General features: G+C 38.8%; 2 protein-coding genes across 3 annotated transcripts; both read left to right on the forward strand.

Annotated features, from left to right (window-relative positions):
* The first annotated feature begins 45,690 nt into the window (after positions 1–45,690).
* IL1RL1 (interleukin 1 receptor like 1) lies at positions 45,691–79,556 on the forward strand. Of its 2 annotated transcripts, none has more exons than XM_037528930.2 (11): positions 45,691–45,767; positions 65,072–65,276; positions 65,773–65,983; positions 67,077–67,251; positions 67,357–67,525; positions 68,691–68,762; positions 70,343–70,484; positions 70,574–70,719; positions 74,919–75,065; positions 76,339–76,506; positions 78,805–79,556. In XM_037528930.2, exons 2-11 carry the CDS (start codon positions 65,216–65,218, stop codon positions 79,176–79,178), a joined length of 1,665 nt encoding a protein of 554 aa, XP_037384827.1. In that variant the 5' UTR covers positions 45,691–45,767; positions 65,072–65,215; the 3' UTR covers positions 79,179–79,556. The 2 variants fall into 2 exon arrangements, with proteins under 2 accessions (XP_037384827.1, XP_037384828.1); XM_037528931.2 differs by lacking the exon at positions 45,691–45,767 and adding an exon at positions 47,204–47,292.
* Positions 79,557–82,556: 3,000 nt separating this feature from the next.
* IL18R1 (interleukin 18 receptor 1) lies at positions 82,557–109,409 on the forward strand. Its single transcript, XM_037528932.2, has 12 exons — positions 82,557–82,664; positions 88,113–88,204; positions 89,533–89,609; positions 90,608–90,845; positions 94,626–94,791; positions 97,935–98,085; positions 99,694–99,756; positions 102,780–102,885; positions 103,044–103,183; positions 105,849–106,007; positions 107,936–108,094; positions 108,693–109,409. The coding sequence occupies exons 3-12, from the start codon at positions 89,552–89,554 to the stop codon at positions 109,046–109,048; spliced, it is 1,596 nt and encodes a 531-aa protein (XP_037384829.1). The 5' UTR covers positions 82,557–82,664; positions 88,113–88,204; positions 89,533–89,551; the 3' UTR covers positions 109,049–109,409.
* The last annotated feature ends 294 nt before the right edge of the window (positions 109,410–109,703 follow it).

Here is a 109,703-nt window from a genome sequence, read left to right on the forward strand (position 1 = left end):
TTTTTCTGCAACTAGCTAACCATTTGTCACTATTGAAATACTTAGAGGTTTGTAGCATCACCCTGGTAATGGGGTCAACTGAAAAATCGGGTAAAACCAAACTGCAATTGTAGTTACAGAAAAATGTGAGGATGATGTGGTATAATGTTTTCTTTTCCTTTACTCAACTCCGTGGATGCAATTTTTCTCAATCTGAGTCACTGGCATCAAGTGCTTTATTTGATTTATACATATTGTCCCTTAACTGAAGCCCGGGGAAATCTGGAGTCCAAGGTCTTATGTCCCCACACCTCTCTGATTCTCATTTTTTCCTCTGTATTTTCTTCCCCTTCTCTTTGTTGTCATCAATAAGATTGAGTTATACTCCCCACTCCAGTTAGCTTCTTTCTGGAAAATAAAATCATTTATAAGCAATGAATCTTGGGCCACGCACTATGAATTAAAAATGAATCTGTTCTACGTTATTTGTTTTATTCTATTTTGTTTTAGCTTCTTCCAGTTTTTCAAAATATTGGTCACATCCCAGGCAAGTGCTTAATGACCAACTTTCATGTTTCCAAAACAGTCTGAGAAACACAGCTCCAGCTTCCCAGCCTACTGGTCACCCCAGTCAGTCACGATATTTTGCTTTTTTTCAGTCAAGGCTTTATCAAGAACTTACTTCACTCTTCTGATTATCTAACTTCTGGGTCAATTCTGTTTCAAGTGCCCACAGGGAAGCAGAAGTCTCCTACCAGCAAGATTTTAAGTGAACATAAACAAAACTTCCTGTTTGTGCAAAAGAATGACATCAAGAGAAGAAAGCAACCCTGTGGTGAAGATCCATGAGAAATAGTGAAGTATTTTCTCTCCTGAGACTGAAATCAAACCTTGGCAAGATACTAGAGGGCCCTGGGCCTCCTCAAGTCCCCGCGGCGCCATTGCGCCCTCTGCTGGTCTCTGGGGCCGGCCTCTCCATCACGGTCCCCGCGGGGCTGCAGGCTGGAACTTACCGGGGCAGACCAACAGACAGAAGGCTAGCGCGTGCCTGCAGGGCACACAGGTCAGCCTCTGAGGGTCACCAAACTAAGGACTAGATTATTTTTCTTCTTCCCCTGTGGAAAGCTTGAGGTAAAACCATCTTTCAGTTTGCCATTGTGTTTCTAATCCTGGCTTCAGAGACTGCAGTCCAATGAATGGGGATGTGGGGATCCTACTTAAAGTTACCGGTATTACTATGGATATGGTAAGCCCAGATTACCTTATATAACCGAGTTACTTCACAGAGTAGTTCCATCTTAAGAAAAACCCGATTCTCTGTGGCCTCCCTGGTGGCGCAAGGGGTTAATACCCAGCACTATGAGGCAATCCACAGCCACCGCGGCACAAGTTCGATCCCCAGCCAGGGAGGTGACCCGCATGGCACAGCAGACCTCTCCTGAATGGCCCGCTGCTCCCCTCAGCAGTGTATTTCATCCACTCTGCCTGTTCTGTTCCCCTCTCTGTCTCTGGTGGGTCCTCTCACCCCCAGGACCTCTGGCCTGTACCCCAGTTCTTGTATGCATAAATAATTTTCTTTTAAAAAAGAAAAACCCAATTCTATAAAAAATATAAACTCATTAGGGAGTGATTTTTTTCTCTTTTAATTGATAGATTATTGCTCTGTGATACCTATAATATATATAATGTATATATTCCATCTATATATTGTAGATTATAATTCATGATATTACTGTAAGGGTTTTTTTGTTGTTTGTTTTTGATATAATAGTGGTAGCATTGTTGTGAAATGTTTATGGATAAAATACTAGGATGTTAGAGACTTGCCTTGAAATAATTCAGTGCAGGGAAAAGGGGAAGGCATGGGAGAATTGATGGAAGAGTAAAGTTCACAGGGCTTCATTATATTATTCTTTCAATTTTGCATATGTTTGAAAATCTCCACAAAATAAGGCTGAAGATAAAGTAGCCTTTTCTTTTCCTTTGATTTGCTCATTGGAAAAATCCATAAAACAGGCAATTATATAGTATGGTAATATACATCAAATATAGTACTATTTAGTAACTATTCAGTGTATATATAGATATTTATATGAATTTGATTTTGCACTACATACCTAAAATTGTTCCCCAATAAAATACTGACTTACCAATGTCAAAAATACAAACCAAGAAATATATAAGTTCATATTGAAATTTTTATTGGCTGCATAACATACTATTAGATATATTCAAACTGATGTAACTAATTCTTTGGGTTGTTTTCAATTGTTACTTTTGCAAATATAGTACCTTCATGTGATGACTTGTGAGGAAAAATGACTGGAAATAGAACTCCCAGGTTCAGATATCTGATACATCGTCCAAATTCCCCTCAGAGGTGGTACCTTTTGTGACTCACACCATGTCGGTTGTAAGATGCCAGAAAGTGAAGTGTTCTAGGGAGTCCCAGGGACAAACCTTAGCTTCAAGTTTCAATTCCTATTTTAGTGATGGCAATGGGCAATGTCTTGTTTTATGTTTTTGCACATTTCAAAAGAAATGATTAGCAAGATGGGGTGGAATGTTTTTATTGTCAAAGGACCCAGTAACATACTTCTTCATCCCTGGGCTCCAAATGCAAGGGGAGAAACGTTTCGCCTCCTGCATTGCTCTCGTGGAATAAGTTGCTGAAACAAGGCAACAGCAAAACCTGACTGTGTTTTCTCCCCAACCCCAACCAAAGTCAAAGAGCTGATGTTGTGTTGTGGGTTTTTCTATATTGAGGGCCCCATGGGAAGAGGATGGAGTAAGGGATTGAGTCAGGCAGGCTGCAATGGAGAGGAGTTTGAGAGCCCCCAAAGTAGTAGAGGTTTGGGGTTTGAGAATGTTCCTGGTTCTGCTTGGATGTCACCCTCTTTGACTTCATTTCGCTACCCACAGTTGACAGGGTGTAGATACTCTTGAAAACAGATGCTTGGGGACTTTATTGGGGGCAGGAGGTGGCCAATAGCAAGGGATTGAACGTCCATCCCCTTCTCAGTTTTTCTTTTAAAGATTTATTTATTTATGCACACAAGAGCTGGTGTGCAGGCTAGAGGTGCAGGGGGTGGTGGGAAGAGGATTTACCAGAGACAGAGTGGGGAACAGAACAGGCAGAATGACTGAAATACACTGCTGAGGGGAGCAGCGGGTGAGTCAGGAGAGATCTGTTGCACCATGTGGGTAGCTCCCTGGCCGGCAGGGGATCGACCTTGTGATTCAGTGGCTGGCGATAACTTGGTAGCACTGTGTTGAACCCCTACACCCCAAGGAGGCCCCCCTCCTCAGTTTTTCAACTCTTCTCTCTCAAGCAACACCGGTTAGTTTTGGAAATGCTCACAAATGACTCACTGATGACAGACGGGGTCTCTGTTTTTCTGGGTAAAAATAGTGTCCCAGCATTTAACTAGTCCAACAGCCAGTCTATGCATCAGGTTATAGCCATTGCCTTATGTAGAGGACCCATGGGCAGATAACTGGCTCCTAGTGGGTGTCCCAAAGAGGTCTGTGGCATGGATGAATGTTGGCACCGAGGGTGGTGGGGAGCAGGAGCATCAACGACCTCTCTACTGGCCTCTCTTCTCTCCAAGTTTGTTGTGTGAACCTGCACAAGATAAGGATATTCTGGTCTGACTTTATTTGTATCCATCATCTGAGATTGGGGTTTACGGGCAAATATGAAACAGGTGGCAGATTTCTGTTCCCTCACACCCATCTTTCTTCAGGACCTTGCCTAGTGCAGCTCCCAGGAATCCGAGAGGGCAGTCCAGCACTGGGTGTGTGACCTTCCCAAGTGTCTCTCAAGGGTAGGAACTGAATCCAAAAGACATTCTTTGCCTGGGTTTCTGGAAGCTTCCACCTCCCCTCCTACAAATACCTGCTCCAAACTTCACCTTTCAAGGCAAAGGTGAGTGCCCTGTACTGTGCAGATGCACCTTGGAGCTACAACTGCATGAGGAGGACTGAGATCAATCAAATGTCATAATACAGTTGATCCCATGAATATTTTAATTTCCTCAGGCATAAAAGAGTAATGACAACACTCCGCTGCAGTCTATTACATGTGCAATTGCATTACGTCTAAGAAAAAGTGTCCGTACCCAAATGAAATGTGACAGACTCTCAGGGAGCACACGCTGCTGGGAAAATGAAGCTGATAGGCTTGTTCAACCCTCAGTTGCCACAGACCTTCAATTTGTAAAAAAAATAAATATCTTCAAAGCACAATAAAGTGAAACGCACCCACGCATGATATGCCCGTAGATAATTCAGAAAACACTTGGAGAGCATCGTGGTATCATTTAACAGTGCTGTGACAAATGCCCCAGACTGCCTTTTGTAGTTTACGTCCCCTTCAATTCATTCAGGAAATGGGCCTCCCATGTGCTACAAAGATGAGCAAAACAGCATGGTCTCTGCTCTGATGTCCTAATGGAGGGTTGAGGTAGCAGAAAGAAAGAGCAGGGAAGGTGGACAGAGGAGGCAAGAACTACAGAGCAGAGTGATAAAAGGAACTCACAGAAGAGAAAATAAATTTATTAGCAATCACTAATCTACCTACGTATCTGTATGTGTCTGTATCTCAACCTCTATTTCTATCTCTGTCATCAGTGTATCTATATTTATAGCATCATCTGTATATGCCTATATGTATAGCTATCTAGTTTCAACTAGATAGATCAATAGTCACAAGGGAATGTGGTCACCTGCACGTGACCTCCCTAAATGAAAAGGTTGCACTGACCCAAACAGAACACCCACCCCCTCCCATGGCCTGGCTCCCCACCGCTGTCAGGCCTGAGTGTGGGAAAGAGCTAGAGGTCATCTGGGATCTTGGGACAGACTTGTGATCTCTGCCAAGCTGGCTAGCTTAAATTAAACCCAAGGCTAAACCCTTCACCAGACATGCCCATTTGAGAGGTCATTTTGGAGTATTGTAAAATGAATCATTCAGAGTGGTTTTTCTACAGGACAACCTAAAATGAGCACAGAGAGTAGGCCTGGGGGCCTCTGGGTCGTCTTTTAGGGGTGGGGGCTGGTAGGAGTGCAGGAGAGGGGAAGTTTCTGCTTTGCTAATAAGAGAGCAATCTGAAGAATGGCTTGTCCTCAGCTGTTTTACTTAGCTCCAGAGCCCTCACCCCCCAACACACACCCCCCCACCCAAATCAACAGTAGCCGTTAATTATGTTTCCACAAGGTTTCCCTGCCATGCTGTGAACGCTGCAGGTTTTCCCGGGAGGTTTCTGCTAATCTAACCTGAACCACAAGATCAGCACATTAAAACAAAGGCACGAAATCAGTGAGGTCAGAGGCTGTCCAAGCGACTCCCGCAATTGCTCTAAGTGTCCTGTAGGGGGCGCTCTGGTAATTTGCCTCTTTTTCAAAGGATTTCTAGAAAGAATTGTAAGGTTGACTTGACCCAACGCAATAGAATCTATGCTGCTGAGTACATCGCTGAGAACAGACCGATGCAGGGACACTACATTCTTCCAGGCCCCAGAAACACACCAAAAATGATCCTTTAAGACACAACACTCAACCCCAAGGTTTTTACATGATTGGTTGGTAAGCATTTTGCTGCGGGCTTTTCTAAAGATGGCCCTCAGGTAGGGAAAGCGTAAAATGAAATCTTATTACTCCGTGAACTGTTGCAGCAGGCAGAAGAGGTGTTGCCCAGGTAATTGAGCTCAATGAGAGTGGTTAAAAAAAACATCTTCCCCAAAGGTGAAACCCCTTTCCTATTAGGCAGACGCTCCCTGAAAGATAGTCTCGCCAGATTTCATAGCTTTGTAGTCACTTTTGGCTCTTTGAAGAGTCCTTTGGAGGTTATAGGATACAGCTGTAGTTCATAGTCAGCCTTGTCTTCCCTCTGAGAGCCCGCGGTAGTTAGAATAAAGGTGGGTGTGGGGTGCTGACTGCGCCTCTCGCTCCTTTGGCTCCATCTCTCCTACCCTAGTTGGAGCTGAGAAAGATGGAAAAAAAAGGTATCTATACCCTTGACCACACATAGTGGCCCCTCTCCCACTGCAGCATCGTCACCACATCTTGCTCATTATCCCCTGACCTCAGGTGGGTGTCTGGGGACACTTTCATGTCTTACCCACAGGAGCTCACACCTAGCAAAAGTGCTGGCAATGGTGGGCCTGGGGGTGATGTGGCTATCCTTTTGGTTGGTTGTGGGGGGGTCACACAAGGGCGTCCTTATATCACATTCGTACTGTCTGCACTTTTTTGCACCTGGAGCTCCTGGCCCAGCTTCCTGCCATGGTCTGCTCTCAGGTCCGTAGGTGGCCATGGATCTGTCTTTCTTTGCTTAGAATCCTGAACACTTGCAGCTGTGCGGACGTGGGAGGGGGAGCACGCCCTGGTCCTCCTCACAGACCCCGCCAAGCCACCTCTCCTCAAGTCTACTTTTCTGTAGTTCAGAGCCACAGGGGCAGTTTGGTAAAGCTACTAGCTCAGCAGATGCACGACAGGGATTGAAATCCCCCTTTCCTGCTGACACTCCAAGTTTTAGAAATAATTCTCTCAACATACCCCCTGCCCCCGTGCCCCGGGGAGGGTTGAGAGGAAGGTCTCTTTTCTACAAACGGTGAACTGTGCCTCTCTCCAGAGGTGCCGTGGTTGTTCACTGGGGTGGTGTGGGCAGTGCCAGTGCCCCACTGTAGCCTCTGTGGGCCTTTGGGTGGAGCTGTCTGTACTTGGGTTGTGGGGAAATAACTCCTTTCTTCGCCTCAGACTCAGTGAAAATCAGGAACAAGAGAAAAAATCTGGTTTGGATTCCTTTTCACAGATCTTCAGATGAGGAAGCACAGGAGGTTTCAGGTAGCATGGTGGGTGCTCCAGGGCACAGGAGTAGGCCTGATCCACTGCTTTTCCTGGACACTCCCACCAGGGGCTATGCCAGAGATGCATGAGATGGGTGACTGTTCCTCCCAGTCACCCACTGTTCACCCAAATGTTCACCTTAAAATGGACATGCCTGTTGGAGGGTTTAATTTAGTCCAGCCAGCTTGGCAGAGAGTACAGCTCTGTCCCGAGACACCAGCTGCCTCTGGCTCTTTCCCACACTCAGGCATGAGTTTAAACTCTCAAGAACCAGAGTTGGGTAAGAAAAGAGATGGGAAGGAGGGGGGTAAGGGTCATGGATTGGAAGCCAGTTTCGTGGGGAGTCCTGACAGATTGGAGCAGGCTTGACTGGGAAAGCACCTCACCAGAGACAAAGGGGAAAGGTGGTGAATGAAAAGACACTGATCTCTCAAGTTGCAGAAACAAAGAGACGCAGGTATGCCTTATGGATGGTCACTTAGTGATCCCTTGCACAAATGATTTATCAGCACTGGGCATAACTTTCCTCATCTGCGACAGGGGGACAAATTACGTTATTGTGCTGCTATGAGGCTTCAATTTAATATACATGAATTCTCTGGCAGAGGACACACCATAAAAGGTGGTTTTTTTTTTTTAAGATTTATTTGTGCATACAAGAACCGGGGTACAGCCAGAGGTGCAGGGGTTGAGAGGATTCACCAGAGACAGAGTGGGGAACAGAACAGTCAGAATGACTGAAATACACTGCTGAGGAGAGCAGCAGGCAAGTCAGGAGAGGTCTGCTGCACCATGTGGGTAGCTCCCTGGCTGGCTGGGGATCGAACTTGTGCTGCACAGGCTGCAGATAGCTTCATAGGTTGCATCCTAACCCTTTGGGCCACAAGGGAGGCCCAAAAAGGTGTTAATAATAATCGTAAGTCATCGAAAGGAAAAGTGGGTTTTCATAAAGGATTCCCCTGAGTCATTTATAAATATGGATATGAACCTAAACCGATCAAAAGGAAGATTTCTAAATGAGGTATATTGAAAATTTAACTTTCCTAAGAAGAAACATTTCTTTACTCCCAAAAGTGATATAAAAACAGAAAATCTAGGTCACACACACTTGCACATAATAGCAGAGGATAAATAGCTGGAATATGAAAAGAATTTCTAAATATCACAGAAAAAAAGCAAGTGGAAAAGCGGGCAAATGATATAAACAGGAAAACCAAACCAGGACAGGAAACCAAATGATTGAGCCACATGGGAAAGCTTAGTGTCACCTGTGAACCGGGAACTGCCACAGAGCACAGTGTACTTTTTTTTTTTTAATTATTTTTAACGAGGTAGCATTGGGGTATCCCCCTCGGGTATTACCACCACAGTTCAGTCACCACCAACCGCCCATGCCCCACCACCACAGACTGTTTTGCCTCCTTCTTCCCACCCTGTCCTTCCACCCTTGGTGTCTCAGCTCTGTAGTTAGCTCTCGGGGTAGTTTTCAGCTTGTCTTTATCCGACTAATTAATTTAGATCCTTTATACTCCACATATTAGTGACACCATCCAGTATTTTTCTTTTCCACACACGAGCAGAGTTTAGATCTAACACTACTGGCGAAGCCTTGGGGCAATAGCACACTCCTCCACCGCCGATGGGTCACCTGGAGAGCACTTGGCAATAGCTGGTGAGATGAAGGATGCTGACCTAGGGGTAGCCGAATGAAATTCTGTCACTTGTGAGCAGGGACATAGGTGTAAGAGCACTCACTGATGCGTTGTTTTGGAAACACACTCAATATAGCCACCAATAGGTGACCGCGTAAGCTATGCTTGAACCTCCACATTGACAGTTTTTTTATAGTTTAAGAAGAGTGAATATGAGAAAATCTATTCACTTGTGTAAAGTTCAAGGCAATGTTGACAAAAAGCCTCAGGATACACACAATATTTATATTAGCTATATATCTAGTAAAATATAACAGCATGCAATCGTATATATGATCGTATATATGATTTATGAATGTTTATAAAGGTTAAAAAATAATGAACATTGTGACTACCGTGGGGAGGAAGACAGTGAAATGGATCTGGTATATGTAGCTGTATCAATTGTGTTATCACTTTTTGAAAAGGGATAAAGGGAGGAGGAGGAAATCTGAAGCAAGTATACAAGTGATAATGTGGGGAAGTGAGTGGTGGGTGCATGTGTGTTCAATATATTAGTTTCTTTATTTTTTATTACATGTGTGAAACATTTTATTATTAAGCCACATTTGAATGGGTACAGGTTCAGTTGGAGATGAACAAATGCTGGGGATGGATGGTGGAGGTGGCTGCACAACCTTGTGAATGTAGTTAGTGCTACAGAACCATATATTTAAAAGCTACCTCTTTTATGTTTGTATATTTTACCATAAAAAAAGCTTGAAATTAGTCTGACTCTGCCTGCCCCTTAATGCTCATACTATGTTGGTAAAACAAAGCAAGGTGACTTAGTTGTGACTTTATCAGCATCTGGTTCACCTTGAGCGCTAATGTAGGATCTTTTGATTGTTGCCAGGCACTCTGGGTTCAATGTTCTGGGAAAGGCCTATCCCTGCACACCAAAGACCTCGATGTTATGTTCCAAATAAAAGCTTCTTATTAACTTGAATGGTAGTTACTACCTATTCATTGACTATTCAGTTTGAGCTGCTGTGGAGAAAGAATATCAATGGGGATGTCATGGGGGCAGTGTATGTTCTTTAAAACCAGGAGAAAGCAGGGCAAGGTTGAACAAATGTGGGTGTTTTGTGTGAACACATAAATGTGTCACAGTGAACTCTACCTGGTATTGTCAAATGGTACTTCAGATGAATACAGGGATATTTTGTTGAACATTTACTATGTGCCAGGAACTTGCCATACAAATGCTCATACCACTCTTCTGATGTACATTTTGCAACTGGGTGAGTTGAATTTCAGAGAGTTTAAATATCTTTCTAAAATATAATATCTTATTAGAAACCATGTCTAAGTTGACCACAAAATTCTGCATGTTGTGATGCTCCAAGTGGTGATTTTTCTTCTTACCTCCTAGTGCAGATTATTTTTAGGCTACATTCAGGTTTGTGGTTGACTGTACTTTGAGTCTGAGCAATACATTTTCCTACCCTCCTTTTGATTCCATTAGGAAACTCCATCTTCCATCTTGCTGTCTATGACCCTGGCTTGGTCAACCCTAACATAGTGTGGTCTGCACACATCTCCAAGACAGCCTTGTAACCCAGCATGTGTGATTCCCGAACGCTCTAAGATTCTTTTCCTTAGAATAATGGGGAAAATAGCCTGCTCCTTCCCTACCCCACCTTCACCTCTCTCTCAAAAGTAGTTTTGCCATTTGCCAGTCCACAAGCCGACTTCGTCAGCATCCTGAAAGGACGCTGCCCAAAATGAAGAGCTACAGAGATAAGCAGAATCATAGAAAGAGAGAAAAGTGGAAAGAGCAAGTGAGACTTGTAACATGGTTGGACCCTGCATCCTATCATGCCTCAGTTCTCTCGGAATTCTTAAGCTCAGGAGTTAAATCTTCCATGTTTTTGCTTAAACTGCCCTTTAGTTTCTTGCATTTGAAAGAATTCTGGCAAATAGAAGCCTCTTCTTTCAGATACTTTTTTTGATAACAACCATAAGCAATGCATATTTTTCATTTGATCAACGTTTTAAGTTTCTCACCTTGGAAAGATAAAAAGAGCCACATTAGCTTTGGGACTTCTATGATGTCTGTGTTTTGGTTTTAATTATAAAATGACTCAGTGACTCAGAGCAACACTTTATATATCTAGTCAGTGTAACCTAGCCAAATAAATGCTTTCTATAGTTAGTAAATTGAAATTAAAGTTGAACCAATGATGGTATACTTCCCTGCTCCTCCCTCATTACCCGTAGCCCTCTCCCCCAAATCTCTGGAATAAATGAATGAAGGAGGGCTTATCACTATTCATTCTGCAGCTTGCCACAGTAATAGAAAGAGCATGGATGACCAGGTTCAGATCCAAATCTGGTGCTGCAGCATCTGGGTGACCTTAAGAACATTGCTTAGCCTTTGTGTTTTGGTCTTCAAGATAAAATAATGCCTTCTTGTGGATATGCTTTGGGATAAAACAAGAGTCTTTGGGATAAAAACAAGTGTCTGATGTCAGACTATGGGCTCTCAAATGATAATCACTATTGTCGTTGCTGTTACCACTACTGGGAACCTAGTGCTGCAGACAAGGCCTCCACCTGCGATGCTTTCCTCACCTGTGGCACCAGCTGCCTCCAGAGCTGAGCTCTCCTCTGGAACAGCGGTGCTTCCCTGTGTGGGGACTGGGGGTGGGGTGGGGATTTGCCCACTGGAGACATTTTTATTTGTTACAAGTAGGTGGATTTTGGTGATCACTGGCATCTTGTGAGTAAACGTTCAAGATATTACTGAATATCCCACAATGCCCAGGGCAGTGCCCCTAACACGATATTACCAGGGCAAAATGTCGATCATGCTGAGGTTGAGAACCCCTAAGAATCACCTGTGGCATTGCCTCCAGGTGTGGCCACCTCACTATTCTCATTTACAGATTGCATGGTCTTAAGTTTTTAACTTCTCTGGATCAATTTTTAACAAGGAATAAAAATAATAATACCTAGGGAGTATTCGGGGAATTAAATGAAATAATACATGTAAGGTACTTAAAGCATGCTTGTTAAATGATAAGTAAATAATAATTATTATCTATTTTTTTTAAAGATTTATTTTATTTCTATGTATACAAGAGCTGGGGTACAGGTCAGAGGTCGGGGCGGGGTGGGGGGGGTGAGAGGATTCACCAGAGACAGAGTGGAGAACAGAACAGGATGATCAACTGAAGTACACTGCTGAGGGGAGCAGCGGGCGAGTCAGGAGAGGTCTGCTGTGCCATGTGGGCTGCTCCCTGTCTGGGGCTCAAACTTGTGCTGCAGTGGCTGCGGTCAGCTTCATAGCTTGCGTCTCAACCCCTTGCGCCACCAGGGAGGCCCAATATTATCTGTTAGTTTAAAAAGAAGAAATAGGGCAGACAGGCAGAAGAGTTATCAGTACTGTCACAAAGGCTGAGGTCGTCTGCTGAATGAGGCTCATTTGTTTTCTCCGAACACTATTAACTGCTCTCTTCTTTGGCCTAATTATATCGATGAGCAGAATGGCTGTCAGGATTGTCAATCATTGATCATGATCATTCGAGGCTAAGGTGAAGGGAAGTGAGGAGCTTGCCTGGAGCATGAGATATGAACCTTGAGGTGCGTGAACCACTTCCCCCCTCCCCCACCTCCTTTCTATATTCTCAGCCCTGTGGGTCTTGAGCCATGTTTGGTGCTGCTTCCAGAAATGATGAGACGTGCTCTTTTCAAAGTTGCTCATTGACTGATGAATAGTAAAGAAATAACGCTTTTCATTTCACTGGTGGGAGTGGCCTGGTTGATTTAATTAGCAGGCAATTTTTAAAACCACATGTCAGGTAGCACCTAAAAGCGTACATAACAAAGCAAGAAACTTTTCTTTCCTTTCTGAGAAAAAAGGTTTCCTTTCTCAGAAAAAAGGTGCTAAAATCACTTTTTCTTGTAAAATGGTAACTGCAAATAATCATTGGTTGCAATTGCAAATTCAGCAGGTCTCTCAAAGGCCTTCAGCTTCTCCAGCATACGCAGCTTTTCTCCTCTCTGTGAACAAGCCTGGAGCAATGACACATCACACAAGGTGACATTTTTTCTTAAACTTGAAGAAATAAATATAATCAAAAATAAACACAAATTCCAATTTTATCTTCCTATTATTATTCACTAAGAATTCTTAAAGTCACAAAGATACTGTATTTAATTGCTACTGGGACTTATTTTAATTCACAAGTATACATTTCCCCTCCCCCCCAAAGAAAAAGTTACTTGTATTATCAGAGCTAATTTTGCTTTAAAATTAATTTTTATTCATTCATTTATTCATGGGCACTGAATGAAAATCATGCTGAAAATCATGCTATTGAAAATAGCATTGAAAATCTATTTGAAATAGATTGAAAATCATGCTGCAGTGAACATAGGGGAGCATATATATTTTTTGAATTAGTGTTTATATATACTCAATACTTCTCAGTTAGGAAAAGGTGAGGGCCTCCTTGGTGGCGCAGGCAGTTGAGCATCGCACTGTGAAGTTGTCCGCAGCCCCTGCAGTGCAGGTTTGATCCTGGCCAGCCAGTGAGAATCCCACATGGCAAAGCAGACCTCTCCTGTCTCACCTGCTGCTCCCCTCAGCAGTGTATTTCGTCAGTCTGCTTATTCTGTTCCCCACTCTGTCTCTGGTGAATCCTCTCACACTCCCATGCATCCGGCCTGTACCCCGGTTCTTGTATAAATAAATAAATCTTTATAAAAAAATGAAAAGCTGAAATTTGCCACTTGTGACTACATGGGTGGACCTAAAGGGTATTTTATTAAGTGAAATAACCAGATAGAGAAAGACAAATACCATATACTTTCACTCATCTGTTCAAGGAAAAGATAAAGAAACAAAACAAATGGAACAATAAAACAAAACAAAATTAAAGCAAACTCTTAGGTGATGAAAACAGAATGTTAGCTACCAGAGGGGAGGAGGCTGAGGGGCCTAGGTAGAGAGGTCACTTGCAGGTGGTGGATGGAAACTAGACTTTTAGTGGGAATCATGAAGTAGAATACTTAGATGTCAAAACCATTATTTTAAAATCATCCTTTAATCTGGCACTTTCCAGATATATATGCTTACCCCCCAACTCTTCTCTTGGTTCTATTCCAAATGTGTACCTGGTAATTGTCACTACATAGGAAGTTCTAACCTGGGAGGGAAGCAAAGAGCCAAAAGAAGCCCAGAGCAGGTAAATACTTTCTCCAAAGTCACAGCTCAATTGGAACAGGGACATATATTCAGAGCAAAGACTCTTAAGTGGTGAATTTAGACATTATCCCATGGACTTTGTAAACCATCACCAGCTTTTAAGGAGGAAACTAAATTGAGTACGTTAAGACCAGAGGAAGCTTGGAGGATAATTAGGAATCTACTGCAATAGTTCTAGTGAGAGATGGTAAAAGCCTGAATCAAAACAATTAAGTGAGAGATAAAAGATGTGGTTGAGTACCATGCAATTATGTAGGAGCAGGAAAGAATTTGCAAGTAGGGTGAAGTGGGACTGGATGAGAAGAAGGACTTTGATATGGGTATCGAAGCCATTGGTATTTGCTAATAGCTGAAGTTGTGAGAATTCCTGAGAGCCCTTGTATGGAGAAGTCCTTGGACAGACCTTCCAAGAATGCCTGCATTTAATCTGTGGGGGTGGAGAGAAGGCTCACTGAAGGAATCCAAAAATAGCAATCAGGCTGATGGGAGAGAGACCAAGAAGGGAGTGGATGTCATGGGAGCCACAGATGTCAAGTTTCAAAGAGGTGGTCCAGTGTCAAATATCATAGTGGAGAATAGATGAGACCTGAGATGCATTCGCACACTGATTGGAAGGTCTTCTATTACCTTTTAATGAGAAATGCAAGCATCACTGCAGAAAATAGCTTTGAAGTGTCCAAAGCCTGGGCTTGTAATGGGGGTGGCGAAGGTGGTGGTAGAAGAGACAGGGAAGGCGAGACCGGACAGGGAAGGCAAGGGCAGCAGTTTCATAAGAAAGTGGTAGGTCGGCTGTGATGGGGGGAAGCAAGACCATCTTTAGGCAGTGCGAGGAGGCATGTGAGGGACTGATGCATGAGTGAGACGAAACAGAATCCTTCACGAGGTAACACGTGGTGGAAACTGGAAGGATTGAGAGGTCTAATCCAGCACACACAAGAGGCGCTTACTGTGGAGAAAGCCTTAAAAAATGTACCTCTCAGGGAGGAGGAATGAGGAGAAGGAGAATATGGTAGAAGATCCTGGGAGAATTTGAGTTGGGAAAAAGAAGTGGCAGTCAGATGATGGCCATTTGCAATGGCCAGGAAATGAGGCCCTGGGCTCCTAAGAGCCTTTTGAGAATGGATTTTCAAACCAAATAGAGGTCTGGAAAGATGCCATGGGAATGGGTGGGAAATAAGCTTGGGGCGAATGGACCAGTCAGTGAGCATTATGGCGGGTGTCTGATTGCAGTTTGATAACATGGATTTGTTAGTTTTGTCAGGAGAGAAACTTTATTTCATTGATAAAGGCTTCCTTGATATAACACAGTGCCTGGCCAGAACAAATAATTTTGTTTTAATTAATAAATTAAAAATTATTTTAATTTTGTTTAATTTGTTTTAATTAATTTGTTTAATTAATAAATTCATAACTGTGCTGATCAGTAGGTGCATCTACTAGTGTTTATTTAGTAACCAGTTGAGAAAACAGGATCAGAGAACCGGAAGATGCCTGGCCCAGTGGGAGCTCCACCCTGGGCCCACTGCCAAATGAAGGTCCCTGTGATGTTGATGCTGGTTAACTTCCCCTTTGACACCCTCACAAGATTAAACAGGGAGATAGCGTGCCCTGCGTTCACAGAAATTTGCCACTTTCCCCTTTTTGTCAGTTTCTTCTTAGAACTGCCCATCTACAAAAGTGCAATCCTTCCTGTGTACCATAATTCACGCAGAGGGTATCTGAGGAGACAGGTGACCTCGGGCTGGGATAGTCACTGGCATAGAAGGGCTCAGGCTTAGCAGATGTGTGAAGCCACTGATCACCCAGCCCTGTGATTGCTCTTCATAGAGGCTGCAGCAACAGCTCTATGACTTTCCTCTTTGCAATAACATTTTGCCTTTTAGGTTTTTGTTCTCCTCTTATGCTCCAATTTCATTCCAATCTATTCTCTTCAGCCTCATGACTACTCCCCTTAAAGTCCCTTATTTTCCTTCTCTTCAGTAAACATGAACAACTTCTTTCCTGGAATCTATGTATCTTTATCTGCTTTGTCTTCTGGTTGAAACTTCAGTCCTGGGAACCTATGGCATCAACAGCGTGACTGATGCTCCTTTGAACTTTCCTTACATGAAAATTAATTAATCTTATTTCCAGTCATGGGCATTCTCATTCAGTTTCCTGGTTTTCGGGTTACGTACTTTGGGGGGTACTAGCTTCCTGATTGAGTTTCGTGGGAAGCTTGCATTGAGACTCTTCAGCTTCTGGTAGGTTCTCTCAGTCCCATGCCTGAGGCTCAGCTTGACCTTCTCGTCCACATTCTGAAGCCACATGTCCAACTCAGCTGTCTCCACTCTGCTGGACTCCTCTCAAGGACACTAGATTTCCTACCCATCTGGAGGCTGCTTTTTAGAATTTATGTCTTAGAATGGGAAAAAAAATAAGAATTTTTGTATTTGGTTTGCTGCAAAGCAAAAATGACACAAAATTATGGCACTAGAAAGTGACAGTTTCAGACACTAAAGTATAGAACTACTCTGAATTTGAGGCCAAAGAGTCTCGTAATTTTAATAAGGAGCCTGGCGATTTTCCAGGTGGTGGAGCTTATTTCTCAGGCTATGGAACTTTCTTGAGGGCCTTTTCCCTCTCCTAGGGCCAGAAGCAGCAGGCTGGAGAGGACTGGTGGGGCCGGGGCATGGCTGGTGCTACTGGCCCTGAGGGTAGGTGCAGTTTGGTGACCATGAAGTGAATGGGGCCAATGAATCCATCTCTGGGAGGCTGCAGTGCTGTCTTAGGGGAAACTCAAAACTTTGAAAGGTCATCCACTGCCAGGTCTTGGGCAGGCTCAGAAACCACATCCTTTTCTTTCTTTACATAAACGTAGAATCAAGTAACCACTTGCCTCCATGCCCGCAAATCACCCTTCTGCTGCTGGTTGGGAGGGGCCAGAGAACAACCTCAGCTCTTCACGTTTAGTAACACGGTCAGCCTCAAGTATATAGTGCCACAGACTGGTGGGCTTAAACAGTAGAAAGTTATTCTCTCACCATTCTGAAGGCTGCAAAATCAAGATCAAGGTGTGGCAGTTTGGATTGACCTGAGGGCTCTCTCCTCAACATGTAGACATCTGTCTTCTCACGGTGTCCTCACAAGGTCTCTCCTCAGTGGGTGCCCCCTCTGGTATCTCTCTTCCAGTAAGGATACCGGTCATGCTGGGTTGGGGCCCAGCCATATGACGTCATTTAACTTCCATTAGCCCTTTCAAGATCCAGTCTCCAAATATAGCCACATTCTGATATGTACTGGGGGTTTGGCTGAAGAACCGGTGGAGGGACACGATTCAGCCATAGCATCATCTATAGTGAAATCAGGAGTGTGGGCTTACGTGGAAAGAGGCACAGTGGAAAAATGCTGGGCCCTAACCCAGAGGTTGTGGGATGGAAATCACCCTCTGTCGTGGTGCTGCCTTACCTTGGGGATACGACATTGAGAGAAATAAGTCAGTGACAAAAGGACAAAAATTTGTATGATTCCATTACATGAGGTGCCTAGGATTCTCAAACTCAGAGACAAAAAAAGTAGATTGGCAGTTGCCAGGGGCTGGGGGAGGAAAGAACAAGGAATCATTATTTAATGGGTACAGAGTTTCAGTGGTAATGATTGTACAACAATATGAAGGTACTTAATGCTCCTGAGCCTAGAATTTATGAATATGTTATCACACCCATTAAAAAAAATCATGTGGGCTGAAGAGGGAGATCTGGGCTTCACATCATGTCCCCCTTACACCACAATATTATTTCATTTTATTAAACTTCAGGGTTTTGCCCTGTTTTAAATAATATGATTAGAGGAGATAATGACGCTAAAGTTCTATCAGGTTTTTGTCAGTTGACGATAATGATGGTAACAATAGTAGAACATAAAAGGTGATGTTCAGTAGATGGTGCCTTTACTTTAGAGTGATTTATTACTTGCTGGGGTCATGGTAAAAAAGCACCTCACTTGGAATTAGAAAACTAGTGGGCTCCTATCATTTCCGGAGCTTTTGGGCCTGGGAAGTTTCCCTAAAAATTTAGGGGAGTCATTTTCTCACCACTCTCAAAAGAGGGTCACTTTATCGTGTATAAAGCAGATGCAGGAAGAATATGCCAGAGTCACAGGGATTACTGTCAATGACCGTCTTTTTTCTCAGCTTCTGCTTGTTGCTCAGCTGGTTCGCTGCAAGTCCTTATCCTGGTTCAGAGCCACACTGCCTGTCAGGCAGGTCCCAAGGCTGCCAGTACATGAGGATCATGACCTCATGCCTGGATAGAACATTCTGCCAGTTCATGTGGGCTTCCCCAGGCCCCCTCCCACCCCAATACCTGGGCCCAGTGAAGTTGCAGTGCCATGATCACCTGCCCCCTCCCCCATGGTGATCCACTGCCTGAGCCCTGAGCTGCTTCTCAGTCCCAGGCCTTGGCTGATGCCTGTTAGCTACCACACTGCCCTCAGTTCCCTAAAAACTTGCCCTGAGTCTAGACACAATTCACTGAATGGAGTAGTTATTGGTCCCCTCCCCCACCCTGCTTTAAAATTTCTTCTGTGACTCAGTTAATAAAATGGGAATTCTTAAAGAGTTATGATTAATAGGAAGTGCAGTCATATTACTATCATTGATGATAATATAGTGTTTATTTTTGGACTAAAAATAGTTGTGGAGATATAAAGAAGTTGAATTGTTCTTGCTAAGAATACAACCCAGAGCTGCTACTTCATACTAGATGTGTAGTTCCCAAATGTGGGTATAGATGAGAATTAAGTGCCTGTGGGTCTTTTTCATCCTTCTCATGTCCAGATGGTGATGTCCAGGAGTTTGGGGGAATCCTGGACTGCACCAAAGCTTGAGGATTCTTAGCTCTGAGAAAATCCTTCCTGGGATGAGAAGGCTATTAGAGCTGGATGGTAGAGTTGGGCTGTTCTGCTCTCTTGAGGACCATGTTGCTGTGGGTGTCTACCTGATTGAAATGTCACTACGAGAAGTCCAGGGGAGCTTGGGCCCCTGACCCAGGCACAGCCCCTTTGGGCCATGCTCAACTTTGCAGAGGCCATAGCTCTGGTCACTGTCTACTCTCTTCCCGCATCCCACCCCCAGAGCTTTCCCCCATCCAATTTCCAGTATCCACTCAGGAACAGCTGTGCCCAGCCCTCTAGTTGCAGATCGGTTGGCCCAGGGGATACTCCAGTTTTCTCTTTCCTACCTGCTCATTCACCCCCACCATCTCTCACCAGAAAACTTTCTTAGATGCTTTTACATCTTTAACTTACATTTTCTTTATTATCCTTTGAATCGGTTGACCTGACTGGGGTTGTTAATGACATGATTGCTTTGGGACAAGAGATGAAGCTGCATTTGGGGCTGATCCTAGATGGCCATACCTGTGAGCAGTCCCTTCATAGCCTGGGAGGTGGCCCCTGAGGCCTTCCAGCAACCTGATCTCCCTGGGTCAGGAGTGATCCCAGAATCTTTCTGGGCCTAATGACCTCCATTGTCAAGGGCAACAAGGGGGCCTGTGTGGTGGAGAAAGGTGTTCTCTCCTCTTACTTCCATGCTGCCTATGAGGCCCAATATCCCTTGTCAACTACCCCTACTTTTAAGACCTCACCACCATTGTCTGCCTTGGGACATCAGGCCTGAGCATATCACCCATTTAGCCTAACCTGAATCAGTCACTGGAATGTCATGTACCTCAGATTGCCCTTGTCTCCCACACAAAATGTTACATCATCATTGTTTTATATTTTATTTTAAATGTGAAACTATTTCATGATCTTTTACAATATTGGGTTAATGCATTATCATTTAAAAATATAGTTTGTTCAAGAAATCTGAGAAAATGCTGACAGAGCTCTGAGGCCCTCTGTCATTTTCAGAAACATTGACTTTTTGCTTTCAAAAGTGTTTCTTGAATAGTCTATTCTGTGGGTTTATGATATATATACTTCTCTAAGCATATGTGTTTATGTTAAGATACCTTGACTCTACAAATGCTGTCACTATGACTGTTTTGGAATGGAAAGTTCTAGAGAACAGGAATCTGATGTGTGACCATTCTCATCACATGCCTACATATATAATCTATTCAAGGCTACCGAAGGTTAGTTATAAATATAAGGCAAGCAAAGTAAACAACAGAATTTTGTTACTGGTAAGATTACTGCTTAAACTTAACCTCTTCTTCCTTCCTCTGTAGCCACAGATACTCACCTAAAACACTGACAGAAATGGACAGGAAGTACAAGGATATGGTAATAGCACTGAGACTTAACCCCTAGGCCACCAGGGAGGCCCCAACACAAATACATGGTAGGCAGAAATACCTTAAGGTGTTGGAAGTCACGTAATTGAACTTGTATCTTGACTCTCCCTCTTACTGTGTGACTACTACTTCTCTGTGCCTCAGTTTCCTCTATTAGAGGGTGCTAATAATACCTTAATTTCAGAGTTGCTTTTGGCATGCAAATGGGCTAATATATGTGAAGAACTGAGCTTAGGGTTGACACATAGAAAAGTCTCAATAAATGGTGGCTACTATGATTTGAACACAGTACACCACCCCCAAGTTTAACACCTTCTTTCCCCACCAATTATTATTATTATTATTATTATTTGTGTGTGTGTATGTGTGTGTGTGTAGAAGCTGTGGCACTATCTTTGCATTAAACTAGAGCATGTTTAATATGTGAGCTTACTTACCTTAGCAGCTGCTCTGAACATAGAAGTGTTAGTTCCTGCCTAGGGCTCTGTCGAATATTCAGGGAACGCTTAAGTCACACCACCTTTGTTGCCCCTAATTGTGGTGGATCTTCTCAATTTTCCCTGGAAGGCACTCATCTTGATTGTCTATGTGTTGCTGTCATTGTATACTAGCCAAACAGCCTTATATGACAAGCTTTCTGATCCTAAAGAATGCAGCAGCAAGTCACTCATCCAGCTCCTTAGAACTCCCCAGCTCCTTAGAAGACCATTCCCTAAGAGGCAAGGATTGAAAATTCAACATGAAAGAAACCTCACCCTTCCCTTTCTTTATAAGTTCTCAACTGAGTTTGAATTAGTTGAAAAATTAACTTATTAATAAATCTCTGGAGCTAATACTTCCTGTTGAACATGAGGTAGCATGTTCAAAAAATAAGAAGTGGGGAGGACAGTCTTGCTGTATATCCTCTAACAGTTTTCTGGTTGGGGTTTCAGTAGTGGTTTGTCTGATATTTCCAGGATGATGGATCTCCCTAAGCTAGTGAGGAATAAAAACCTGGCTCCAGTCAGATACCTGCCTATGCTCTTTGAAAATGAAAGGCTGTTGTCAACAATTCTTGCTCTAGCAATTAGATAATAGGCACCAGACTATGCTGCATAAAGATTCGAGAGCCCAAGGAACCATTCTGCAATGACCCTCTTCACCATGGACTTTTCATTGAATGGCCCTGGAAAATCAATATGGATTTCTGGTTTTGGTCAGAATTAGGCTATTAAATAATGGCACATTTTTTGCCTTTAAAAATGGTATCCAATTATTATAGACACTGCCTGTTTCCTCAGTTCAAGGGGATCTGGAGTCTGATGCTGATGTGGCTATGCTATTCCACATCTGGTTATTTTTTTTAATTTTTTTTTAAAAAGATTTATTTATTTATTTATACAAGCACTGGGTACAGTCAGAAGCGCGGGAGGGTGAGAGAATTCACCAAAGCCAGAGAGGGGAACAGAACAGGCAGATCAACCAAAGTACACTGCTGAGGTGAGCAGCAGACAGCAGGAGAGGTCTGCACGCCATGTGGGACCCTCGCCAGCGGCCGAGGATCGGCAGGGATAGAACCAGCGCTGCAAAGGTTGCGGGCAGCTTTGCAGCCCAGCGCTGAACTGCTGCGCCACCAGGGGAGGCCCCCACATCTGGTTATTGCTAGAGATAGCCACTGCCGTCAGGATGAACAGTGGCATTGGAGGTGCCCTTGGTTTATACCAGGTATTCATTGTTTTCCAACAGACAAGCACTATGCTGAGGACTGGTCACCAGTGTACACTCCCACCTTGAGGGTGTTGCGTGGGTCCACCACCAAGCCTCTCTACCCGGGGAACAGTCACTTTTCCCAGGAGCCCTTTCAGTGCAGAGATGCCAAGTTTGTTTAAAAAGTAACTTTATTGCATTCTCCTCTGAAGACAGTGATTGCTAGCTCACCTACATGCACGCCTGTGAGAGCACACAAGTGAGCAGACTTGAGAAAAAAGTCTGGTCCATGATAATCATTTGTCTTTTAAGGGGTAGAGTCGGAAACTTCTAAACTTCTGAAAAAAAAAAGACCATACCCTATTTCATATAAAGGAATAACTACTATCTGTGTTACTTTCATTATGGGCTAAGAACCTTACACACATTTTCTCATGTATCATTGCAGTAATCTGGGGGAGATGCACTGGTTACCTCCACTTTATAGATGAGGAAATTGAGGTTTAAAATGCTAAATAACTCACCCAAGATCACATTGCCGGTAAGAAACGGAGGTGGGTTATGCACAGATGGTTTGGTCAAAGCCTGAAACCATTTGAACCTGTTTCTCCTCTTGGTCCTTATATGGCAAATTAGGGAAAAATATGAAAAGGAAAAAAAAAATGAGAAGAAAAAAAGAACTCTAAAGCAAGCTTTGCTATTTACGTATAAAACAGCTCTCCAGGAATTTTTTGGTCCCTAAAACAATAACAATTTTTTTTTTTAAGTCCACGAAGCCGGCACTTCAGCCAGCATCTTGACATTTTGAGGTTAAGAACAGCTTCAGGCTTGTGAGAGGACACACCAGTGGTAATGGAGCTTAATGTTCATTATTGTGTTCTGTGACAAAGTTTAAATCCCTATTATAAGTGACTTGACTCCTCAAAGCATCCTTCCTTTCTCCCCTACTTGAAACACCTCCCATACATAATATGTACATAATATGTTATGTATATAACATATTATTTCTGCTTTTACTAGACTTTAGTGTTATTTTGTTTTATTTGGTATGGTTTGTAGGTTATTTTTTGGGTCTGGGAACACTCAAAAGTTTTTCCACCTAAATAAATAGCAATTACTTCTGTGTTTTATGACATTTTAGCTTCAGAAAGTTTCATAACTTTCAAATGGGGGTGAGGGGTAGTGTGGGGACATGTCTGTCTGCCTGCCTGCCTGCTAGTCTGTCTGTCTGTGTAATCAGAGAGTTCCCATGGGGGTTGAAGTTTTTGTTTATTATGGGAATGCATACATCAAACTATTATTCTACTTGATGAATCTGAGAATATAGCCTAGAGGAGTTCTATTCCCCCCACCTTTTATGCAAATATACATTGTGCTAAAACCTAGTGGCCCTCCTATAGTTACTTTGCAGATGGATACTTTGTGGGACAGTGAAGCTGCCCGTGGGGCCTGCGGGGGTTTCTTGCCTGGTTGCCCTGCTTGCCCCTTTCACTATCCCTGATTGTCTTTTGAAGACTTTGCCTCACAGTCTTCTCAGAGTGTGTTTTGGGACACAAGCCATGACTGTTTCTTATATTCTTTGGTACCAAGAGCCCCATCTAACAGCATTTAAAAGATTCTACCCTGATCTTCCAGTTCTGCCTAAATATGCACAAACCACTTCATTTATCTTTAGCTGAGGATTTCCAATACTCTAATGCCCTAATGGTGAATTTAGGAAAACACCTCCTGGAAGTTCTTAACTCTGGGCTCCCTCTTGGGTGCCATCCTTGTCCATTCTGTAATCTTCAATTTCCCCTTTCTGAGTTGTCTCAAAAGCCCTCCCTAATATTTAGGAAGAATGGAATCCAGTGCTTCTCTCTTTCCCTTCTCTTCAGGTCTATGTTGTCCTTTAAGATCCCTGCCTTCTTCCTAACAAAATACCTCTCTTCTTGAATGCACAATATTCATGTGAACATCCAGTCATTTGTGTTAGAGCTCTTTTCTTCTTTTAAAAACCATAAAGTATGTAACACTGCATCTGTTCTGACAACAGGGTCAAGACTTGCTTTTTAGTTTTCTTTCCTTCTTTTTTCTTTTTCTTGAGTGTCCAAGTCAACAGTGTTCTTAGAAATAGTACAAATCTTTTGGAATTTCCTTTAGATTCCTGTTGAGGTTTTTGTTTGTTTTAATGTCAACCTCAAAGGTGGCTAATTTACTATGTTATAAGTTCTCCTAGACTCTATAAAAATCTGATAAAAATCTCTAATGGTTGAGCCCACAGTTTGGGTCCCTGAAACCCACAAGTTTTTCAGAAATTATGCAACTACTGATCTAGAATCAATGTAAATGTTCAAGGCAGAAAGTGTTCCCCTGTGCTTGAGGGCTGGTGTGCAGCTCACCCAAGTGCAGAAGGTAGTCCCATTAACAGTAAAGTCTAACAGAGAGACTGGCAATGAAACTAGAACTCAGAATTTTTGCAATGTATACTCCTAGATGAGAAACAGAATGAAGGCAAGAAAAATTAAGGACTTCTGCCTAAAACCTAGTATACTAGTGATCCCCTAATCTTGTCTTTCCAGCTCCTTGGGGCTACTACAGTCTCTAAGTAGCTTAAAGATCCACTCATCATATTGTTTTGGAAGCCTGCAGACTCAGGCTATGTTCAGCACTCTGAGAATATACAGTCCATCTTTTTACTCACAGACTTGGTTTTTGGGAGTTTGCCTATTTGCAAAAATATATTTGAGATCCCCAAATCATTACTCATGGAGATTTTGCAGTCATTCACAGACATGGATGGAGCAGCATACAATTTGTTACTTTATGTTCACATTCACAGTTCACGGGATGAAGTGATCTAAATGTAAATCAACTGAACTCACCAAACAAAAGGCATAGAGTGGCTGGTTTCATCAGAAAATAAAACCTGACTTTTGCTGCTTCCAGAAGATATGTCTAAGTTTCAAAGATAAACATTGGCTCAAAGTAAATACTTGAAAAACAATCCTACAAGCAAACGGAAACTTAAAAAGGCAGGGAGAGCCATATTTACATCAGATAAAATAGTCTTCAAGCTAAAAAAAGGTAATGACATGAGAAGGAAATGAACATTAAATAATGATTAACTACATCGGGGCACACTACACTACATCACTACATCAGGAAGACACAACACTCATCAATATATATGCACCCAATGAAGGAGCATCAAAATATAGGAGCCAGCTTTATCAAACCTGAAAACAGACATTGGCACCAACACAAGTTAGTAGGGGACTTCAGCACCCCATTTTCATCTATGGACAGATCAACCAGACAGATAATCAAAAACAATAACCTTAAATGAGGAATTAGACCACATAAGCTTAATAAACATTTATAAGGCACTGCCCCCACCACCAAAAAAAAAAAAAAAAAAAGGCTGAATACACATTTTTCTCAAGTGCATATGGAACATTCTCCATATAGACCACATACTGGGTCATAAAACAAGTGTCAAAAATTCATGAAGATTGAAATTATCTGTCTTCTCTGATTAAAATAGCATCAAACAAAAATCAGCCAAAAAATAAATAAAGCAGGAAAATATGTACTATGTGGAGAGCAAACAACATAATAGTGAATGACTACTAGGTTAATGGAAAAATCAAAGAAAAAAATTCGAAAATATCTGGAGATAGGTGAAAATGAAGAGACAATCTCCTTGAGCCAATGGTACGCACCAAAGTCAATAGTAGGAGGGAAGCATAACAAAACAGGCCCACATCAAAAATGAGAATGAACTGAACTAAATACTCTTACCTCTCACCTTAAGGATCTAGCGAGGAAGAAACAAACAAGCAAACAAACAAATGAAACCTAGAAGCCCAAAGAAGAAAGGGGATAATAAAATTAGAGCAGAAATAAATGAAATAGAAATTAAACAGTCCAAAAGATCAATGAAACCAGAAGCTTCTGGTTTTGGAAAAAAAAAAAATAGACAAACCTCTAGCTAGGCTCACAGAGGAAATAAAGTGGGAGAGGAATCTTTAATAAATAGAATTGGAAATGAAAGAGGGAAAAGTTGCAATAGACATCCTAGAAAAACAGAGGGTCATAAAAGATTAATATAAACATCTGTATTCCAGTAAGTTGAATAATCTGGAAGAAATGAACAAGTTATTAGATATATACAACATTCTGAGACTGCATCAGCCACATACAAATCACCTGAACAAACCAATTATAAACAAGGAAATTGAAATGGTAACTAAAAATCTCCTAAAATAACCAAAAGCCCGTGACCAGATGGTTTCACTAGTGAGTTCTACCAAAACATCAAGATGAGCTAACACCATCCCTCTCAAATGCTTCCCAAAAATTGAGAAAGAAGGGATTCTTCAAGCACATTTTTTGAGGCCAACATCACTCTAATACCAAAAGCAGACAACAACATCACACAAAAAAGAGAACTACAGACCAATATTCTTAATGAACACAGATGCAAAAATCCTCAACAAAATCTTAGCAAACCAAATCCAACTCTCTCTACCTTTCACCCCCATGGCCTGTTCAAATTTCAGAAGCTATCAGTCATAGTAATCAGCCATAGTAAAGAGGTCATTTTAAATTGATAAGTTTGGGGGTAATTTGTTATGCAGCAATAGTAACACTGATATGTACCATTTATCTCCACACATTTCTGATTTGCTCTTGGGTAACCTCCATACTTAAAACTCTCCAACTGTGTTCAAGATCAAAATTCTGTATGTGACCCTGAAGAGTCTACAAGGCATCTCCACCCTCATCTTGTACCAGTTCTGCTGTATTTTCCAGTTCTGCTGCCCTTCTTTCAGTTCTGTTTTTGCCATGCTCCTTCCTGCCATCACACATTGTACTGCTTCCATTGTGTGCAATGCACTTTCCTCCTGTCTTCACCCTGTTAATGGCAACTCTTCCTGCAACTAACGGATTAATTATGCTTCCTTAGGGAGATCTTCCTTGACCACGTGACTCTAGGCCAGGTCTTCTTTGTGTAAGCTTTCGTATTTGTCCACAGGACAGCTGTCACTATTGGAGGAGTTTTGGACTTTATTTGAAGTTAATAGGAAGTCACTGAATCATTTTAGTAGAAATAATTAATTTGGCAACAGAATGTAAAATAAATTAAGGAACATGGAGATAATTTTCATGTTTGGGTCTGTTTTTGCTCTTTTTGTAAATATTTGGTCAGTGTCTGTTTCCGGCTTTAGATTTTGTGCTCTGCTAAAGCTGAGAAAATACCTGATTATGTTCCCATTGGTATTCTTGCTGCTTTTCATTGCTTTTTGGTCTTTAATTCACACCACTCTTACTCAGTGCAAACTTGCAGGATGAATGTACAAACATTATTTACAAGGCTGGTATTTTTAAATGTTGTAGTCTATTGCATAGCTTTAGGTTATGGGAAAGATAAAGAGATGAAATAGTTATAAATATGCTCTTAGGAGAAATTACAGTGTAGCTAGGAAATAGAATGGATACATTAATATCGAGTGGTTGAGCTTCTACTAAAAAACAGACATTATAAAATAATAAAATACTATATAAAATACTAAAAAATACTATATATAGTATTTTATTTTTTTCTTTAAAATTCATGTGAGGTAGGTAATGATGATTATTCTGTTTTACAGATCAGAGACCCAAAGTTCAGGCAATATTTGATCCAAAGACTGTGATTCTAACAATTGGACTGAAAAACATGAAATACTTTTTGTGGAGAATATTTTGGTAAGAAAAGAAGTAGAAGATAAAGTATGTGGGACCCAATTTTCAGGCTAAGGAGCTTTAATTTTATTCTGTTAGCAGCAGTGATCTATTAAATAATTTTGAGGGGAAATTGTTATACTAAAAATAGATTTTCAATAGGAAGAGAGTAGTAGGTGTTGATCTAGTTCTTTGATCATAAAAAATCAGAAAAGTGGATAGTACTATGAACAACTTCTAGACTTTGGACAACAGGCAATGCATACCTTTCAAAAGAAGGAAAACTCTATAGGACACATTGCCTGAGCTCTTCACTTGGAGGCACTTTCTAAACTGTGGTGCAGGTCAGAGCAGATGCACATCACTGTGGCCATGCTTAGCTGAGAGGACAATGACTTGAGGTTGGAGATGGCTTGAATTTTGGGAGTGAGAATGCTAGAAAAAAAGGAAATGATGCACACTACATAACACAAATCTGCTTAGGAGACATTTTGGGATTTGGCAGAATATCAAGCTGTATATGCATAGAATGAGGTCCAGAATGCTGGCACAATCCTACTTTGAAGCAAAAACATGCATGGAGAAGTTCTTTGGGCTAAAACTAGAGTCCAAAATTCTCAGAGTAGGCATTTTCAAATTCTGATCAGTCAGAATGTAGAGACCTTGTTTAAATTTTGCATATAAAGAGCTAATCTACCATTAGTAAAGTCTACTCTAAACCCACACTAGTAAAGATTTGTAACAAACTTTCAAAGGATCAAGCTGATGCTTAAGCAAATTACTTCTTACTGGAAATTCAAGTAAATAATAGATTTCTGATAAACTACAGGATAGCCTCAAAATATTCACCATACAATAAAAATCTATGAAGCATTCAAAAAACAAAAAAAAATTATGATCCCTCCGAACCAACAGAAAAAAATAAGTCAATAGAAGAAACAGTTGTGAGAAAGATGATGGGATTATCTACCTAAAGATCTTTTAAATACCTATTATAATTACTTTCAAAGTTTAAAACAAAAATATACCCCATAGTAAGCTATCAGATGGGACAACTATTGTAAATAGGAAAATGGCAGCTAAAAGGAAAGAAACAAGAACAAATGAAAATCTTATAACTAAGAAAAATAACATCTGTAATGAAAAGGTCATCAATGTGTATAACAGCAAATTAAATCATGCAGAAAAAGAAATTGGTGAATTTGAAAACATCGTAATAGAAACTGAGAAACTGTAGCATAGAAGTGGGGGAAAGGCAAAAAAGAAAAGAAAAGAAAAGAAAAGAAATAAAAGGGATTCAGGGAATTTTAGGACAATATTAAGCAGTTTAGGATATGTGAAATCAGAGTCTCAGAATGAAATAAGAGATTTCAGTAAAAATATATTGAAAGAAATAATCATGGGACTTTTAAAAATTTTCATCAAAAACAAATCCACAGTTAAGATACTTAATGACCACAAGTAGATTAAACACAAAATAATGATATAATTTAGTCAAAGTGTTGAAAACCAGTGATATGGAGATGTAGGGGAGGAAAATGCATTACATGTGCCACAATAAAGATAACTGTATTGTTATCAGAAACAATGCAGGTCAGGAAATAATGGAACGAATCTTTAAAATGCTAAATGAAGTGGTCATGGCCACTAGTTTGAGCTTGGTTCTGAGACAGAACCACTCAGCTAAGTCACTGACAGATTCCTGTCCCTCAGAAAGCATGTAAGGTAATAAAACAGAATGCTTGCTAAGTTTGGGGGGTAATTTGTTATTATTTAGGATATAACTAAAGTAAATGGGCATAGGGAAGTTCTGGGTTAATGGAAATGATCTATATCTTGATCAAGGTGTTGGTTATATAGGTTTATGTATTTGTCAAAATACAGTTAAAATCTATGAATTTATGTAAATTATAAGTCGACAACACATTATGTAGTTAGGTTTGGGAAATTTCTTTCAGTGAAAGAGTATATGAATAGTTGAACACTGGCTTCTTAGAGATGAATTTATATTAAGTTTGGCATATTTCAGAAATCTTCCAGAACAATGTGTGCATGGTTTCTCAAAATATAAGTTTGACAGATTTGTACATAAATATCCAATAAGTAGATGGTGGTCCTAAAAGATGTGATTTTAAATGGATGCTGCGGGCAAAACCTTTAGCAGATACCAGGACTCCTGAGTAGTAGCTATTGATTCTTGTGTCCTGGGCCATACTTCGTGGCACCTGAACAGACTCTCCATTTATGTTCTCTGACTGGCAGATTGGGTGGTAAGAACTTCATTTCTGAGAATAGGTGTCCAATGTGAAAGCATAATTCTCAAACTGTTGAAACCATAGTTCTCATTAGAATAGTGTCCATCAAAGTTTAATGTGCAACAACAGAATGTTAAAATTGATCCTGTAAGTTTCTGAAAAACAAGAATCTAATAAGTGGGGACAATGTTGAGATAATATTGCTAAGTTAGATGCAAAATTGTTTATACCATTTCCGCTGTTTTATCTTATGTACCAGACAGGAACAAAAACCCATTCCACTTATCAGTGTTCTACAAAGTAATCTCTAACTTTACAGACTTGCAAAATAGATGGGCTCAAACAAATTTTCAGTCAAAATTGCATTTTTGTTTTTAAGAATATGATGATTCTCAAATGGGTTTATTAGAAAGTGTTCCAGTATTTATTTTGGCCTTATTTTCATTACTTCTTTTTTTTTAAGATTTATTTATTTAGGGCCTCCCCGGTGATGCAGCAGTTTGAGCGCTGCACTGTGAAGCTGTCTGCAGCCTCTGCAGCACGGGTTCGATTCCTGGCTAGCCAGGGAGATTCCCACATGGTGCAGCAGACCTCTCCTGTCTCGCCCCCTGCTCTCCTCAGTAGTGTCTTCAGTCCCTCTGCCTGTTCTGCTCCATGCTCTCTCTGGTGAATTCTCTCACCCTCCCATGTCTCTGACCTGTACCCCAGTTCTTGTATAAATAAATAAATCTTTTTTTTCAAAGATGCATACAAGACCTAAGGTGCATGCCAGAGATGTGGGGGGGTGGTGAGAGGCTTCACCAGAGACAGAGTGGAGAGCAGAACAGGCGTATTGACTGAAATACACTGCTGAGGGGTGCAGTGGGCAAGGCAGGAGAGGTCTACCATGCCATGTGGGTACCTCCCTGACAGGGAATCGAATTAGTGCTGCAGAGGCTATTGATAGCTTCATAGTGCTGCATCTTAACCCCTTGTGCCACCAGGGAGGCCCCTATTTTCATTACTTCTTAAGCACCAGTAAATCTTACATTATTTCAAATTGGGGACCCCCAAATCATTTTCATTTTTGTAGAATGAATCTTTTTTTTTTTTTAAACTTTTATTTATTTATTTTTTTTTAGAGGCATGTTATTTATTTATTTATTTGTTTGTTTGTTTTTTTGTTTATACATGCACTGGGTACAGTCAGAAGCGCGGGAGGGTGAGAGAATTCACCAGAGCCAGAGCGGGGAGCAGAGCAGGCAGAAGGACCGAAGTACACTGCTGAGGGGAGCAGCGGGTGGCAGGAGAGGTCTGCGCGCCATGTGGGACCCTCCTCCGGTGGCCGGGGAGCAGCTGGGGATCGAACCGGCGCCGCAGAGGCTGCGGGCAGCTTCGCAACCCAGCGCTCAACCGCTGCGCCACCGGGGAGGCCCCTGTAGAATGAATCTTTTGAGGAAACTGAGTCAGACCTGTCCTCCACCAGAATGGTCTACCCATCAGGTAATTTTTCCTCCACAAGAGATCATATTCCCAGTGTTTATAAATATCCACCTAAATTTGAGCAGATATCTGCATTCATGTGGAGAAAAACTCTTTTTGTTTCTATTAGGTAAATATATCTTGGTTGGGAGCAGTAATGAGTTTCTTTGTCTAAAAAAGAGAATGAGACTTGAACTTGAAGTAAAGCAAAGCTTTGTGTATAGCAGCTACAAGAGGGAGCACAAAAGATGTGGAGAGAGAAGGAGAGGAAAATATGCATAGAGAAAGAACTCTGAGAAGAGGGAAGAGGCATGGAAGGGAGTTGGAAAGGAAGAGAGGTGGGGAGAGGCAGTGGAACCCACCTGGTAGCAGGTGAAGAATTCCTAAGCTGGATGACTCCCCAACAAAACTACTTCTTAGGGAAGTTGTGGATATGGGGGCGTGCTATGGGATGTGTAAAGTGCTCCACATTTGTAACTGTGATACCACCACCAGAGAGGCCCTTATCAAAAGAGCTTTCAAATCCTTTGCTATCACCCTTGGAGAATACTCCCTAAAGCAGGTCCCTGCAGTTTGAATATAAATAGCATCTAGTCAGAGGTACAGTGTGTGCAAACTCTCCCCCAGGGTTAGCAATGGAATTGGTCAATGGGGATGTAGCAATCGCTTTAAAGGAACAGGGGTCATTGCTAACCCATCAGGGCAGAGTAGCCCCATTGGTAACTATGATGACTCAGGCTTGTCTTGGGTTCTCAGGGAGGAGCATGGGGCAGGTGCTCAAAGCCTATGTGGGTCCTTTGCAGCAAAGTCAGAGGAATTTTTCAAAAGTGACTTTGAGGGCAGTTTTGTGGTCATTATTTTGATTTTAAAACTAATATTCATCTTATCAAATTTAGAGATTCAAAAATATGGTTTGTAATGGGTGGAAGTTATACTTGAAAATCATTTTATACTACTTGTAAGTCTAGCACAGTTTAATAAACTCTAACATTAAGTTATGCCACTTACAAATTTAATACACTAAATATCTTCAATTCTTTTAAAACTGCATTTATTTTCTGTCTTAAGTGCTTGACTAAAATCTTCCTAGTCAAGGAAGGTTCCTAAGTCAATGAATTAGTTAACATATTTAATGAATTAGTTCATTCCTAAGTCAATGAATTAGTTGTTAACATATTTGAGTGCTTTTAGAAGTTCCAGTGCTTAAATAGACTTAATGAGGGTTCCACTTACTATTGTAAGGATAAATTAATTGCTCAGTTACATCTTTTGAAACAGTTATAGGACAGTCATTCTCACAGGTCAATTCAAAGGCGCTACAATTATGTGATTTCAAATATGTACATTCCTAAACACACACACAAAATTGTACTGTGACCTTGAGTCTTATTAGACAGATGTGTGTCTACTTCTTATTTCAGAATTTGCTCAGACTTTCTTAACAAACCCATTTGAATTTTACATAATGTTGTGAGAAGCCCAAGCTGCTATGTAAAGATACTTAGAACATCTAACCATAGGTGTTCACATCTTAGTCATGATGCCCGTGCAAGCAAAATAAAGAAAAAAACTCTTGCTAAGTGAGGTGTGGGGATGTTAAAGCCTAGGAAGAAGTCGGGGTTTTGTGGTGAGGATTAAATGAGATAATTGTAGAGTCATCTCCCTACTAGAAGTTCTGGCATAACAGGTGTGCCACAAGCCAGCTGGAACGAGAATAGAAAGAAAATCAGAGATCTTCTCTTTAATTTATGTGCTTATCTTTACTCCTGCATGCATAACTGTGGGGACTGTAAACATCCCCCAGCAAACTGCACTTAATGTTGTTAGTCATGATCAACATCATTTAGTCACTGTTTATACACGATGACATTTACATTGTTTAGGATGGGAAAAAGAGGGCAAAAATAGAGTGACTCAAACAAAACACATGTTTATTCCTCTCTCATGCAGCAGTGTGTGGGTAGTCAGATACACTGGGCTGGTAGATGGAGCGACTTCATTAAGTCATGTAGGACCCTGGATTCCTCTGGGGTATAATTGTCATCCTTATGATTGCAACTTGCTTGCCACTGATTCTGCCTTACCGCCCATCCACAGAAGAATCTATACTATCTCTGCCAAACCTGTGACTTAGGCACTAGATGTCTGTCATGTTGAGGCTCATCACGTAGCTTAGTATTTCTTTTACTGACAGTATGCTCCTCTCTCCATAGAAATATTTAGTGTAAGAATTTATTCTGCTACTATATATTATGTCAAGATAAAGGATTTGCTGTAGAAGTAGGGATTATTCTATATTTAGGTGAAGACTGCCATCCATGTGCTTTAACTGGAGAGGGTACCAAGAAATGATTTCTTCCTTACAGCCACTCTGTAAGAATTCCACCATTAACACTCCATTCAACTCTCCCAGTGTTCCTTATTGCATCTATGGAGGAAGTATATGTAATCACTAATTTAGCTAGCATATTCTCTTTATGTAATGGCTAGTTTACAGTCATTTGGAAATAACATCTTTAGCATTTTAAAGAAAACTAGCAATAATTAAGGTTGACAGACTGTGCTAGCCTTTTCCATGCTATCTTATTAATCTCTTCCAACAACTCAGTACTATCTTTTTATTTTTTTTGACAGCTGAGGTATCCATGATTTCTATTAGAATTTAGGTGAATTTGTCAAGATCAGGCAATTTTCTTCCAGATCAGATCCTCAGACGGTTCCTGGATAGAGCAGTGGTGAGAGAAAAGGAGGATCAAAAGATCCGAGTCATCTACTTGAGTAAAGAGCTCTGCTTCAGCAGCATTGTTGGGCCCATCCCTGAATGTCACAAATTATCCATGGGGTCTTGTACATTGCTTGATTTCACTATCAAATGAAGGAGTTGGATATAGATATCCCTTAAATTATCTTTTGTTTGAGATTTACACTTAATTTTCTCAAGGTTAATCTCTATGGAGTATTTTGAGCAAATGTTGATGCAATTCATTTTACCAAGGAAGTTATCTGATGGGCAAGTTAGTTTTCAAAAGGGCAACGTTGTCTTTTGGGCATGTTTTCTGAAGCTGTGCTCAAAATCTTCTGTTTCATTTTCACAGTTTATAACTCAGAGCTGAATTGGCTTCTCAGCGTCAAATATAAAAGGAGTGATATTAAGAAATCCCAAAGCTCTCTTAAGTAATGTCACTAAGCTGATGGGAGTCTTGTTGAAAGAAACACAAGTCTTTCTTTCTGGCTAACACTGCTCCTAACTACAGGTCCTGGAATGTTAACTCCTTTACCCAGAAACTGAACATTATAAGCTTTCTGATTTCCCCCAATTTGGTCACGAAATGTACTGATATCAATTAGGATTCTGTACCCCTAATTCCAATGTGTGTGTGTGTGTGTGCGGGGGTGGGGGTTAGGTGGGTGGGACTGAAAATTCCAAGCTTCTTAGTGTGGTTTATTTTTTCTGGCCACCTGCCCCCATCCAGGAGTCAACCAGAGTCATCTCAGTATAACAAAATATGATCCTAGTGTTCTTATGATACAGGAAATTATAAGAGCTTTAGGAACTCTGTGTCATGACAGGGGGTCAAAAATCAGACACTAGAACAAGAAAAATATTTATTGTATTATTTTTATTGACGTAACAATGGTTTTCAAACTCACACATAATTCAGAGGTCTAGGTACACACCTCTTCAGATGTATGTTACAATAATACCACATCTACCATAAAAGCACCCATAATCCTCCATCATTGGGCACCCTCCCACCCCTTGTTTCCTCCCTCCTGTCTCCCCCACTGGTAGTTTCAATTACACAGACCTCTAGGTTAAATTTCTAGTTATATTTGTTTTGGTTTAGCTTTCTGTAGAAAATTTTACATAATGGAATAATCCAGAATGCACTCTTTACTGTCTGGCTTTTTCTTTAGTTAGCACAATTATTTTTGAAATTCATGCTGCTGCATGTATCACTATATCATTCCTTTTAATTACTAATAATAGTCCCTTATTATCTGCAGAAACTTGAATGCTGTCATTCTCATTCCCGATATTAGTAATTTGTCTCTGTTCCTTTTTCACTTCCCAACCAGTGTGGCTAGAGACTTATCAGCTTTATTCATTTCCCCCAAAACCAGCTTTTGGTTTTATTGATTTTTTTCTCTGCTGCTTTTTGGTATGCCATTTCATTATTTTCTGCACTGATTTACATTATTTCCTTTCTTCTGCTTTCTTCGGCTTTGTTTTTTCTCTGCTCGTCTTTTTGTACTTTCTTAAGATTGTAACTAAGAATACTGATTTGCAGTTTTATTCTTTTCTAATATATAGACATTCAGTGTTATAAAGTCTATGTACTACATTACCTCCATGAATTTTGACTTTGTATTCATTCAGTTTAAAAGCTTTCTAATTTACTATTTGATTTCTTAATCGATCCATTGATTACTTAGAACGGTGTTACTTAGTTTCCAAATACTTGAGGGTTTTCTTGGGTCTTTTTGGTTTTGATTTCTGAATGAATTCCATTGTTATCAGAGAACAACATTATATGCCTTGAATCATTTTATATGTATTGACCTATTGTAGGGACTGGAATATAGTCCATCATAGGAAAATATTTCGTTGTAATTGAGAATGAATATTTTACTGCTGTTGGATGGAGAGATCTACAAATGTCAATTAAGTTAACTTAGCTGACAATACTTTTTAAGGGCTTTTATAACCTTACTTTCTATTGTTCCTGTCTGTTACCTAAATAGGGATATCAAAATCTCTAATTCAGGATTTCTCCTTGTAGTTTTATCAGGTTTTTTTTGGTCATGATTTTGAAACTTTATTTTTAGAAGCATAAACATCTAGGTTTGTTAGATTCTTTTGATAAATTGATTTATCATTATGAAATGATCTTTTTTATTCCTGGTAATTTTTTGTCCTAAATTCTACTTAACTTCATATTAATACAGAGACCTTAGTTATGTTTTTATTGGTGTTTAAATATCTTTAAACAACACAGTTTACCTTTAAGTATAATAAAACAGTTGTAATAAATAGTTTTACACAGTATGCTTCATTTCTCCATCAATGGCTTTTATACTATTATTTCTTACTTCTGCATGTATTTTAAATCTCACTGTAGTTATAATTTCCCACTTCTGAATGTATTATAATTCCTACATTTTAATTTAATTTTATTTTATATATATTTTAAAGATCTGATGTCTTTATTTATGTATTTATTTTAAAAGATTTATTTATTTATTTAATTTATACAAGCACTGGGTACAGTCAGAAGGGTGGGAGGGTGAGAGAATTCACCAGACCCAGAGCGGGGAGCAGAACAGGCAGAAGGACTGAAGTGCACTGCTGAGGGGAGCAGTGGGCATGGCAGGAGAGGTCTGCGTGCCATGTGGGACCCTCGCAGGTGGCCGGGGATCGAACCGGCGCTGCAGAGGCTGTGGGCAGCCTCACAGCCTTGCACTCAACCGCCATGCCACTGGGGAGGCCCACATTTTAATTTTAAAATTAATTTTAAGTGATTTAAATAGTAAGAAACAGAAATCTTTATATTTATCCACATAACACTTTGGGTGCTCTGCATTACTACAAATAGATACAGATTTCTATCTGATATCATTTCTTTCTGTTGGAAGAAATTTCCTTTACGACTAAGGTTACTGGAGGGGTTATGTGGTGGGATGGAAACAAAGGGGAGAGGGTGGTGCTGGGTATGGTGAAATAACATACATTTGTAGAGGTGTGATCCTATATCCCAAGACACACACTGTGATGTAAACCAACATAACCTCAATAAATACAACTTCACAAAAAAAATTAAACCATTCACCTTAGAAAGAAAAAAAAAAGTCTTACTATGCTTTTTTGTTGTGGACAATTTTTTTCATCTATTGAATGTCAGAAAAAGTCTGTATAATTTCACATTCCTCTTGAACAAATTTTTGTTAAAGAATTCTAAAATGAATTTTTCTTTCAGTACTTTAAAGTTTTTGTCTACTGGTTTCTTGCTTGCATTTTTTCTCATGAGAAATGGAATACGATCTTTACCTTTGTTACTCTGTACTTTGATTTTCTCCCAGTTGGATTTTAAGAGTTTGTCTTTATCACAGATTTTGAGCAATATGATTATGATGTGCCTTAGAGTAATATTCTTTTGTTTTTAATGCTTGAGTTTCACTGGGCTGTGTGGACCTGAGTTTTATAATTTTCATGAAATATGCAGCATTTTGGATCATTATTTCTTCAAAAAAATTTTTTTTTCTGTCCCCTTTCTACTTACTCTCTTTGGAGACTCACATTGCTCTTCGATGATTTGCTTCACTCAACATTCATTTTGTATAGTCTTTATTTCCATACATTGTATTTTTCTTTGTTGTTACTCTGTTCTTAGTTCTAGTTACCCTGACCGTCCCACACACTCCCATGGACAGGACACCCTCCTGTTCCCGCTCTATGCCATAGCCTAGAAACTATCAAGGTGGAGAGCTGGGTCAATTCTGGGCTCTTCTTATTTGTTTCTCATCTCTCTGAGTTCATTTTCATTTACTGTCTACTGTCAATGTCTTGGGACCTGTTGATTCATATATTCTGCCCAGTTTTTAACTGTTTAGGTAGGAAGGTAAATTATCTTGGTTAGAAATGGAATTATAAAGCCTGTTCTGTAGATACTTAAAATATTTCACAAGCATTTACTCTCTTTAAATATTTTCATATTTAATATTTAAATAAATATATTCTGCATATTTTTTGATGGCTATACAGTATTTGATTATTAGAAGTGCCATAGATTATTTCATCAATTGTTAAATTCGTATATTTAGTTTTTCCCCACTATTATACAGTGTTATTAAGGATAAGCTATGTATTTTTAACCATTCAGGATTTCCTCAAATATATTAACAGAAGAAGTACCAAGTTAAAGAGTATTTTGACTCAGCTTTCCCAACTATCCTTGGGAAAGTTTTGCTAGTTTATATATAGATTCCATCTCTATGCTTTTTGACAGTATTAGCTATTGTAATTTTGCAAAACTTTTCCCAAATTTGATAAAACTGGTACTTAGATTGATTCTAATTTGCATTTCTTGATTAATTTTCATGCATAGTTATAGTTTATTGAAAAGCTCTATACCCTCCTCTTCAAATTGCCTTTTTGTGTCCTTTGACTATTGAAAAAATTATATTGTCATCTTTTCTGTTACCAAGTTTTAAATATATTTTGTATAGAAAGTATAAAAAATGTGCATGTGTATATATGTACTTCAAATATTTAGAAAGTTTCTTGGTATTTATAGTATATTTAGATGTAATGAATTAATTTGACCCTTTGCTACTATGGTTTCAATCTTTAACATTGTGCTTAGAAGGCCATATTATTACCATGTCATAACCAAATAAATATCTTTTTCTATTTTCTTAGGGCTTAATCTTTTTTTTTGCTTTTAGAACTCTAATCCATTTGGAATTTCATTTTTTTCATCAATTGAATTTTATTTTTCTACTGCCTATATTTTATCATTTTATAAAATATTTGTAATATTTAAATACATTTAAGATGGTCTTAAAACCATTTACTTAAATATCTATTCTTTCCTCAAGATTCGATATGTCTTTTTATCATCTTGTGATAAACTCTTATTACTATTTAGATTTATTTCTAGACTTTCTTTTTTTATTTTTTTAATTATTTTCAAAGATTTATTTATTATACACACAAGAACTAGGGTACAGGCCAGAGATGGCAGGGGGGTGAGAGGATTCACCAGAGACAGAGTGGGGAGCAGAACAGGTAGATTGACTGAAATACATGCTGGGGCAACAACAGGAGAGAGAGGAAGGGTCTGCTGTGCCATGTGGATCACCTCCTTGGCCAGGAATTGAATTCCTGCTGCAATGGCTGTGGATTGCCTCATAGTGCTGATGCTTAACCCCTGTGCCACCAGGGAGGCCCGCTATTGCTAGGCTTTCTATTCTGCTCCATCAAATTGTATCCTCCCATGGCTGTTGTATTATCTTAGTAAAAATTTCTTTCACAGCAGTTTATCTGCAGAGAATGTCCAAAAGGGTAATCACCTATTACCCAAACATTTTACTAGTTTTTCACATTTCCCGGAAAGTTGAGAAACAGTACTTGTTAATAGTACAAACATTCCTTTCACTAATGTGAACTCATGTTCTGGTTCCCCCTCAGGCTGCAGGGTGAGCCAGCAAATGCATTCACTGCTCTATGGCCCAGTTTCCTTATCTGGAAAGTAGAAGTGCTAATAATCCCCACCTTATAAGTTTATCACTATGATAATGATGATAATTATTGGGGATGGAATCAGAGCCTGGTGTATATATATATATATATATATATATATATATATATAAGCAGTTTTTAAAAGTTACTTTTTGAGGAGTACGGGGACCGCCCTGGTGGCGCAAGGGGTTAAGATGCAACCTATGAAGCTCTCTGCAGTCACTGCAGCATGAGCTCGATCTCCAGCCAGCAACCCACATGGTGCAGCAGATCTCTCCTGACTCGCTCGCTGCTCCCCTCAGCAGTGTACTTCAGTCAGTCTGCCTGTTCTGTTCCCCACTCTGTCTCTGGTGAATCCTCTCACCCCCCCCACACCTCTAGCCTGCATCCCAGTTCTTGTATGCATAATAAATAAATCTTTAAAAATATATAAATAAAAGTTATTTTTTGTCATCTTTGCTAAATTTTCTATTTAATTTTAGAATTATTTTGTCATTTCCAAAAAATTTCCATTATGATTTTTACTATCTTCTCTAGAAATATAACATGGCTTTCCATTACCTTGTGTTCTTTTATGTCTTTTTATTATGTGTGTGTATATATTTATATAATACTAATACATATTTATATATTATTTTCACAATTATAGTCACACACATACTCTTAGAAGCAGGGCTGACAGGAAATATGTGGTTATGGCAGAGATGATTATCTCTGAATATTAGGGATCATAGTTAGAAATTCTCAAAATTTCTACACTGAACATTGCTTATGTAATCAGAAATACAGGATTTTAAAATGACTCTGTGTCACAATATTCTGATGCCTTCTGATTTAGATCTAAGGACAGTATCTGTTAGATATTATGAACTGTGTATTACACAAGCATATTGGCAAGTAAATTGTTTTGTTTTTTAGTGTAACATCAATCAGGGAAGCTAAATTTCAGGAGAACTGCACAGGATCTTGAAGAAAAACAATTTTAAGTGGATGACTAAAGTAGCTTTCTGAAAATGTATGTGGGTGAACTCTGTGAAATCATATCTTTTCTTCCTTTCACAATCCTTTTTCTTCCTATGTAAATTTTCTTGGAATATTTCAAAATATCTGTACTTGATCTCAGAAGATAATCTAGAATAAATATTTACAGGAGAGGGGAATTTCAGCAAATAAGACTGAGTTTAAATTTTTACTACCTCAAATGGAAGTTTCTAGATTCTTGTTTTTAGAAGAACTAATGCCATGAAGGAAAGAACTGACGTTTATTTAAATAGGATGAAGAATGGAACATGACCTATTGATCAGCTTTTATCATGGTGGAAAGCAAGGGATATGATTGAATACCCAAGAGTAAAAGCACAACACAGGAGAAATATTGAGATCATTGCCTATAGATCAAACTTTCCTCTTACACTTCGACTGTTAGGAGGCAAAGCATTCATTAGATATTTCCAGGAGCAACAGTCACTACAAGAGGAAGGAATCACATCTCTGAAGGAACATTTCTGATCCAGGTGAAGACTATTTGCCTAAGGCCAGGATCCTGCAGCCAACAGCTAAGCCCTAGTTCTCACCCAGTGACCTCAATAACCATAGCCTTTCCTTTTCCTTCTGCCTGCTTGCTGTGCTGCTGACAGCCAGATGTGGCATCCATAGAGACTTGTCTCCATGAGGCCTCTCGGATGTCATTACTGACCAGTACTGACATGGGGCAGATCTTAGGTTTTAAAGTTGACATGCATGATGGCATAGACAAATTTGTTTTTGATACATGGGCAAAGATCTGTTGAATATATAATATAAGCATATAGAAGAGAAGATATTTTATCTGATTAAACTAGGAAAGGAGTGTTTTTCAGAACCATGGAACAATCTGTAAGATAGGAATTTCCTCTGATAACAGAAACCTCAGAGATAAAGTAGAAGCAGCTTCCTGACAACACAGAGAGCAAAAGGCTTATTATGTAAGAGTAGAAGTTGATTTTCTGACCACTTTATCAGGGAAAAACAATGCAAAAACCCATGGTGATCAAGTTATTTCATATCATGAAGGATCTCTGGCTTCTGTCTCCTTGCAATGGATACACAAGGAAAATAGTTACAGACACATTATTTTCAATTCTTAATTATTGTCATTTGTCAAATTACTCAAAAACCTAGTCACTTAAATAACAAGCATTTATTATCTCACACATTTTCCAAGGGTCAAGGATCTGAGAGTGATTTAGCTGGGTGATTCTACTTCAGGGACTTCTGTGAAGTTGCGGTCAACCTGTTGTCCAGAAGAGGACACCTCTGAGGATTTCACCAGAAATGGGATATTTACACCAAAACTCACTTGTGTGGCTCTTGGCATGTTGTGTGCTCCACGGGGTAGCTTATGGCGTGGCTTCCCTCATAATGAGTACACGTGGATGTGAACAATAGGAGGCAGAAGCCATTGGGGCTCTTTCTTTGGGAGGCTGAGTGCCACACCCACTAAAGTTTCTTTTTATTGAGAACTTACAATTGTTAGCTACCCAATTGCTCATGCTTTTGTGTGAACTACTCAAGTCTGGCAGGAGATATATGAACTGTCACAATGAGGAATTCTAAGCATAAGTCATAGAACCCACTGAATTAACATGTTTCATTGTTTTTATTTTTTTTTGAAGAAGGAAGGAGGCAAATGTGTGTGTGTGAGAGAGAGGATTAGTGTTTTAGCCCAGAGAGAGAAAGAGATAGAGAGATAGAGAGATAGAGAAGAGAGAGAGAATATAAAAATCTCTTTGCATATCAAAATTATTTTTTCATCCCGTTGAATTTATGGCTTCCATATTACTCCTATTCCTTGACTCTCAGATCAAGTGTCTCTCTTAATTTCCAACTAGATAAGGATCTTTTCTGAACTTTGGAAGAGGAGTAAGGGGGCTAAGGGGAGAACACTGACTTTCAGGCTTAGTTTTAAATTTTAACTTTTCAAAGCAAGAGAGAAAGAATACTGCACTTTGTCCTATGCAGATTATATTAGGGTAAGTAGCAGATAATTATTAAGGCTAACTGCTTAGTGAAACCACAACAGCCTACTAAATTCCTGAACATATAAAGATTATTACATGTAATCATAAAATAAATGAATGAACTTACTATAGTGTGACCATGATATAAGTTTGAATTTTTTCCTTTCTATTGAATATGTTGAGGAATCAGGGACCAAGGGTGGTGGTGGAGACAAACAAGTATAGTCTTATGAAGAAGTAAAGTTTCTGATTACGTATTAGATTTGATTTGAATTTTCTGGGCTAAAACACTAATCCTACTAATTCTTTTTTTAAAAAAGATTTATTTATATATACATACAAGAACTGGGGTACAGGTAAGGGGTGTGGAGGGTGAGAGGATCCACAGAGACAGAGTGGGGAACAGAATAGGCAGACTGACTGCAATACACTGCTGAGGGGAACAGTGGGAGAGACAGGAGAGGTCTGCTTTGCCATGTGGATATCTCCCTGGCTAGGGATTGAACTCAGGGCATAGAGGTGATCGTGCTGAGACTTAACCCTTAGGCCACCAGGGAGGCCCATAAGTGGATTTCTTGTGTGAACCAGAGAAGGACTTGTGATCAGGGCTGATGTTGAACAGAACAGAGAGGGGACTCCTGGGCACAGAAGCCATGACAGAGGGGACCTGAAGCTAACATGTCCCATGAACAAGAGCTGTGTAATTCGTAGCGGGGCTGAATTAATTATTTCAAGTTTTCTAAAGTGTAAGGAAAATTAGATAAACTTTTCATTTGGGCAATTCAGTGAAATTTTGATATTATTAAAGCTCATTTTGGTTTGGGTGCAGACCCAAGACATACTCTCCATATAAATACACAAACAAGCACTTGCACACATGTATGAACACACATGCACACACATACACACCCAAAGCACATTTCTGCTCTTCCAGAAGCACCAGTCTATTGTTCTCATTGCAGATGAACAAGTTTAATGAGTTTGGTCTTTTCTTTCATGTCATTGAATGGTGAGTTGTCACAGATGTTTTGTTTTCCCCTAAAGAAGAATTTACCTTCAGTTGACTCTAGAACCATTTAGTTTAGAACTCCATAGACCACAGTCACTTTCAGTGGATGTGTCCTGAGGGCAAATTGTACTTGCGTGCATAGTTGAAGATCTTCAGGCTAAAGAGAGAGCCTCAAAAAGTCCAGGCCTGCTCCCTCTTAAGGCAAGCCTCACTTCTCCCTACTAGTTAGAGCCTCCGCGGCAGTCTCAGATTTCCACATTTTACAGACTTCTTGTAGATAGAGAGATTATTAAAAAGAAACTTCCTCAGGCAGCCCAGGGCCACTGAGTTTCCTCGATCTTCCCTTAAATTTTGCCTTCTTTATTGCTAATATTGCTGGACCTTCAAGTGTGTTAGCTTCCCTGTACATAACTAAATGTCTTGAACTATTAACAAGAACACTGAATATGCTATTCACTATCTTTGTAACTATGGAAGAGTTAATGCTGAGAGACTCTTTGAGAGACAATTTTCACACAGAGTTGGCCCAAGTGTCTGCCCTAACACTCATGTGATGATAAAGGATCGATATTAAGAGATCTAAAGTTAGGGCAGGACCATAGCTCAACCATGACAGAAAGACTTTTAGAAATCTGCTTTGAATAAAGGGTACTTTATAGTCTCTTGATAACCTATTAAAAAATTTTTGAGAGTCCTCCCTGGTGGTACAAGGGGTTAAGATTCAGCACTATGAGGCTACCCGCAGCTACTGCTCAATGGTTCAATCCCCAGGCAGGGGGTGACCCACATGGCCCAGCAGGCCTCTCCTGACTTACCTGCTGCTCCTCTCAGCAGTGTGTTTCAGTCAGTTTGCCTGTTCTGTTCCCCACTCTTGTCTCTCTGGATCCTCTTACCCCCCATATCTCTGGCCTGTACCCCAGTTCTTATATACATCAATAAATACATCTGTAAAATTTTTTTTTAATATTGCAAATTTCTGATTTATGTGGTTTGGCTTCTTTGGTGGGACTGCGAACTTGATGTAAAAGTGAAAGAAAATTTTGAACTATTTTTTATTTTAAAAAAAACCACACTTGAAGTGGGCAGGACAGAATGAGTATGTGATGAGGAGAAAATCACCAGTATTCATTAATATGACTGATCATTATATAGATTATTCATTTAATCTTGACAATACCCTTTGTACAAGAGATTCAGAGAGGTAGGGATTTGTTCAAAATCAAACTACTATTAAGTCTAGAAAACTGGAGCCTCTGTAGTGGCACAGGGGTTAAAGACAGAGCTATCAAGTATTGCCAGCCACTGCAAGAGTTTGATCCCCTGAGGGCCAGGGAGAAACCCACATGGTGTAGCAGACCTCTCCTTCCTCACCCCGCTGCTCCCCTCAGCAGTATATTTCAGTCGATCTGCCCATTCTGCTCCCCAATCTCTCTGGTGAGTCCTCTTACCCCCTGCACCTCTGGCTTACACCCCAGTTCTTGCATGCATAAATAAATAAATCTTAAAAAAAAGAGCAGAAAATCGGTGTGTCTAAGGCTTATGGTCTTTCTACTATAAAAGAGAGTTCTTTGGCTAATGGCATATCTTGGTTAATCAAAGTCATCAACATTTTAAAAAATGCATAGATGATTCAAGTTGGTTTATCCAGAATTATAATAATTGTGACATGTGTCCACAATTCTGTATTATAATCATCTGACAGGCCATCTGGTGCTATGTGAAGAATCCAGTTATAAAGACTTTGTATTCTGGCTTTCCCTTATATTGGCTGTTACTTTGGGAAAGGAAATTAACCAGTTTCTCTGAGCACCAGTAAGCCTGTAAGAGTGCACAGGGCAGCATGTGCAAGATCTCCCCTTCCTGTCCAGAGCCTGGCATATGCTTTAGTACCCAATATGTATCAGAGTTTCCAAAACATTTACATTGAGGCAGAGAAAATGAAACTTGATGCAGAAATGAGTATTGATGCTCTTAGGGTTGCAGCTTACAGAAAGTCACAGCTGCCAACACACTCTAAGGGCACTGAATGATCTGCCACCAACATGGAATAGGGGAGTTTTGCTAAAAAAGTTACCCACAAGAGAGGTAAAATAGAGTTAAGATGAAATGTGGCTCTCTATGGAGACAATATTAAAATTGGAAGCATAGCTTTATCAGAGATCTTTCAAGTACAGAAAACTGAAGTTGACTTTTGACAATAGTACGGTTCTTCAGTTTCAACTAATCAGTCATCCAGTTCCTGTGTCTTAACTGATAAAGAAGATGGGAGGTTTTAAAAAAACAAAAGCTATTGCAATTAGCCTAGAACTATAGAAGAGATTGGTATTTAGAGTTAATAAACTCGATTGGTTGGAAGTTGAGGAAGAAAGAACTCAGGTCCGAGATTCGCTGATGGTAAGTGTTTTGCGATATTTTTCAAAAATACTTTTGTCTTAAAGAGGATGAAATTTTAGTCTGAAATTTTAATAATTTTTTTACATTTTAATTTTGACAATTGATGCTGGAAAATGTAAGATTGACTACAATATCTGGTTATTACAGAAATACCATATAATAAGGGTAACTGAACATAAATGATGAATCCTATTACTGATATTACAGATTACAGTTACGCACATTCATGTTTCTGGATGTGGGTAAAGAGACACACAGTACGTCTTTACTCAATAAATAAAAGTAAAGAAAAATAGCATGTAGGAAAGATGAGCTACCACTCCTGAGAAATAATAATTTTTGAATAAAATCAAATAATCAAATTTAATCAAAATCAAAAGTAATCAAAATCAAAAATAAGCAAATAATAATATTTGAATAAAATTAAAGTATTCAAATTTGAATATTTTGGAGGTAAAGGAGAAGTGGACCAAAATTTTATATAGTAATATTTTTCTAATGGAAATAAAATAGGCATTCAGATTTAAAAAATAAATTAGGTTAATAACAATATTGCTATCAATTTTTTGTGTTTGAAAAAAGTTGTATTATTAATCGGGAAACCAAGTTACAGATTAATGAAGTCTTTTGAAGACTTCTTTGTGCAATATGAAAATTTGGTCTAATGCGTTAGAAGCAATCTGTTGGAGGTAGGGAAAGAAGAGGACTTGCAGTGCTCATATTTCAGAATTATTCTTTCTGGAATCTATTAAAATCCAGAGGTAGAATCTACTCAGATGTTGAAGAAAGGAAAAGACCTTGGGAAGTAAGTCACTGCTGGACAGAAAGATCAAGTGAGAGCTATGTAGTGTGGGGAAAATTCATCAGGGAGATGGAAATCTCAAATGGGAAGTTGAAATGGTGGTTATGAGGAGAGCATATGTGAGTGGTGAGGGCAGGCTTTCTGGGGGTAGGGAGTGAAAAACCCATTTGAGTTCACACTTACCATGGGAGCCTGCTTGACCCTCTGGTGGATGGTTTCATTCCTTTTTTTTAGAGGCTGCCCTACGAAGAATAGGTTCGAAAGTGGGAGAGCTGACCTTAAAGCCTTACCCACTGATTGTCAGCTCTCATAACTTCCTCCAAGAGGAAAGAAATGGGATGTAATCTTCTTCTGGCTGTAGCAATTATCTCACTTGCTCTGGAGGTCAAACTATTCGTGTATAGTTTTCCCTCAGATCGCAAAGTGGTTATTGTCATCCCATTTCTGCTATTCCATGTGTTGTATTTAAGACAGAAATCTCTGAACTTCTGCAGACCTGCATGTATCCCCTGCTCTTAGACTTAATAGATATGTGACTCTAGACAACTCATCCTGTAACAGGGTGGTCCTCAGTAAAGGGGGAGTTTCCAGGTTCCCTGCCCCACCCAAGGGAGGGTGGAGCTGAGCAGGGAGAGAAGAAGCTGCAGAGGAGACTGAGGAAGGAAGGAAGCAGAATGGAGAGCCAGAAGGAGACCTGGAGGAGGCACACTGGTTGAAACAGATGTGGGTGAGAGACCTGTGGGGAGTTGACAATAGTGGTTTTTGTCTTGATTTTGATTTTGCTCTTTTCCTTCCAGACTTGTCTGGTGGTTTCTAATCCTTTTCTGTGGGTCCCCACTGGAAGATGCTTTTGACATGTGGCAGACTTTGGGGCCTTGCTCTGGGCCAATCCTACTTGGGTAGACTTTTACTCACGAGGGGACGGGTAACTTTGGGTACTTGATTTAGAAACTATGTTCTTTGCCTTTCCTGTATTGTTTCCTAATTGTTTTAAAGTTCCTTCCCATTAAAGTCTCATATGTTTTGTGTTGGTGGGACGCGGATGGCAGAATCTATGTAGAGAGGCAGGTTTGAAGGGGGGGAGTCTGTGGTGCCCCTCTCCCTGCCCAGTAACAATCCAAATTCCTTAATGATTGTATCCCACACCCGTAAAACAAATATTATTGCTAATACCAGGCTCAAGGGGTGTTTCTAATGATTAATAGGGTGTAAAATGCTTAGTGCAGTACCTAGCTCACAGTAAACACTTAATGTCGCCCTCATCAGTGTCATTATTTTTTTCCCTTTCCTGCTCTGGGAACTTTTATCTGTGTGCCTTGCAGGCACACTGCTTTGGCTGCTGAAGGAATGTGGCAGAATCCCCAGCAGAACATCAGTTTCTCTGTTCTTGAGAAAATTGTTTAGATGAAGGAATTAGCCTCAAAATACTTTGCTAACTAGGTGCCTTTATGTTTGAAGCTGTGGACTAATAGCTCAAGTAGGTGTCGAGAGTGTCTTTGTCTACCTGCCTTTCCAGTAGGAGAATGTCAGACTGGTGTCCAAGGGCAAATGTACTCTTGTGGGTAGAACACAACGCAGAAGTCTCCCAGCATTGGTGATGCTAATATTGTGAGTGTATGTATATGTGTGTATGGTGGGTGCGTGGAATAGGGCACTAGTTAAGATTAGAGGGAAACATGCTTTGGTATGGAACAAAACTCTAGCAACACCAAGTCAGGTTATGAGAGAAAGGAAGGAATATACAAGGCAGATTGGGTTCTCCATAGGGGGCTTTTTTGTTTTTTTAAAGATTTATTTATTTATGCAAACAGGAACTGGGGTACAGGCCAGAGGTGTGGGGGGTGAGAGGATTCACCAGAGAGGGGGGGGGAACAGAACAGGCAAATTGAAGTACACTGCTGAGGGGAGCAGCAGGTGAGTCAGGAGAGGTCTGCTGCGCCATGTGGGTTGCTCCCTGGTGGTGGGGGAATCGACGTGCTGCAGTGGCTGCAGATAGCTTCATAGGTTGTGTCTTAACCCCTTGCACCACCAGGGAGCCCCCTCATAGTGGTCTTTTAAAAATTTTTTTTCATTGTCGTAAACCCTTAACATATCTACTATCTTAAAAAAAATTTAGGTGTATTATCAGTGTTAAGTAGAGGCATGGTATTGTACAGTAGCTCCCTAGGAATTACTCACCTCTTCTAACTGAAAGTTTATGCTTGCTGATTGCCTCCCATTTCAGCCTCCCCTCACCCTAGCCTCAGGCAAACGCCATTCCACTCTTTGACTCTCTGTAGTTGAGTTTCCAAGATATTCTTGTAAGTGGGATCATGCAGTATTTGTTCTTCTGTGACTGGTGTATTTCACCAGTTTGCAAAGTGTCATCCAGGTTCAGGCTGAATAGCTTTCCTTTGTGCACATGAACTAGGTTTTCTTTATGCATTCATCCACAGAAACTCATTAGGCTGTTGCCACATATTGGCAACTGTGAATAGTATTTCAATGAACCTGTGAGTACTAATAGCTCCCAGAGATCCTTATTTCAATTTTTTTGGATAAATACCACAAGTGAGATTGCAGGATCATATGCTATTTCTATTTTAAATTTTGTCAGAAGTCTTCACAATGTTTTCCGTAACATCTGTACCCTTCTGCATTCCCATAGCCAGTGGATAAGTTTTTCACTTTCTCCACATCCCAGCCAAGATGTCAGTTGACACCTGTGAAGTGGTGTTGGTTCGTATATCCCCATTGATTAGTGATGTTGAGAGTCTTTTCATGTGCCTGTGGCCATTGTATATTTTTTTTGAGAAATGTCTAGTCAGTCTTTTGGCCATTTTTAATTTGGTTTGTATTGTTTTGTTATTGATTGCTAAAGCTCCTTTTATCTTTTGGAAATTAATTCCTTATCAGATATATGGTTTGCATATATTTTCTCTGATTCTGTAGGTTGTCTTTCCACTTGATTGTTTCTTTTCCTGCATAGCAGCTTTTTAATTTGATGTAGTCCTACTCTTTTTCTTTTTTTTTTCAAAGATTTATTTATTTATGCATACAAGAGCTGGGTACAGGCCAGAGGTGTGGGGGTGGGAGGATTCACCAGAGACAGAGTGGGGAGCAGAGCAGGCAGATCCACTGAAATACATTGCCGAGGGGAGTAGCAGGCAAGACAGGAGAAGTCTGCTGCGCCATGTGGGTAGCTCCCTGGCCAACTGGGGGATTGAACTCTTGCTGCAGAGGCTGCGGATTGCTTCATAGTGTGGTGCTTAACCCCTTGCGCCACCAGAGAGGCCCCTCTTTTTCTTTTTATGTTGTTGTTTATTTTCCTATCCTTTTGGTGTCACTTCCATAAAATCATTTCCAAGAACAATGTCATGAAGTTTTCCCCTGTGTTGTCCTTTAGTTTTACTAAGGACTAGCCTCAGCCAGGGAAAAATGGGGAAATGGAATGACAGAGCGGATCTGAGCAAAGGGTGGGAGGCTCCAACTTGACTGGGACACAGCTGTCCTTAGCACACTTGTCATAACATAGCAGCAGCAGCAATGATAATTATTTACTGAGAGACTGCTTCGGGCCAAATCCTAGCCAAATGCTTCCCATACACCATTTCTTATTCTCATATGATAATTCTATGAAGCAGACATTCAACTAAGACTGGCTGACTCAAATCTAACACAGTGCCACACAAATCCTGGTGAAACCTTGGGTTCAGTACAGTAGGACTAGGTACGGGCACAAGAATTGTTGGGTGGAATCTATGGGATGGGTTCTGGGGCCATTTGTTACCAAGCCCCTGGGGGAAGGGACAATGTTCTGAGGGAAAATAATAAAAATGATGTGACTGAAATTCAGACAAGAGCTTATAATTTATCCCCAGATGAATGAATAACTTTGAATTCCAAAAATGACAGGCTCTATCCAAGACACTTATGCCTTTTGATAACTTTCTTAAATAGGTGCCCATTTGATTCCACTCTAAACTGGGAATGGAGACCTCCCTGCAACTTCCACTCTTAAACCCTATAGTCAGTGCAATGAAGGAACTGAGGGGCGAGTCTGTGCCCTGGAGCCCCCATTCTCTTGGCCACACTGTACCCCACTGAGGTTCCCAGCATGGGGACTTATCCTTGAGGAAAGAGGGTGGGGTGCAGATGCATCTGAGGGTCCTGCTTTTCTTTTTTTTTCTTGCTTTTCATTCTCCTCATCTACCCCTTGGACCTACCATAGGTCCTAGGACTTACAGGTCTTAGAAGAATAAATCTTCTATTCTTAGTTGATGGAAAAAATGTCAGCCACTCTCTGCTAGAAATTTGGATAAAAAAAGTCCATACTATACACTGGTATCTGAATGCCTTCAATTCATCACCTGAACAGCAACATTAAGCTCTAAAGGAAATCACAGAGTCTCTTGACTCCCAATTTAAGAGGGACAAGCTTCTTTGGGTTTATAGGACCAGTAGCATAGAGGTTAAGACAGAGAGTTCTGTTGTGAAAATACTTTTTTTTTTTTTTTTTTAAATTCTTGAGCAGGGCTCGATATATTCTGGCTGGAATGTTCAAAAATGCTTCTCTTCATTTCAAAAAAGTTTTGAGTTTCGTTTCCTGAAAATTGGAGCATTTCCCTCAACAAGTCTCTGTGAGTTTACTGCTGATACGTGCAACAACTTTTTTTTTTTTTTTGTGGGACCCTCGCCGGTGACCAGGGATTGAACTTGTGCTGCAGAGGCTGCAGGCAGCCTTGCAACCCAGCACTCAACCTCTGCACCACCAGGGGAGGCCCACATATAACAACTTTTAAAAGAAACATCAGAGAAATTACTCATTAGAGGAGTAATTTTCTAGCAAACTATCTCCCATGCAAAGTGATTGATTTTCTCAATAATGTTTTTTCCCTTAAGGTTTCTAAAAGAAGACAGTATTACATAATGATAACAAACAAATGATGTTAGGATGGGTTTGGCTTCTGCTGCCATTAAGGTGTATTTTGAGCAAATTAGAGGTTTAATACAAACATGACTGCTTTTGTCTTTTGCTTTTCCCTTTCTTTCAATACATGTTTCTTGTCACTTTAGTTCTCCTCTTCTTTGAATGTGATGGTTTTTGCTTCTGGGATTTAGGATCAAACCCAGGGTTATTTTACCCACCTGTCTCTATTTTTATTTCTACCCTTATTGTAATGACATCCTCCAATCTAACATTCTTATAAACAAAAAGATTCAGTTAAATAAAATATATCTAGAAAGGAAATTTACCTTCATGCTTATGTCATTTATTCATTCAAATGTTGTTGAGGACTTTCCCCAAGGACAGCTGACAAAACATAATATATATACATGGTAAATAAGTTAAGAACTTAGTACATTAGAAGGTTATAAGTAGAGCAGAGAAAGGGAGGTTGGGAGTGCAGAGTTAGTTGGGGAGGAGTATAAACCTCATTAAAGAGGAGGTGAGAGAGTGAGCTAGACAGATATCTAGAGGAAGAGAATTCCAAGTTGAGGAAATAGCTGGTGCAAATGTTTTGAGATGGAAACAAACTTGTGATGTTTAGGAAAGAGGGAGAAGAAAAATGTGCATGTAGTGGAATGTGGATGAGGAACACAGAAGGATTTGGATCAGAGAGCTGTGAGTGGTGGCAGATCATGGAGGAACTTTTTGTCCACTATGGATAATTGGTTTTCATTAAATAAAAGGGGAGGGTCTGAAGAAAAGAGAGGATTTAAAGAATCATACTTATTTCTGCTTTGAACATAGATTCTAGGGCATGAGAGAAGGACAGAAGACTGAAGAGATTAATTTGGAGGCTACTGCAGTAATCCAGGCAAGAGATGGTGAGGGCCCTGAGTAGGGGTCACATAGTTGAATTCTGAATATATTTGGAAAGTAGATTCAGTGGGACTTGATAATGGGTTACGTGAGATATAAGGATTCATGGAAAAATTTTGATTTGTGCAACGAACTATAAAGATTGAGTTGCCATCAACTAAGATGATAAATGTTGGAAGGAGAGCTTTTGGTGAAGAATAAGAATTCAGTCTTTTTTTTCTATTATTATTTTTTTAATTTTATATTTTTTTACATCATTTTTCATTTTTGCACAATGTATGCATTTTCATCTTGGTTATAGTCCCTGTACAATCCGCCCCCTTGTTTTTCTCCTCCTTCCTCCCCCCCCCCCATAGTATGTCTCTGGTTTATAGTTGCTTGTTGATTTTGATTTTTACTTTATTATAATTAGCATTTTTCCTGGTCCCTTATTTAAGTTTTCTAAATTCCTGCTATGAGTGAGACCATCTGGTATTTTTCTCTTTCTTTCTGGCTAATTTTGCTGAGCATGATTAAAAAAACTAGCAACAAAAAATGTTGGTTAGGATGTGGAGAAAAAGAATTCAGTCTTAGCAAGTTAATTTTGAGATGTCTAGAACACAGACAAGCAGAGGTATTGAGGTGACAGGTGGATATTTGAATCTAAAGCCCAGGAGGAAACTCTGGATGGCAGCTTACCTTTGGGTGTGTAATCAATATAGAAATGATGTTTAAAAACCAGGAAACTAGATGACATCAAATGGAGAGTGAGTGTAGATAGAGAGGAAAGGAGGTCCCACACTGAACCATGAATGATGGGGAGAAAAGGAGATGTGAAGAAGCAGTCAGTCAGGTCCTGAAGAAAGAGGAGAAATCTCTCAATGTGACTCAGGCTGCTTAGAGCTCAAGGTTAAATAAAGGCTGAGGACTGATACCGGTTTTAATCACTACATGGAGATAACTGGAGACATTGACAGCGGCAGAATTCCATCATAGTCTGAACTGATTATTAACAAAGTTGAAGCATGAAGAAACAAGTAATGCAGTGTTCCCAAAGTGGGTTTAAGTTCCACAAGGTTATTTGCAAAATAAACAAGAAATTAAACAAAATAGGAAAAAGAAACAAAGAAAGGATCGTAAGACAACATGATTCAGACAGAGAAAAGGAGTCTGGGAAGGTCAGCAGATTGTTTCCCGTTCTCGGTGCCCTGAGTATCAGCGTAATAAGAGATCTCAGGAATCCTGTGGGATTAGGATTGTTTGCAATTTGTTTGCCCATAGGTTTCTTAAACTTGTTATTACTATTTTTTAAAGATTCATTTATTTATGCATACAAGACCTTGGGTACAGGCCAGATGAGTTGTAGGGGGTGGTGAGAGGATTCACCAGAGACAGAGTGGGGAACAGAACAGGCAGACTGACTGAAATACACGGCTGAGGGGATCAGTGGGCAAAGCAGAGAGGTCTGCTGCGCCATGTGGGTAGCTCCCTGGCCAGCCCACCAGGGATTGAACTCGTGCTGTAGAGGCTGAGGATAGCTTCACAGTGCTGTGCTTAACCTATTGCACCACCACGGAGTCCCCTAAACTTGTTATTTTTAACTCAAAGACCTATGAACATCTCTTGAAGTTCCTGTTTGTTAGAATACATTTTGGAAGCAGAGAAATTATATGATAAAGTCCATTTTCTACCCCTTTGCTGTGGCAGGTACCCTGCTGCCTCAGTAGCTACGCTGCTGTTCCTTTCCATGAACACATACCTTGACAGAGTAATTGTGTCTCTAGGCTGACTTTGTCAATTAGAGCCATTGCTATACATAAGAAAACACCTAAGAGGAAAGGAAGAGGCAAAAAAAAAAAAAAAAGGAAAGCAAAGCAAAGAGAACATGTCAGACATTACCCTTATGTAGAAGTGGAGTAATTGTTTGTGTTTTTCAAATGATTAACAAATATTTATTAAGCATACACTGAGTAGGAGCTAGTATGTGAGATGCTTGTGGTGAGTCACAGCTTTCGGGCAGGCTTTCTATGCTTGGAGCATGTGGCTTTTACGTGTTATCTTTCATTTTTAATTTTTCTGTCTCTTTTTTTAAAAACAAAAACAAAACTTTTTTTCACTCCAACCTGCTTTGCCCCATGAAGAAAAAAAGCCAAAAAAAAAAAAAAAAGTGTCTATAACAATGTCTTTTTTTTTTTTAATAAAGGCATGTTTTATTTTTTTATTTATTTTATTTGTTTGTTTGTTTATTTATACAAGCACTGGGTACAGTCAGAAGCACGGGAGGGTGAGAGAATTCACCAGAGCCAGAGCGGGGAGCAGAGCAGGCAGAAGGACCAAAGTACACTGCTGAGGGGAGCAGCAGGCGGCAGGAGAAGTCTGCGCACCATGTGGGACCCTCCTCCGGTGGCCAGGGAGCAGCCGGGGATCGAACCGGCGCTGCAGAGGCTGCGGGCAGCTTCGCAACCCAGCGCTCAACCGCTGCGCCACCGGGGAGGCCCTATAACAATGTCTTTTATTGCTGGTAGGGTATTTAATTTACTCCAGTATCATCGTTAAGGTGTAGGTTCTGAGGCTGATCTGAATCACAAATTCTGGTTACTTCAGGCTATATTTTCAGCATTCCACAGTGGTAATACAAGATTATCTTTTAGGGCAAAATTAACACCTTTCCCCACCGGCATGTTTCATGGTGAAATAAGAAAATGCTCTTTTGTCTCCTTGTGATATGTCTATTTTTACTCTTAAAGATCTCATCTGGTTTCATGGATTTGCTTTCATCTATACACTGAGGTACTCTAAATTTATATCTTACATGCCCCCAATTTTAATTCAGGATCCCAAATATTCCTCCTGAAATTGAAAAGCAAATATCCCATTGATGATTTGTTATCTTCAAATGTGTGTCTACAGACATGTCAAGCTAAAATGTCCAAACTTTATCGCCTTACTCTAAAGTCTGCTTTATCGCCAGTCTTCCCATTTCAGAAAATAACAATGGCCTTTGTCCATTTGCTCAGCCCCAAAACTTGGTGTCATCTCTGACTGCCCTCTTTTCCTCATACTCTATATTCTATCTATCAAGAAATTCCATCAGCTCTACCATCAGATTATATCCAAAATCCAACCTGGTATCACCACCTACATTTCTACACCTCCTGGTCCAAGCCATCATCTCCCTCTTACCTGACAATCTCATAGTTTCCTAATCTGTTTTTCCTACAGTCCTTGCCTCTCAGCACCCAGAGTGTTGTTGCTAAAGCCAATGTCCAGTCCCACATTTCCTTGGCTTGATACCCTCCAATATTTACTGAGTAAAAGCCAGAGTGGTGAGGATGACTCAGGAGGTCATGTGTGATCTGGTCTCCAAATCTCTCCAACCCGCTCTCCCTTCTCTGACATTTCTCTCTCCACTCAAGCCTCATGTTTCCCTGCTGCTCTTTAAACACACTGGACATGCTTCTGCTTTGGGGTCCTCACACTGCCTTCCCCTTGTTTATCAAATGTCACTGCCCTACCTTCCTATTGCACCTTCCCAGGTCACCTGACCTAAAGTTGCATTCTTCCAATTCTCCTTTATTCTCTCCTCTCATCCCCCATCAACATATATCACTGTGTGCCCTACCCCTTGTGATATATATAGTTGTCTTCTACGAGGATGTAAATTTCACATGGGCAGATATTTTGCTTCTTTCTGCTCTGTTTGGTGCATTGACAGCTAACAGGCCCTAATTGGATATCTGAGTTTAATATTTTGCTCTTACCAGCTTAGTGGATGCAGGGTTGGTATATACAGTCATGTGTTGATTAATGACATTTTTGTCAAAGACAAACCTACGTAGAAGGTGGTTCCAATGGCCTATACCATACAACCTAGGTATGTAGTAGGTCACACTATCTAAATTTGTGTCAGTATACTCTATGATGCTTGTGCAATAACAGAATCACCCAACAATGCATTCTCAGAATATGTTTTCCAGTTAAGCAATGCATGGTTGTGCTACCATAATAGTTTAAACACTTCTATTAACACCTGCCTCAGGCTCACCTACTACCCTCCACTGCCCTTTCTTGGGGTCTCTCACAGTCCATAAAACCGTAAGTTAGGCCAAGCTCTCTGGCAGCAGCTGGTGTCCTTCTGACTGGGTAGTACCTAGGTGGCGTTATATCTGTCAGATACTGAGCCATATTTGCTTTACCCAAGAGGTTACAAATAAGCCTTGATAATTCTCCTTCATGTAAGATGGATGAATTGAAGTAAATTCAGAGGGAAAACATTGAAAATTTTTGAGAGGAAAAGATCACAGATTTGTTTTGGACAATTTGTTCTTGGAATCATTTTCCAAAAAAAATTAGTAATTTCCTCTACATATTAGTTATTATGGGAAGCTTGTTGATAAAGTATTGGCAGCACCTCTAGTAGAGATTTCTCCTGGTGTCCCAGAAATGAATCTGGTCTTGGAATTCCTATTAGATATGTGGAAGAATATGTCTTCATTTTCTTCTATCTTGCTTTCTTGAAAAATAACAGATATTAAGCACTGAATGAAATTTGGTGATTGTATTTATAAATAGAATCGTCATCCCAAGCGATAAGGAAAACATCTTTTTCTCCAGGAAGTTCAATTCCCCAGGAATTTCCTATCAAATTCCTCCAATCTTGAGCATATTGTTTATAATTTCCAGTAAAATAAATCAATTTGCTTGGTGTCTTGGAGATAGTTGTGCTGTGGTAACATACATCTGAAAAAGTGTGATCCTATCCCTCTAAATCATACATAGAGTTGTAGAGCGATGTTAATTTAATTTTTTTTAAAAGGGAAACATTATTTTGTCTGTCATTGGTCTTCATAGAAGTATAATATGCAATGTACATTCTTTTGTGTTTCATTTCTTTGCCTTAGCACAATTTTTGGCAGGGAAGGGCAATATTACTTTTTATTTTGAAAAAATCTTGAATTACAGAACATGATGCCTTTGAGATTCTTCATGGTGTTCTGTCAGCAGCCCCTTTAGTCATTCTCCAGTAGACATGTGTTTTAATCCCCATGGTTAGTACTATAAGTGGAATTGTTGATCCATAGGGTAGAGTTCAACTTTTTGTTTTGCTTGTCAACTTACTAAGATATAATTTATTTAAAATAAAATGAACAGATTCTAAGTATAAGGTTCGATAAACTTTGACAAATGGATACCCTATGAAATCATCATTTCAATAAATGTCATCCTATAAATTTTTCTCATGTTCCTTTACAGCTAATTGGACTCCCTCATCTTCCATCACAAGTAGTCACTCTTTAGCTTTGCAGCTTTAGAAAATTATATAAATGAAATCAGATAGTACACTCCTTTACACTTGGCTTATTCATATAACATGTTTCTGGGATTCATTCATTGAATGAATCAGCAATTCCTTCTTACTGAGTAACATTCCATCATATGAATATGTTTATCCATTTACCTGTTGGTGGATATCAAGCATTTAAGAACATTTACGTATGAAGTCTTTCTGAGGGAGCAAGTTTTTATTTTCTTTGGGCAAATCCTAAGAGAATAGTTCTTGGCTCATACACCAAGTGTTTATCAGGGACTGCCAAACAAATTTAAACCCCCACCAGAAATGTACGGGAGTTTGAGTTGTGCTAAACCCTTGGAAACACATTATTATTAGTCTTTGTAATATTATTATTACACATTATTATTATTATTATTACACATTATTATTATTATTACACATTATTATTAGTCTTTGTAATATTAGCTATGAGGTTGAATTTCATTGTGGTTTTAATTATTTGCACTTCTCTAATGACTAATAACTTTGAACATCTTCTACATATTTGTTGGCTGATTGTTTCCATTGTGAAATCTCAGTTCAAGACTTTTTCTCATTTTTTATATTGGTTTAGTTTTTCTTCCCCATATTGACTTGTAAAACTTATGTATGAAGTGTAGCTAGAAGTCTCTCATCAGATATATAAATTATGAGCATTTTACCTTAATTTGTGAATTGGCATATTTAAACTATAATGATGATTTTGAAGTGCAGATATTCTTTTTTTTTAAGATTTATTTATTTGTTTGTTTGTTTATTTATTTATACAAGCACTGGGTACAGTCAGAAGCGCAGAAGGGTGAGAGAATTCACCAGAGGCAGAGTGGGGAACAGAACAGGCAGACTGACTGAAATACACTGCTGAGGGGAGCAGCGGGTGAGACAGGGGAGGTCTGCTGTGCCATGTGGGTAGCTCCCTGGCGGGGATCAAACTTGTGCTGCAGTGTCTGCGGATAGCTTCATAGGTTGTGTCTTAATCCCTTGTACCACCAGGGAGGCCCTATTGTCTATGTTTGAATCTATTTCTGGACCCTATTTTCTGACCCTTTGATCTACCAATACCACACTTTATACTATGTTTTAAAGCCAGGTTGTATAAGTCCTCCAAATTTGTTCTTATACCTTAACAATATAAGTACTTTGATTTTCCAAGCAAATTTTTAGAATTCTCTTGGGAGGTATAGATGCTAATTCTAATGTTGGGAAAATAAACATTATTTATGTCTCTGACCCAGAGACAAAGGAAGACATCCATTAGTTGGATGACAAATAAAGATTGCAGCAATAGGTTCTGTGGAATTAGTATGGGAGAGATTATACAGTGATTATAAAATATTAGTCTCCAAGGAGCCTTAGTATAATTTGGTCATTTCACATGGACTAATCCTTGGAGTGCTGCCTGGCTTTCATATGGCCAATGCCTGTTTCTCCCTCCTGTCTTTTTTCTTTATCTTTTTAAAAAGATTTTATTTATTTATACAAGAACCAGGGTACAGGCCAGAGGTGCAGGAGGGTGAGAGGATTCACCAGAGACAGAGTGGGGAACAGAACAGGCAGATGGACCGAAGTACACTGCTGAGGAGAGCAGCGCTAGACAGGAGAGGTCTTCCACACCATGTGGGAATCACCCTGGCTGGGAATTGAACCTGTACCGCAGAGGCTGTGGACAGCTTCACAGCGCAGCACTCAACCCGCTGTGCCACCAGGGAGGCCTTATCTTTTTTCAGTCCATAGAGCTCCTCTAGCTTACTCAGTGTTCAATCCCTTCTGAGTCCCAGGTATTGCCATGGGGCCTTCTAAAGGTGACTTGGGCCTCCTCTTACCATGAGATAAAAGAAAAAAGGCAGTTTAAGAAAGATGCAATAATATGGTACAGGGCATATTGCTTGTGTTCAGATCCATTTATAAAATCATTATTTTTCAGACACAACCTCCCTACCTAGTGACTGTACTGTTTGATTCAGAGAAAAACGTGAGCATTCACTTTGTGCCAGGAGCTGTTCCAGGCATTTGAGTTGTATCAGTAGGTAAAACAAAGATATCTTTCCTCATGGATCTTGTATCTTAGTCGAAGAAAACAGAATATAAACAATAAATACAATGCATAAATAAAATGTTACAAGGTGACAAGGGCTCTAGAAAAAGTCCTGAACAGAGTAAGGAGATAGAAAATAAGGAAGAGGACATTGCAATGCAATTTAAAATTAATCAGATTTTAAGCATGTATTGGAAACCAATGTACATAGCAGCATTTTCACCATAGTTAAAGGTAGAAGCAGCCCAAATGTCCATTAAAGTTTGAGTGGATAAACAAAGTGGAATATTATTCAATCATTAAAAAGAATGAATTACTAATATATGCTTCAAAGTGGATAAACCTTGAAAACACTATAACAAATAAAGGAAGCCTAACACAAAAGGCCCTTACTGTATCATTCCATGGATATGAAATATTAGGAGTAGGTACTAGAGAGGCAGAAAGTAGATTGATGTTTTCTAGGGGATATGAGAATGAAGGGATTGCTAATGGTATGGGGTTTTATTTGGGGTGATGGAACTACTTTAGAACTAGAGGGAGGTAGTGGTTGCACAACATTGTGAAGGTACTAAATGCCCCTGAATTGTCACTTTAAAATGATTATGTTATGTAAATTTCACCTCAATTAAAAAAAGTAATCTGAAGCAAAAAAGTAATTGAAAGAAAATAGAGTCGTCAGGCTAAGTCTCCTTGAGAAGATGCCACTGGAATGTTGACTTTGAGAAGGTGAGACAGTTAGCTTTGTGGGTAGCTGGGAGGATCCAAACAGAAGGCGAACAAGTGCAGAGTAGGAATTGCAAGGAGGACACAGGTGGGAGAGGACATGTCAGAGAGGTGATGTGTGACTTCACTTAGTGGGTCCTCATAGCTGCTGAATTGGTGTTGTCTTTTCCTCTAGGTAAGGTGGGAAGACATTGGGAGTTTACAAGATTTGACTTCGGCTTCATAGTTCTGTGAAATATTTTTTAACAGGATCACTGTAACCCCTCTCTAAGGAATAGTCTGAAAAAGTTGCACTGTTGGAAACAGGAAGGACAATTCCAATGTTACTGTTAAAATCCAAGTGAGAGAAGATAGTGACTCAGACACGGAAGGTGTCAGTGAAAGTGGGGGAAATAGTTGCAGGGAGGATGTACTTTGCAGGTGAAACCTATAGCAGCTATGTGAGAAATATAGCAATAAGTCAATATGTGAGGAAGAGAAGTCAATCAGAGATGGAAAGTTTGGCTTGAAAACTGCTATCACTGTGATGAGACTATGAAAAAAGCTGCTTTTCTTAGGGGCAAAGGAGGGCAGGAGGGTTGGAAGAAATCAGGACTTTATTCCTGAAGATAAAAAGTCTTTGCTAATTCCAGTTTGTCATAGAATATATACCTGCTGCTTCTGAGTTTTCAGGGAGAATTGGGCGATACCAAGAGGAGGCTGAAGAGAAGGCGCTAAGTGTTGTTGAGAAACTCTAAAGTTTGGAGTATGGCAAAGAAGATCAAAAGGACACGTGTGTTTTGTCTAGGATGACACAGAAGATGAACTGAGCTCAGGGTCTTCTCCTGAGGCACGGAGACACCATCTAACACCACACATATTCTGCCCCCAGAAAACATTTTTATCAGGAAAAATAGAAGGAAAGTGGCATCTAAGATGCTCTCTGATGAAATGGGGGGAAGTTCCCTTGGCTTATTCTGGTGAGAATTATTGTGTGTGATTAACTTACATTCTTGTGAATGCAGTGTGAAAAATATGCCCTGACTTTTGATGTGGCTTATAGTAAACCAGGACACATATGTCTAGCTTTGGACTGTGTTGATAAGTATTTTGATCTGTGACACCAGAAAAAAATCTGGTGTGGTGACGTCTATGTTATGAAACATTTGGGTGAGTATTCCAAATGCAGCAACTGGCTGTTACCCTGGCAATAAATGTTAGTTTCTTGTATTTTAATGACAATATTGGAGAAGTTGGTTGTAAATAGGGACATGCAAGATTTCAAAACTGTGACCCCCAAAATCAGGAAAAGAGATCACAGTCAAATTAGGTTAATTTTGAAAATGAAGTATAGTTCTATGAAATCTTAAAAAGGGGGACTATGGCAGAAATTCATGTTTGCTTAAAACTGGTAATTTTATTAATTGATTTGTTAAGTAGTAGCCCTTGTCTTTCATATTTTGTCTTTTAAAGTTTCTATAAACTACTGTACTTTTATGTTGGATGATGTCGTTGTACTAGTTAGAAACCAAAATGATTCAGTCCTTTATAAAGAATAGCCTAAAGGGAAACTAGACTAATTTTGCTTAATAAACCAGTCACAGATGTAAGAAGGAAAACTACCATTCTAATCTTCCCTCTGTTTTAGCTGATATTAGAAAAAATGTCTTGCTTTGAGTTTCGACAAGTTTGGTTTCAACCCTAGCTGCAACTCAGTGAACTTGGTTGAATTATTATTTAACGAGTCTCATTCTTGGGTATCTATTTTAATCTGTAAAATTTGAATGATGTTTATGATAAGAACCATGCAGTATTGTACTTTGAATGAAGGATTTACCTGTTGAATGAATAACTGAATTCTTTTCAACAATAGTTTGATTTTATTACATGCTTTTGCAAGATGTTATGACTTTGTTAAAACTCTAACTGAAGTCTTATTTTTTAGATGATGAAACCAATGTTCATGTGACCTAGATTAACAAATAAATGCTTACCGGTAATAAAAAATTTTTAAAAAATGTTTTAGGATACTAAACATAAAACCTTGTCAAGACTATTTTATTTAACAAAATATCTAGAATGTACAGTCCCTCCCCTGCCCCTCCTTGTCCCCAGCACTGGCCCAAGCTCATCTGTCCATGAGTCTATGGTTTTTATGCTGAAACTCATGTGCTCTTGATAACAAGAATTTTAACAACTGAGTCAGGATGAGCAGTGAACAGAATTAATTCCTCCAAAGTATAACAAACTTCTCATGGTGACTCTCCCAGTGGTGAAAGCACTTTGTATCTCTTCTCTCAGAGTATAAGCCTGATGTCCATAATCTAAGCCCCATGCAGATGGGGAGGACTGCTCAGAATATTCCAAGCTACAATGGAGGTGGGTGAAATGGGTGAAGATGCTGTGGCAGACTGGCTTCAAAAATCTACTTACAATTCCTTTTAACCTTTCTCACCTGACTTGTATAAATTAGATTAGGCATGTGGTTTTTGGAGCCAGCCTACTTAGTTCAAATTCTAGCTCTATGTCTTAGGAGTATGTCGCTGAGACGAGTTACCTAATTTCTCTGTGCCTCAGTGTGTTCATCTGCAAAATAGGGACAATAAGAGCAGTGCCTGGATTATTGAGTAGTTGTAAGAATGAAGCTGTTAAGACATGTATCTCAAAAGTCCCATAAAACTGCATGTAGCATAGACTGAGTTCTAGATAAGGTTTTAGCTGTTACAATTATTTTACTGTGCTGGTCTGGAATTAGTTCCCTAAATTCTTTTGGGATGTGGTAACATTTAAAAATGAATTGCATTTGTTCATAATTAAGTCATGCCAACTATACATAGCTGAATCCAAATTTTGCAATTAACATTTGTTCTGCATGGAGCCCAAGGCTTGAGGGCTATTATTTCCTTTGCCACTCCATTTAAGATAGACTTCTTATTTACAGCCTTCCTTTATTTCTCTGAACTTATTAGAAAAACTTTTTTTCATTTAAATTGAGAATGCTAGAGGGACTGGTCTGAAGAGGGATGATCTAGCTTAGGATGACAGCGCATCACACTCGGGACCATAAACAGAATAGGTAAAAGCCCCCATCAAGTCCTGCTTCCCTCTCATTGTTTGTTCCTTACTTTTTGCTTTTGAAACTCTGTGTACTGAAGCTGTGCAGACTGGCCGAGCCATCGACTCAGTGTCTGCCAAGAGACCTGTCAAGGAAGGTCTGGAAGGGCAGTGTCAAGGTCCCAAGATTTTAAGATCTTTTAGAACCAAAATAATGTTAGCTTGAGTAACTGATACTAAAACAGGAGATCATTTAGTTATTTCCCCTAAAGGGATTATTTGATGTTGTCCTTAGGTTTAAACATTTATGTACAAAGATTAAGAATTCTTGGTACATGATGCACCAGCACTTTCCACAAGTCACGGATTTTGGCTAAAAATCAAATTTCAGGGTGGGTGGAGTATTTAATTGCAGGATGTCTTTGAGTGTCTCCCCTTTAATATAAAAAGAGTGTGTACATATACTTGAGGGGAACAGCAAGGAAGGAGCTACAGAGCTGGAAACTATCTTTAGCTCAAACATTGACTTGGAGTGCATTCCCCTTTGTCCTTCAATTTGGGTAAGAACCAATTATTTATCTAAAATTTACAATAAAACTTTTCATGCATGCTATTTTACATATTAAATGTTCATGTTTCAAGGAAATGTTTTTCTGGAAATATATTAGGGATCATTTTGTTTATTCTTATATTCCTACATTTCTTTCTTTTTTTTTTTTGCATAGAAGGACTGGGGTACAGCCCATAGGTACAGAGGATGAGAGGATTCACCAGAGGCAGAGTGGGGAGCAGAATTGACTGATTTACTAAAACACAGAGCTAAGGGGAGCAGTGGGTGAGACGGGAGAGGTCTGCTGTGCCATACATGGGTTAGTTCCCGGGCTGGGGATCGAACACAGGCATAGTGGATAGAGTGCTGAGACTTAACCTCTAGGCCACCAGGGAGGCCCCATATTTGTACATTTCTATATTGGTTCCGTCCCTCCTCTGACTTTTTTTTTTTTTATTCTCCTCTGACTTTTTAAGGAAAAAAATAGCTAAATGATTCCTTTGCTGAAAGAAAAAAAAGTATATCATTTTTTACAGACCTTAGTCTGGTGAATCTGGGGGATAAGGTTAGGCAGGAGCCATTTTGAGGCTTTGTTGTAGTATCTAGGGAAGTGATTTGACTAATGCTTTACCTGTCATTCTCCTAATCGCTTTGCTATAACTATTTCCAGGTGTCCCTTATTGTGAGTAAAGTTTGTGCACATGTGGTTGCCAGTTTGTGTGGATGTCTGTGGTTTATTTTACCACTTATACTATTGTATTTTCTAGGGTCTGTTGAGTTTTCTGTTTTTAATTTTTCCAAAACCAGAAACCCTCTGTCCTCTAAATATTGCTTCTCTCAGTACATTTACATGAGACTGTGAAGTAGCATGACCTTTATGAGGCCCAATCAATGCAATGATCTATATTTAAACCTTCCTGTTACACATATTTTTGCACAATAAATACCTGTTGTTTGCTTAATTTTCCTGGGAGGTATTGAGCAAGTAAAAATCATTACTGTAAACTTATCACTTATAATTTTGTATGATTTCTTTTTCAGTAGAGACACTGACAACTCTTTCCAACCATACATCTCAGGGACCACATCTCAGTCCTAAGGCACATCTTCACCACATGTCAAAGATCCAACTTGGTAAATTCAACAATCAGTTGCCAACTCTTGCTCTACATTGATAAGCAGAAAATGAGACTTTGGGTCTTGGCAGTTACAATAGTTCTTATACATTCCACAGCAGCTCTGTTTAGTAAGTATTGCTTTTCAACTAACATTTAAAAAAAATTAATTAAGTAATTCTAAGAATATTTCCCTTGTTTTAAATTCCTTGCTTCAGGTTGTTCTGACTGAATTATAATATGGAAAATTCAGTTATGTGCTATTCTTCATCACAAATCTATCAGGACAAATTCTTCATAAAAGATATTCTAATTTTAGTTTTATATATTCAAATATATCAAAATTTAGCATGGTACCTGAATGAAGGAGGTATCTTAAGCTTTTTTTGGCTGACAACATACTTTGTATAAATGGACATGGTTGCTTTGCAGGGATTCATTTCCAAATTAATTCATTAATCTGTGATACTTGTTTACTAAAAGATTTTATCATTTACTTATTTACTTTCTCAGTTAAAGTATTCTCCATTTCTAAATGTAATCCCAGAAGGGGAATTAGGAATATGGGAATTGTAATGTTTTTATATGATAATTTCAGGATCATATTTGTTCTATTTTTATTTGCAGTCAGGTCATACTGGGGTCTGGAAAAAGAGGCTTTAATTGTGAGATGTTCTAGACATGGTGGATCTCGATACCCTGTGGACTGGTATTATGCAAAAAACAAGGAAAGTGTCACTACTAAGAAAACAAATCGTGTATTTGCCTCTGGGGAACATCTTAAGTTTCTCCCATCAGAAGTCAATGACACTGGAATTTACACTTGCGTTGTCAGAAGGTATTATCCAGGAAGCCACCAAAATCTTTGGGCCTGCTTCCTATCCCCTAATAGTTGATAGTTTGAGTTATCCTAACTTTATTTCCCCCTTCTAAACTTTTCTGGAACAGCTGGATTTATATAGTGATTTGAACGAAAGAGTACTTCTAGGGAAAACCATCAGTTTGCAGTTTAGGTGACTATGAACTAACTATTTGGATGTATGATTTCAGAGATTAATTTGCAGCCCAATTAGAAAAAAGATTTAGTTTTCCTAGTGACCAAGAAAAACGAGGCAATATCTCATGTTTGGCTGGAACAGGAACAAGAACGAGTACAAGAAGCAGTGAAGTAGATGCTGGACATCCAGGAGGCCAATAGTGGGTACAAAATGATAGTTCCTGGGTCCCTAAAACCGAGAGGCAAACTAAAATCGGTTACATCAGATCTTGTGCCCATAACTTATTGGGTTACATCAGATCTTGTGCCCACAACTTCAAGGATTTGATATGAATGGCTAAATGTTTTGATTTTGTGCTCTATTTGGTACACACAAAATGTCAGATGAACTGCATCAGAAGGCAGGATATACACAGTTAGGTGGCTAGGTTCTGAGGTCAGACAAGATTCTGTTTCAGATTCATGCTCTGTCACTAGTTGCTGTGTAATGCTGACAAGTTATTTTTCTATCTTTAAATTTCCTCACCTGTAAAGTACTTATAAAAATAACTCACTTAAAAGTATTGCTGTGAGAATAAAATGAGGTAATGTTACCATTTAGCATGGTACATTACAAACTCAATAAATAATTATCTTTACTATATTGAACTCTTGGTCTTATAGCAGATACAGTGTATAAAGATATGATGCTGGGGGTCATTTTTGAGGTGACTGTAAGGGTTGTGTTGGATCTTAAATATTTAAAGATCTTAAATATTTAGGTACCTAAAATATTTAAAACTCTAGATTTTAATGATTATTTTTAAATAAGTAAAGAACCACTATATCTCAGTTGTTTTAATAAGAAGAGCAATATTAAGTAAATGTTAGATTTAGATGGAGTTATTTTATGATGTGAAATGACTCTTTAAAATTGTTTGGCTTATTTTAACAGTTCTACCTCCAATCTCACCGGATTTGTGAATATCACCATATATAAAAAACAACCAGATTGCAATATTCCAGATGATCTGATGTATGATGCAACATCTGGATCAGAAAAGAATTCCCGAATATTTTGTCCTACAATTGACAAATACAATTGGACAGCACCTATTGAGTGGTTCAAGGTAAAAGGAAATTTTGGGAGAGTAGATGAAAATGACAAATTGAAACAGAAGCTAGTGAAGAATTACTGAAAATGGAGGGGGAATTTTTTTTTTTTTTTTTTTCAGAATTGTAAATCTCTTCAAGGATCAAGGTACCACACACACAGGTCATACCTGCTGATTGATGATGTAACCAGCAAGGATGCAGGTAACTATACATGTAAATTTACACACAATGAAAATGGAGCCAGTTACAGCGTGACAGCAACCAGACCATTCAGAGTTAAAGATAAAGGTAAGAGTTATTGAATTCAACAAAATACAGTATTTGAGAAAAGATATGGGAGGAACCAAGCCTCTAGTTGATGTTCCTGTATTTCATTCTCCTCCCTCCTATTTCCTCCTGCTTCATCTTATCTTATACAGTCTCCACCATGACGCAAAAAGATTTTCTTAATGTGTTATCAAGATCTAAAAAATTTCAGAGGGTGATTATGCTGCTAATCAAAAACCACATCTGTTCTCTCTTTTATGACTTAATTTTTCAAAGATAACATGACCTTAATGCTAATATAATTTTTTTAATGGCAAATCAACTATTTGGCGAGCAAGATTAACGTTCATTTTCCCAATTTGTTGTCAGAGAGTCTATAAATAGAAAAAAAAGTCAATTTGAATTCTAATATAACTAACATGATTAGAAGCTTAGTGAGAAATTTTGTAAAGGGACACAGAGATATTGTAGATATTGCTTGGCAATCCTGGTTTGCAAAGCTTTCAACATTATCAATGACTTCAAATAGGCCACTTAATTCTGAAAGATATTTTAACCAAATTTACTTTATATTCTTTACCTGATATAGGGGAAACATTTCATAATCAAGTGAAAATCAAATATTTGATTATGAAAATCAAATATTTTCATAATCAAATCTACAAAGAGTAGGGGTTTCCTTAGCTTGGATTGATATGTGGATAGAATGAAGTAACACCTACATATGTAGCAGATTTCTCAGGGCAAAGTAATATTGGAGAAAAGATTTTGTTTGGAGTTTTTCAATGCTTCACCATCAAATAGGTCACAAGGGCAGAAAGCTGTGAGCAGAACTGTGGACTGACACATTTATCATTTTCATGGATCTTTTGAAATTTTTAGACTGTTATGTTTATCTGTGAAATTGAGCTTTTCTGACAATTGCTAGGTCCTACAAGTAGTGTAATGGGTTGAACTAGCATGTTTTTTAAAAAAATAAGAGAAAAGAGAAAATACCAAATGCATCATAGGTGATGTGAGAGTATTACTTGTGTGTGTGTGTGTGTGTGTGTGTGTTGCCACAGGTCATTGTCAGGATAATTTAAAAAAAATGCTATAAGGTAGAAATATGAAAATACAAGTTTTATATTGATGACCATCCAATGCTCTCCTAATATTTATATTTTCTTTTTGTTCTTGTTTTAAGATATGAAAGGTCTTTCTTTGTTTCCAGTGATTACAGCTCCTCCACAAAACAAAACACAGGAAGTAGAAATCGGTAAGAAAATTTAAGACCGCTATAAACACTACCTGAAAAATTCTTCTATATGATCCCCTCTAGGGGTCAGATCTTGAAGATTGAATCAACTGCCCTGTGTGAAAACACCTGCCCTGGGCTTTTGCTGAAATTAGGGACATGAGCTCCCAGCCATGTGCAGAGTTTAAATTTGTACTGCACTTTTAGAACATGGTGCTCCCTATTTCTTTCTCACTGTTATCCAAAAGATAGATATTGTTCCCACTTTATTTTTATTGTTTCTACATAGGTTCACATGAGATCAATGATGTACCTAAGGTCATGGCTGAGCAATGATAGAAGGACAAGAGCCCAGACTTTCTGACTCTGTCCATGTTCACCTTGCTCATCTCCCCAGTAGGAATGAGACACAATTCACTGTTCTTAGCAAGGAAAACAAATCCTCTACTGGCCTGGTCTTGGCCAGGCACATCTGCAGTCATTAACCTCAAGTCAAGTCCCAGATATCCATCACAATGTCCACCTCACTTTTGTTACACTGAGATGCATATTTTATCTTTCTCCAGCTTTTGCCCATGTTGCTCATTCTCATCATTCAATGCTAAGTCAGACATCACATCCTCTGTGAAATCCTCCCAAGCTACCCTGTCTCCCTGAGATATACTCTGAGTATCCAACAGATCAAGCCCAGGGGCACCATTTATGGTGCAGCTTGGTAACCTTGCTACTGAAAATAATTTCCCCCTTGGCCTTCCCATGCCACTTAGTCAATCTTCTACTAGAACACGAGACTACCTTATGTTCTAATTGTTTATATTATCATTGCCTCCCAAGAGACTCCGAGCTCCTTATCCCTTTCAGATGCCTAATTCTTTTTTTTAAAGATTTATTTATTTATGCATACAAGAACTGGGGTGTAGGCCAAAGGTGCAGGTTGCGGGGATGAGAAGATTCCCCAGACACAGAGTGGGGAGCATAATAGGCAGATCCAATGAAATACACTGCTGAGGGAAGAAGTGCGTGAGGCAGAAGAGGTCTGCTGCACCATGTGGGTAGCTCCCTGGCCAGGGATCAAACTTGTGCTGCAGTGGTTACAGACAGCTTCATAGGTTGTATCTTTGTGTCTTAACCCCTTGTGACACCAGGGAGGCTCCAGATGCCTAATTCTTAACACAGCTCCTGGTAGGAACATAGGGCTCAGAAAGGGATGGCTGAATGCCTGTCCCAAAGCTTAGGTCTTCAGTTCTGCGATAGTAGCAGTGTCAGGTCAAAGCTTAGTTCTACCTACAAAGGTAGCTTCTAGAGAGAAGGAAATTGGGTAGGAATTGAAAGGTGTGGAATAGACTAGTTAAAAAGAAATTCTGATTTATATTGAATGTGATTTATATTTAATGTGAAATTGGCAGTCATTTGCCTCTTTGGTGAGATGAAGGTGCCAAAGATGAAGATGAAGGTGCCAAAGATGAAGGTGCCAAAGATGAAAAAGGGAACTGGGAAATCAGCCATGACACACACTGGATATTCAACAGCTTTTTTCTCATATTAAATACCATTTGCAGAATTTGATTTATTGATGATTTTTTTTTTTATTTCTCATCCAGGAAGAACAGTAAACATAACTTGCTCTGCTTGCTTTGGGAAAGGTCCTCAGTTTGGGATTACTGTTCAGTGGTTTGTTAGTGGCAAGAAAGTGGGATACTCTGCTGAAGCCAGAATTCGACAGAAGCAAGAGCAAGATCAAAGGTATTTTTATATTGAAATTAAAAGAACCTCTTTCCCTCACAATTTGCGACTGCAAATTATGCTTTCAGAGTAACATGTTACTTTCTTAGTTCTAGCAATAACCTGACTTGTGTAAACGCCATTTTAAGAATAACTGATGTGAAAGAAGAGGATTTATCACTCAAGTATGAGTGTGTGGCCCAGAATTTGGATGGCCTGACAAAGCAGAACATAAGTCTAAGGAGAAAAAATCCAAGTAAGAAGTGTTTCTGAGACTTTGGTCACATGATTTGCCTATCAACTGTTAAGTCTTAGAGAACAATGCGGGGACCCATCAAGACAATGAAGTGACCCATCTCAGACAGTGTGCTTTTCTTCTTGGGAAGCTGACCTTGTGCAGAAAGATCATCACAGAATGTTTCTGTTTGCCTGATTGCCTTGCTACTGCTTTACTTCCTCATCTCTGTCCCTCCCCCACACCTTCTCCACTCCTTCCTTCCCCCTCCTGTGGGGGTTCCTCTTCAACACCTAACTGCTTCCTTGGTCACCTTCTGCTTTCTGGCTTTATTAGCTCTCACTGTCTCATGGTGTGTGGAAGGAAACACACCAACAGTAAACTGAACATGTTATTTTGTTACCTTTTATCTCTTGTGTAGCAAGATAAAAACATGTTCTCTTTTATCATTTTTTTGTCATAAGCAACTTTTCTTTAGGGGTACCGGCAAAGTGGATGAAAAGGTGAAGTACTGAACAATTGCCCATTTCAATAGGAAAATCTTGGATGCTACTTTATAATATGGGATTTCTGGTAGCCCAATTCCTTTCTTTAATGCCCGTTACTCAACCTACAATTCAGATCCCACCTTTTCTGAGTAGCCTTCCTTGATCACCAGTTAGCAATATGGCTCTGTTGCTGCACTCAGCACACTTAGGAAAATCTGTTTGAGACTTTACTCAACATGCCTAGAAGCTTCCTGAGGGCAGGGGTGACCTCTTATCTACTGCTGTGTCCTCAGTCTGTAATGCAGTGCCTGGAACCTACCATGTTCCCTGTACATATTGGTTGAATAAATAGATAAATGTACATCAAAGTTATCAATGAAAATTATTTTTATACATTTCTATTTCTCTAGTTATAGGGCTTAATTATACAAGAAAGCAATTCATATTTATGTTTGTTAAGTTGAACAACTCCCCACAAATGGAAAGGCCAAGTTATTTAGAGCTTTCCTATAGTTTTATCTGAATCGAGTATGCTTTTATTGACTTTACTATAATTTGATGCAACAAAATATAGTTATGGTGAAAATGTGAAACTGATTACTCGACATTAGATTGATAACAGACATTCCATGTAATTTTTCAAAACGTTGAATTCTGTTTCACAAGTAATCGGTGCATAGTGAGGCAGGGTAGACAGAGTGTCTGTCTTGGATCTTGGCAACAAGAGCAGAGAATTGCAGAGAATCTAAACCCATCATGCTTCTCAGAACACTCATCTTCAGAAAGTGTTGACCGAGCCAGTGAAGACACGCAAGCTGCTTCTTCCTCCCACCTGTGGGATGTCACTGACTAATGATGTCAGCAAAATAGTTTTACAAACATTTTCTTCCTCAGCACCTGCTGATTTCCTAACTTGTTTGCATTTCCAACAAAGACACCCTATTTATCAGATGAAGCAGTTAATTGAATATAAAATGATAGGGGAGCAAAACATGCTATTTTGATCGTTGTCACTCTATCTATAAGTAAGTCATGTATTATTTAGGGTGTTTGTCTGATAACTAAAGGGAAAGTTAAACTCTCAGTTTACTAACAAAGCACAGCCTAGTTAGCTCAATTTGGATAAACACAGAGGCACAGTGTGATGAAAAAGAATAGGGAGTGATGAGAGAGTAGACCCATCACGTGCAGACCCTTTCTTTTCAGTGACCCCAATCTTGTGCCTGCCCACTCTTTACAAGAGTCTGAAACTTTCTCATTTCTCACCCCAAGTCCTGCAGAAGTCTCTGTCTGAGGTAGTGTTTGGGCCCTTTCCTGTCTTCATTTCAACTTTAAGCAATGAGCTGTAAATTTTTCTCAAAGAAACAGAATCATCATACTTTAGATGACTTTAAGTGCTATCTTGCTCTGTGGGCTGTCAAATTTCTGACTGTCATAGCTATCATGCCAGGAAATGTGGAACAAGTTGAGGTGTTGTGTTAGGCAGTATTTGTGGAGGTGGGGGCATGGTGGTTCCCAAAATTGGGAGATTCCACTTTTTCCATCGGCACTGCCATTGTGTTCTTATCCCCATGCTTTGCTTATGCCATGATTTTATAAATGTTCTCTGGTCACCCTGTATTGAAATTATTTTCATGTTACATGTACTTGTGATATTGTTCCTTCTACATTATTTTATCTGCTACCTTTCACCTTTGAATCAAAATGGTTATACTCTGCTTCAACAATTGTGTAAATTAAAAATTGTTGCTACTACTATTGAATTGTCACAATGAATTATTTTATTTCTAATCACAGACTAAAAGAAATTTCAGCATTGTTTTGAATTTAAAAGCAAAAGCTTAAAATGCCTATGTCCCCATATGATTACATATTATTAAATAAATGTTTGATATTCATAATAATAGTACAGTTATTCATTGTTTCCTATGTACCAGGAAATAAATAAATTTCTCATTTATTTTATTAATATACCCCAAGGAAGAAGCTGTTACTATCATCTAATTTTATCAATGAGGAAACTGGGGTAGAAAGAGATGGCAAAACTGCCAAGCACTATATTTAGAGAGCCAGAACTCAAACACAGGCAGTGTTTGCTGTCATTTTCACATACAATAATTATGTGCACATTTATAAAGTCATTAACATTTAGGAAGATCTTGAAATTCAATTTCCTTTCATGTCTTGTACTAACTGCTTTTCTGCAGTTTGAAGAAGTCAGTTGCATGCATAATTCCTTTACAACAATCCCCATAGGAAATGTGGTTACCATGTGTCTAGATAAGAATTACAGAAGGAATGAACTGGAGAGGAATCCCACAGAAATCCCACTGATGTGATTATCAATATACTTAATGACAGTGCAGACAATGAACTCTGCCGATTTTCTTTGAATCAATTCACCTTGGTCATTCTTGACTGTCTGATGTTAGGTGCTGAGGAGGCTGATGCACTATTGAAGGATTTCGCATATAGAGGCCAGTGATTTCCTTCACCAAAAGTAGGAGCCCATGCTTTGACACTTCAGATGAAAATGACAGAACCATATAATGAAATCTTATCAGACTGTTCTTACATTCATCTCTAAGGAGGAGTACTTATAAGATACGTAGTTAGCAATTCTAAAGAGGGAAGTAAAATGCCAAAATACTATTAATGAGCACATTTCTTATTTTCAAATTGTACATATCTTTTACAAACCTTTGAAGATGGGCATCATCTTGCATATGTATTTTGTGAAGCAATGAGCTGTATTATTATAGCTAGATAATACTATAAGAGAAATAAGAGGATTCATAGGACCTAGAATTAATAATTTGACTTCTTCATGTATCACTTAGAGACTTACAAGCTCATATTTGTTCCCTGCTTTTCTATCTCATCAAACACAAATACAGTAAGACCCTAACACCTGTTGAGGTTATTCCCCTTAGTGCCCCCGACACCAAGCCTGCTCATTCTGTACTCAATAGTACACAAGATTGAACTCTTCTCATCTCTCACCCCAAGTACTGCAGAAACGTCCTGTACCATTCAATTCCTAGTACCTACCGTCTCTTTCCAAAAAAAAAAAAACACATCCACTACCATCATATTAATCTTGCTTGAAAACTGCTTTCATTGTTAACACCCCACTCAATACTTTACAAAGACCCCCATGATCTTCAGGATAAAGGAAATCATGCCTTATTTGGAGCATCAGCCTAGTCAGAACATAGCCCTAACCCACTTCTCTAATCATGTAATCCACAAATTGGATGACTCCAATTCCTCAGAATACACACTGCCATCTCTGCACTTTGGCTCACAGCATCCTTGCCTGCCAGGCGTACACTTCCATTTTTGCTGCTCTCTGCATCTTCCTTCTTCTTCGCATAAAAAGCCTTCCTTGTCCAGTCCAATATGGAGTGAGTGTAACTTCTAAACACCTCTGCCATCCAAAATTATGTTTTTGTCCCCCAACTTAGTTAAATTTACATGTGTCTGTGTGTCTCTTATGCTTTCAGAATCCCCTGAAATATCTAGCCTCCTGCCTTGCACAAAAGAGGGGCTTCATTAATTGATTTTTAAAGCAGTCATGCAAATTCATGAAATCTTAAAGCAATTATGAAAAGTAGGCATCTCTTGTATGAATCTCTGGATTTCCAATAGAAACCAGCACCCATGTGTTTGCTTATTTAACCTTGTTTTGTGACTATAATGATCATTTTTCTCCTCCTATCTTTTGAATAGTTGATCATCGAAACATCTACTACATACTTACAGGATTTAGCATATTGTTAATGCTAATCAATATCTTGGTGATAATGCTAAAATTATTCTGGATTGAGGTTATTCTGCTCTGGAGAGACATAATTAGTCCTTACAAAACTAGGAATGGTGAGTGACCAGTTTCAAGTTCTTTTTCAAAAGAAAAGATTCCAAAATGTACATGTGTTACTTGTCTATTAGTCTCTTAACAGCAGTGCTGTTAAACCCAGATTCTCTTTTTCTTGCTAATATATTATCATTAATCTTTATTTAATCCATGCAGAGTCCATCATCCATCTCCTCTTGTCACTTCAAGTAATTCTGAGAGTCATCTCATCAACTCAAATTTCTTCCCAAGCAGAACTCCTGATTGTACTAACTTCTCAATAGCATAATGTGCCCTAAGTCCAGAAAGATTTGAACATTTTGGAAAATGTATATTGGTAAAATTTTATGGATTCAAAAGGTTAACAAAGTTTTTTTTATTTTTTAGATGTGAAAAGTATAGAAAGATCCATTAGAATGCAGCTATATTTTATCAGAAATGCTGTTCCATACATAGAATCATGGCTCTGTGCATAATTATGCACAAAAGATAGCACCCCTGGGCCTCCCTTGGGATGCAAGGGGTTAAGTAGCAACCTATGAAACTCGCTGCAGCACAAGTTTGATCCCCGGCCAGGGAGCTACCCACATGGTGCAGCAGACCTCTCCTGACTCGCTCGCCTGCTGCTCCCCTCAGCAGTGTATTTCAGCCAATCCACCTGTTTTGTTCCCCACTCTGTCTCTGTCTCTCACCCCCCACCTCTGACTTATACCCAGTTCTTGTATGTATAAATAAATAAATCTTAAAAAAAAAAAAAAGATAGCTCCCCTGCTAAATAGGTGGCAGATGTATGTTAGATTTCCATATGGTCCACTCAAATCAGGTCTAAATGTTTGATTTATGTAAACTTAGCCCCCTTAAAAATCTTATTCTCTTACCATGATTAGCCTTTGGCATTTTCACTTCCTCAGGGGAAGGATGGGGAAAATAAGAGATAAAACTGAGATCTATCAAGCACAGAAAATAAAGGTCCTGTATCCATGACTATTAACACTTATTAATAGATTACTAATCAAACTTGATAATATGGCTCAGATTAAACTGATCAGGCTCTTGCCTGTTCTCTATCGTTAGTTCTGAGACAGTAAATAGGAGGGCAATTGGGGGATTAAAACTGATTTTCCAATCATGTTTTAATTCAGCAGATTTTTGTCATCATCTCTCAACTCTAAAATATTTTGGGCAAGGCAGTACATTCACCAATAAGCATCAAACTTGGTGAGAATGTTTAATAAAAGTCAAATGAGAATTTTTATAACCAAGTAATAAAGTTGTACTCCTGGCTTTCATTTTCAGATGGAAAGATCTATGATGCTTATGTTATCTATCCACGGGACTACAATAGCTGTCCGGAGGGGGCCAGTTCTGTGGAATGCTTTGTTCACCAGATTCTTCCTGCTGTTCTTGAAAATAAATATGGCTACAACTTATGCATTTATGGGAGAGATCTGCTTCCTGGAGAAGGTAAATTATCAACTCACATCAGGAACAGAAATTTGTATTTCTCAGACAGAAAAGGGATAGGTGATCTTATCTCTGCACTGGATAAAGAATTGCATTTATTATCCCTGACCTTAGGACAAATGGCTCTAGCACACTGACACCTTATTCACGAGGTCTTCACAAAAGTGTTGGTGATTTGAAGACAGAGCAAGGCTTTCTTATGTATGGATTTAGAGGGCACTGCCCCTACCTGATTTCCCATGTCTCCCACTAGAATAACCCTGCCATCTCTTCATTCTCTCTAGAAAATTTGAAGGAGGAATTGTGAAACGAAGGAGTCATGATTTTCCTTTATTGGCAAAACATTTTCAAGTTTATATTCTCATGACAACAAGTTGAATGGTAGCTTTTATTTCCTTATATTCCTAGTCAATTTCATGTAGTTTGACAGGTGTGTTACAATTTCAGCATTTCAGTAGTTTTTTTTCCCTTCCCCTCCCCCCAAATTCTATCAAGTACCTGAGAACCCTCCTCTAATTCCTCAGAGCTAGGAAAAGTTTAGAATGTGAAAGAGGCAGGGACATCACAAGTGCAAGTGCACTAAAGTAACTGTTTGGGAAATTGTGAATTTAAAAAGGCATTCCAACTGAAAAGAAGGTTCCAGTGCCTTTTGATTTAAAGGCATGCACAAAGGTCAATTTGGTGTATCCTGGAACATTTTGGGTACTGCTAAAGGAGTAATAATGACTTGTAACATGTACAGTTCATGCAAAGGTAATCCACATCTTCTCTAGAGGTCCCTTCTTCCCCAGCTCTCCCCACTGTAAAGAGTAGTGAGTCATGGTGCATAAAGTTCCCTTCAAGTTAAGTGGGTATCTGCTAAGAAATTATAGGGACCCCCTACTACTGGTGATATTGCATCATGTGTTCCATCTGGCCACAAGTTCTTCATTTCTTCTTCCTCAGGTCCATCAACTTCATTTCTAGTTACACCTTTTCCTGACAAAATTCAAAAGCTAACTCTCTGATGCTCAAATTTGTGTTGTTTTATCATTGTTTTCATTTAGAAACGTGTCCCACTTCCCTCCCTCAAGCATGTCTTTTGAATTTTTCTCAACCAAAATTGAAAGGAATCAAACCTAACAACACTCCTTTCTTAGAAAAAGTTCATTACCTACCAGAGTGCATTATATTTCTTCCCATGTGATTTATCTTACTTTTACTTCTTCAAATCCAGTCTACACTGCCCTCCATCTAGTGGCTGATGGTTATAGAATCCATCACTCCCTAGCCTGCTGGTCAACACTGGGGTTGGCAATAGGAGGCTCTGGGAGATACACAGAAAGCAGGCATGTGGATGCCCTCTGAGTGGGGTTACAGTGTAACTGTGCTCCTCTCTCCTGGAGGCCAAGCTCTTGAGGGTTGGCCTTCCTCAAGTATCTTGCATTCTTTGCATTCTACAGCTGCTTCCTCCCATTCACATTTGTCATGCAGTGATGGCGCCCTAATATTACCCAGTGTAGGATTCTGCACCATTTCTTGTTGATTTTTCTTGGCTCTGCCCACATCTTTTATAAATTGTCCTTTCATCAAACTCTTTATAGTTAGTCCTTTTGGGTGTGTCAAGTTTTATGCTAAGCTCCTGACTGATACCAGGTCTCTCTCTGGCACTATTCAACATTCATGTCTTAATTTCAAACTACATGAATTAGCAGTCTTTTGTTATCACTCTCTAAGAAAAATCTTGAGTTATTTTATTCATGATTACGTTTTCTTAATCCTGCCGTTACCTCCTTCTGGAAAGACTGGGTGTCTGACATGATCATTCTATATTCACTCAGAAGCTATTTTGAAGTCACCATGGAGTAGGTGCTCCATAAATATTCACTTGGCAAAGGAATCTAGTCTTTTTTTATGATTTCTCTAATCTGGATCAAAAAGATTCTAAACCAGACATGATTTGGGAGTAAAATGGATCCAGGACTTCCCTAGACACTTCGGTCAGATTAAAGGAACGTAGTTTCCTTAGTTTGTACTCTTTAATGTAAGAGCTCAATTTTATATTCTTAAAACATGGAAGCTATTACTCTGAGAAGACAACCAATATAACCAATGAATCTGAATTCTAAGTCTCCCATAAAGTACCTCTACATGACTTTACATTCAAAAGACTCTTTTTAGAATAAGTAAATTAATCAGTGTCAGAATCTCCTATCAGAGTGTAACTATAACAATCTGTATTCTGAAGTTCAGTACATTTATGACCAAAGGCTGACAAACACGACAACAGGAAACCTTATGCCTGTCTTTTATTGCTAGACCTAGCCACTGCTGTGGAAAGCAACATGCGAAAGAGTAGGCGGCACATTTTCATCCTGACTCCTCAGATCAAATACAGCAAGGAATTTGCCTATGAACAGGAGATCGCGCTGCACAGTGCCCTCATCCAGAACGACTCCAAGGTGATTCTTATCGAAATGGAGGCTCTGAGTGAGCCAGGTGGACTGCAGTTGGAGGAACTTCAAGATTCCCTGAAGCACCTACTGAAAGTGCAGGGGACCATCAAGTGGAGGGAAAACCACATCACTGACAAAAGTTCCCTGAATTCCAAATTCTGGAAAAAAGTGAGGTACCACATGCCTATGCCAAACAAACTTCCCCAAAAGACTTCCAGCCTTGGTTTCCTTGAGTGACCCCTGGCAGTAGTGCTGGCTTTGATGTGTGAAGGTACCAGATATTGTAGATCTGAACTCTGCTTAGCTGGATTCAGTTACTGTACCAGATCCTGGAATCTAGGGTATGAGCAGTAAGACTGTCAAGGGTATTAGTTCCTTAGACATCTAGTAACAACCCTTCTGATTTCCTGATTCTGGGTTAAGTGCAACATATGCCCAATTTTATATCCTCAATCCCACTTTCTCCACCCCATATTTCCTTCCCTCTGCTGTCTTGATCCACTGTAGTGTAGGATCCTTTTACTGTCCTCTTTTTCTCTTTTTTTTTCTCTTCTTATTTTCCCTTCATTCCTTATAATTCTCTATTTTTAACATCAAACTAAAAATTTTAAAGTTAAATTTTGTTGTAATCTGGAAGAATTTCCCTCAAGGAGATTCCTTTAAGCAGCACATCAGTAGTAATTCTTGTTACCATTATGAGGATTTAATTTCATATGTGTTCAGGTGCTTAGTTTTATCATCTCAATATTGTTGCTTTTGTTGAAGTCTATCTAATCCTAATTGCTATTATAAAGATTTATTTTTCAGTTCCAAAATTTGTTCATACCCAGTCATCCATCAGTATTTGTGAAGGGTTGGTTCCATGACTCCCAATTCCTGCAGATACCAAAACCTGAGGGTGCTCAATACCCTTATATAAAATGGTGTAGTGTTTTTATACACTATGTCCATCCTCCTATATACTTTAAATCACCTACATGTTGCTTATAATAGCTAGTATAATGTGACTGCTATGCAAGTGGTGCTTATATTGCAATGTTTAGGGAATAATGACAAGGAAAAAAAGTCTGTCTGTACTGGGTATAGATGCAACTATTCTGATCTAACTACACAGAGCAGATTTTTTTATCAGCACTTGATTGAAAGTCGTACCTGCTGATATGGACAGCTGAATGTGTTTTTATTCTGTCCAGAAATATTTTTCTCACTATAAAAATGATATTGCAAAGAAAGCAGATAGTATCAAAGAAGAAAACAAAACTCATTCCCAAATCCATCATCCTAAGATTTTGGCTTTTAAACATTTAGATGAATATCTCTGTATTAAAAAAATAATAATAAATAAATAAATAAATAAAAATAAATAAATAATAATAATTCATACTTAAACTTAACATTTATACAGCTAACAGAGTCAATCAATTTTGTGTTTTTTTAATGAGCACCATAATAAAAGCATTGAGCATGTGATTTACATTTTAATGTTTTACAATATTCATAGTGTCTCATCTCATTATAGTGTCTCATCTATAGCTATGCTATAGCTCACAAGCCTAATTCTTTACTGTTGGATACTGAAGCTGTGTCCAACTTAAATAGCACTCTTTATAAATAACTTTGGAATGACCATAGCAGAATACCTTATATTTTCCCATTAAAACCATTTTTCAAATTGAGAAACTTTGTTGTAACATTTCTATGAAATGAGTAGAGCATTTTGGCAGAACTGAACCAAACTAAAGTTAAGTTACAGTCAATGTCACTCCCTCAATTCTCAGAATCTCTTCACATGACCTCAGGAGCCACAGAGCCAGTTAGTGGCTCAACAGCTAAAGCAGAGGCTCTTTAGCCTGGGAGTCCTTAAACCTCAGGTTTTGCAAGTGCCTGGAGGTCCTGCTTCAGCTGCTTAATAAAGTGCATGATTCCATATTTAACTGGCAAAAGAAAATGTCATTTTGGATTGTCAACAGGGTGTACAACCTTGAACTCACTATCATTGAAATCTCACAGAATCTTGCCTGGAAAGAAATTATATTTCTGGAAGAATCTGTAGATAGCCATCCCCTATAGATACTCTATAACTGAAATCTATACTCCCTGCATTAGGGTTGCCTGACAAAATATATCAGTTAAAGCTGATTTCACAGAATGATATTTGAAATTAATAAATAATTACTAAAAATTATCCAATAAAAAAAGGTAGCAGAGTTGATTAGTGAACAAAGAATTTGGAATCAACAAGTCATCTACAGCTATTAACCAACTTTGTGTGACCATGAGCAAGTTATTTAAGTTCTCTAAAGCCTAGTTTCCTTGTGTAAAATGAGTATAATAATAAGTCTTTGGATTTCTGTGTTAATCAAATGAGAAAAAATTTTTTGGACTAAAGTAAGAATTCAGTTAATGGCAACAGTTTTTATATTATTTCACTTGTGCTTCTCCAACCACCAAGAATGACAGATGTGCCTTGGATTTATGGATAAAAGGAATTTTGGAACTGATTTTACTTCCCTCTGTACAAATCTACTTGAAAGTACAGAGCCACATCTGGGATCTTTCTATAGCAAATATATAGACATTATTACATGGATTTTATAATAAGCTCTTCCTGGCTCCATAATACTTTTGTTTTTGGTTTACCTCATATTTTATATTTTTAAATATATTTTAAGGATCTATACTATACGCTCCTTTGTGAGTATTCAGTAAACATTTACATTTTCTGAATGTGTTCCATTTTGTATATGTACCACATCTTCTTTCTTCAATCATCTACAGTGGACTCTGAGGTTATTTCCATATTTTAGTTAAGTGAATAGTGCCATAAAAAAATTGGGGTAAATATAATATGCCTTCAATTTTTATTTCTTTGCTTATTAAAAAATGATTACCCTAGGTGAGAATATCTGTGTCGTAGTCTCAATCTTAGGAAAAACCAAAAAGTTTCACTGTTAATTATGAAGCTACCTGTAGGTTTCTCATAGATGTTCTTTATTAGATTAAGATTATGCCTTTTTATTCTGTTTTCCAAGCATTATTAATCAAGATAGGGTGTTGAATTTTGTCAGATGCTTTTTAAATTGCATTTATTGAGATAATTATATATGGTTTTTCTCTTTTACTGTATGATGAATTATTTCGCTTGGATGAAAATCTCATTAAACCTTTTTCCCTGTAGGTCAACGGTGGTTCTATTCTTATTTTTTGCTTGAGCGATCCAACTACTCAGCAGTCTAAACATTTATCCTGGTTTCTACCACACTATAAAATTTACAAACACTTGTTCTCCTTTTTTTCTAAACATTTTAAAAGCTCAATTCAGCACTTCTGAGTCCCGATCACCCCACCCGCCTGTCCGCTACCTTTCAACAGAGAACCCCTCCCACCGTCTTAGGCACTGGTCTGAGTACTGCAGACACTCACCACCTCCACACCTTTGGTTGGCCTCCCGGGTCCTCCCCTTGGGGTCCGCCCCACCCCCACCCCGCCCCGCACGTCTAGGCCCGCCCCGCCCCAGGTGCTTCCTCTTAATCACGGACGCGGCCTCTCAGCCCTGGGCAACTGGATCCCCCCTGTCCAGGCGCCCCCGCCTTTCTCGGGTGTGCTGCCCACGGTGACCTGAAGGGTGCACTGGAGGAGCACGGGTGTGTCACCTCCAGGCCTTTCGTGCACTGGGCCTCCACTCACCTCCCCAGCGCTCCGGACCAGGGCACCGCCCCGCTGGTAAGTGTTGGCGCACACCGGAGGTTTTCCTGCGCTCAACTGCCAAGACCATGGAGTAGCTGCGGGAACTCGCAGGTGGGGCGCTCAGGTGGAGGAGCCCACACCCCTTGCATGCTGCAAGATGCGCAAGGCCACCCCCACCTAGAACCTCAGACTAGGACTACAGCCTCAGTCCCCCAGGGGCACTCTCACACTGGGAGCATCGCCCCACCGGGAACAGCCTCCCCGGAGGCGCAACCCGGATCTGGGCAAGCCTGACCAGGAGCAGCACAGATCCCGCCTCCCACCCGCCCAACATCCAGGTTAGAAGCAGCGTTCTACCCGCAGCTTCTGCCACCTGGCAGACTCGTCCTTTTACTTTCTATTTTTCCTTCCTTTCTTTGAAAAAAACTTCTTTAGTTGCCTCATTTCTTTAGTCACACTTCCGTCCCCACTTGTGGCTCCTCTATTTCATGTCTAGTTACACAATCCTAGGGGAGGAAGTGCTGTTTCTATCTTTCTGCACTCCTGCCTCCACTGTGAAGGAAGAAACCATCCCTGTCCGAGCCTGGAGCAGCCATCTGAAGGTAAGGACAGGTGCTCACTTCTTTGCTGCTGTTGTATTCTCTACTCTCCCTGCAGTAGCCCCTCCCTGCAGGGGGCAACCCAGCCTCAGTGGCAGGGATTCTGAAACAAGATCAGCTAAGTATGCTATTATATATACCTGTTTGTATATGTAAATATATACAATTTAAAACTATTAAGTATATACGTACATTAAAGTATGATAATATGCTATGTGTGTAATATGTATAAGTATATGTTTATGTATAGATATACAAGTGCACTCACACATAAACACAAATGAGTGGAGAGAATATTGTCAACTTTCTCTGTTAGTATGGTTTTACAGATTAACACATTCCCAATTTTTTCCTGGAAAAGTGACATAAATTAAGTGACATTTTCATTTGTTAAGCAGTGACTGTATCTGACACTGTAGAAAACATTTAGATGTATTATTATTATTTAGCTGTATTATTATTATGGGTTACAGGTCAACTGAGGTAGGAACTATTCGAACACAGAGGTGTTTACCAATTTACAAAAGGGCATCCAGCTATTAAGTGAGCCCAGATTCACTCTTGACATTCCTGAATCCAAACCTGTTGTTTTTCATTTGGGGTGTCTCTAGGAGTTAGAACACCCAGTAAGGTGAATTGAAGTTACCAGATAGATTGGTGACCCGGCAGTCACAGACAGATGTGGACACTGTGACTACTGTGTAATTTCATTGTGTTTCCTCACTCCATTATGAGACCTCCGCTAACTCCCATTTGGTGCCATGCAGTGCTGCCTCCTGGGGCATGCTTCTCAGTCTGAGGACCTTGGATGGGTTGGGAGGCTACAAAATTGGGGGAAACTGAGTTTGTGCTGGTTTTGGGACAGTGTGACAAAAGCATACCAAGGCCAGAAACAACTGGTCTGGGAACACGGAGTGCAAAGGTAGAGCACCTGTGCTCTGGGGCCTCACTGAGGAGAGGAGAGTCCAGGTGGCCTGGAGCTGGAGTGGTGGGAGTCATGGTGCAGGCTGGACAAAGGTTGTTTGGGGCAGTAGTAGATGGACAGCTTCTCTGAGAAGACAACCCTTGAGTCAGGATGCAACAGTGGCAGGAACCAGCAGCTAGGGTGGGGAGTATTGCCCAGGTATCAGGGCCAGCGCCCACATAAGTGGTGCGGGGAAAGTACCTCCTGATGGATAATGCAACTTATACTTGCCTGATAAGGTTTGTGAGATGGAAATGATTTTCTTGGCATTGCTCTTGAGAAACCTAACTCAACACAAATTTTTTTTTCTCTTAGTGTGTATATGTTTGTTTTATCATCTCAACATCTGAATAAGACACTTATACATTGACTACTGTAGAGATTGATATTTTAAAAATCACTGGTGTTAATGATTTTTATCAAGGCAGTTTACCTCACAAGTTGCTGGTAAGAATGGTTTACAGTGAGGCAATCAGCACTAGTTATGTGTGTCAAATCTCAGTTTCCTTATCAGAAAGAGCTTTGAAGTAGTCTATAAGCAGGGGTGCTGTGCATTATCTTCTAACGAATGGTCACTTTGCTCAGGTGGGATCTAAAAGCAAGCGCAGGTGAGTGGGGGTACAAGACACAACTCTTAAGATACTTTGGAGAGTCATCAGTTTGTGACTCTACTTTAAGCATACAATTTTTGGAAGAGAACCTTTTTATTTAGAGAAAACTTCATGCTCTGCATAAAGAACATGAGAAAACAATAGTTAGATTATTCTTTTGTGTATATATATATATATATATATATACACACACACACACACACATGCCTACCTGTACCTATACCTACACTATACCTATATGTACATATATTTGTCTTCAATATTGTTAAATATATGTATGTATTTAAGTTATATTAAATTTACTTTTAAGTATACAAATAAGTCCCCTATATTAGTGCTCCCTACCTTGGCTGCACATTACAATCACCCAGATTTTTAGAAGTCAGGATGCCCACACTGTATTGCAGATGTCTGGGGCCCCCAAACATCACTGTGAGTTTTTTTATGTTCCAGGTGAGAATGAGTACTCTAGACTTCACAATTAAAAAATTAATTAAATGAATTAAAAATTGTCAGTTGTTAAAGCATACTTTTCAAAGTGTCGTGAGTTAAGAAGCATTTCAGAGATGGAAGATTATGCAGATATAACAGTGGATCAGATGATCACCTAGGACCCCAAACTATATGTGAATTTAATGCATTATTTAATTCATCAAATAAGAAGCAAGCAAACATGCATGAAACAATTAAGTCAATTAGTGATTACTACGAAAAGTAAAAGAAAACAAGATGGGTGTAGAGAGAAGGGTGTGTATGTGTGTGTGAATGTGCATGTTCACACTTGGGCAAAATGCTAAGTTCCACTGAGTGCTCATGGGGGACCTTATACATTATAACAAAGATATCAACAAGCTATAAGAAAAGGACAAAGCTGGGCCTCCCTGGTGGTGCAGCGGTTGAGCGCTGGGTTGCGAAGCTGCCCATGGCCTCTGCGGCGCCGGTTCGATCCCCGGCTGCTCCCCGGCCACCGGAGGAGGGTCCCACATGGCGCGCAGACCTCTCCTGCCGCCCGCTGCTCCCCTCAGCAGTGTACTTCGGTCCTTCTGCCTGCTCTGCTCCCCGCTTTAGCTCTGGTGAATTCTCTCACCCTCCCGCGCTTCTGACTGTACCCAGTGCTTGTATAAACAAGCAAAACAAACAAACAAACAAATAAATAAATAAATAAACATGCCTCTATTAAAAAAAAAAAGAAAAGGACAAAGCTAATTATTTACAGAGAAATAGTAGCTATTTAGGAAGAGTAAGTTAGACTTCATCTTTTTCACAAGCACATTAATTGTAAAAAGAAAAAAGCAAAGCCACAAAATAAGGAATATTTTATATCTTCGCTGAGGGGAATGTTTTAGAAGTAATGAAAAAAATCACACAAGAGTAGAATGATGGGTTTGACTTTATAACTATGATATCTTTCATGTATTAAAAGACTTAAAAGAGAAATTGAAAGTTAAACTCCAAAACAAGCTGGAAAAAAACACTAAACATCTAAAGACTGGACAAAAAGAATAACAAGAAGGCTGTAAAGGGACTCCCCTGGTGGCGCAGCAGTTGAGTGCTCGGCTGCGAAGCTGCCCACAGCCTCTGCAGCCTCTGCAGCCTCTGCAGCGCCGGTTCTATTCCCCGCTACGGGCGAGGGTCCCACATGGCGCGCAGTTCCCCGCTCTGGCTCTGGTGAATTCTCTCACCCTCCCGCGCTTCTGACTGTACCCGTGCTTGTGTAAATCAATCAATCTTGAAAAAAAAAAAGGCTGTAAAAATGAAAATTAAAAGGCTATAAGGGCCTCCCCCATGGCACAGGGAGACTCCCACGTGACGCGGCAGACCTCTCCTGTCTCGCCCGCTGCTCCCCTCAGCAGTGCTTTCGGTTGGTCTGCCTGTTCTGCCCCCCCACTCTATCTCTGGTGAATCCTCTCACCCTTCTGCACCTCTGATCTGTACCCCAGCTATTGTATAAATAAAAAATAATCTTTTATAAAAAAGAAAAGAAAATTAAATGGCTAAAAATAATGATTAACATTTGCCTCGTTTATACTAAAAAAATGTGAATTTAATGCATTATTAATTCATCAAAGAAGAAACAAGCAAATATACATGAAACAGCAACGTCAGTTAGTAATTACTATGAATAGTAAAAGAAATACGTTGAGATTAAAAAAAAAAAAGATGAGATGCTATTTTACCTATTTGACTATCTAATTAAATGTAAAGAATGACAATGCTCAGTGCTTACCTGGGTGTGATACAGGGATATCATCTTGCATGTTGGGGAGCATGAATTATTACAACATCCTGGATATGGTGTGGTAGTATGCAATTATGTTTAAAATGCATTCTTGTACTCCCATGCTATAACATCAAGAAAAGTAGGTACGTAATATTAACTAACTTTTAAGTGATACTTGTTTTTTTCCCAGACTCTGCAATAGTAACTGGTATAACCTTCCCTTCAGCTCTGGGAGTTAATATTGTTATTTCCTTTCATAGATAAAGAAATTGGGGCACAGTTTTCTTATATTTTTTCAGCTGGTAAAGAGGAGTATGAGGATTAAAGTCTAGCTATGAATACAGGTGATGCTCCAAAATCTGACCCATACTGCCTTACCTGGGAAATGGTCATGTCTTTTTTTATTTTTCAATTAAATACATCTTTTCAATTATAGCCATCCATATGAAGGAATATCATGTGGTAATTAAAATGATGGTAACAGATTTCTGTGATCCATAGAAGTGCTCATTCATTAATTACAGGATATGAAATTACTTAAACATCTTCTTCAGGATTTGAAAATATATAGAAATAGAATAGAAATATATAGAAAGCGCACTAAAGGATTGGACATGTTGAAATTATTTTTCTTCTGTTCAATCTTCATTTTATAAATGTCCTACAATGGGCATATGTACTTTAGGAATCAGAGAAATGTTTTTAAAAAAAAGAGAGGGAGAAGAAGATACACATACACACACACACACACACACAGAGAGAGCGAGCGAGCGAGAGATTAAAAAATTATGGCAAAAAAATATCAAATGTAGTGCTAAAAGTACCCCAAATATTCCTACATGCAATAAATTTACTATTGGTATCTTCCAGTGTATATTTTGATATTTACTAGAGTATCTATGACATTTTGAAAAATGTCATATTTCTATTACTTAATATCTTAATCTCTTAAATCCACAATAAGTACATTAAAATGTATATACATACACACAGAAAGCTGTGCAAATATCATCTCATTTGTGTACTGGAATCTTGTTTCATACTGAAACTCAGAATGCTGAATTATCTCATAATAATTTTATCTTTTAGATCTTGAAAAATTAAAAAGAGCCAGCAGTGCCCTTTGAAAGTCCGTGTCAACTTTAACCAGAGGAAGTAACACTTATTTTTTTCTACCTGAGGTAAGAGAATAGATTGAGTTAATAATAACATGTGTGTGGGGGGAGGGAGCAGTGGGAGGATTGATTTTAAACCATAGGCACATTCTCACTTGGTCATAAAAGTTGGTACTTTCCATAAATACGTATCCCTTTTGTCTTTACATTATTGATTATCAAATACCTGGTGATGTTACTCATAGGACTGACGTAAATGGATTGGTATCTTAGCCTTTAAATTTCATCCAGGATTTGGATATTAACAGTCCTTTTTAAAAAAAAAAAAAAAAAAAGCTAGTATGGGAAGTGAGTGGCAGTTGGTGAGAGAACTATTTGGGCTTGAGAAGCTACCATGGCCCCAGGAAGGCTTCATAAATGCTAGCTCTTTTAATAAGTGAGTAGTTCTATAGAGGCCTTTTTATGTCCATCCTGGTAATGAGCAAGTCGTTTTTGGGACTTTCAAATAAATTGAGCAAGATTGCACAGTCTTTCAGGTTTCAAACTGGAAAACCCAGAAACCAAGTTCTGGGAACATGCTTTGCTCCCTCCACGGGATGGAACCCAGTGTGTGACAAGAAAGGACAGAGGACAGTTTGTGAAACAGCACTGTTTCCTCCCCCTATTCTGGTAGTTAGTAGGCTAAAAAAGGGTTGGAGGAAAATGCCAATTTCAGTTCACTGAGGTGTCTGAAACGTATGTCCTTTTCCCTGAAATAAACACATAAGGGTGTGTTAATGCAGACACATATCCACACACTCTTCCTCATGAACAGCTACTAGTGGGTGCTGCCTGTGTATGAGGCATCCTGCTGTACCTCAGCAATGAGGTGATGTACAAAAAAGACTTTGTCCCTGACTTAGAAATTTATGTTCTGCAGAAGAAAAAAGTATTTCAAAGTTCATCCCACAAATGCAGATCATGATGAGAATTTTGGTGTGGTGATTGACAAAAGTAGCTGGATCTCTCACATACACACACATATGTAGAACTGTCAGACATACTTCATATATCTTTGACTGTCTATTCATAACATGCTAGATCTTCTAGACATTGTCCACAAGTTTGACCTTGGAGACAAGAAAGTTGTATTGTATTGGAGAAATTAGAGAATTAGGGATTTCTTATGGATGTAGAAATTTATTGTCTAAAATTTTATTACCTTTAAAAATACATGGCTGACAATTTTGAGAAAATTTGGTGACTCTATTGAAGATATAACAATTTTCAGGGCCAGTATTTTTAAAGTCTGTATGCAAGAATAATTTTTTTTTTACAACCTCCTCTGAAGGACAGACGGGTACACTTCTTTTTAAAAAATCTTTTTCACTGATGAGGCATCGTTATTTCCACAGATACCACTGACACTAAGCCATGCTTGGCAGAACGCTGCTCATGGTGCTTCTGGCCCTCACATTTTGCAGTACCTGGGGTATGTGATTATAATTACTCACAAACATGTTTCATTGGTAGTTTTGAGGGAATATTGAGGTCTCACTTTTTTTTTTTTATGTGGAGCTGTCTAACAAAAATGTTGAATTTATTATAGTTAGTGATTTTTAATTTTCCTTGAGAAAGTTGCCAACCATTTGGGGCCCTTGGCACAGAGAATTAAAGATTCAGAAGAATGGCATCTAGTAAAAACTCACATGGGATTACAGAAAAAGACATGATTTACTCCTCCAAATTTATGTAGTAAGAACATGATGAAGTAAATTACCTTTGTCTGAGATGAAAATCTGCTTAGTGTTATTTGAAATCTAAGAGGTCACAGAAGAAAGGAGGAGTGGATGGGAGGGGAGAAATAGGGGCAGAGAGAGAGAGAGAGAGAGAGAGAGAGAGAGGAAGGAGGTGAGAGAGAGAGGATGAGAGAGAGCTAGCAAGCTCAAAGAGGGAAAATACATAGTCACAGGTTGGGTAATGAGGTAATGGTTAGCTTAGGTAGACTTAGACTGGTTGGGAGCAAGATAGATGAGACAACTGATCTACTGATGATCTAGATGGATCCCTTTCCATGGAGACTCAATTAGGAATATTTTGGGTTGAGTGATTACACTATAACTTCTGTGGTTTCCTTATGAAGAAATTATATTGTGTAACATATTCTTTTAAATGTTGTATTTATCTGTCCAGTAGCTACAGTAGGTTAAGTTCTGGTACTTCCCTGTTTGGGAAAATCTGTTTGAAGTGTTGCCTTCATTTATATTCTGAAGGAGTGTTAAGTGTTGGAAAGATGGATTTTCTGTCTCTTAGTTTGGAAATATTGATGTTAAAGTAAAAAAAATATACAAGATTCAACAGATTTCTCAAAATTTTCTTACTAACTGAATTTATTTTCCTAAACCTTTGAAAAGAAAAAAAAAAAAACATGTTTGCATTCTGTTTTTTTTTTGTTTTTTTTTTTTTTTTTACTTTGCTGATCTTTTGAAGAAAGTTGTACTTGGCGTAACTTCATTACTGCACTTGAAGGGGAACCTTTCTATCTGAAATATTGCCCATTTTCTTCGCACACGAATGAAACAACCACCATAAAATGGTACAAAAGTAATTTTCCTGAAGACATTGCGCTAAGTTCAAACAGTTCACCCAGAATTGTTCCACGTGGTTATGTTTTGGAGTTTTGGCCAGTTGAGTTGGATGACAATGGAAATTATAGTGTCCACACAGGGTGAGTATACCCTTACTTTGGGTTGGTTTGTTTCATAGCACTCTTGGATTTTGTTCAACAAATCAACAGTAATCTGAGGGGTCAGATAATCCTTCATGTTCTTTCCTCTACTCTTCCAACAATAAGGAATGATTACTTCATAATTGAAGAACTAAGTTAAAAGCTGCCCCTGTGTTTATCTATGATCTTAATAAAAATAAATTACCTTAATATGTCTTATTATAGGGAATCCTTACCAAAGATAAGTGAAGATTGAGTGAAATTCACTTAAAATTCCACAGTTCCTGTTGTCTGGAATTACTAGTCAAATGAAATAAATGGCGGTCATGTTATTAACATGCGGGGAACAGGAACAATGTCAGACTCCTGAGTAGTAGTCTCAAGGTGGAGAGAGGTGCTGGAATTGGTGTAGGTAATTCTCCTAATCCAATTTTCAGGAGGTTGTTGAAAGCCAGGTGGCAGGGCTAGTGGAGAATGTGTGTGATTGGCAGCCAACAACCTACACTGTGAGAGAGGGAAAGCCCAGGTAGGACTTGGTTTTAGCTCTTGATTCTGTCTGGGTACTCATAATTAAGGATCATAACTCCTATGAAATGAAAACAGTCAACTGAATGTGTAAGTGATATCATTGAACTTGGTTCTGTATATTTGTTAGATTATTTGGAGTAACTGGGACAAGGGATCTTCTGTGATATTGACTCTTAGAACACTGATGATGTAGTGTTTATCTCATACATTTGTAATGTTATACACATACTTACTTGTGTTATGTGTATATATGTCATGCTCTGTAGACATACATAGATAGATACATAACTAGATAGATAGGCAGAGAGAAAGAGGCAGAGAAAGAGAAAGAGATTTGAGAATTGATCTGCAGCACTTGTAGAAAGTAGGCCAGCCTTCAACGGTAGATGTGTGGTGCTGCGGTGCTGTCAGAGGAGTGTCTTTCTACAGTGAGCATCTTTGGAGTCCTGATCATTATCAACTGTGCTGCGGAGAGTTGAGTGTGAAATCACAGTGAAACATTGGTGTTACCCTTCTAGTTTTGCATAACCTGAGGTCATTTTGGTTGTTTTTATACATAGAAACTCGCAGGAGTAAGAAAGAAACTGGAGAACTTTTTTTAAAAACCAATTTTAAATCACATTTTAAAAGTGATGGTTCCAGAAATGGTTTACCGTTGGGTCTTTTCACACCAAGCTAAGGAAGAATGAATACTCATAAATGGAATAGAGAAAAAAGAACAACTCCCCAATCCTAATTGAATAAAGGCATGGTTTGAATGAGCAAAGGTTTCTGGACAGGACAGAGTAAATTGAAGTAGTTACTACAAAAGTCAGTTGGAGACAGAGGTGAGGAAGTACAGGGGGAGGCTGGGAGAGGCAAAAAAAAACAAGGTGGCTCACAGTAACTGTGGTGACAGAAGTTATTGGAGGATGAAGGATGATGTGAGATTAAAGTGATAATGGGAGGAGCAGCTTTGGCAATATTTTTGGAAATAAATGGGAGCTTGCATGAAAGCAGGTTGCTTTGCATACCTGGGAGCACTGAAGATATAGAACTTTACTAATATAGTGCAACAGGCAAACACTAACCTCTGTTGCCACATGTGTGTGTCCACATGTGAGTGCAATTGCACACTGATTTAGGTGAGTCTTTATAATTTCATGTGGGATCATCAATGACCAGACCCTACTCCTGCAATCCTCCCATTAGAACTATGATCCTTTAATTGTCCAAAGATGTATTGTTAATAATCAAATGCTAGTGGATACATTAAGCTTGCGGTGAAAGAAACTTTGGCAGAGGAATTTTAAGGAGGAAATCCATTCAGAGAAAGGGAATGCAGAGAAAGAATTGATGATAAAAGTGAATAAATGAAAATAGAAAAACACATAGAAATCCTATAATCAAGATCTAGTGTGACAAGCAGCAAATTTGGCTTGGTAAGTGTCCTCAAAAGAGTAGACTAAAGCTGCTGAAGCAAGTGTGGCCGGAAGTGGCTTTTGTAACCAGGATGGACTTGGCTTTGTTGGGGGTGGAGATTGATGCTTATAGCCCTTCATTGGTCATTGCTCTTCATAGCAAGTTTCCTAGTTCAGTGTCTTGGACATGGATGTGTCAGCCAGTCAGTATTTGTTAAGTGTTAGGCATTGAGGTTTGAGGAATAGAGATCAATGTGGTCTAATACAATGGGAATGTGGGTGTGCCCTATTCCTTGTAAACAAGACATAGAAAGTGTTTCTCTGTTCAGCTTAGTGAGGCTGAAATCAAGGAAACATCTCGGAAGAGGAAGCTGCTAATGGGATTTTGAATCCTTTCCAAAGACCAGGTGGCTCTAACATGTTTCACGACAGTTGATCCACTGCCTTTCATTTTTAGGAAAGTTTGTCCCACTCCTCACAACTTCCCCGACCCCCATCATCCATCCCTGCCCAGTTCTGTATCAATTTATACCCAAAGGAAAGGGTCAGATTCACGTTATTGTGAAAACATAGCATTGTGAAAAGCACATCTGTTTTTCAGGGCCAAACTTGTGCATCCTGGCCCCTATGGCTTATCAGGTGTGTGAACTGAGCCAGCTATTTAACTTTGCCTGATGTTTGCCTTTCTCCTCTTTTATAAGGGAATAATCATCTTCATTGCACCCATGCATTACCCTATCTAGACCCAGTGATTTGGATCAGAATAAACTTCCCTGTGAAATACAAAATCCAAAAAGTATAGACAAAACATTTGTAAAACAAGTACCTGCCTTTGTTTATAGATCTCTCCTATCTTGGGTTATGAAGCTCTGAACTTACCCATCTCCAAAGATCACTGAAGTTTTAAAATTTCTGTTCTGGTATCTCTATGGTCTGCAGGGTGTGTGTGTGTGTGTGTGTGTGTGTGTGTGTGTGTGTGTGTGTGTGTGTGTGTGTGTGTGGAGGACTGCTCAGCTCAGGTTTTCTCCTTTATCACCTCCTACCCCTAGCCCATGAAAATTGTTAAATTTATCACTGCACTGAACCAAAAGAAGAGGAACAGGGTTTAGTCATCAATAAATGAATCTCTATATACCAACATAAGGGAAAACATTTCATTGAATTGGTTCTGCTTGCTGTGTCTCTGTACTAATTATAAAATACATTTTTGTGAGACCTCCCTGGTGGCACAGGGGCTAAAGTCACAGTGCTATCAAGCTATTGGCAACCACTACAGCATGAGTTCCATCCCTGGCCAGGGAGCAACCCACATGTTGCAGCAGACCTCTCTTATCTCGCCCGCTGCTCCCCTTAGCAGTGTATTTCAGTAGAGCTGCCTGGTTTTTTTTTTTTTTGTTTTTTTTTTTAAGGAGAACTCTTTCGGTTTTTTTTGTTTGTTTGTTTATTTATTTATTTATTTATACAAGCACTGGGTACAATCAGAAGCGCGGGAGGGTGAGAAAATTCACCAGAGCCAGAGCGGAGAGCAGAGCAGGCAGAAGGACCAAAGTACACTGCTGAGGGGAGCAGCGGGTGGCAGGAGAGGTCTGCGCGCCATGCGGGACCCTCCTCTGGAGGCCTGGGAGTAGACAGGGATCAAACCAGCGCTGCAAAGGCTGCGGGCAGCTTCGCAACCCAGCGCTCAACCGCTGAGCCTCCAGGGAGGCCCAGAGCTGCCTGTTTTGCTCCCCACTCTGTCTGTGGTAAATCCTCTGGCCTACACCCCAGTTCTTATATACATAAATAAAAATAAATCTTTACTATATATATTTGTGCTAATTATAAAATATATTTCAACCTTTTTTTTCCACAGATATAGTAAGTATAAATGGCAATTAAAGGTAATTGGAAGGAACAAAAGCAGCTGTTTTACTGAAAAAATTGTAAAGAGCAAAGCTGTGGAAGTTAATAAACGTTTGGAAGTAAACTGTGAACCTGGTTATTATAAAAACCTAGCCTACCGAACAGTAGTATATAAGGTAACACTTTTGAAATATTTTATTTATTTATTATATTATTTATTATTTATGTTTTACATCATTGTTCATTTTTAAACAATATTTGCTTCCTCACCCCCTCAGGTGTAGTCCCCATAGAATTTCCTTCCCCAATGCACCCGTGCACCATCACCTCAGTCCCCTGTGCTCCTCCCTCCCTCCCTCCCTCCCTCCCTCTGGTTCCTCTCCCTCCTCCTCCCCTGCAGTATGTCTCTGAAAAAGGAAAAAAAAAATCGAGAATGAGAGTCTGATGCCAGGGGAAGGAACCTTTGATTTCACAACATAGAGGCCACGTCAGCTCACGCAGTTCAGCTGGGCATCTGAGTGCGGTGCCCTCTCCCGGCTGCGGGATGAGCTTCTGTGTGTGATGGACGAAGCCGGATTCCTGCCCCATGTTAGTGTTAACTGTTAAACAAATGATAATAGTCTCTTCTCCCTTGCCCTTCCTTCTTTTTCCTCCTCCTTTAGTAATTAATTTTTAAGAATGTTAGCTTAGGGATTTTAATTTTCTTCTGCTACATGTATTAAAAATTTTAAATCCCAATGTATATATTTTTTCTGAATATATGAGTTCATTTTGGAAGTTAGAAGATGGGAAATGAATAATGAAGATAAGAAAAATCACCCATAATTCCACCAACCACAGATTTCTTTTTCATGTGTAAACATCATCTTTTAAAAAGTGGCATAGTTTATTGCTATATATTTCTTTTATCTGCCAAAAATTATGTTGTGATTATTCCTTTACATCGTTAAACATTCTTTCATGCATGAGATTCTATTGTATAGATACTTACAGTTAACTAATCCTGTTATTGGACGTTTTTACTTTCCTACTTTTCATCCTTATGTATAAAATTAAAATGATGAATGTCATTCATGTAAGATAAATCTTAGGGGTATATGTATCTACAGATATATATATATATATATATATATATAATATATATATATATATACATGTTGACTTGTAAGAGCTATTTTAGAACATACCATGGATATGAGATATAAATGTATAGAGACAATCACATGTATATTCTATACATGTGTATATCGTATGCATACATACATATACAAATACATCAACAAATTATATTATTTCTATAGGAAAAAAACCAGAAAGACATAACTGTCATGGAAGTTTTGAAGACCTATGGGGAGGTGGTCTGGAAAGATCTTGGGAAAGAAGAAGCAACTTATGATTTCCTAGAAACTTTTGTTTGTATCTTTGCTTGAACACTGTTTACTTGTGATTTTTAAGAAGAGTACTTATACTAAATGTTTTCCAAACATCTGAGTCAGTCCCAAGTTGACTTGACTCTGTTTTCTGTCAAAGATACAAATGTTTTATGAAGTTTGTGAAGTTGAGTGGACTGGGTTTTAAGAAATTCCAACATGTAGGCATTTAGATTTAGAAAATACAGGTATTAAGAATGGTTTAGCCAGACAGTTGACTGGAGGGTTTAGGATTCTAAGTCTGCTTATAGATCATGACCTGTTTGGAAGGAGAGAAGATAAGGAGGGGCAAGGAAACTACATCAATAAAGAACTTGGCTGGAAATAGAAATACATGGCCTTTGATAATTAGTATGACTTTGAAAACATAGTTTGGGATTATAAAAAATGTAACTTAGGCAAAATCAATTTACTGATGTGAGGTACAGATGTGGGTGCTACACAAGCCTGTTTGAATCACACTTTGGGCCAGTCCCAGTTATTACCAGCTTTTGCAGTTTTGAATGCGAAGTCTTTGGGCAGAAGTTCTCCATGCTTGGTAGTTGCAAGAACAGTGTCACATGGTCTAGGTTAGCAATTCAACTCCCATTTCCCCACTAGGTTCTTAGGTTGCTTCAGAACCTCTTTATGTGTTACTAATGACTTAATTAAAGGATTGAAGGAGGTAATTTTTTTTTTAACATGCTTTATTGTGGAAACATTATATCTTTTATGTGGTTGGAATTACAACAATACATTATTTAACCAAATCTTAATTATACCACATTGGCCACTGTGAAAAGCTAAAGACAACATAATCTCAGTTCCTAATCTTAGTGCTTCACACATTTAGCATTATTTTAAACCTTTTTTGTTAGTTAATTTTTTTTCTTACACCCTTATAGTCCCCATCATTCTCCCACCACCATATCACCCGTGAACCTGATCACCATATTTCCTTGAGTTCTGTGATTTTTTTGTTATTGCTAATTTCCATGATATGTATGGAAATTTATGGTAGAGAGCCATATTTGAGTCTGTCATTTTAATATTTGAATATGATTTGAATAGTCTCGATATTTTTCTAATCAGTCCATTGCTTTCTAATGGAGGATGTCAAACAGGCCAATAGTCTGCTAGGTATTCATTTCTGAATAATTCTGCCCCCACACCCACTCCCCACCCCTAGGATGGGCAATCCATGGAATTAATGGAATCACACTAAAAGTGTTACAAAATAGAGTTGTGCAGAAAGTTCTGACCAAGGCTAGGCCTGGGATTTTGTATTGTTCTCTCTCTGTCTCTTTCCCCTTCTCCCTCTTTTTCTCTCCCCTCTGAGTGTATGTAAGAAAAAGATTCAGAGCCTCCCCTGGTGGTGCAGTAGTTGAGCTGAGCGCTGGGCTGCGAAGCTGCCCGCAGCCTCTGCTGCACTGGTTGGATCCCCCCACCGCCAGCGAGGGTCCCACTTGGCATGCAGACTTCTGCCACGCCTGCTGCTCCCCTCAGCAGTGTGTTTCGTCAGTCTGCCTTTTCTGTTCCCCATTCTGGCTCTGGTGAATTCTCTCACCCTCCTGCACTTCTGACTGTACCCAGTGCTTGTATAAATAAATACATAAATAAATCTTTAAAAAAAGAAAAAGAAAAAGATTCAAAGAAAGTGATAAAGGTGACTATAATGCCTCTATATTCTATTTCCCTTGTGTATTGATAATGATATAGCGATTAAGTAATGGAACTGTATTGCATTGGTCCAGTAGAAACAGTGCCAAATCACTAGAACACTTACTCAGAAATTGCTGTATTTCATTCTGGTTTTCTTTTCCTCTAATGATACATACTGTTTCTTGAATCATTGTGATAGATTTTGCTTTTACATAGAATATGTTAACTTTTTTTAAAAAAAAAAACAGGACTGCATGAAGATAAAAGACAGTGAAGATTCACACATAAAGAAGAATGCAAACTTTACAGATCAGGGATATTACACCTGCGTTTTTTCTGTTGATCACAATGGAAAACTATTTAATGTCTCCAAAACCTTTAATATCACAATAATTGGAGGTAAGAGATATTGTACAATCTGGAAGAAACTATTTTAGTAAAACAGATATTTTCTTTCTTCTAAAGTGATATAGGAAACCAGAAGCAACTTAGTTGGAGCTATAGCCACAACATTATTTCAAATATAAGGGTCAAAATCATATTGGCATCATTCACCTCTCTGAAAAGCCTTCTGGGAAGTAGTAAATGAAACTTTCTAGAGGTGAACTTCCCATGAATCAGCTTAAAAGAGCTGATTGGTATTTGAGTAAATCGTGGAATCTTTTGTTGCTACATATATTTTCACTCAACAAAAATTTACTGAGGATGTTTATATTCGATAAACTGTACTGGCTATTGGGAGGTAAGGGAAGCAGGAAAATATGAAAGTATACTATTCACAAGGAATTTGATTAAAGTCAAGGATGACCAGAGTGAGACAGAGGGAATATTGTACATGGAAGTGGAGTCATCTGGGAGATGTTAAAGGCACAGAAGGGGTCTGGAGGAAGAAAAAGAGATGGATCTTGGAAGCTGAGAATAATAGATGTGGACAGGCAGCGGGGGTTGCTGTGGAAGGACACTGTGATAGCAGGGTGTAAGGAGCACAGGAGTTGTGCAGCTTGGTGTGTGACTATTAATCTAACTTATGAAGAACTTGGATGATATATACCAGAAAAATTGAAGCCTGGAATTTTAGAGTGACAGAGACCTCAGAGTAATTTAATTAAACCCCACTCAGTGAAGATGTTCTTCATGCGCACTGCTGCTATTTCATCACTATGTGCCTTTTTGTGAGCTACTAAGGAAATTATCAAGTTATACAGCATCTTGGTCCAAATTTTAGTATTTGATTGTTGAGCATTTTATTCTAAGTCCAAATGTGCCTTCTTATCCTTCTACCAAGTGGTTTTTGTTTGATTTCAGCAATGCCACAAATAAAGTATGATTCCCCAAATTGATATTTCCTTTCAATATTCGAAGACAGGTGACTTCCTTAGATATTCTTTTCCATCATCTTGGAATCTGTAAAATTCCTGTGATGGTTCATTCAAAAACATGCTGGATGCATAGTTACAAGAGCTCTTCTGCATCCACAAAAATTTTTTTCACTTTGTCATCCACATATATAGCTGAACACCATGTACTGCTGCTGTAGAAATTATCACAAGGTTAGTGCCTCCAAACAATATAATTTTATCATATGGCTTTAGAGGTGAGAAGTATGAAATGAACACAGCTAGGCTAAAATCAAGCTTTCAGCAGGCTTGCAATCTTTCTGGAGGTTCTAGAGGAGAATAGGTTTTCTTGTCGTTTCTAGCTTCTAGAGGCCACTGTACTACTTGCTTTGTTCCACTTCCTCCATCTTCAGAGTCAACAGAGTAGCATCTTCAAATCTCTCTCTCTAACCTTTGCTTCCGTCATCATAACTGTGAACTTTCCATTGATGACAGTGAAACAACAAACAATATCAGTTGCAATGATTATTTCATGGAAATACAACTAAAGTGAATGTAAAGTGATGACTATTAGATTCTTGGTTACATGGGATAAGCACATTATAACAAATTTTTGTTTTTGAGAAACTCCGTGCAACGCTAATGCATTTTTTTCTTTTCTGACATTTAGGTCACAGTCTTATAAGTCCAGCTCTTCATGGACCAAATCCTGAGTATGTTAAGGTGGAATTAGGTATATTTTTACATACTTATATTCACCATGCATGAATGGGGACATACTTAAGTCTTCCTAGGTTAATTCTAATTCATTGTTTATTGATATGGCATGCATGACATATCCCATATTTAGTGAAAAATATTTACAAAGGCAGGAAAAGCCTGTCATTGTTTGAATGTTGACATTTTTTAGAATAAACAGTCTGTTCAAAAGATAATGGAACTGTGGTTTGTAGACTAGGGTTTTAGTAGCTGTGTAGATGGCTTTTCTCTAGTAACTCTTGGTGATCCTCAATATGAAAACTCAAAACACTCTGGAGAAATGATTCAAGCCCATTATGTGGTTTGAATATTTGTTTAATTGAATCATTTTGAATCAATGACTGAACTGACAGTGCATTGAAACTACATGCCCTGTTAAGCTATTCCTTTCAAAAAAAAAAAAAAGGAATGAAAGAAAAGGGGAATCCATATATGTTAAGCCAGATATTGTGTGGGGTAATAGGAATACGATATTGAATGAAATCCTCCAAGCAACATGGAGGGATATTATTTCTACTTTAGGGAGTCAATTACCATTGCTGGTAATTATAATTTGTAAAAAGTCAAACCACTGGAAAGTGACAGAGTTGGGATTCAAGTGTCTGATGTTTATTTTGAAAGTCCACATCTTTTGACCACAGCTTGCCTAGCAGTTATTTATATGACTACTCATTCCCAATGTGTCTCTGATACTTTGCCATTATATTTATGTTTTTCCCGTTTTCTATTTTCATTCCTTTTCTTTATTAATTTTTTTCTCACTTTGGGTTTAATTTGCAATTCTTTTTTTCCAGTTTGTTAACATGGAGAGATAAACAATTAATATTCAGTATTAGAGAATTCATTTCATGCAGTATGTGTATTTTAAGCTCTAAATTTCCGTGTTATCACTGTATTAGCTGTTTTCAATATATATAGGTATGTTATGTCTTCATTCCTACTCAGTTCAAAACATTTATTAAAATTTTCTTTGTGATTATTTTCTTTCATCTATGGATTATTTAAGTTTCTTAATTTCCAAACATTTGCATGATTTTATAGTTTTTTCTGTTATTAATGTCCAGTTCAGTACCATTATGGTCCAATATTCTATACTCTTATCACTTCATTCTTTTGAATTTGTTGTACTTTGCTTAAGGAACAGAATATAGTGGATCTGGATGAATATTCTGAGTGCATTTGAAACAAGTATATATTCTACAAATTTTGGTTTTTATCATACTCTAAATCTCAATTAGGCTAATTTGGTTAATGGCATTGTTCAAATCATACATCTATAGCCTTGGGGATCTTTTATATGCTTTCTCTACCTGTTGCTGAGAGTTCTATGTTAGTATCTTCAACTATGATGTTTAATTTGTTTAGTATTGTCAATTTTTGCTTTATATATGTTGAGATTACCTTATGGGCACATACAGAATGATGCCTATTGAACTGGCAATTTTTCTCATGAAATTTGTCTCTTTATGGTAATACTTCTCTCCTCAATGCCCGCTTTCTCTAATGTTAAATAGGTACACCAGCTTTCTTTTGCTTAGGATTGGCATGACTTTTTCCCCACATCTTTTTGCTTTTAACATTTCTTTGTCCTTATACATAAAATGTGGCTCATATAAACTGCATGTATTTGGATTGTTTTAGCAATCCCATCTGTTTAGTGTTTAATCCATTTACATTTAACAGATTACCAGTGGAATTGATTTTCTGCCTATTTTCCAAGTGTCTCGTGTTATTATTTTCCTCTTATCCCGCCTTTTCTTTTGAATTAATAAAGTATTTTTCTTTATTTAATCCTCTGTATTTTCCAGTTAGTTGTATTTTTTTGTGTCCTTCATTAGTAAGTAGTTCCCCTAGAGATGACAATATGTACCCTTGTCTTAATAAGACAAATGTATGTATTATACAGTTACAATGTCAATGTCACAAACATTAAGAACCTTACAGCAGTTAATTTCATTCATCCTCTTCATCTGAGTTATTAATTTATATATTCTCTCCTGCATTTACTATAAATATCACAAGAGATCGGCATAACCAATTAATATTTACCCAAATATTTGTTCTGTCTTGTGCTGTTCATTTGTTCATGTATTTTCTTGCTTTCATTTACATATTTTTTCTTGAATCTGAAAAGTCTTCTTGGGCAATTGTGTGTGCAATGTTGGTAGTAAATCTTCTAGATATTAGTTATCTGAAAATGTCTTTGTCTCAACTTGTGAAGAATATTTTTTTTCAATATAGAAATATAGGTTAGCAGTTTTTTTTTTTCTGGACTTTAAAGATGTCCTTTTATCATTCACTGGTTCATTGGTTGTTAGATTCAATTTTATTTTCATCTCTGATTATCTGTGGGGAGAGATCATGTGTCTTTTTAGGCTTTCCCTCTGTGGCACTTCTAAATACCATAAGAAAGCAGGAGAACTCATTAAGTCTTTGCAGTCTCTTATACTACCTAAGCCCTTAGCAAAATCCTATTAAAATATTCACTGGACTCTCTTTTCTTTATAAGATTTCTTCTATTGTATAAACTAAAGCAAATTCCACCAGGGAATAAAATGGCTGGCAATTCCAACTTACCTTTTAGTTTAATTGTTTACCTTTATTTTCCCTATAGTTTGATTTCTTTAATTTTTAGCTATTTTCATTAAATATTTTGTGTCTTACTCATTTTGTTTTTCTAGAAGTTGCTGTGGGAATGTTGATCTGATACTACCTATGAATTACATATTGAACATGAAGTTCACTGGACATTCTCTTTTAAAATAATTTAATTATTAAATTACTAATATAAATAATTCCTAGTTTGGTGATGACTTGTGACTACTGCCTAATTATTCTGCCTTATATTCTTTTTGAAATTTAAAAACAAGGCATATCTGTTTTCTTTCTGTTATATTACATTTTATATGAGGTCAACATATGTTGATTATATTCATTTTAAACCTTTGGGAAATCTGAATTTCTAAAATCAGAATGTTGGTTGTCAATTTTACCTAGGACAAGAAGTGAGGCTCAACTGCTCTGCTTCTTTGAATAAAGGTGACTTAATTCATTGGGACGTTCAGGATAACAATACACGTGAAGAACAAGCATCAAAAATTCAGTATGTATATGTGGTAATACTCACTGTGCTATGTAAAGGGCATATTGAATAATATACATATGATATAAAATCACCAGACTCCTGAATGACTGATTGGATGTTTGGGATAATGTCACAGGTAATTTAACCTATTGCTAAATTATTTTCCTCTCTTACAGGGATAAAGAAGGGAAATGGCAGGCTTCAAAAATATTAATAATTGAGAATATCAATGACAAAAATCTAAATGTCTCATATAATTGCACTGTTCTCAGTACGGAAGGCATAGATACCAAAATGTTCATCTTGTTGAAAAAAGGTGGGAGAAAGTTCTATTTTTGGAACTTTGTAGAAATTTAAACTGTTGCTGCTGAGAGATCCCTCAAAGCTCATTACTCCCTCATTTTATAAGCTAAGAACCAGGCTCCTGAGAGGTACAGTAATTTAGATGGGTCAAAGGTATTCAGTGGCAGAATTTGTGCTCAGCCTTTGCTGGAACCCCATGGCCTATCCCAAATAGAATGAAAAAACTATGCTTATTCTTTTTCTCTCAGTCATAGAACTATCCTATGTAGAAATCAGGAGTCCAGAGCAGGGAGACAGGTGGATCGTGGGAATGTAGAAGCTGGTGGTTGAAGGCTGTGCTGAACAGAGTCAGAGCATCCTTTTTACAAGCAGAGCAACCAGAGGAACACTGTGGCTTGTTGTAGGAAGGGGCCAATGTTAGTGCATGTAATTGCTGCCTCCTCCAGCCTGCCTCATCTTGGACCCTGACACTGGGAATTTTAAGCATGGTCTTTCACTCAAAAAAAATTGACCAAGGTCTCCCATCCTTAAGGGACTCCTGGATTTGTCAAGTGAATAGTTGATGTCTCAGACCAGCAGACTCTTAGTCTTCAGTGCCCACCAGATGGAACATAGGTCCAAAGAGCATCTTCCACTTCCATCCTTCATCAGAAAAGTATAACCTCTAGAGTCTTTGACCCAATAACTGCTAGTAAATATCTGAGACTAGGACCAAAATGCTATTCTCCTTTTGTCACTGGTCATTGCCAATCTGGGCTATTAACTACCTGGATATGTAGGAAAAGTTAGGTTCTAAGAAACAGAGATTGAGAGACACAAAGAGTGATGCACAGAGACAAAATAAGAAGAGACAGAGAATAGAGACACACTTTGAGACAGGAGGACCAAGGAAGACAGTTACAGAGATAGTGAGAGATGAAATAAACAAAGATACAGATAAAGAGAGAGATCTCTGTCTTAGCTTTATTGAGAAACTGCAGAAGAGGGGCAAAGAGGACTGAAGGCCAGACATCACCTCTGTAGATATGTTGTCCTGGGTACCATTTGTAACTTACCTAGTACACCTGTTCTGAGGCTAGCACTCTAGCACTGCAATCATAATAATAATTCACATCTATTTTTTATATGTCTATTATATGAGAGACTCTGTGCTGAACTCTTACCATTATTTAACTTGAATTTTACAAGCTTTTACAGGTGAAAAAAACATACCCCACATATTACAATTAAAAATATCAAAATTTAGCCCTGACAACCTTGAAATCTGTCCTCTTACCTTCTACAGGAATCCCTACCGCTTGTGAATGTGCATACCTGAGTCTGTGATGGAAATACCTTCACTTTCATTAGTTTTGTTTATCCATGGCCTTGCCTATTTTTCTAGTGTTAGCCACCAGTCATCTGTCCCTTTGGATTAACCCATGACAGTTCTAGCCCAGACCTAGAAACCTCTACCCTGATCACTTCTTTTTCTGCTGCACTCACTAATGTAAACAGGAGGGTTGTGCCTTCCATGCCACCATTATTTCTAGAGGAGTGTGCCTGCAGGTGTGAACATATGTGTTTGTGTATTTATATAATATATTGACCTTTTGAGGATTCAGAAATTTCAGGGCCTGGCTATATTCAGAGTTCACTTATTCAGGAACTCTGTTTGCCTACTTACATCCTAATAGCTAATTTTATCAGAAAAATCATCTCTAAAAAATACGCAGTCTAAGATGTCAAGAGGTTTATGTATGTTTATACTCTTTGATCTGGAAATACACCCCATACAATTGGAAATTGCTTCTGAAACCAATAAAAGTATGAATAAACTTTCATGGATATGTTCATTGCAGCATTATATGTATTTATGAAAAATTACAATCAATCTAAAATTGAGATTAGGATATTATAAATTATAATTTTAAAGAACTAGTGAAGTGTTCATGATTTAGTTTTATGCAATGAAGAGTGATTATCATATAACCCCAATTACTAAACTATTTTCAGGGTTGAAAGAAAACCCAGGAGGAAATATTAGATCATGTTATCAGTGGCCAAAAAAATTATCATATCCTATAAACTACTTAGTATTTTCTCAGATTGTTCATAATGAGCACTAACTGAACCTTTTTTTTTTCTAAGTGTACTTTTAGAAAAAAATAGATGCTAAAATTCTCAGCTGTGTGCCAGGCACTAAATCTCCCAAAACATTAACCTTCTAAGAGAAGCAGCAGATATTCCTAGCTCTATATTATGGATGAAGACACCAAGATGAAGGGAATCAGCGACATTTCCCAAGACACAAAGCAAGAGGAGGCAGCAGGCAGGGAGCCCATCTCAACCAGGGCTCATCCAGACTCACCTCCATCTGTGCGCTCAGGCTGTGAGCTGCTGTCGTGTGTGGGCAGCTCTGCATTTCACCCCAGTATCTGTTCATCTTAGAGATCTGATTTCCACAGATATAGGCTACCCTATGCTTTTGGTTCAGATGGCTGAATAGCCTGGTATACATTTTAACTTTTTTGAATTGGGGAAGGATCTCCACTCCACACTAGAGGCTGGACTGCAGAGCCACACAGACATGTGGTGGGTAGAAGAGGTCAAAACTGAAAGTTGCAGTGTGATGCTGGTAGGTATTGATAACATTTCCTGGATTAATTATTCCCACTTTCTTTTTTTTTTTCTTGCAGAACTGGTGGACATCCCAGGCCACGTCTTCACTGGAGGGATGATCGCAGCTGTTTTGGCCTCTGTGGCAGTTGTGTGCCTAGTGATTGTGGGTGTCATTTATAGAGTTGACTTGGTGCTATTTTGCAGACATTTCATGAGAAAAGATGAAACATTAACAGGTGATAAATGTTAATGTACTAGGATGTCTTTTGGTTTCATTAGAAACTCAATAAAGAAATGATTATCTTCATCTTATTTTGATTATAATATTGCTAAACGTATGGTAGACATTTTCCCTAGGAAAAAATGTCATGTATCGTCCATTGTGAATATTATCTATGCCACATTTTCTCTCACTTATTGTTGCCAAGATTTTTTCTATGTTTGCTGTGTTCTTCTAATTGTCCTATGAGGTGTGTGAGCCCTGGGACTGCATACCTGTGTATCTGAATATCATTGTTCATACACCATCTGGGGACCTTTGCAATACACACACTCAACAAAGATCATTTAAATTGAACTGCATTAGATATGGGTCATTACTTTAACCTGGCAAAGGAAGCTGCATGATGTACCTGTGGGAACCTGGAACTGCAAGTCAAATGTTCTGGGTTCTAATCCATAAATTGCCATTTTTTTATTAACTATTATTTCTTTCCTCTTTTAAAATTTAATGTTGGCATTACATTTTTGCTCTTCCATATGTGCTCATGTGCCACTCACCCTCCACCAAACTACTACCCCTGCCAATACCCCTCTGCCTCCCTCACTCAGCCCTTCTCCAGCCCTTCCTCCTCCCCCTATTCCCTCTGATAACTATTTGATTTTTTCACTGAGATCAAGAATTATTCTTGGTGTATTTTACCTGTGTACATTTTTTTGTTATTTATATTTCACACATGAGTGAGACCATCCCGTGTCTGCCTTTCACTTTCTGACTTATTTCATCTAACACAATCGCCTGAGGGTCATCCATTTTTTCCCAAAATCCACTGCTGCTTCTTTTTTTTTTTTTCCACACATTGTCTACTCTTTCTAACTGGTGACTGTAGGTCTCAGTTTTCCTATTTTTAAATGTGATTAAAAGTTCTCAATGTTCAAAATAATTATCCATGGCTTTTGTTATCATTTGTATTTATGTGTGTGTGTTTATGTGTGTGTGTTTGTGTTTGTAAGTATGTTTGTGCAGGTCACACATAGTTCAAAACACAAAACATCTAAAAAATTATACTATTTGCTTGAATTTGTTTTCATTGCCATCCAAAAATTGTTTCTTTATCTAAAAATAGCAAGAAGCATAATACCATCAATGAAAATCATGAAATAGAGGGGAAGTTTTCCTATTACAGGTAGTAGCATATAATTTTTTTATATCCCATAGCATGTGTACCAATGGCATATTGTCTCAATGTCTCTATTGTCTTTTCCCACTGTCCAGTGTTCAATTCATTTCTGTTTCTATTTTCACTTTCTGTGGGTTATTTTGATGGTAAACACTGGGGTGGTGGTAGAACTGAGTTGAGTGAACCAAGATGACATTTGCTTTCAGTTTTTGGAATGTGAGTATATTTGAGCTCCTTTAAATACCTTTAATGCCCTGATGTATATCTTATATTTTTCTCTATTCCTCCGTGGTGTCAAATGGTGAAAATCTTAATGTATATGTTTAAACAAATCCACTTGCTAACTGGTTGCTTTGTATGATTAACATGTAAAGTTTTTATTTTTTTGTTTGCCTTTCAGTTGATTTCTTATTTTTGACAACATACGTCAGAAATAAAGAATAATGCCCAAAAAAAAAAAAAATCACATAACCAAAGAGTATTTGAAGGAATTTGGAAATTTCCTAGTTTAATTATTCTTTTAGCTGTAGATTGTTTTCTGTCAGAAACATGTCTTTGGTTTTTTTTTTTTTTTAAACAGTGTTATTGAAGAGTAATCAATATGAAAAGAATCACAAATATTTAATATATACATCTTGAGGATACTAGGTTCAACTTTTCTTTTCCAGTGATTCTTTTCTCATTGTTCTTGACTTCCACTCAAATTTGGATTTAAATAAACCTTTATTTGCACACTAATTAAAACAAATAACCTTATCTCCTAGATGGAAAAACCTATGATGCTTTTGTATCTTACCTAAAAGAATGTCAACCTGAAAACGGAGAGGAACACACCTTTGCGGTGGAGATTTTGCCCAGGGTGTTGGAGAAACATTTTGGGTATAAGTTATGTATTTTTGAAAGGGATGTACTGCCTGGAAGAGGTAAGAAAGGAAATGTTAAATAGAAAACAGTGTAGGTATTTCTTGTTTAAAAAAAGAAATAGGTTAGTCTTACAAAAGACTATGCTGTTTTCCCTTAAAAGCAAATGAGTTTGATAATTTACACCAGAAATAAGCAGCTAAATCAGTATAATCAAAAGCAAAAGAAATTGTTAGCTACACTGCTTCTGAAAGCATCCTGTCTCAGACCTGGTGTCTTAAATCTCCTGCCCAGTTCTCTGAATCTTTGGAAAAATAAATGGGCCTTCCATCCTCAGAACTGGGTCCAGAGCTGTCATCTTCATGAGGCATTAATCTAGAAATGTCCCACCATATATAAGAATACCTTGTTTGAATATTCTGTATAGCAGAACCAGTTCCTAATTTAGTATATCATCTTTTGGACTGGCTGTGTGACTCTGGGAAAACTGCTTAACTCCTCTGTGTTTTGATGTCTTCATCTGTAAAGTGGTGGTGATAACAAAACTTTCTTCATGAGGTAATTACAATGATCAAATGAGTTAATATCCATAAAATATTTTTATTTCAGACCCACCCTTTTTGTTCTTTTTCATTAATATGCTTTATCTTTCATTTTCAGCTGTTGTTGACGAAGTCCACTCACTAATAGAGAAAAGCCGTAGGCTAATCATTGTCCTCAGTAAAAGTTATATGTCTAATAAAGTACGGTATGAACTTGAAAGTGGACTCCATGAAGCACTAGTGGAAAGGAAAATAAAAATTATCTTAATTAAATTTGCATCTGTCAGTGATTTCACATTCTTGCCTGAATCACTAAAGCTTTTGAAATCTCACAGAGTTCTGAAATGGAAAGCTGATCAATCTCTGTCTTATAACTCAAGGTTCTGGAAAAATCTCCTTTATCTGATGCCCGCAAAAGAGGTCAAGGCATGTAAAGATGAATCAGAATTCTTGCCTGTTCTTTCACAGTCCTGATCTTCAGAAACACTGAGTATAAGAACGAAATCTTGATACAACGGGACTAAGTACATCAGCCTGTTTGTACAAAGGACATTATTTCAAATATTTAATGCTATGAAAATCCTGCTCACAGTTTGATGATGGAACTTGTCATTCAGTTGTCAATGATAAGACTAAATATTAAGCTGTGATAATTTGCTTCCAGAAGATTCTGAAATTCCAAAGAAACCAAACTCCTGTTTTTCCTTCTTCTATAACTGGATGTCTGGGCTCATACCCAGAGACACTCAGCAACAGTGAGGCTGGGTATGATACAAAAACTTCATATCTTACAAAAAGGGCACATTTTTGTAAATAGTGTTTTTTAATGCTAATAATTGAGCTATAAGATTTTAAGATCATGAACTGGCATTTTCTATGAACTACTAGGTGACAGTGTAATAGGAATGGTGATTTCACTCTCCTACAAAAGTTACCTACCTATAAACGCTGTGGACAGTGTCTGGAATGTGGGCGCTTGCTGGCAGGGCAATGAGCTGTGAGCCTGCTGTAAGAGAGTCTCAGCCTCAGGCTCCATTTAATGTTCCCCAAGTACAATTACAGGGGCATGGTACTTGGAAGTCCTCTAAGACACCATGTAAGCCTTGCTTCCTTTGAAGCAATTTATGGG

This window comes from Talpa occidentalis, unplaced genomic scaffold, assembly GCF_014898055.3.
Source record: "Talpa occidentalis isolate TD23 unplaced genomic scaffold, MPIMG_talOcc4v2.1 talOcc4.5, whole genome shotgun sequence".
Taxonomy (NCBI): Eukaryota; Metazoa; Chordata; class Mammalia; order Eulipotyphla; family Talpidae; genus Talpa; species Talpa occidentalis.

What these genes read in the sequence shown, in the direction of transcription:
- IL1RL1 (XM_037528930.2), top strand. Translation starts at nt 65,216, where the DNA reads ATGAGACTTTGGGTCTTGGCAGTTACAATAGTTCTTATACATTCCACA. An exon ending in CACCTATTGAGTGGTTCAAG is followed by an intron (nt 67,252 to 67,356) that starts GTAAAAGGAAAT and finishes TTTTTTTTTCAG; the next exon opens with AATTGTAAATCTCTTCAAGG. An exon ending in TCTAAGGAGAAAAAATCCAA is followed by an intron (nt 70,720 to 74,918) that starts GTAAGAAGTGTT and finishes TCTTTTGAATAG; the next exon opens with TTGATCATCGAAACATCTAC.
- IL18R1 (XM_037528932.2), top strand. Translation starts at nt 89,552, where the DNA reads ATGCTTGGCAGAACGCTGCTCATGGTGCTTCTGGCCCTCACATTTTGC. An exon ending in AATTATAGTGTCCACACAGG is followed by an intron (nt 90,846 to 94,625) that starts GTGAGTATACCC and finishes TTTTTTCCACAG; the next exon opens with ATATAGTAAGTATAAATGGC. An exon ending in ACCGAACAGTAGTATATAAG is followed by an intron (nt 94,792 to 97,934) that starts GTAACACTTTTG and finishes AAAAAAAAACAG; the next exon opens with GACTGCATGAAGATAAAAGA.